Genomic DNA, 144179 nt, shown 5'->3' on the forward strand with positions numbered 1-144179 from the left:
GCAGCAGGAATAGGCCAGGTAATTACAGAGCTGATAGTCTGACAGCAGGGGGAGGGAAATTATTGGGAACAATTCTGAGGGACAGGTTGAATCAATAACTGGAAAGACAGGGATCGATTAGTGATAGTCAGCATGGATTTGGAAGAGGAAGATAATGTCTGATGAACTCAGCTGAGATTTCTTTGAAATTACGATTGAAGAGATTGATGAGGGCTGTGCAGATGTTGTGGTTTACATGGAGTTCATTAAGGCCTTTGACAATTTCCCACGTTGAAGGCTGGTCCAGAAGGAAAGAGTCCATGGCATCAAACGCAAGTTGGGAAATTAGATCTAAAATTGTTGTGAGGGTTGGTTTTGTGATTGAAAGCCTTTGCCCAGCGGGTGTATCACAGGGATCTGTGCAGTAACCATTGCTGTTCCTTATGGGCATTAGTCACTCCGATGTGAAGCAGAAGATATCATTAGTAGGTTTGCAGATGACATGAAAGGTGAGGATGTTGAACACATTGAAGGGGATGGTCTCAGGCTACAGTCTGAACTTTGAGGCTGGGACAGAATTTCAAGAGAGTCATTTCAATTGACAAGGCAGACATGAACACAGCAGGCAATGAGGGAAAACGTATCAATTAAGCTGGATCTACTTTAATGTAAAAGGCCTAACAGGTTATACAGATGAACGCACGGCATGGATGGGAGCATGGGACAGGGATATCACAGGAATTACAGAAACACAGCTGAGAGTGCCGGGCAGGACAGGCAGCTCAATGTTCCCAGGACAGATGCTACAGGAAGGATAGAAGGGGAGGCAAGAGAGGAGGGGAATTGGAGTTTTTGATCAGTGAAAACATCACTGCAGCACTGAGAGAGTATATTCCTGGGGATCGCCCAGTGAAGCTGTATTAGTGGAACTGAGAAATTATACTGAATGATCAGTTTGATATGACTGTACTACAGTCAGCGGGAAATTGCTGGAGATCTCAAATATCTGTAATAATGATAGGGCTGTAATAGTCGGGGATTTTAACTTTCTAAACCTAGACTGGTATTGCCAGAGTGTTCACAGCTTGGATAGAAGAAATTTGTTCAGTGTGTTCAAGAAAACTGTCTCAGGCAGTATGTAACTGGTCCGAATAGTGAAGGTTTCTATCCCAGGGTAGGGGAAATCCATTACTAAATGGCAGAAATATGAGGTGAGAGAAGAAATACTTAAAAGTGACCAGAGGAGAACATTTCCACATAGAGAATGGTGCATGTATGGAATGAGCGTCTGGGGAAGGGGTAGAGAAAAGTAAGGTTACAACATGGAAAAGACGTTTGGGCAGATACATGGAGAAGAGAAGGTTTGAAGGGATATGGACCAAACGCATGCAAATGCGACTCGTTCATGAACAGTAGTCAGCATGGACTAGTTGCATGGAAGGATAATAAATGCAGTACATTTCAAATATGGGGAGGGACAATAGGGAAGGTTGAGGTTACAGGGACAGGCACTGTTGTAGGAGTTACAAATTATTGAAGACACTGGTCCACGAGACATGGAATATGTACAGTGTTGGAGGGAGAACACAGAATAGAAAGATCCCAGGCAGCCTTCCCACCCACTCATGGGAAGCCTGCTTTCCCCTCTGTTGTCCTGATGCTCACGAAGACGTCACAGGCATGGATTGATAACTGTGACACTCCTGATACTGTCTCAGAACAACAAACTTTTCAGTAGACGTGGTGATTGAGCCTGCGGTGTGTCTGTACACTGCTCCCCCTCCAGCACTGTTAGCTGATGTTTGGAGCCCTCTCGCTGCTCTGTGCACTGTGAGTGATCTTACCTCAGTGCAGGGTTTGTTTAAGGCTCCAGATATCCCTGCCCTTTGTCTCTCTGCCTGATCAACCATCTTCAACGTGGTGATGGATGGGACACCCAGCAGCTGGGAAATCTATTGAGTCAGGAACTTCCTGAGTACCTACAGGAGACAGAGAAATAGACGGAATGGAAAATTAGACTGATGCAGTGAGGGTTACACATGGAGTATAGTACTGTGTCCCACGGAGATCTGGAAAATCCCAGTCTCCATCCCTGGCCTGTGCAGAATTCTGTTGGCTCAGAATCTGGAGTAACTGTAAGAGTGAGAGACACTGACAGAGGTAACAATGAGATCCACACAGTGAGGGATACCACATGGAGAGAGACTGAGTGATGTCACCAGACTGCAGGAAGGTATCAGGATCAAACAATCATGAAGGAAAACAGGTTTAGCTTCATGATACACTGGTATCAGTGTTCAGGGATAAATAGCCTGTGAGCAGACAAAGTAATGGCCTAGTGATATTGTTGCCAGAGCATGTATCCCAAACCTCAGCTAATGTTCAGGAGAGGCAGGTTTGAACCACCTTATCTGAAATGGTGGAATTTGAAATAAATTATTTTAAAAATAGTAATTGACCATCTATAAATACCATTACTGATGTACAATAATCCAAACACTTGTCATTCAGAGAAGGACATCTGCCCACCCTCAGATGGTCTGCACGACATAGCCACAGCAAAGTGTTTGCCTCCCAATTGCCCTCTGAAATGGCCGAGCAAGCTACTCAGCTCAAGGGCACCTAGGGATGGGCAAGAAAGGCTGGTCAGCCAGAGACACCCACATCCCATACCTGTTTTAATAAATAATCCATTAGGATGGGGTCCCACTGGAACTGAGCTGGGACCAGTGTCCAGGCCAATTATGTAGGTAGGTTTATGGACAGGGCTTTAAACTGAAAGAGGGTTCAGGTGAAAGGAGCTTTCCAAATCCAAATAGAAAAGATGACGCATGTGAACAGCATGGGGATGTGGTCGAAGACAAGCAGAAAGGTACAGGAAGGGACAGATTTTAACTAAAACTGTGTATCAGTGAATCGATTTGTGACAGGAAATTGTGGGAAAGAGAAAATTATCTTTTTTTTTGGAATGGACAAAGTCTGTGCAGCAAGGTAGACTGATTTGTGATAAAGAGATAAAAGAGATTTAGACACCATGGAGACATGGTTACAGGACGAACAACAGTTGGAACATAAATATTCAATGGTTCACAACCTTGTGGAAACTCAGGCAAAATGGGTAATGCTAACAATAATGGATAACAAAGGCCATACAGAGAAAGCATTTGGCATCAGATCATGAAGTAGAGTCAGTCTGAATGTAAATTCTGGCTACTACTTGCGAAGGACACAAGCGGCAGAACAGTTTTCGGCCACTTAACAACATTTCATTACTCATCATTTGCATGAAAGAGGAACTCATTGGAATTTTAATAAAGGCATTGTGATAATTTAGTGAAACTTGAGTATTCATATAATCTTGGCAATCATACTGGCAAGAGTGATATTCGAAGAAGAGATTGTGGAATTGTTTTCAGTGTTTCTTTGAATAACACATTATGCAACTGGCTAGAGACGTCACTATCTCAGTGCGACCCTTGTGTCATGAAACTTAGTGAGTAATGCCACCTGGGGAGATCCTCTGGGAAATTGTGTAAAGTGCAGTTTAAAGAAATACAAAGTTTTAAAGTGAATCACAGAAAGGACAAGCTACATCTGGAAACAAAAACAGCCAATTACATGAGTTTGAGAGGAGACCTGACCAAGGTAAACAGGCTAAACAGACTGAAATATGTGTCTGTAAATGAACAGTGGAAAACATTTGAAGGAACAGTGTAAAACACTCAACAAAAGGACGTTCCATTGAAATAGAAAATCCTCAGCAAGAAATTCCCACCCATCCCTCACTCAGGACAAAATGGATCATATCAGATTATGAGGCTTAGACAATTACCACAAAGTACTTAATATCCTGAAATGAGAGAGAGTTTAAGCAGTAAGTTTTAAAGGGATTGCAAATGGTCTGCTAGCAGGGAGGAGGGCAATGGGAAGGGGAATCATTGTCAGGGTTTAATGACACAATAGGAACAGGGAGAGGTGAACATGCTGGAGGTGGTGAGAGAGTGGTCCGGGCCTGAACAGTCTGACAAAGCCAGCTGCAAAGGTAGGGAGGGACGTATGTATTTTTATTTATTCATTCATGGGATGAGGGTGATTGGACCAGCATTCTTTGCCCCCTCTGCGAATTAGCCAGAGGGTAGCTCAGAGTCAGACATGCTGCTGTGGGTCTGGAATCACATGTCAGCCAGACCAGGTTGGAATGTCAGATGTCCTTCCCTAAACGGAGCTAAGTGAACCAGTTGAGTTCTTCCTACTGATCAACAATGCTTTTATGGAGGCCGCACCAATGTCCTGTAAAGCCACAACATGACATCCCAACTCCTACTCTCAATGCTTTGCCCTATGAAGATAACCATCCCAAACAACTGCTTCACCAGCCTGTCTACGAGTATCGCCACTCTCAAGAAACTGTCTACCTGCATCCCTGGGTCTCTGATTGACAACACTACCCAGTGCCCGAACATTAACTGTACAATCCCGCCCTGGTTTGTTTCACCAAAATGTAACACTTCACATTTATCTAATTAAACTTCATCTGCTATTCTTCAGGCCACTATCCCAGCAGTACTGTTCATCCTGTTGTTTCATAGATAATCTTCTTCACTGTCCACATCACCAGCAATTTCGGTGTCACCCAAAAGACTTACTTACCAGGAAACCAATATTCCCATCCAAACCATTTATCCAAATGACAAACAACAGGGGACCCACTACAACGCTGGTCACATGCCTCCAGTCAGAAACACAACATGTCTCCCTTCACCCTCTGTCTCCTACCATCAACCCCAATTTTGTAACCAGTTTCCTCGCTCCTCCTGAATTCCGTATCCTTTTACAATGGTCGAGGCTTATTACCCAGTTTACCACACGGAACGTAGAACACTGAACAGTACAGTACAAAACCCTTCGGCCATGATGCCATGCCAATCTTTTATCCGTGTGTAAGATCAAACTAACCTACATACCCTTCATTTTACTGCCATCCATGTGCCTATCCAAGAGTCTATTAAATGTCCCTCATGTATCTGACTCTCCTACCACCACTGGCAGTGCATTCCAACCATGCAACACTCGTTGTAAAGAACCTTTCTCTGAAATTTCTCCTTACCCATCCACCAATCACCTTAAAATTATTTATGCCCAATGACAATAGCCATTTATGCCATGGTATAAAGAAGTCTCTCACTATTCACTCTCTGTTTCACATCATCTTGATCACCTCTACCAAGTCGTCCCTCACCCTTCTTCACTTCAATGACAAAAGGCTTACCTCCCTGAACCTTTCTTCGTAAGACATGCTCTCCAGTACAGACAATATTCTGGTGAATCTCCAATTTACCCTCCATAAAGCTTTCACACCCTTCCTGTAATGAGGGGATCAGAACTGAACACAATATTCCAAGTGGGGTCTAACCATGGCTCTGTAGAGCTGCAGCATAACCTCACACCTGAAAACCCAATCCCCCTGCAATTGAAAGGCAACACAACATATTCCTTCTCAACAACCCTATCAGCTTGGATGGCAACTTTGAGGGATAGATGGATGTGGAACCCAAGATCTCTCTGTTCCACAACACTACCAAGCATTCTGCCTTTAACCCTGTATTCTGCATTCAAGTTAGACTTTCCAAAATGAATCATTTCACACATTTCCAAATTAAACTCCATCTGCCACTTCTCAGTCCAGCTCCACATTCTGGCAATATCCTGCTGCAACCTACAACAGACCTCCACACTATCCACCACTCCACCAACCTCCATGTCATTGGCAAAACTACTAACCCATTCTTCCACAACTACATTCAAGTAGTTTATAAAAAGAATCATAAAGAGCAGAGTTCCTGCAACCGATCCCTGCAGAACCCACTGGCCACCGAGCTCCATGCTGAATGCTTCCCATCTATCATCACACTCGGTCTTCTATGAGGCAGGATTCCATATCCAGACAGACAGGTTTCCTGTATCCCATGCCTCTGTATTTTCTGAATGAGCCATAAATGTGTTTTGTCAGATTCTCGAAGGATTCAATAAGATTTGTGAGGCATGACCTGTCCCTTTCAAAGCCATGCTGACTAGTTCTAATCAAACTGTGGTTTTCTACGGAGTCATAAAGCCGCTCTCCCAGAGTCCTCTCCAATGAATTGCATACCACAGACATAAGAAAGTGGAGGTCTGTAATTCCCAGGATTAGCCATATTCCCTTTCTTGAACAAGGGAGCAACATGTGCCGCCCTCCAATCATCTGGTACGACTCTGGTGGACAGTGTGGGTGCAAAGTTGAAAAGTGTGGTGCTGGAAAAACACAGCAGGCCAGGCAGCATCCGAGGAGTTGGAGAATCGACGTTTCGGACATAAGCTCTTCTTCAAGCCCTTTCTCCTAGTGTGGGTCCAAAGGTCATCGCCAAAGGCAATTCCTTCCCTCGCAGTAACTTTGAGCATATCTGGTCTTGTCCAATAGACTTATCTGTCTTTAAGTTTTACACAATCCTCAGCATATCCTCCTTCTCAACATCAACCTGTTCACATATATCAGTCCTTTTCACGCTTCCTCACAAATGACAAAGTCCCTCTTAGTAGTGAATACTGAAGCAAAGTATTCATTAAGGTCCTCCCCTACCTCATGTGACTCCAGACACATGTTCCCTCCACTATGCCTGACCGGCCCTAACCTCACGCTGACCATCCTCTTGTTCCTCACATAAGTGGACAATGCCTTAAGGTTTTCCTTAATCCTTCCCCAAAAAAGATTTTTTATGTCCCATTCTAGCTGTCCTAAGTCCATTCTTCAGTTCCTTCCTGGATACCTTCAGAGAGTCCGCAGAGTGTGGAAACATGCCATTTGGCCCAACAACTCCATACGGACCGTCTGAAGAACATCCCGCCCAAAACCATTCCCCCACCCTATTATTCTCCATTTACCCTGACTAATGCGTCAATCCTGCACATCCCTGAATACTATGGGTAATTTACCATGGCTGATTCACCTAATCTGCACATCTTTGGGTGGAAACTGGAGCACTTGGAGGAACCCTACGCAGACACGGGGAGAACGTGTAAACTCCACACAGACAGTCGCCCGGGACTGGAATCGAAATCGGTTCCCTGCTGCGATAAGGCAGCCGTCCTAACCATTGAGCCATCGTGCCGCCCTCATATAACCCTATAGAGGTCTAACGATCCTAGCGTCCTCAACCTTACGTAAGCGTCTTTCTACCTCTTGACTAGATGTTCTACATCCCTTTGAACCTTGTTAAATGCTTCACTAAAGTCCACGTGGACAATGTTCACTGCTCTGCCTTCATCTATCTCTTGGCCACCTCCTCGAAGAGTCAATCCAGTTTGTGAAACACGGTTTCACACTCACAAAGCCATGCTGACTATCTCTAATCAGCCCTTGCCTTTCCAAATATATGTAGCTCCTTTCTCTCAGAATCTCCTCCAACAACTACCCCATCACTGGGTTCACGGGGCTGTAATTTCCTGGCTTTTCCCTGCAATCCTTTCCTGATGGAACAGCATTAGCCGCCCTCCAGTCTTTCGGCACATCACTGCGTCTGTTGATAATATAAATTAAAATATCTCTGTTAGGAATACTACAATCTCTTCCCTAGCTTCCAACAATATTTTCAGATCGACCTCATGAGCTACTAAGAATAGATCTACCTTTACTTATTTTAATATTCCAGCACTTTCTCTTCTCTGTTGAGGATTCTTTCCAAGACATCACTATTTATTTCCCCAAGTTCCCGAGCTTCCATGTCTTTCTCCACAGTAAATACTGACAAGACTATTTTTTCGTTTCATATCTCACCAACCTACTCTGGTTCCACACATAGGCGACCTTATTGATATTTAAGGGGCCCTATTCTCTACCAAGTTACTCTTTAACCCTTATTGAAACTTGCACAAAGGCTTCTGAAAATTCAAATAAACCATATTCTCCGTACCAACACCATCTCCCCCCCACCCCCCCAACATCCTTATCTATTCTGCCATTTATATTCACACCAACAAATAAATCCAACAGGCTCAAAAACAAATTCTCTTTTTTAAAATGTGTTTCTAAGGGTCCAGTTTTTTATTGATATGTTGTTTCTTACTCATTTCAGCATGCTCCTGACTTACTGTCAGGCTAACAGTATTTGTTTTTAGACTGGAAACATAAAGGGTTGTGGGAGTTCTTGTTTATCAATCTGAAAAAAGTAGCTTACAGGGTCATCAAGTAATAGAGAAGGCAAATCAAATGCTGCCATTTATTACAAAGGGAATGGAGTCTAAATATAGGGAGGTCTTACTAAAACGATGCAAGGTACAAGTCAGACTACACCTAGAATATTATGAACAGTGTGTGTGCCCGATGGAAAGATATTCTTGTATCAGACGCAGGCCAGAGAAGGTTCACTCGACTCATGTTGAAAATGGAGGGATTATATAATTAGAGGTAGTGTAGATTGAGAATGAACCCATTGAAGTTGAGAAAAATTAGAGAGAAACTGAATGAAACATGCAAGATTCTGAAGTGCTTTGAGCGCTTAAATGCTGGGAAGGTAGAAAAAAGAACAGTGCAGCAATAGGCCCTTTGGCCCACCTTGATATCATTCTCAACTCACCCCATCTGTATGTACATGGTCCATGTCCCTCTATTCTCTGGCCGTTCATGTTTCTGTCTAAATGTCACTTCAAAACTTTACACACATTTCTGTTTCTATGACCTCGCTTGGCAAATTCCACTCTTTTCCAACCCCAACCTCACTATCAAACCGGAAGACAAGGGAGGTGCGGTAGTAGTTTGGCACACCAACCTTTAGACCGCTGAGGCTAAACACCAGCTCGCAGACACCTCCTCCTACTGGCCCCTTGACCATGACCCCACCTCCCACCACCAAACCATCATCTCCCAGACCATCCATAACCTCATCACCTCAGGGGATCTCCCATCCACCGCCTCCAACCTCATAGTCCCACAACCCCGCACCGCCCGTTTCTACCTCCTGCCCAAACCTGACTGCCCTGGACGACCCATTGTCTCCGCCTGCTCCTGCCGCATCGAACTCATCTCTGCATTCCTCGACACGGTCCTGTGCCCCTTAGTCCAAGAACTCCCCACCTACGTTCGGGACACCACACACGCCCTCTACCTCCTCCAGGATTTTCGATTCCCCAGTCCCCAACGCCTTATCTTCACCATGGACATCCAGTCCCTGTACACCTCCATCCCCCATCACGAAGGCCTCAAAGCCCTCCGCTTCTTCCTTTCCCGCCGTACCAACCAGTGCCCTTCCACTGACACCCTCCTTCGACTGACTGAACTGGACCTCACCCTGAACAACTTCTCTTTCCAATCCTCCCACATCCTCCAAACCAAAGGAGTAGCCATGGGCACGCGCATGGACTCAGGCTATGCCTACCTCTTCGTAGGATATATGGAACAGTCCATCTTCCGCAGCTACACTGGCACCACCCCCCACCTTTTCCTCCGCTATATCAATGACTGTATCGGCGCTGCCTTGTGCTCCCACGAGGGGGTTGAACAGTTCATCCACTTTACCAGCACCTTCACCTGGACCGTCTCAGACTCCTCCCTCCCCTTCCTGGACCTTTCCATTTCTATCTCGGGCGACCGAATCAACACGGACATTTACTATAAACCGACCGACTCCTACACCTACCCAGACTACACCTCCTCCCAACCTGCCCCCCGTAAAAACGCCATCCCATATTCCCAATTCCTTTGTCTCCGCTGCATCTGCTCCCAGGAGGACCAGTTCCAATACCGTACAACCCAGATGGCCTCCTTCTTCAAAGACCGCAATTTCCGCCAATCGAGATCGACAATGACCTCCACCGCATCTCCTCGACTTCCCGCTCTTCCGCCCTTGAGCCACACCCCTCCAATTGCCACCAGGACAGAACCCCACTGGCCCTCACCTACCACCCCACCAACCTCCATATACATCGTATCATCCGCCGTCATTTCCGCCACCTCCAAATGGACCCCACCACCAGGGATATATTTCTCTCCCCTCCGCTATCAGTGTTCCGAAAAGACCACTCCCTCTGTGACTCCCTCGTCAGGTCCACACCCCCCATCAACCCAACCTCCACTCCCGGCACCTCCCACTGCAAACGTAAGAAATGCAAAACTTGCGCCCACACCTCCCCCCTTACTAGCCTCCAAGGCCCCAAAGGATCCTTCCATATCCGCCACAAATTCACCTGCACCTCCTCACACATCATTCATTGCATACGCTGCACCCGATATGGCCTCCTCAATATTGGGGAGACAGGCCGCCTACTTGCGGAACATTTCAGAGAACACCTCTGGGACACCCGGACCAACCAACCCAACCACCCCGTGACACAACACTTCAACTCCCCCTCCCACTCCACCAAGGACATGCAGGTCCTTCGACTCCTCCATCGCCAGACCATAGCAACACGATGGTTGGAGGAAGAGCACCTCATCTTCCGCCTAGGAACCCTCCAACCACAAGAGATGAACTCAGATTTCTCCAGTTTCCTCATTTCCCCTCCCTCCACCTTGTCTCAGTCAAATCCGTCGAACTCAGCACCACCTTCCTAACCTGCAATCTTCTTCCTGACCTCTCCGTTCCCACCCACACTCCGGTCTATCACCCTCACCTTGACCTCCTTCCAACTATCGCATTTCCAACGCCCCTCCCCCAAGTCCCTCCTCCCTACCTTTTATCTTAGCCTGCTTGGCACATTCTCCTCATTCCTGAAGAAGGGCTCATGCCCGAAACGTCGATTCTCCTGCTCCTTGGATGCTGCCTGACCTGCTGCGCTTTTCCAGCAACACATTTTCAGCTCTGATCTCCAGCATCTGCAGTCCTCACTTTCTCCTCGAAAACTTCCACTCTCTGTAAAGAAAAAAAAACTTGCCTCACGCACCTCATTTAAACTTTCTCTTTCTCACCTTAAACCTCTGCGCTCTAGTATTTGAAACTTACACATTGGAAAAGAGATTCTGACTATCCTCATTATCTGTCCCTGTCCTAACGTTATATCCCTGTACCTGGTCACCTGTCAGCCTCTGATAATCTCACAATGCATTCCAACTTTGTTTAATTTCCTCTTAACACCTAACACACCCTTAAAAACATAAAACAGGTAACATGCTGATAAACCCCTTTTGTACCCTCTCCAAAGCCTCCCCATCCTCCCTATTGTGTGGAGATGACAACTGCTCCCAGTGCTCCAAATGTGGTCAAACAGAAATTTTGTACAATTCCATCATCAGATGCAACCCACTATACCCAACGTTGTAACCGATGAAGGCCAGTGTTCCATTTGCCTTCTTTCCCATCTGAAACACTTCTGTTGCCATTTTCAGGGAGTTACTGACTTGCACCAAGATCCTTCTGTATATCAATGTCCCTCAGTATCCTAACTTTCCTCTTGACTTTGACATCATCTCACACTTGTCCAGATTAAACTCAATTTGCCATTTCTCTGCACATCTTTCCAACTGATCTGTAACCTCCTGCAACCTTGGATCGCCTTATTAATCCCAACTCCACCAATTTTCATTTCATCTGCAATAATTATATTTGTCATCCCTTTCATTTCAATTGTGAGAGAATCTGTAACCAGAGGGCAGAAAGCCCCAGCAAGGGCTCACCCATATAAGATGGAAATGAGGAGGAATGTCTTCACTCAGAGGATAGTAACTCTGTGGGAATTCCTGACTGCAGGGGGCTGCCGAGGCTGCGCCCTTAAGAATATTTACAGCAGAGATGGTCAGATTTTAATTAAACAGAGAAACAAGAGTTTTGTAGAAAAGGCAGGTAAATAGAGTAGAGGATCATCAGATCAACCATGATCTGACTGAAGGGCAGAGCATACGCAATGGGCCAAATGGCCTAATTCCGCTCCTACATCTCGTGGTCTGAACTCAAACTCAGTATGTCTTGCATAACATTATGGGTCTCTGCTCAGAAAACCCCTTTATAATGGCATTATTGGATATTTATTATTACACAGCATTTGATCTACACAAGACAATTTTGTTGATGGTTCCTTGATATGATATTATAGAAAACCATCTCATATACAATCCAGGAATCCATCCATTACAGCCCTGATACTCATTAGTTATCCAGTTGCAATGGAGACCACTGTCATACACAGTCACTGTACTGCCTTTGCTACAAGTACATTCAGTGTCCTGACTGTAACCACATTTACATTACCATCGCTGGTTGGTGCATATAAAAGAATTCCTGCTAATGATTGCTGCTGCTTGCTTATTCTCAGCTCCACTCAACTAGACTCCAACTTTTGATCGTCAGATCCACGTAATGTCTCATTAATGCATTAACCTCATCCTTTCTTCACAACTTGTTGATGTTTTGCCTCGTCTACCTCTTGCGACTAGATTGGGTGGGGATATCTGGTCGGCATGGATGAGTTGGACTGAAGGATCTGTTTCCATGCTGTACATCTCATTGATTTTATGACTCAACCCCACAACACTTCAATATTCCCTTCCCAGCGATGGTGATTCTGCAGCTACATCTCCGGAATGACAGTTCCATCATATCTGTTCACTGTCATTCTATCTGCCTTATGGCGAATACAGGGAGTCATTCCTCAGTAGTGGGGGGGGGGGGGGGGGGGGGGGGGGGTGGTTGAACAGATGGGTAAAGGTTACAGAGATAGGCTTACATGGGATCGAGGCTGTTAGAGTTAAATAGAGTTACATCTGGTCAAGAATGTCAGTGGGACAAACGAGTTTGGAGATTGAAGCAATTCACAGAGATAATGGGAGCTGGATTAGATTCTAGAGATAGGGATGGATGTAGAGAGAGGCAGGCAGTCCGAAAGGCAGAGACAGTGGGTGTTTCAGGGAGAAGTGTATTGTATATACTATCAGAGATATGGAACGTTGTAGTGACGGAAGACATTTACAGTTATAAGGATGCTTCCAGGTTCTGAAGGCTACACAGATAGGAAGGAAATGAAGGATGCCAGGTTACTGGGTTAGGGAGAGTTACACAAATGGGGAAGATTGCACAAACTGAAAGAGGTTCCTGTGGTCAGGAGGGTTGAGGGGTGGGGGGGAGTGGGAGGTTTAAATAGGTTAAGATCGAAGAATTAGAGAAGGATAAGGAGGTTAAAGGTGGATGTATGGATTGGGTGAGCTGACATTGAAAGTGAGTCTTATGGGAACTGTAGAGTCACAAAGATTGGGGTTTGTACTAAGATCGGGAAATCGTCAGGGATTCCAAGGGATTACCCAACAAGTGAAGATTAAAGGGGCTGCATAGATTGGGATGTTGTCAGGACTGGAAGAGGTTACACAGAAAGGGAGGGCTTTAAGGGCTGTAGATGTTTATGGAGATAGTGGCAGGGCTGAAGCAGTTTGCAGTGACATAAAAACTTTTAGGACAGTACTAAGATACACTTAGTACTTACGTTAGTGCAATAATGGGAAGCTTAATAGGACTGGAGGAGCGAAGAAAGATACAGACAGCAGTGGTGGCTGCAGATGTTAACGGATTATAGAGAGAGTTCCAGGTTAGAGAGAGTGTGGGCTTCAGATTATGGCAGCCATTGTACGAAGTGGAATAGCCTTGGAAAATGGCGAGTTTGCAACTATAGAAGGTGCTGAAGGAACTGGAAGTGGTAAAAAAATGTAGGGATGGTTGTGGAAGCAGTTGGTGGTTAGAGATAGGGAGCATTGCAGAAACTGCAGGGGATCATACAGACAGGGGATTTCTAAGAGCAGGGGAAAGTTACAGAAATCGACAAAGTACAGTGTCTGAAGAGGGTTCAGCAACCAGGAGGTTTCAAGGTGCAGGACAAAGTTACAAAGACTGGGACAGCTCTAGGGATTGGAGGAGAGGGCTTTCAACCCTGTAGGATAGTATGTTACAGAGATGGGGAGAATTTCACAACTAAAGGGAGTTAGAAAGATCAGGAAGATTTGAGGTTATTGCAGCAGCTTTAACTGTATAGTTTCTCCAGAGGTATGGAGGGTTGTGGAGACTTGAACAGGTGACATAGAGGGGGAGGGTTTAAGAATAAGGAGGACATTTCAGACAAACTGAAGGATGTAGGGATGGAACATGGTGAGTGTCACAGTGGCAATTACAGCAGCTCATGAATATAACAAATAACTCGTGTAGTGATAAGGGAAGCACATTAAAGGTATAAAGATTTGTAATGTCTGAAGGAGATTATATGCACAGCAAGGGGATTAGGGACTACTAGAGTTTACAGAGACTGAGTCTGGTTGAGAGGGGAAGAGTTTATTGGCATCATTAGGATTGTAGAGACTAAATCCCATGATAGGGACGGTAGAACTGGATGGTATCCACAGCCATGGAGAATGTTAACAGGTGGAGGAGGTTCCTAAGGTCAGGATTCCTTGGGAGATTTCACATATAGTTAGATTCTCTGGTAGGAGCCTGACATAGTTACAAAGACAGGGAGGCAGTTCAGGTCTGGAAGTGATTACACAGATCTGGACAGCTCCATGGACAGAATAATTTTTCACAGATAAGGAAGGGTTGGAGGAGTTGGCGAAGTTTACCCAGATAGGGACGGATGGAGAGGTTAAAGGCAAATGCATTGACATGGCGGGTGGTATTGGTAGAAGGAGCTTACAGGGATAGACAGGACTGTCAGGGTTTACAGGAATGAAGGAATTTAGTATCTACAGGAGAAGTTTAGGGATTAGGGTGTTCGGGGTTAGAGAAACTGACAGAGACAGAGAGCATTGTGTGGACTGGAGGAGATTCCAAACAGAGGAAGAATTATCGGGACTGGAGGATATTACAAAGATCACAAATACAGCATGTGCCAGGATTAATGCCTTGGACCTCCTGTGCTGTCTCAGTGAGGACCGTACAGCAGAGGGGAAAGCAGGACCCTCACAAGATGGTGGGATTGTAGCCTTGAATGTAGCTGTTCCTTGCCCAGCATTGTGTCTAATACCTCTATCTGTCAGCCATGTTTCTGTTATGCTGGTATTTTCCAGTCCACAGAGCCAATCCATGCTCTGAGCTCATCTGCCTTACCAGTCAGGTCTCGTGCGTTGCCAGTCAGCCAACCTTCCCCCCACCCTCAACCAAGGGATGCTGATTTCCCTCTGGTTCAAGTCCAACCCGCGCCACCCATTGACAGGTCACCTCTACCACAGAAGAGATCCCAATGATCCAAGAACTGCCCCCGACATCTGCTTCTCAGCCACACATCCATCTGGCCTATCTTTCTATGTCTATCCTCACTGGCACATGGCACAGGGAGTAATCTGGAGATCACTACCTTTGAGGTCCTGCTTTTCAACTTTTTACCTAACGCCCGATACTCATTGCACAGGACCCCATCACTTTGTCTACCTCTGTTATGTGGACCGATGTGCACAATGACCTCTGGCTGTTCGCCTCCCCCTTCAGAATGTTCAGTAACCGCTCAGAGACATCCTTGACCCTGGTACCTGGGAGGCAGCACACAATCCTGGGGTCTCTTCTGCAGCCACACAGTCTCCTGTCTGTCCCGCTCACAACTGAGTCTCCAATAATGAGACAGGAAGTGGCAAACAGAGACTGGCTGGAACTATCTGCAGTTACGGCTATATGTGGAAAGTGGAATCTGTTCAAGTGAAACAGTGAGAATCCATGGCCAGTGTGTTAATAAAGTGGGAATGACAAAGGCAGCAAGTCCAGTGAATACTGATCAAGTGATATTGTGAGTTTGATAAAGAACATACAGTGAAATAAAATCAGGTGAAGTCATTCACAAGTATAGAGAGGGCAAGGGGTCCTTAAAAAATAAGGGGCAAGCAATGGCCATGAAATATCCTTGGTAGACAGTATTAAGGAAAAGCTACAAGATATTTTGTGTCTATAGTCAGAGGAGTCCCAGCTAAAGACTGCATCCTGCTGGAAACCAAAGGGACAATCTGTGTACGGAGCCAAAGGAAGTAGGTGATGTCTTCAATGAATACTTCCCATCTGTGCTCACACAGGAGAAAGGATTGTAGCCGGGGATTTCTGTTGATATGGTGAGGTTCGAGAATATGTTAAAATCAATAAGGAATAGGTATTAAGCCCTTCTTCAGGAACATTGCATATTGTAATTGTAATTCCTGAAGAAGGGCTTATGCCCGAAACGTCGATTCTCCTGTTCCCGATGCTGCCGGACCTGCTGCGCTTTTCCAGCAACACATTTTCAGCAATATTTAGGAAAGTCTGCAGGGGAAAGCCAGGGACATAAACACCAATTAGCTTGATGTCAGTGGTGCGTAAGTTGTTGGGAGTGATTCTGCTGAACAGGAGTTACATGCATTTGCAAAGCAAGGATTAATTAGGGATAGTCAGCACAGCTTTGGAGTATTACATAGAATTCTGATCATCCTGATTTAGGAAGCATTATCTGAAATTGTAATTGGAGCAAAGATTGACAAAGATGTTACTGATGCTGGAGAGTTTGACAGAATCCGAGAATCTGGATAAGCTGGAAAGCAACATGAGGTAATGAGATAGCTTTGGCAGATAAGGTTAAGGAGAATGCAAAGAGTTTTCTATAGCATACAAGGACAAAAAACAAATGGAGAGACAATAGGGCCACTCAAAGATCAGTGAGGCCATCCATATGTGGAACCACAGGAGATGGGCGCGACCCTAAATGAATACTTCATGTCAGAACGCACTGTGGACAAAGACTAAGATACAAAGGGAAAGAAATAATGATGTCTTGAAAAGAGTTCCCATTACAGAACAGGTAGCGCTGGAGGTCTTAGAACACAAAGGTAGAGAAAGCCCCAGGTCCTGAACAAGTGTATCCCAGAACATTGTGGCAAAGTAGTGGCAGGGACACGAGCAGAGATGTTTCTATCATTGTCCTTCGTATTCCATTGGGCGTAGGTGGCTGAGGGGTAATCGTATAAAGGTTTAGAAAACCTTGAGGGATACAGGTAAGTTGATTAGCCAACATCTTTACCTCAGGGTAGTGGAGTCCATAACTAGCTGGGATTGAAGTGCATAAGGAGGACGTGTTAGTAATTCTGCAAACTGTAAAGATAGCTAAGTCCCCTGGGCTGGATAGGATTTATCCTCATATTCTCTGCGAAGCCAGGCAGGAGATTGCTAAGTCATTGGCTTTGATCTTTATGTTGTCATTGTCTACAGGAATAGTGCCAGAAGGCTGGAGGATAGCAAATGTCCCCTTGTCCAAGAAGGGAAGCAGAGAAAACCCTGGTAACTATACGAGCTGTAAGCCTTACTTTGATTCTGGGTGAAGTGTTGGAAAGGCTTATAAGAGATAGGATTTATAACCATCTGGAGATGAATAAGTTGATGAGGGATAGTCAACACGGTTTTTTGAAGGGTAGGTCGAGCATCGCAAACCGCTGAGATCTTTGAGAAGGTGACCAATGAGGTGGATCAGGGTAAAGCAGTTGATGTAGTGTTTTGGATTACAGTAAGGCTTGTTTGTTAAGTTTGTTAAGGCTCCCCATGGTAAGTTATTGCAGACAATACAGAGGCATGGGATTGTGGGTAATTTCACAGTTGGGATCAGAAATTGGCTCAATGAAAGAAGACAGAGAGTAGTGGTTGATGGGAAATATACATCCTGGAATTCAGTTACTCGTGGGGTAACGCCACGATGTGTTTTGGATCCACTGTTGCTTGTCATTGAAGGATGAGTGAAGTTGCGGATTACACTAAGGTTGGTAGAGTTGTGCATAGTGATGCAGGATGTTGTAGGTAACAGAGAGGCAGAGATAAACTGCAGAGCTAAACAGAGAGTTCGCAAATGGAGTTTAATATGGAAAAGTGTGAGGTGATTCACTTTGGAAGGAGTAACAAGAACACAGAGTACTGGGCTAATGGTAAGATTCTTGGTAGTGTCGGTGAACAGAAAGATCTCTGTGTCTATGTACATTGATCCCTGAAAATTGTCACTCAGGTTGATAAGTTTGTTCAGAAGGCATTCGGTGTGTTAGCTTTTATTGGTAAATGGATTGAGTTTCGGACAATGAGATCATGCTGCAGCTGTACAAAACTAGTGGGTGGCCACACCTGGGGTATTGGTTACAGTTCAGGTCACTACATTACAGCAAGGATGTGTAAGCTTTGGAAAGGGTTCAGAGGAGATTTACTAGGATGTCACTTGGTCTGGAGGGAAGGTCTTACAAGGAAAGGCTGAGGGACTTGAAGCTGTTTTCGTTCGAGAGAAAACATTTGAGGCGAATTAATTGAGGCATATAGGATAAGCACAGGGTGAGATGAGTTGAGAGGCTTCTCCCTCGGAAGGCAATGCCTTGCAAGAGGGGAGATAGCTTTAAATTGAGGGGAGATAGGTGTAGGACAGATGTCCGAGCTTGCTTCTTAACTCAGAGAGTAGTAGGGGGCGTGGAACGCACTGTCTGCAACAGTAGTAGACTAACCAACTTTAAGGGTATTTAAATGTTCGTTGTATAGGCATATGGACGATAATGGAATGGTGTTGGTTAGATGGGCTTCAGATTGGTTCCAGAAGTTGGCACAACATTGAGGGCCGAAGGGCCTATAGTGCGCTGTCATGTTCTATGGCCTAGAGGGCATAAATATGAGGTGAGAGAGGAAAGACTTTAAAGGAATTGGAGAACATTTTTAACACAGAGAATGGTGCAGGTGTGGAATGAGCTTCCAGGGGAAGTGGTAGAGAGAAGTAGAATAACAACATGTAAAAGACATTTGGGTAGGTACATGGAGAGGAGAAGGTTTGAACAGATATGGGTCAAATGTAGAGAAACGCGTCTCATTCAGGGACTCTTGTTAGCATGGAGTGGTTGGATCGAAAGAACTGTTTCCATGCTGCATGCCTCTGTCTCCAGTTATTGGAGGAGGAGACTACCGAGATAAAGCATGTTGTAGACACTGAAGCAAGTTACAGAGATAGGGATGGTAGGCTGGAATGCAGTATTTTTCAAACATGTGGCGAGAATATCGGGAAGGGAGGAGGTTAAAGAGATAGGAAATGTTATAGGAATTAAAAATTATTAAAGACACTGGACCACAAGACATGGCACAGATACAGTGTTGCAGAGTAGTGAGTCTTAGTACAACAGAACTTACAGTAGGGGTGGTGATTGAGCCTGGGGTGTGTCTGTACTGTGCTACCCCTCCAGCACTGTATCAATGTCATGTCTTGTTCACAGATGTTTGGAGCCCTCTCATAGTTCTTTGCTCTGTGCACTGTGAGCGATCTTACCTCACTACAGGATTTATTGAAGGCTCTAGATCTCTTTTCCCTTTGTCTGTCTCTGGCTGACTAACTGTGTTCAATGTGGTGATGGACAATCCACCCCGCAGCTGGCAAGACTATTGAGTCAGGATCTTCCTGAATACATACAGGAGACAGGGGAATAGACACAATGGGGAATTAGACTGATGTAGTGAGGGTTACACAGGGAGAATGGCATTGGGCCCCACAGAGATCTGGAAAATGGAGCGATATTAAGTAAGAGCACCAGATTGCTGGAAGATGTCAGGATCACACAATTGTGTCGGAAGAATGGGTTTAGCTTTATGATGCACTGGTATCAGTGCTCAGGGATGAGCACCCAGTGAGCAGGTGAAGTGATGGCCTAGGGGTATTATTGCTACAGAATGTATCGAAAACCTCAGCTAATGTTCAGGGGAGGCAGGTTTGAATCCCACCATCTGAAATTGCGACATTTGAAATCAATCGTTTTAAAAATAATAATAATCCATAAATAAGTATGAGCCCATTGCTGTTGGACAAAAAACCCAAACACTTGTCCTTTCGAGAAGAACATCTCCACATCCCCACAGCAAAGTGTTTGCCTCTCACTGACCCTCTGAAATGGCCGAGCAAGTTACTCACTTCAAGGGCAGCTAGGGCTGGGCAAGAAATGCTGGTCAGCCAGGGACACCAACATCCCATAACTGATTTAATAAATAATCCATTAGGATGGTCCCACGGGAATATGGTGGGAGCAGTGTACTGGCCAATCATGTCGGTAGGTTTATGGACATGGCTTTCAACTGACAGAGCGGATGCAGGGACAGGGTACAGGTGAAAGGAGCTTTCCAAATCCAAAGAGAAAAGGTGAAGCATCAGAACAGCATGGGAATGTGGCTGAAGACAAGCAGAAAGGAACAGGATGGGACAAAGTTTAACTAAAACTGTACATCAGTGAATAGATTTGTGACAGAAAATTGTAGGAAAGAGTAAGTTATGTTTTTTTTAATGGATAATGTCGCTGTAATAAGGTAGATGGATTTAAGACTCAGAGATAAAAGAGATTTAGACACCAGAGAGACATGCTTCCAGGGCGAACAAAAGTATTCAATGGATCACAACCTTGTGGAAACTCAGGCAAAATGGGTTACACTAACAATAATGGATAACAAAAAATTACAGAGAAAGCATTTGACTACAGATCATGAAGTAGAGTCTGCCTGAATGTAAATTCTGGCTACTACTTGCCAAGGACTCAAGCAGCAGAACAGTTTTAGCCACCGACCAGCATTCCATTGTTCATCCCTGCATTACACAGGAGCTCATTGGAATTTTTGATAAAGGTATAATGATAATTCAGTGAAACTTCAAAATTCGTATAATCTGGGACAATCACCCTGACAAGAGTGATATTGCAAGAGGAGTTCGGATAATTTTTTCAGTATTTCTTTGAATAAATCATTGTACAACTGGGTCGGGATGTAACTATCTCAGACCCACCGTTGCGCGATGAAACTTAGTGAATGCTTAATTTCACCTGGAGAGATCCTCCGGCAAATTGTGATAAAGTGCAGTTTTAAGGAATATAACATCTTAAAGTGAATCACAGAAAGGACAAGCTGCATCTAAAAACAAAAATAGCCAATTACTTGAGTTTGAGAGGATAACTGACCAATATAAACAGGCTAAACAGTCTGAAATATGTGCTCTTTTAATGAAATGGAAAACATTTGAAGTAACAGTGTAAAACACTGAACAAAAGGACATTCCATTGAAACAGATAAATCCTCAGCAAGAAATCCCCACTGGTCCCTCACTCAGGACAAAATGGATTACATTAGATTAAGAGGCTGAGAAGGTCACCAAAAATACTTAAAATCCTGAACTGACAGAGTGTTTTAGGAGTAAGTATTAAAGGGATTGCAAAGGGTCTGCTAGCAGGAGGAGGGCAGTGGGAAGGGGAATCATTGTCACGGTTTATTGGCACAATAGGAACAGAGAGAGGTGAAGATGCTGGAGGTGGTGAGAATGTTACAGAGAGTGGTCAGGGCCTAAACAAATCCAGCACGGATCGCTGCAGCTGGAGGGGTTTGCAGAGGTAGGGATGGACATAAGCATTTTATTTATTCATTCATGGAATGTGGGTGTCACTGCCTGGACCAGCATACGTTGCCCCACTGGTAATTATCCAGAGGGTGGCTCAGAGTCAGACATACTGCTGTGGGTCTGGAGTCACATGTTAGCCAGACCAGGTTAGAATGTCACATGTCCTTCCCGAAAGGATGTAAGTGAACCAGATGAGTTCTTCCTACTGATCAACAATGCTTTTATGGAGGCTGCACCAATGTCCTGTACAGCCACAACATGACATCCCAACTTCTACTCTCAATGCTCTACCCAATGAAGGTAACCATCCCAAACGTCAGCTTCACCGGCCTGTCTACCTGTGACACCACTTTCAAAAAAATGTGTACCTGTATCCCTGGGTCTCTGACTGACAACACTACCCAGGGTCCAAACATTAACTGAACAAGTCCCACCCTGGTTTGTTTCACCAAAATGGAACACTTCACATTTACCTAATTAAACTCCATCTGCTATTCTTTATCCCTCGATCCCAGCAGTACTGTTCATCCTGTTGTATCACAGATAACCTCCTTCACTGTCCACTTTACCACCAATGTCAGTGTCACCCAAAAAAAGCTTACTTACCACAAAACCAATACTCCCATCCAAACCATTGATCCAAATGTCAAAAAACAGTGGACCCACTACACCGCTGGTCACATGCATCCAGTCAGAAAAACAACATGTCTCCCATCACCCTCTGTCTCCTACCATCAAGCCAATTTTATATCCCGTTGACTAGCTCCTCCTGAATGTCAAAACCTTTTACATTGATCTGAACTTATTACCCAGTTTACCACATGGAAAGTAGAACTCAGAACTGTACAGCACAAGACCCTTCGGCCATGATGCCATGCCAATCTTTTATCCGATTGTAAGATCAAACTCACCTACATATCCTTCATTTTACTGCCATTTATGTGCCTATCCAGAAGTATATTAAATGTTCCAAATGCAGCTAATTTTACTGCCACTGCTGGCAGTGACTTCCACTCACCGACCACTCTAAATGTAACAAACCTACCTCTGAAATCTCCCCTTAACCACTGGCTAATCACCTTAACATTCGACCCCCTTGTAATAGCTAGTTATGTCAAGGTAAAAACTGTCTCTCAATATTCACTCTCTCTGTGCCTCTCATCATCTTGTTCACCTCTACCAAGTCACCCCTCACCCTTCTTCACTCCAATGAGAAAAGCCTTAACTCCCTCAACCTCTCTTCATAAGACATGCCCTTCAGTACAGGCAGCATCCTGGTAAATCTCCTCTTTACCCTATCTAAAGCTTCCACATTCTTGCTGTAATGAGGGGCCCAGAACTGAACACAATATTCCAAGAGTTGTCTAACAAGAGCTCTATAGAGCTGCAGCATAACCTCACAGCTTTAAAACTCAATCCCCAAACTAATGAAATCCCACACAGTATATTTCTTCTTAACAAGGCTCTCAGCTTGGGTGGCAACGTTGAGGGATCGAGGGACCCAAGATCCCTCTGTTCCTCCACACTGCCAAGGATCCTATCTTTAACCCTGCATTCTGCTTTACAAATTCAACCTTCCAAAATGAATGACTTCACACTTTTCCAGATTGAACTCCATCTGCTACTTCTCAGCCCAGCTCTACATCCTGTCATTGTCTGTTGCAACCTATATCAGCCCTCCACACTATCAACCACTCCACCAACCCTCGTTTCATTGGCAAACTTTCTAACCCACTCTTCCACTCACACATCCAAGTCATTCCTAAACACACAAAGAGATACGGCCCTGTAACCTCTCCCTGCAGAAAACCACTAGTCACTGAGCTCCAGGATGAATGCTTTCCATCTATCATCACCCTCTGTCTTCTGTGGGCGAGTAATCCTGTATCCAGACAGACAGGTTCCCCTGTATCCCATGCCTCCGTACTTTCTGAATGAGCCATATTGTCACATTCTCAATAGGTTCAATAAGATTTGTGAGGCATGACCTGCCCCTTACAAAACCATACTATCTCTAATCAAACTATGGTTTTCTACGGAGTCATAAATCCGCTCTCTCAGAGTCCTCTCCAATAATCTGGACACCACGGACAGAAGACTGACAGTTCTGTAATTCCCAGGATTATCGCTATTCCCTTTACTGAACAAGGGAATAACATTTGCCAACCTCGAATCATCTCGTACGACTCCAGTAGACAGTGAAGATGCAAAGATCATCGCTAAGTATGCAGCAATCTCGCCGCTCGCTTCCTGTAGTAACTTTGGGTTCATCCAGTCTGGTTCAGAGACTTATCTATCCTTGTGTTTTACAAAATTCTCAGCACATCCTCCTTCTTAACATCCACCTGTTCACATATATCAGCCTGTTTCACGCTGTCCTCACAAATAACAAGGTCCCTCTCAGCAGTGAATACTGAGGCATAGTATTCATTCAGGACCTCCCCTACCTCCTGTGACTCCAGACACAAGTTCCCTCCACTATCCCTACCCTCACTCTTGCCATCCTCGTCTTCCTCCCATAATTGGAGAATGCCTTACGGTTTTCCTTAATCCTTCCCAACAAAGCTTTTTCATGCCCCCTTCTAGTTGTCCTAAGTCCATTCCTCATTCCTTCCTGGTATCTCCAGGGATTCACTACAGTGTGGAAACGGGCCATTTGGCCGAACACCTCCATATTAACCCTCCAAACAGTACAGCACCCAGAACCATCCCACCAACCTAATTCTCTCCATTTGCCCTGACTAATGCGCCGAACCTACACATCCGTGGACTCTATGGGTAATGTAGAATGGCTGTGTCACCTAACATGTACATCCTTGGGCTGTGGGGTGGGGGGGGGGGGGGGGATAGAGCACGTGGAGGAAACCCACGCAGACACAGGGAGAATGTGCAAACTCCACACAGACTGTCGCCTGAGGCTGGAATCGAAATAGAGTCCGTGGTGCTATGAGCTAACCACTGAGCCATCGTGCTGCTCCATGTTACCCTCTAGAAACCTGTCTGATTCTTGCATCCTCAACCTTAAATAAGCTTTCTTCTTCCTCCTGGCTAGATGTTCTTCATCCCTTTGAACCTTGTTAAATGCTTTGCTAAAGTCCACGTGGACAATGTTCACTGCTCTGCCTTCATTTCTCTCTTGGCCACCACCTCGAAGAGTCAATCCGGTTTGTGGAAGACGGTTTCCCACTCACAACGTCATGCTGACCGTCTTGTATCAGCCCTTGCCTTTGTAAATATACGTAGCTCCTTTCTTTCAGAAATTCCTCCAACAACCTCCCCATCACTGGGCTCACTGGGCTGTAATTTCCTGGCTTTTCCCTGCAGCCAGGAAATTAAGTGATGGAACAGCATTAGCCACCCTCCAGTCTCCCAACACCTCACTGTGTCTGTTGATAATATAAATATCTCTGTTAGGGACACTGCAATCTCTTCCCTAGCTTCCCACAACATTCTAGGATTGACCTAATGAGCTACTGAGGATTGATCTACCTTTATTTGTTTTAAGATTCCAGCACTTCCACTTCTCTGTTGAGTATTCTTTCCAAGACATCACTATTTATTTCCTCAAGTTCCCGAGCTTACATGTCTTTCGCCACAGTAAATTCTGACAAGGTTATTTTGTCTAATATCTCACCCATCTCCTCTGGTTCCACACATAGGCGACCTCATTAATATTCAAGAGGCCCTATTCTCTACAAAGATACTGTTTAGCTTATTGAAACTTGCATAATAGGCTTCTGATAATTCAAATACACCATATCCCCCGTATCACTACACCCCTCCTGCACCCTTACAATTCTGCCATTTATGTTCACACCAACAAATAAATCCAATAGGTTCAAAAACAAATTCTCTTTCAGAAAATGTATTTTCATGTGCCCAGTTATTGTATATTGACATATCATTTCTAACAATTTCAGTATACTTCTGATTTACTGTCAGGCTAACAATATTTGGTTTCATACTGACATCAGAAAAGGCTGAGGGAGTTCTTGTTTATCAATCTGAAAAAGGTAGCTTACAGGGTCAGCAGGTAATAGAGAAGGCAAATCAAATGCTGACATTTATTATAGAGGGAATGGAGTCTAGAAACATGGAGGTCTGACTAAAACTGTGCAAGGTACAAGTCAGACCACGCCTCGAATATTATGAACAGTGTGAGTGCCCGAAGGAAAGGCATTGGAGGCAGGTCAGAGACGGTTCACTCGGCTGATCTGGGAATGGAGGGATTTTCTAATGAGAAGAGGTGGAGTAGGTTGAGGTTGAACCCTTGAAGTTTAGATAATGAGAGAGAAATAGAATGAAACATCCAAGATTCTGAGGGGGCCTGATCGGGCAGATGCTGGGAAGTTAGAAAATAGAACAGTACAGCACAGCAACAGGCCTTTCGGCCCACCATGTCTGTGCTGTCCAAGACGTTATTCTCAACTCATACCATCTGCCGGCACATGGTCCATATCCCTCTATTCTCCACCTGTCACGTTTCTGTCTAAATGCCACTTCAAAACTTTACTCACATTTCTGCTTCGACAACATCCCTCGGTAACCTCCACACACATCTCGTTTAAACTTTCTCTTTCTCACCTTAAACCTATGCGCTCTAGTACTTGAAGCTTACACATTGGAAACGAGATTCCGACTATCCACATTATCTGCTCTGTCCAAAAGTTATATTCCTGTACCTGGTCGACTGTCAGCCTCTGATACTCTCGCAAAACAATCCAACTTCGTTTAGTTTCCTCTTACACCTAACACACCCTTAACAAGTCTAACACAGGCAACGTGCTGATAAATCCATTTTGCACCCTCTCCAAAGCTCCACATCCTCCCTATTGTGCGGAGATGAGAACTGCACCCAGTACTCCAAATGTGGCCAAACAGAAGTTTTATAGAATCACAGCATCAGATGCAAACCACTAAAGCCAACGTTGTGACCGATGAAGGCCGTACCGTCCACGAACGGTGACACAGTGGTTAGCACTGTTGCTTCATAGCGCCAGACCCGAGTTCAATTCCTGCTTCAGGCGACGGACTGTGTGGAGTTTACACTTTCTCCCCATGTCTGTGAGGGTTTCCTCCGGGTGCTTTCTATTGCCATTTTCAGGAAGCTACTGATTTGCACCAAAATCCTTCTGTATATCAATGTCCCTCAGTATCCTAACTTTCTTCTGGACTTTGACATCATTACAGTTACTGTACTGCCCTTGCTGCCAGTACATTCAGTGCCCTGACTGTAACCATATTGACATTACCATCACTGTCTGGTGCCTATAAAATAATTCCTGCTAATGGTTGCTGCTGATTGCTTATTCTCAGGTCCACCCAAATAGACTCCAAATTTTGATCTTCAGATCCACATGATTGTCTCATTAATACATTAACTTCATCCTTTCTTCACAACATGTTGGCTTTTTGCCCCGTCTGCCTCTTGGGACTAGATTGGGTTGGGATATCTGGACAGCATGGATGGGTTGGACCGAAGTGTCTGTTTCCATGCTGTACATCTCTATGACTGTATGACTCTTCAACAACCCCTTCAATATTCCCTTCCCAGCGATGTTCATTCTGCAGCTTCATCCCTGTAATGACAGTTCCATCATATCTGTTCACTGTCATTCCATCTGCCTTATGGCGAATGCAGGGAGTCATTCCTCAGTAGTGGGTGTTTGAACAGATGGGAAGAGGTTACAGCGATAGGGAGGCTTACAGGGGCTCAAGGATGTTAGAATTAAACAGATTTACATCTGGACAAGAATGTCAGTGGGCCAAAGATGTTTGGGAATTGGAGGAATTTACAATGATAGAGGGAGCTGGGTTAGATTCTGGAGATGGGGTAGGGATGAATGTAGGGAGAGGCAGGCAGATTGAGAGGCACAGACAGGGGATGTTTCAGGGAGAAGAGTATAGTATATACTTACAGAGATATGGAAGGTTGTCGTGACTGAAGACGTTTACAGATATAAGAAGGCTTCAAGATTCTGGAGGCTACAGAGATAGGAAGGCAATGGAGAATGCCAGGTAACTGGGTTGGAGACAGTTATACAGATAGGGAGGGTTGCACAAACTGAAAGAGGGTCCTGTGCTCGGGAGGGGTTTGGAGTTGGGAACTAGGGTGAAATTTTAAAAGATTAACATCGAAGAATTGGAGAACGATAAGGAGATTACAAATTTGTCCATAGCTAAGGAAGGGTTGTAGGAGCTGGAGACGATTACATAGGTAGGGACCGATGGAGAGGTTAAAGACAAATACGTTGACAGGGAGGTTGGTATTGGTAGGAGGAGCTTACAGGGATAAACAGGACAGTCGGGGTTTACAGGGATGAAGGAATTTAGTATCTACTGGAGAAGTTTAGGAATTAGGTTGTTTGGGATTGGAGAACCTGATAAAGATAGAGACAGAGAGAATAGTATGGATGAGAGGAGATTCCAAACAGAGGAAGGATTATTGGGACTGGAGGATATTACAGAGATCACGAATACAGCATGGGCTAGGATTGATGCCTGCGATCCCCTGTACTGTCTCAGGGAGGACCAGCACAGCAGATGTGAAAACAGGACCCTCACAAGATAGTGAGAATATTGCTCCTCCTTGCCCAGCACTATACCTGTGTCCTGTCTTCCAGGTCTGAATACAGAAGGCCACTAACTCCTCCCTGTGCTGTTTACTGTGAGTGATCTTACCAGCTGCAGGATTTACTGAAGGCTCCAGATCTCCCTCTCCATCTCTCTCTGGCTGACGAAGCGTCTTCAATGAGGTGATGGATGAGACAGGAGTCCGGAATATCCTGATTAACTGCATGAGACAGAGAAATAGACAGAATGGGAAATTAGATTGATGCAATGAGGATAACTCATGCAGAGTGGCACAGAGTTCAGCAGAGATCTGGAAAATCCTAGTCTCCATCCCTGGCCTGTGCTGTTGCGGCTCTCTGGTTTGGAGAATTCTGTTGATTCAGGATCTCAGACCAGCAGTAAGAGGGAGAAACACTGACAGAGGCAGCAAATTGACCTACACATCGAGGGATACTACATGGAGAGATACTGGGTGCTACCACCAGAGTGCAGGAAGGTATCAGGATCACACAATCGTGTCAGAAGACGTGGTTCTGATGCAGTGGGAACTGCTCCCAGTCCTCAGGGAGGAGTCAGCCATTATATTGGGATGGGCTCCACTGGAACTGGGCCCTGGTCAATCAATTTGCTTTAAAATGACACAGATGAGGAGGGACAGGGCTTAGGTTAAATGAAATTCCCAAATCCAAAGAGAAAGCTTGAAATATTGGAAAACCATGGAGTTGTGTGTAAAGACAAACAGGAAGAAACAGAAGGGACTGAGTTTAACTGAAATTAGGTTTGTGACAGGAAATTGTGGTAAAAATTAATGTTTCTTAATTTGTGATGTCTATCTACTCGCCATCACGGAGACATGGTCACAGGGTGAACACAAAGATGGGTCATCAATATTCACAGCTACACAACATTGTGGAAAACCAGACAGAATGGGAAGCAGGATGGGGGACTCCCACAGTTAGGGATAACAATTGGGATTACCAGGAAAATATGTGGCCTCAGATTATCAAACAACAGGAAACCAAATTCTGAGTAATAAGAGTCAGAACTCAAAACTGGAATGATAGTGTTTAGGCCCTTTTACAGCATTACATTGTTAGACACTGCATTAACAGGGAATAATTGGAATTTGTAATAAAGGCACTGGGATAATTGTGAGGGAATTCAATCTTCCTATCTCACTATCTCATTGGTGATGGGTCACAGCTGAGGCTGACTCTCTCCCAATCTCAGGGGGAGTCTGAAAGTGGCTGTACAGAGTCTGTTACACTTGGGGCAGAAGGTGGCCGTGGGAAGGGGGTGGGTGGGGCTTTGGTGTGACAGCAAGCTTCTTGTGCTGTTTCCTCCCGGGTTCCCATTTTCACCACAGTAAGTCTCAAGGTGCTCGACACCTACCCAATGCTCCTCCCCTACTATAGAAGATCTTGGCCAAGTAATTCCCAGGAGTTACCAGATTCGATTAAGAGATGAAAAAAAACGATCAATTCTGAAGTACCCAATGTTTAGAAATGTGGACGCATTTGTTAAAGAGATCGCTAAGGAGTCTCCGAGCAGGAGTGCAGTAGGAAGAGGACACATTGTCAGCGTTTAATCAGGTGATAGTAACAGGGAGAATTAAAGGTGCTGGAGGTGGTGAGAGTGTTGCAGAGAGTGCCCAGGGCCTGAACAGTGTTACAAAACCAGTACGAATTGCTACAGCTGTTTGCTGAGGTAGGGAGGGTCATGCATTTTCATTGATTCATTCATGACCTGAGAATGTCACCGGTTGGAGCAGCATTCATTGCCCCACTGCTAATTGCCCAGAGGCAGCTCAGAGTCAGCCATGTTGCTGTGAGTCTGGAGTCACATGTGAGCCAGACCAGATATGAATATCAGATGTCCCTCCCTAAAGGACACATGTGAACAAGTTGCGCTTTTCCAGATAATCAACAATGCTTATATGCTGGCATCACTAATGTCCTGTACGAATACAACATGACATCCCAACTCCTGTCTCAATGTTGTGACCTAATGAAGGTAACCTCCTCAAACGTCACCTGTGACGCCACTTTCAAAGAACTGTCTACCTGCATCTCTGGGTCACTGATCGACAACACTACTCAGGGCCAGAACATTAACTGTACAAGTCCAGCCCTGGTCTGCTTTACCAGAATGCAACATCGTGCATTTCTCCACCTGCTATTCCTAACATCATTGGCCCAGCAGTACTGTAGATCCCATTGTACTCTTCGATAACCCTCTTTGCTGTCCACTATTCCATCAATTTCACTGTCACTCACAAACTTACTAACCATGAGTCCTCTATTCTCATCCAAACCATTTATATAAATGATGCATAACAGTGACCCAGCAGCGAACCCCATGGCACACCGTTGGTCATAGGCCTGCAGTTTGAGCAGCAACCTCTATGAACATGTTCTGTCTCCTACAGTTAATCTGTTTTGTATCCAGTTGGTGAGCGCTCCCTGGTTATGTGTGATCTCAACTTACTAACCAGTCTGCCATGCAGAACCTTGTCAAATACCTTGGTAAAGTTCATGTGGACATCGTGTACTGCTCTGCTTTGATCTGTCACTTGTCTACTTCCATTGTCCTTTCTCTCAGAATTTCCTCCATCGACTTACCCACCTCCGCCATCAGTCTCACTGGTCTGTAGTGGCTGTCAATGATAAAAATGTCTCTGCAATGAGCCTTGTAGTTTCCTCCCTAGCTTCTCAAAAGACGCTGGGATACATCTGATCATATCCCATGGTTTAATGAACTTTTTTTTGCATTTTAAGACATCCAACACCTCCTATTCTCCAATGTGAACTTTGTTCAAGACATCACTATGTATTTTCCAAAATTCCCGAGCTTCCATGTCTTTCTCCATAATAAATCCTGAAGCAAAATATTTGTTTTGGATCTTTCCCATCAGCAGTGATTCCACACAAACAGCATCATTGACCTTTCAGGGGCCCTATTCTCTCCGTCATTATAATTTAGCCCTTGTTGAAACTTGTCAAAATGCTTCTGAAAGTTAAAATATCCCCCTACCGCTACTTGCCTTCCCCACCCTTATCTATTCTGCCATTCATGGTCACACCAATCCAACGGCGTTAAAAATATTCCGCTTTTGTAAAATCACGTGTTGCCCAATGTTTCTGAGAGTCTATTTATTGTTCATTGCTGTATTCTTTACAATACACTCCAGCATGTTCCCGACTTACTGTCAGGCTAACACCGTTTGGTTTCAGACTGACTGCACAAAGGGTTTTGGGAATCCTTGTGAATCAATCTGAAAATGGTAGATTACAGGATCAGCAGGTCATAGAGAAGGCAAATCAAATGCTGCCATTTATTACAAAGGGAATGGAGTCTAAAGATAGGGAGGTCTTTCTAAAACGATGCAAGGTACAAGTCAGACCACACCTAGATTATAATGAATAGTATGAGTGCCGTAAGGAAAGACATTCTTGTATTGGAGGCAGGCCAGGGAAGGTTCACTCGGCTGATCCTGGAGATGGCGGGATTTTCCAATGAGAAGAGGTGGAGTAGATTGACCTTGAACCCATTGGGGTTTTGAAGAATGGGAGAGAAATTGAATGAAACATCGAGGATTCTGAGGGGCTTTGACAGGGTGGATGCCGTGAAGTTAGAAACGAGAACAGTACAGCAGAGTAATAGGTCCTTCGGCACACCATGGCTGTGCTGACCATGTTGCTTTCTGAACTAATCTCAACTGCCTGCACATGGTCCATATCCCTCTATTCTCTGCCTGTTGATGTTTCTGTCTAAATGCCACTTCATATCTTTACTCTCCCTGCCACCTCTCCCATCTCCTGAGCAGCTTCCACCCTCTCTGTACAGAAAACTAGCTTCATTCATCTCACTTAACATTTCTCACTCTCACCTTAAACCGAGGCGCCCTAGTATTTGATATTTCTACATTGGAAGAAGAATTCTAACTACCAACACTATTCCCCTCTCTCCTAATGCTATATAACTGTACCATGTCACCCCTCAGCCTCCGATACTCACGCAAAATAATCTAACTATGTCCAAGCTCCTTATAGTGAACACATTCTCATCCAGGCAACATTCTGGTAACCCCCTGTTACACCCTGCCCAAAGTCTCCACATCCTTCCTCTAGTGTGGCGATGAGAACTACATGCAACATTCCAGACATGGCCGAATTAAGTTTCAATCAGTCACAACATGACATGCAAACGTCTGAACTCAATACTGTGATCAATGAAAGGAAGCATACCACACTTCTCCTTTACCACCACATCCTGCTGTGTTGTTATTTTAAGGGAGCTACGGATTTGCACCCAAGGTCATCTGTTTATCAATGTTTATCAATGTTTCCAATTAGAGTACTTCCCTCTTCCATTTGACTTCATAAATGCATTACTTCACACTCGTCCCGATCAAATTCGATTTGCCATTTCGGTGCCCAGAGTTCCAGTAGTTCCACTGCTGCAACCTTTAACAATCTTCTTCACTATCTTTAATTCACCTAACTTCCCCTAAACGTTACATGCCTTTCCAAACGTCATCTGCAAAATTCCTTATCAAACTGCTGACCTTTTCATCTTATTCTCAGAGATAAATTACAAACAAAAATCGCAGCACTGATCCTTGTGAAACACCACTGGCTACAGACCTCCAATCCGAAATTCACTGCTCCACATTCCTCTGTTTACTAACACCAAGAAAATGTTGTATCTAACTTATCAACCACCATGGATTCCATGGATTGTAGTTTGATCTTCCAGGTCTCACTTGCTATTTCTCACCTCCACCCAAAGTGACTCTAAATTTTGATTCCCAGATTAAACTGGCTGTCTCACTGATGCACTGACTGTATCCTTACCTAACAACTGGACCTTGATTGGCGTTTCGCTGATGCTCCTGAAACCCTTCAACAATCACATCCTATCCATGGTTATTCGGCAGCCACGTCTCCATAATCATAGTTCGATCATATCATAGTTCCATAATCATAGTTCGACAGGTAATGCTGTCATTCCATCTGCCTGTTGCAAATGCAGGGCGCGTTTTGCTGAAAGTGGGGCTTTGAGGGATGGAGAGGGGTCACAAAGTTAGAGAGACGTTTGGGGGCTGGACAGGGTGAAGGATAGTTACAGGTGCTAGATAAAGTTCGCTGGAGATAAGATTTATTGTTTGGAGGAAATTACAGAATAGAGCCGATTTGAATAGATTCCAGATAGGGATTTGTGTCGAATTGTGGCTCATTATAGGGATTACATTGAGCAGGGTGTAGAATCATTCACAGGATACGAGGATGTGGTACATTTAACAACAGTTAAGAGGGATAGGGATGATGGTATGGACTGGAGAATATTACAGGGATAGGGAAATTTGTGTGGTCTCCAGAATATTAAACGGACAGTAAGGATGGTATGCATAGGAGAATGTTACAGGCATAGGGTGGATAATATGGACTGGAGAATGTTACAGGGATAGGGAGTAAGTTGTGGACTGTAGAATTTGACAGAGTTAGGGAGTGTTGTATGGACTAGACAATGTTCCAGGGATAGGGAGGGAGTTATAGACTGGAGAAAGTTAGAGGGAGAGCTGCTTTTAAGCACTGGAAGATATTTCAGTGAGCGTGAGTGTTGTGCATGTACGAAAATATGATAGGGATAGGGAGGTGTGTTGAGACTGGAGGAGGTTACAGTCATAGAAAGGGTTGAGAGAGACTTGAGTCGCTTATGAGCAAAGGATAGGCTGCAGCGTGTGTGGAGCTGTTTACACATAGAAAGGAGAATATAATGGCCTCAAAACAGTTACACTAATACATAGGCATATAGGAAATGAAGGATTTAAAGAGATTACACAGACCAGGAGTGTTGTACACAAAGAACAAAGAAAATCTACAGCCCAGGAACAGACCCTTTGCCCTCCAAGCCTGAGCCGGTCCAACCCTACTGTCTAACCTGTCGCCCAATTCCTAAGCATATGTATCCCTCTGCTCCCCACCTCCTCATGCATCTGTCCAGACGCATCTTAAATGAATCTACCGTGCCTGCCTCTACCACCTCTGCTAGCAACGCATTCCAGACAACCACCACCCTCTGTGTGAAGTACTTGCCGCGTGTATCCCCCTTAAACTTTCCACCTCTCACCTTGAAATCGTGACCTCTTGTTATTGAATCCTTCACCCTGGGAAAAAGCTTGTCTCTGTCCACTGTGTCTACACCCTTCATGATTTTGTGATACACAGTGGAGGAGAACACACTGATAGGGATGGTTTTACAGACTAATTAATGTTACAAAATAATGGGGGTTGCAACGGTGAGAGCAGGTTTCAGCAAGTTGGAGGATATAAACCTGAAGAAGGTTACACACATAGCGATGGATTTAGGGTCTGGTGGGGGCTACACAGTAAAGGGGTTGGAGTGACTAGAGACATTTACACAGATAGGAAGAGTACTTGTGGTCGGCAGTACTCACAAAAACAGGGAGGATTGTAGGGTGTGCAGAACATTGCAGGAAATAGAAGTGATGTATCAACGTAATGGTGTACATAGGCAGGAAAGTTTGTAAGGTTTGGAGCAGCTCATCATGATAGAGAGGCACATGGAGAAATGAGATGTTATACAATTCCGGAAGTTTAAATTTACTGCAAGCAGTCAGAGACCATGGCAGTTGTAAGGTCTGGTGGAGGTTGCACCGATTGGGAGGATTACAGGGTCTTGATGATGTTGTACATGGAAGAAGGGTTGTCAGGACTGAAGCTGGGAACAGAGATAGAGAGAACAGCAGGGGATTACAGAGATATATAGGGTAGTGGTCTCTGGTGGAGGTTCCATGTTGATGGCTGTTTTGTGGAACGGCAGGACCTTGCAGATATTGACAGATTTGAAGGGGCTGGAGTGGTGTACAGAGGCATGGAGAAATGTAGTGACTGGAGGATACAGAGATGGTGAGGGCTGTAGGAGATGCAATAATTTGATTGGACTGTAGAAGCTGGAGGGGTTCATAAACACAAAGAGGATTGTAGGAGTGTGAGGAATTTACAGAGATAGGAAGGTTGGAGCATTCTCAGGACTTATTGGTTTGGAGCACTGTCCAGACTGAGGGAGGTTTCAGAATGAGGGAGGGGTAGAGCAAAAGGAAACAGTCGCAGAGAATAGAGGACCATAAACATGTCACTTCAGTGCTGTGTCACTGCAGGTCATCAGGAGGACAGTTGTCCTCATTAAAATGTACAGATCCTCAGGAAAATGGGCAGGGTGGATGCTGAAAGGATGCCCACTTCCCCTTATGGGAGAGAGACAAACAAGCAGAAATGTTTGACCAAAATGGAGAGTGTGGGCGTTATCATATTTCTCAGTGGCCCAAACCTACTTCCACACAGCTCAAAGCAAGGCAATGCAATAACAAAGAGCAAGGTCGTTTGGGGCTGCAGGAGATACGAGACGAAGGTCAGGTTGGAAGGGTTGGACAGCGTGAGAGAGAAGGGAGTGTTCAACAGCTGGAAGGGTTTACAGGGTGTGGACACTGTCAGGACTGGAGAACATGACACGCTCACTCATGAGAGGGAGGTAACGATATGGCACAAGGTCAAACACAGCAGGAGGATCCCAAGCTCCATACCTGTTATTTACTCAGGGAACTGCTCTCACCCAGTCTGGTGTCAAGCCCCACATAAAAACAGCATGAGGTTTCCCAGCTCCTGGTGCTCAGGGCCCAGTGCACTTACCCCTTAACGGGTCGGTGAGGTTTTTACAGTTATACATTCTCCGAGCCGACATAAACTGTAAATACACACTCTCCCATGCAAAGACCATCTGCACTCAGATTCCCTGGTTACACAATCATCTGAGTGGCAGTCTGCAGAAAACAAAAACAAAAACAAAACTCCATTGCATGGGTCAGGGTTAAAGGTAAAACTTTCATTTTCTCAAAATGGAAACTCCCCAATCCTGCATCTCACGCAACTGCCACTTAAAAATATTAAAATAAAGAACATTCCAAATGAAGGCTTCCATGAGGTGAGCTCTGCCAGTTACATAGATCTGGAGGTTACCAGATGCATGGAGAGTGCTGTGTACCATAGCCGCACTAGGTCAGTGTCAGGCACACAGACAGAATGGGTAAATAGATTCACATCTGAACTCACATCTCCCAGCCTGGGAACCTGCAACTGTGCCCAGCCATTCTGGTAATGATGTCCAGAATTACGACATTACGATCAGTCCAATGGTCCAGTCAAAAAAGATCTGTGGTTCAAATTGTAACATTCTTCAGGTTCCACAACCGATTCTCGATCCCATCCTGCAGGTTCTATGAATCCTGCTACCTCTAACCTCCTGCAGGATCCATGTCCCTTCCTATATTAGAACCACCCTCCAGGTTCGGCAGCCCTTCCTGCAACTGTAACATGGCCCGGTCTCTACAACTCTTCCATCTTCTGCAGTGTTCCCCAGAAAGGCACTGGAAAAAGTGGATGTTATGGAGAAAGAGAGAGATATCAGGACTGGAGGGTTTTGCAGATATTAGGAACATTGCAGTGACCAAAAGAGGCTTCGGTAATTTTGTGGGTTGATGTTCATAAAGGAGGACAGAGAGCTAAGGAGGATTGTAGGGACTTGTAGAAGTTTCACAGTTTGAGTGTTGTAGGGACTGGAGGAATGTACGAAACAGGGCGGGTTTAAAACTGGAGGATTCTGCAGAAAACCTTCATAGGTTAGTGTAGGCTAAAAGATCAGCACTACATCGAGGGCTGAAGGGCCTGCACTGTGCTGTGCTGTTCCATGTTCCAAATAGGGAGGGTTACAACGGCACGAAGAGATTCAAGAAAGCTGGAAAGGATGGGGTCTGAAGGAAGAGACACATATAGGAAAGGTGGCGAGGATTGTCGGAGCTTACAGAGACAGCAATGGTCTGATCTGGAGCAGATGACCCAGACTGGGAGGGTTGTGGGGACTGGAGGTGGTTTCACAGGAAGGGAAGGCCATAAAGCCACAGGGTATTACAGAAATGTGGAGAGCTGGACGACCTACAGGGGTTTCATGGAGATGGGCAAATTGGGAGGATACAGGGATCAGGATGTTGTTAGGTTGGGGAGATTTACACAGATAGGGAGTGCTTAGGGAACGGAGCAGATGACATAGATAAAGACGTTTGTATAGACTGGAAGAACATACAGATATATGGAGGGTAGTCGTGACAGTAGATGTTCATAGATACAGGAAGGCTGTGCAGGTTATTTAGACATGGAGGATGTGGAATCAGACAGATTTTCCTGGAGATAACAAGGGCAATTTTGGTTGGAGACAGTTTCACTGATAAGGGAGCATTAGTAATTTCTTACAATTTGGTCAAAGTGGGAAAGGTTGTAGGGGAGGGTGACGTTTACACAGAGAGGGTTGTAAGAGCTGGAGAAGGTTATAGAGATGGGCGGATAGATAGAGAGACTGGAGGAGCTTGCATTGACAGGGTGTGTGCTGGCGACGGTTGGATGTCACACAGATAGGGAATCTTATAGGAGCTGGATCGGGAGAGTCACAGGCATTGGAGCGGGTTCTAGAGATTGGAATGCTGCAGAGACCTGAGAGGATTGTAGGGTCTTCACAGATTGATTGTGTCAATCAGTCTGGTGAGCTAGGTAAGGTAGATTCGGAAAGCTTAAATCCAATGTATACCACCTTCATTTTCCAGACCGGAACTTCAATATCCCTCATAAGCCACAAATACCTAAACCTGCCAGCTTTTCCCTTCACTCTAACAGGGACAAATTTGCCCTGGATTCTTAATATCACACTTTTAAAAGGATCCCATTTGCCAGTCATTCCTTTTCCTTCAAACAGACTCACCCAGTTGACGGTAGCATGATGTGGAGGAGCCGGTGGTGACTCGGATGGGCAAAGTTAAAAATCACACAACCCCAGCTTCCAGTCCAGCAGGTTTATCTGGAGGCACTAGGTTTCAGAACGCTGCTTCATCACGTGGTTGTGGAGCACAATCATAAGGCACAGAATTTATAGCAACAGGATTGCAGTGTCATGAAATGTAATATCAAACACATTTAGTTTAAGTTTTCATCTTTTAGGATGATCACCTGCGCTTTGAAAGCTGGTGCTTTGAGATAAACCTGTTGGAGTACAACCTGGTTTTGTTTTATTTTTAATTCACCCAATCGACCTCTGCTAGATCCTGCCTCATGGCCCCAAACCTGGCCCTACTCCAGTTTCACACCTTAATCTGTGGACCTGTCTGATCTTTTTCCATAACTATGTTAAAACTAAGACAGTTGTGGTCACTGGACCCAAAGTGCTCTCCGACTGACACTTCAGTCACTTGTCTGACCTCGTTTTCTGAGGGGAGGTCCAGTCTTGCACCCACCTGAGTAGAGTTAGGCCTAGTTAGAGTTGCATCTTGATTTAGGAAACGTTCTTGGACATATTTTTGGGTGGTCCAGTCAATACTGGGAAAATTAAAATCTCGAACCAATACTACTCTATTATTCCGACAGGTATCGCCAATCTCTCTACACATCTGCTCCTCTAGTACCTGCTGGCTATTTGGGAGTCCATAATACAATCCCAACAGAGTGACCACCCCTGTTTTGTTTCTAAGTTCTAAACATTTGGCCTCATTTGATGACTCTTTAAGCGTATTCTTTCTAATCACTTTTGTTATGTCCTCCCTTATCAAAAGGTCAACTCCCCTCCTCACTTACTTGTCCTTCTGTCCCGCCTGTAGTTTCTGTATCGTGGAACACTGAGCTGCTAGTCCTGCCCTTCTCTCAGCCATGTTTCGGTTATGGCTATAATATCCCAGTCCCCAGAGCTAATTCATGCTCTGAGCTCATCTGCCCCACCAGTCAGGTCTCATGCATTGAAACAAATGAACTTTAAACCAGAAGTCTTTTCCCTCCCTCGTCTGTGCCCCTGGATATCCTGAATAGGAAACTTGCTCTCGATGGCTAATGTATTTTCCCCTGACTTTTCGATGGTCCCTCTCTTAATCAGAGTCCCAATTTGCTGCCAAACTAGTTTAAACCTCCCAGGATAACATGAGCAAATCTCCCCGCAGTGATACTGGTGCCCCTCTGGTTCATTTCTAACCTATCCACCCCCTTATACAGGTCACCTCTACCCCAGAAGAGACCCCAATGATCCAAGAACTGAAAACCCTGCCCCCTCCAACAGCTCCTCAGGCATACATCCACCCGGCCTATCTTTCTATGTCTATCCTCACTGGGGCATGTGGCACTAGGAGTAATCTAGAGATCACTGCCCTTGAGGTCCTGCTTTTTAACTTCTTACCTAACGCCTGATACTCATTTCACAGGACCCCATCCCATTGTGTTCATGAAGAGGGAGTAGTAAAGGCCGCAAGTCCAGCGAATAGAGATCAAGCGATATCGTGAGTTTGATGAAGAAACCACAGTGCAATAAAACCAGGTGAAGCCATTCACAAGGATAGGGAGTGCAACGGGGTCCTTAGAAATGGCTGTGAAAAATCCTTGTCAGATACTATGAAGGAAAAGCCACAAGGTACTTTGTCAGTATAGTTAGAATAAAAGGGTAACTGAGGAAATGGTGAGGCCGAATAGAAACCAAAGAAACAATCTGTGCATGGAGCCAGAGGAAGTAGGTGAGATCTTCAATGAATACGTCCCATCTGTATTCACGCAGGAGAAAAACATTGTATCCGGGGATTTCAGACGGGATGGTGATGTTCTCGAACATGGTAAGATCAATAAGGAGGAGGTATTAAATGTTTTCACAGGCATAAAGGTGGAGAAATCCCCAGTGCCCAATGAATGTATCCCAGGCTGCTATGGCAGGTAAGAGAGGAGACTGCTGGGGCCTGGTGGATATATTTAATACTTTGCTGGCCACAGGTGAAGTGCCGAATGACTGAAGGATCGCGAATGTGGTTCATTTGTTCAGGAAGGGCAGCAGGGATAGGCCAGGTAATTACAGAGCAGATAGTCTGACAGCAGGGGTGGGGGGTGGGGGGATATTATTGGATACCACTCTGAGGATGAATCAACACTTGCAAATGCAAGGATCAAAAGGAAAGAGCCCATGGGATCCAAGGCAAGTTGGCAAATTGGATACAAAATTTTTGGATTATCTTTTTCGTGTTTGAAATTGTTTCACCAGCGGGTATACCACAGGGATCTGTGCAGGAACGATCGCTGGTTATTCTGGGGAATAATAACTTCGATGTGAAAGCAGAAGATATCATTAGTCGGTTTTCAGATGACATGAAAGGTGAAGATGTTGTTTAGAGTGAGGGGGATGGTCTCAGGCTACAGTCTGATGACGATTAGATGATAATCTGAGCAGAGTTTAGTTCAGTTCAATGTGAGGTCATACCTGTGGGAGGTACGATAAGCGAAGGACAGACATAATGAGTGTTCGGACCTTGCGGAGTGGTGAGGAACACAGGGACCTGAGTGGACAACCCAAAGATCCCTGAAGGTGTCAGCACAGATGGACCGGGTGGGGAAGGCACCTGAACTGGGAGCGGGAGGGGGACCCACATCCTGATGGGGCGAATTGTTAGAGCTGTTAGAGAGGATATAATCTAATCTGGCAGGGTATTGTATCTTAAACAGTCGAAGGGTCAGAAAGACGATTGAGGCTGGTTCACAAGTTAAAGAGAGCCATTTCAAGAGATAAGGCAGGAAAGAACATGGCAGGAAATGGGGGAGGGGGAACTGATGATTAAACTGCATTTATTTCAATGCAAGGGGCCTGACAGCTAAGGTATATGAACTCAGGACATGGATTTGAACATGGGACTGGGAGATTATAGTTATTACAGAAACACAGCTGAGAGAGGGGCAGGACTGGCAGCTCATTGTTTCAAGGTAGAGGAACTGCAGGAAGCATCGAAGGGGAGGCAAGAGAGGACGCGTGGTGATGTCTTTTGATTGCATGACTCATCCCAGCAGTACGTAGAGAGGATATTCCTGTGGGATCACCCAGTAAAGCTATATTAGTGGAACAGAGAAATAAGAATGGGTCATCACCTCGATTTGATTGTCCTACTAATCCCTAATAACAAGTGGCAAACTGAGGAACAAATATGTCTTTGAGGAGGTGACCAAGCATGTGGATGAGGGTAGAGCAGTGGATGTCGTATACATGGATTTTAGTAAGGCATTTGATAAGGTTCCCCATGGTAGGCTTATGCGGAAAGTCAGGAGGCATGGGATAGAGGGAAATATGGCCAATTGGATAGAAAACTGGCGAACTGGTCGAAGTCAGAGAGTGGTGGTAGAAGGTAAATATTCAGTCTGGAGCCCAGTTACAAGTGGAGTTCCGCAGGGATCAGTTCTGGGTCCTCTGCTGTTTGTAATTTTTATTAATGACTTGGAAGAGGGAGTCGAAGGGTGGGTCAGTAAATTTGCAGATGATACGAAGATTGGTGGAGTTGTGGAGAGTGAGGAGGGCTGTTGTCGACTGCAAAGGGATTAAGATATGATACAGAGCTGGGCTGAGGAGTGGCAGATGGAGTTCAACCCTGCCAAGTGTGAGGTTGTCCAGTTTGGAAAGACAAATAAGAATGCGGAATACAGGGTTAACGGTAGGGTTCTTAGTAAGGTGGAGGAGCAGAGGGATCTTGGGGTCTATGTTCATGGATCTTTGAAAGTTGCCACTCAGGTGGATAGAGCTTGTAAGAAGGCCTATGGAGTATTAGCGTTCATTAGCAGAGGGATTGAATTCAAGAGTCGTGAAGTGATGTTACAGCTGTACAGGACTTTGGTTCGGCCACATTTGAAGTACTGTGTGTAGTTCTGGTCGTCTCACTTTAGGAAAGATGTGGAAGCTTTGGAGAGGGTGCAGAGAAGATTTACCAGGATGTTGCCTGGAATGGAGAATAGGTCGTACGAGGATAGGTTGAGCGTGCTAGGCCTTTTCTCATTGGAACGGAGAAAGATGAGGGGTGACTTGATAGAGGTGTATAAGATGATCAGAGGAATAGAGAGAGTAGACAATCAGAAACTTTTTCGCCGGGTAAAACAGAGTGACAATAGACAATAGACAATAGACAATAGGTGCAGGAGTAGGCCATTCAGCCCTTCGAGTCTGCACCGCCATTCAATATAATCATGGCTGATCTTTCCTAATCAGTATCCTGTTCCTGCCTTATCTCCATAACCCTTGATTCCACTATCTTTGAGAGCTCTATCCAACTCTTTTTTAAATGAATCCAGAGAGTGGGCCTCCACTGCCCTCTGGGGCAGAGCATTCCACACAGCCACCACTCTCTGGCTGAAGAAGTTTCTCCTGAGCTCTATCCTAAAAGGTCTACCCCGTATTTTTAAGCTGTGTCCTCTGGTTCAGCACTCACCCATCAGTGGAAATATGTTTCCTACTGCCAGAGTGTCCAATCCTTTCATAATCTTACATGTCTCAATCAGATCCCCTCTCAGTCTTCTAAACTCAAGGGTATACAAGCCCAGTCCCTTCAGTCTTTCAGTGTAAGCTAATCCTGCCATTCCAGGAATTGACCTCGTGAATCTACGCTGCACTCCCTCAATAGCCAGAATGTCTTTTCTTAAATTTGGAGACCAGAACTGCACACAATACTCCAGGTGTGGTCTCACCAGGGCCCTGTACAGCTGAAGAAGCACCTCTTTGCTTCTATACTCAATTCCTCTTGTTATAAAGGCCAGCATGCTATTATCCTTCTTCACTACCTGCTGTACCTGCATGCTTGCCTTCATTGACTGGTGTCAAGAACACCCAGATCTCTCTGTACTGCCCCTTTACATAAATTGATTCCATTGAGGTGGTAATCTGCCTTCCTGTTCTTGCCACCAAAGTGGATAACCATACATTTATCCACATTAAACTGCATCTGCCATGCATCTGCCCACTCACTTATCTTGTCCAGGTCACCCTGTAATCTCCTAACATCCTCATCACAATTCACCCTGCAACCCATCTTTGTATCATCAGCAAATTTGCTAATGTTATTGCTGATACCATCTTCTATATCATTAACATATATTGTAAAAAGCTGCTGTCCCAGCACGGATCCCTGCGGTACCCCACTGGTCACTGCCTGCCATTCTGAAATGGAGCCGTTTATCACTACCCTTTGTTTCCTGTTAGCCAACCAATTTTCAATGCAATCTAGTACTTTGCCCCCAATACCATGCGCCCTAATTTAACTCACTAACCTCCTGTGTGGGACTGTATCAGAAGCTTTCTGAAAGTCCAGTTACACTACATCTACTGGATCTCCCTCGTCCAACTTCAGAGTTACATCCTCAAAAAATTCAAGAAGATTAGTCAAGCATGATTTCCCCTTCATAAATCCATGCTGACTCTGTCCTATCCTGTTACTCCTACCCGGTTGTGCAGTAATTTCATCCTTTATAATATACTCCAGGATCTTTCCCACCACTGAGGTCAGACTAACTGGTCTATAATTTCCTGCTTTCTCTCGCCCACCTTTCTTAAAAAGTGGTATAACATTAGCCACCCTCCAATCCTCAGGAACCGACCCCAAATCTATTGAACTCTGGAAAATAATCACCAACGCATCCACGCTTTCCCTAGCCACCTCCTTCAGTACCCTGGGATGCAGACCATTAGGCCCCGGAGACTTATCAACCTTCAGACATAACAGTCTCTACAACACCAAATCCTGGCAAATATTAATTCTCTTAAGTTCAGGTCCTTCAGCCACTGTTACCTCAGGGAGATTGCTTGTGTCTTCCCCAGTGAACACAGATCTGAAGTACCCATTTAATTCCTCTGCCATGTCTTTGTTCCTCGTAATATATTCCCCTGTTTCTGTCTTCAAGGGCCCAATTTTAGTCCTAGACATTTTTTTACCTTGCACATACATAAAAAAGCTTTTCCTCTCCTCCTTAGTATTCTTGGCCAGTTTACCTTCGTACCTCATTTTCCTTCTGCGTATTTCCTTCTTAGTAATCCTCTGTTGCTCTTTAAAAGCTTCCCAGTCCTCAGTTTCCCCAGTTATCTTAGCTATGTTATACTTTTTCTCTTTTAACTTGATATGTTTCTTTATTTCCCTCGTCAGCCACGGCCGCCCATGCCTCTTCCTGGGATCTTTCTTCCTTTTAGAAATGAACTGATCCAGCAACTTCTGCATTATACACAGAAATATCCGCCATTGTTCCTCCACGGTCATCCCTGCTAAGGTATTGCATCATTGAACTTTGGCCAGCTCCTCCCTCATAGCTCCATAGTTCCCTTTATTCAACAGAAGTACTGTCACTTCCGACTGTACCCTCTCCCTCTCAAATTGCAGATTGAAGCTTATTGTATTATGGTCACTACTTCCCAATGGCTCCTTCACTTCGAGGTCTCTGACCAATTCTGGTTCGTTACACAATACCAGATCCAGAATTGCCTTCTTCCTGGTCGGCTCCAGCACCAGCTGCTCTAAGAATCCATCTCTGAAGCACTCCACAAAGTCTCTTTCTTGAGGCCCAATACCATCCTGATTTTATCAGTCTACCTGCATGTTACAATCCCCCATAACAACTGTAGTGACATCCTTGCGACAGGCCAATTTCAGCTCCTGATTTAACTTACATCCGACATCCAGACTCCTGTTTGGGGGCCTGTAGATGACTCCCAAGAAGGTCTTTTTACCCTTAGTATTTCGAATCTCTATCCACACTGACTCTACATTCCCTGACTCTAGGTCCCCCCGCGCAAGGGACTGAATATCGTCCCTTACCAACTTGGCCTCCCCACACCCTCTGCCCATCAGTCTGTCCTTACGATAGCACGTGTAGCCTTGAATATTCATTTCCCAGGCCCTGTCAACTTGAAGCCACGTCTCAGTTATCCTCACAATATCGTATCTGACAATTTTTAAAAGAGCCTCATGCTCATCCATCTTATATCTGATGCTTCGTGCATTCACGTATAGTATTTTTAATTTGTTCCTGCTCTCAACCCTTCCCATCAAACCTTATTTCACTCAACCTTACAGCATGATGCCTTTCCGAGTTTTCTGCCTCATTGATACAGTTGTCTTTCTTGACTTCTCTTGTTCTAAGTTTCCCTTCAATTTCCTTTTTAAACATCCAGCTTGTCCCCTGCACCCCGCTACTTAGTTTAAATGTAGCGGTGTTGCAGTAGAAAACTTGCCTGCCAGAATGCTGGTCCCTAACCTATTAAGGTGCAAGCCGTCTCTCTTGTAGAATTTATGCTTACGACAAAATATACCCCAGTGATCCAAGAACTTAAATCCTTGCTTCCTGCACCAGTTCCCCAACCACACGTTCAAGTCCATTATCTCCCTGTTTCTGGCCACACTAGCCCGAGGAACTGGAAGCAAACCGGAGATAACCACCTTGGACATCCTGCTTTTCAGACTTCTTCCTACTTCTCCGAAGTCTCGCTGTAGTATGTTCCTCCTCTTCTTCCCGTCATCATTTGTGCCGACATGTACCATCACCTCTGGGTCTTCACCCTCATCCTTGAGGATTTCCTGCACTCTGTCCGCGATGTCTTTCCCTCTTGCACCAGGAAGGCAACACACCATCCTTAAATCCCATCTGCTGCTACAAAACCCCGGTCAGTTCCTCTCACGATGGAGTCCCCTATTACCACGGCTCTGTGCGATGTCCGACTCTTCCGCTCTGCCTCTGCGGCATGTTTTGATTGACAAACTTGGCTGCCTTGCGAACTCGCAGTGTCATCAGTCTCTGCTTCCAAAAGCTTCAACTTGTTCCTGACAGGTACTTCTCCAGGGGTCTCTTGCACCTGTCTCCACTCCGCCTTCCTCATCGTCTGGTCTCTTCTGCTCTCTTCTGGCATGATTGGTCAGACTGTATCACAGTGTGTCAGAGAGAGTCAGAAAGTGTCACAGTGTGTGTCAGAGAGGGTCAGTAAGTGTAACTGTCTGTCTCAGAGAGTGTCAGAGCGGGTCAGAGAGTGTCACAGTGTGTCTCAGGGAGTCAGGGAGAGACAGAAAGTGTCACAGTGTGTCTCAGAGAGAGTCACAGTGTTTCAGAAAATGTCACCGTGTGTCAGAGAGTGTCACAGTCGTTCAGAGAGTGTCATAGTGTGTCACAATAATTGTCACAGTTTGTCAGAGCATGACACAGTGTATCTCAGAGAGTGACAGAGAGAGTCAGAGGATGTCACAGTGTGCCAAAGAGAGTGTCAGAGAGTGTTGCAGTGTGTCTAAGAGAGTGTGAGAGAGTGTCAGTGTGTCACAGTCTCTCAGAGAATGTCACAGTGTGTCTCAGAAAGTGTCAGACAGAATCAGAGAGTGTCACAGTGTGTCTGTGAGATTGTCAGAGAGTCGGAGAGTGTCACAGTCTGTTAGAGAATGTCACATTGTGTCTCAGTGAGTTTCACAGTGTGTCTCAGAGAGTCAGAGACAGTCAGAACGTGTCACAGTCTGTCTCCGAGTATCACAGTGTGTCACAGTCTGTCAGGGAATGTCACAGAGTGTCTCAGTGAGTTTCACAGTGCGTCTCAGAGAGACAGAGAGAGTCAGAAAGTGTCACAGTCTGTCTCAGACAGTGTCACAGTGTGTCAGATAGTGTCAAAGTGAACCTCAGAGAGAGTCAGAGACTGTCTCAGTGTGTCTAAGATAGTCTCAGAGAGAGTCAGAGAGTATCACAGTCTGTCAGAGAGTGTCACAGTGTGTCTCAGTGAGTGTCACAGCGTGTCTCAGAGAGTCAGAAAGTGTCACAGTCTATCTCAGATAGTGTCACAGTCAGTCAGACAGGGCTACAGTCTATTCCAGAGTGAGTCAGAGAGTGTCAGAAAGTGTCACAGTCTGTCTGAGTGTCACAGTGTGACTCAGAGAGTCTCATGGAGACTCCGAACGTGTCACAGTCTGTCTTTGAGGGTGTCGCAGTGTGTCACAGTCTTTCAGAGAGTGTCACAGAGGGTCCCAGTGAGTCTAAGAGGGTTTCACAGTGTGTCTCAGAGTGTTAGAGAGAGTCAGAAAGTGTCACAGCTTTTCTCAGAGAGGGTCACAGTGTGACACAATCTGTCAGAGAATCTTACAGCATATTTCAGAGTATCTCAGAGAGAGTCAGAAAGTGTCAGAGTGTTTCATACCGTGCCTCAGAGATTTTCAGAGCGTGTCAGATTTTGGCTCAGAGCATGTCACAGTCTGTGAGAGAGCGTCAGTGTGTTACAGAGATGCCAGAGTGAGTAAGAGAGTGTCACAGTATGTCATACTGTGCCTCAGAGAGTGTCAGATAGAGTCAGACTGTATCACAGTGTATCTCAGAGAAAGTCAGAAAGTGTCACAGTGTGTGTCAGAGCGGGTCAGAGAGTGTCACAGTGTGTCCCAGGGAGTCCGAGAGAAACAGAAAGTGTCACAGTGTGTCTCAGAGAGTCACAGTGTCTCAGAAAATGTCAGAGCGTGTCACAGTCGTTCAGAGAGTGTCATAGTGCGTCACAGAAATTGTCACAGTTTGTCAGAGCGTGACACAGTGTATCTCAGAGGATGACAGACAGAGTCATAGAGTGTCACAATGTGTCTAAGAAAGTGTCAGAGAGTGTCACAGTGTGTCACAGTCTCTCAGAGTGTGTCACAGTGTATATCAGTGAGAGTCAGAGAGTGTCACAGTCTGTCAGAGATTGTCACAGTCTGTCTCAGAGAGTTTCACCGTGTGTCTCAGAGAGTCAGAGAGAGTCATAACGTGTCACAGTCTGTCTCAGAGAGTATCACAGAGTGTCACAGTCTATCTCAGAGAGTGTCACAGTGTGTCAGAGTGTGGCACAGTGTGTCTCAGAGAGTGTCAGAGAGTGTCACAGCGTGTCTAAGATACTCTCAGGGGGAGTCAGAGAGTGTCACAGTCTGTCAGATAGTGTCTCAGTGTGTCTCAGTGTGTGTCACAGTGTGTCCCAGAGAGTCGGAGAGAGTCAGAAAGTTTCACAGTCTCTCCCAGAGAGTGTCACAGTGTGTCATACTGTGTCTCAGAGAGGGTCACAGAGTGTCAGCATTTTGCTCTGAGAGTGTCACTGTGTGTCTCAGAGATGTCAGAGTGAGTCAGAGAGTGTCACAGCATGTCATACTGTGCCTCAGAGAGTGTCAGATAGTCAGACTGTATCACAGTGTGTCAGAGAGAGTCAGAAAGTGTCACAGTGTGTGTCAGAGAGTGTCAGTGAGTGTAACTGTCTGTCTCAGAGAGTGTGAGAGCGGGTCAGATAGAGTCACAGTGCGTCTCAGGGAGTCAGAGAGAGACAGAAAGTGTCACAGTGTGTCTCAGAGAGAGTCACAGTGTTTCAGAAAATGTCACCGTGTGTCAGAGCGTGTCACAGTCGTTCAGATTGTGTCATAGTGTGTCAGAGAAATTGCCACAGTTCGTCAGAGCGTGACACAGTATATCTCAGAGGATGACAGAGAGAGTCAGAGAGTGTCACAATGTGTCTAAGAGAGTGTCAGAGAATGTCACAGTTTGTCACAACCTGTCAGAGTGTGTCACAGTGTGTCGTGCTGTGCCTCAGAGGATATCAGAGAGAGTCAGATAGTGTCACAGTGTGTCTCAGAAAGTGTCTGAGAGAGTCAGCGTGTGTCTCAGAGTCAGAACGTGTCACAATGTGTCGCAGTCTGTCACAGAGTGTTATAGTGTGTCTCAGAGAGTGTCAGAGAGCGTCACAGCCTGTCTCAGAGAGTATCAGGTAGGATCAGAGAGTGTCTCAGTGTGTCTCAGTGAGTGTCACAGAGTGTCTCAGAGAGTCAGAGAGAGTCAGAAAGTGTCACAGTCTCTCTCAGAGAGTGTGACAGAGTGTCACAGTCTGTCAGAGAAGTTTACAGTATATTTAAGAATGAGCCAGAGAGAGTCAGAAAGCGTCACAGTCTGTCTCAGAGAGTTTCTAAGTGTGTCAGTCTGAAAGAGAGTGTCACAGTGTGCCTCAGAGAGTGTCAGAGAGAGTCAGAAAGTGTCACAGTCTGTCTTTGAGAGCGTCTCAGTGTGTCACAGTCTGTCAGAGAGTGTCACAGTGTGCGTCAGAGAGAGTCAGAGAGAGTGAGAAAGTGTCACAAACTGTCTAAGAGAATGTTACAGTGGGTCTGTGAGAGTCAGAAAGTGTCACAGTGTCTCTACGAAAGTGTCAGAGAGTGTCACAGTGTATCACAGTCTGTCAGAGAGTGTCACAGTGTGTCTCAGAGAGAGTCCGATAGGATCAGAGAGTTTCACCGTGTGTGCCAGAGAGACAGGGAGAGTCAGAAACTGCCACAGTCTGTCTCTGGCAGTGTCACAGTGTGTCTCAGAGTGTCAGAGAGTGTAGCAGTGTGTCGCAGAGAGTGTCACAGTGTGTCTCAGAGGGGGTCAGATAGGATCGCAGAGTGTCACAGTGCGTCTCAAATTGTCACAGTGTGTCATAGTCTGTTAGAGAGTGTGACAGTGTGTCTCAGAGAGTGTCACATAAGGTCAGACAGTGTCACAGTGCGTCTCAGAAAGTGTCTCAGTGTGTCTAAGAGAGTGTCAGAGAGAGTCAGAGTGTCAGAGTCTGACAGAGAGTGTCATATTGTGTCTCAGAGATTGTCAAAGTGTGTCACAGTCGGTCAGAGAGTGTCACAGTGTGTTTCAGAGAGTGTCACAATGTGTCACAGTCTGTCACAGTCTGTCAGAGAGTGTCACAGTGTGCCTCAGAGAGTGTCAGAGAGAATACGAATGTGTCACAGTCTGTCTTTGGGAGTGTCTCAGTGTGTCATGGCCTTTCAGAGAGTGTCACAGAGGGTCACAGTGAGTCTAAGAGAGTTTCACAGTGTGTCTCAGAGTGTTAGAGAGAGTCAGAAATTGTCACAGTGTTTCTCAGAGAGTGTCACAGTGTGACACAATCTGTTAGAGAATCTTACAGTGTGTTGCAAAGTAATCTCAGAGAGAGTCAGAAAGTGTCACAGTGTGTCAAACTGTGTCTCAGAGAGTGTCAGCATTTGGCTGAGAGTGTCACAGTCTGTGAGAGAGTGTCACAGTGTGTCTCAGAGATGTCAGAGTGAGTCAGAGAGTGTCACAGTATGTCATACTGTGCCTCAGAGAGTGTCAGATAGAGTCAGACTGTATCAAATTGTGTCAGAGAGAGTCAGAAAGTGTCACAGTGTGTGTCAGAGAGAGTCAGTGAGTATAACTGTCCGTCTCATAGAGTGTCAGAGCGGGTTAGAGAGTTTCACAGTGTGTCTCAGGGAGTCAGAGAGAGACAGAAAGTGTCACAGTGTGTCTCAGAGAGAGTCACAGTGTTTCAGAAAATGTCACTGTGTCAGAGAGTGTCACAGTCGTTAAGAGAGTGTCATAGTGTGACACAGAAATTGTCATAGTATGTCAGAGTCGTTCAAAGAGTGTCATAGTGTGTCACAGAAATTGTCACAGTCTGTCAGAGCATGACACAGTGTATCTCAGAGAGTGACAGAGAGAGTCAGAGGGTGTCACAGTATGCCTAAGAGAGTGTCAGAGAGAGTCAGAGACTGTCGCAGTGTGTCTAAGAGAGGTTCAGAGAGTGCCAGTGTGTCACAGTCTCTCAGAGTGTCACGGTGTGCCTCAAAGAGTGTCACAGTGTGACACAGTCTGTCAGAGAGTGTCACAGTGTGTCTCAGAGGGTGTCAGAGAGAATTAGAGAGTGCCACAGCGTGTCTATGAGATTGTCAGAGAGAATCAGAGAATATCACAGTCTGTTAGAGAATGTCACATTGTGTCTCAGTGAGTTTCAGGGTGTGTCTCAGAGAGTCAGAGAGAGTCAGAACGTGTCACAGTCTGTCTCAGAAAGTATCACAGTGTGTCAGATAGTGTCAAATTGTGTTTCAGAGAAAGTCAGAGAGTGTCACAGTGTGTCTAAGATAGTCTCAGAGAGAGTCAGAGTGTGTCACAGTCTGTCAGAGAGTGTCACAGAGTGTCTCAGTGAGTTTCACAGTGCGTCTCAGAGTCAGAATGTGTCACAGTCTGTCTCAGAGAGTATCACAGTGTGTCACAGTCTGTCAGAGAGTGTCACAGTGTGTCTCAGAAAGTGTCAGAGAGAATCAGAGAGTGTAACAGTGTGTCTATGAGAATGTCAGAGAGAGTCAGAGAGTGTCACAGTCTGTTAGAGAATGTCACATTGTGTCTAAGTGAGTTTCACAGTTTGTCTCAGAGAGTCAGAAAAAGTCAGTACGTGTCACAGTTTGTCTCAGAGAATATCACAGTGTGTCAGATAGTGTCAAAGTGTGCCTCAGAGAGAGTCAGAGAGTGTCACAATGTGTCTGAGATAGTCTCAGATTGAGTCAGAGAGTCTCACAGTGTATCACAATCTGTCAGAGAGTGTCACAGAGGGTCTCAGTGAGTTTCACAATGCATCTCAGAGAGACAGAGAGAGTCAGAAAGTGTCACAATCTGTATCAGAGAGTGTCACAGTGTGTCACAGTCTGTCAGAGAGTGTCACAGTGTGTCTCAGTGAGTTTCACAGTGCGTCTCAGAGAGACAGAGAGAGTCAGACAGTGTCACAGTCTGTCTCAGAGAGTGTCACAGCGTGTCAGATAGTGTCAATGTGAGCCTCAGAGAGAGTCAGAGAGTGTCACAGTTTCTCAGAGAGTGTCATAGTGTATTTCAGAGAGAGTCAGAGAGTGTCACAGTGTGTCTCAGAGAGTGTCGGATAGGATCAGAGAGTGTCACAGTGCGTCTCAAATTATCAGTTGAGGCCCAGTGTGCCGCAGACAGTGTCAGAGTGTGTCACAGTGTGTCACAGTCTGTCAGAGAGTATCCCAGTGCGTGTCAAATTGTCAGAGCGGGTCCCAGTGTGCCTCAAAGAGACTCAGAGAGTGTCACAGTGTGTCACAGTCTCTCAGAGAGTGTCACAGTGTGTTTCAGAGAGAGTCAGAAAGTGTCACAGTCTGTCTCTGAGAGTGTGACAGTGTGTCACAGTCTGTCAGAGAAGATTACAATATATTTCAGAGTGAGCCAGAGAGAATGAGAAAGAGTCACAGTCTGTCTTTGAGATTGTCTCAGTGTATCACAGTCTGTCAGAGAGTGTCACAGTGTGCCTCAGAGAGTGTCAGAGAGAGTAAGAATGTGTCACAGTCTGTCTGTGAGAGTGTCTCAGTGTGTCATGGTCTTTCAGAGAGTGTCACAGAGGGTCACAGTGAGTCTAAGAGAGTTTCACAGTGTGTCTCAGAGTGTAAGAGAGAGTCAGAAATTGTCACAGTGTTTCTCAGAGCGTGTCACAGTGTGACACAATCTGTCAGAGAATCTTACAGTGTATTGCTGAGTAATCTCAGAGAGAGTCAGAAAGTGTCACAGTGTGTCATACTGTGTCTCAGAGAGTGTTAGAGAGTGTCAGCATTTGGCTCAGAGAGTGTCACAGTCTGTGAGAGAGTGTCACAGTGTGTCTCAGAGATGTCAGAGTGAGTCAGAGAGTGTCACAGTATGTTAGACTGTGTCTCAGAGTTTCGGATAGAGTCAGACTGTATCAAATTGTGTCGGAGAGAGACAGAAAGTGTCACAGTATGTGTCAAAGAGAGTCAGTGAGTGTAACTGTCTGTCTCAGAGAGTGTCAGAGCGGGTCAGAGAGTGTCACAGTGTGTCTCAGGGAGTCAGAGAGAGATAGTAAGTGTCACAGTGTGTCTCAGAGAGAGTCACAGTGTTTCAGAAAATGTCACCGTGTGTCAGAGAGTGTCACAGTCGTTCAGAGAGTGTCATAGTGTGTCACAATAATTGTCACAGTCTGTCAGAGCATGACACAGTGTATCTCAGAGGATGACAGAGAGAGTCAGAGGATGTCACCGTGTGTCAAAAAGAGTGTCAGAGTGGCAGTGTGTCTAAGAGAGTGTGAGAGAGTGTCAGTGTGTCACAGTCTCTCAGAGAGTGTCAGTGTGTGTCTCAGAAAGTGTCAGAGAGAATCAGAGAGTGTCACAGTGTGTCTATGAGATTGTCAGAGAGTCGGAGAGTGTCACAGTCTGTAAGAGAATGTCACATTCTGTCTCAGTGAGTTTCACAGTGTGTCTCAGAGATTTCAGAGTGAGTCAGAGAGTGTCACAGTGTGTCTATGAGAATGTCAGAAAGAGTCAGAGAGTGTCATATTGTGTCTCAGCGAGTTTCACACTGTGTCTCAGAGAGTTGGAGAGAGTCAGAACGTGTCACATTCTGTCTCAGAGAGTATCACAGTGTGTGAGGTAGTGTCAAATTGGGCCTCAGAGAGAGAGTCAGAGAGTGTCACAGTGTGTCTAAGACAGTCTCAGAGAGTGTCAGAGAGTGTCACAGTGTGTCACAGGTTGTCAGAGAGTGTCACAGTGTGTCTCAGTGAGTTTCACAGTGCGTCTCAGAGAGACAGAGAGAGTCATAAAGTGTCACAGTCTGTCTCAGAGAGTGTCACAGCGTGTCAGATAGTGTCAATATGTGCCTCAGAGAGAGTCAGAGAATGTCACAATGTGTCTACGATAGTCTCAGAGAGAGTCAGAGAGTGTCAGATACGATCAGAGAGTGTCACAGTGTGTCTTATAGAGTGTCAGAGTGTGTCACTTTCTGTCAGAGAGTGTCACAGTGCTTATCCAAATCTCAGAGAGGGCCCCAGTGTGTCTCAGAGAGTCTCAGAGAGTGTCACAGTGTGTCACAGTTTCTCAGAGTGTCACAGTGTGTTTCAGAGAGAGTCAGAGAATGTCACAATGTGTCTAAGATAGTCTCAGAGAGAGTCAGAGAGTGTCAGATACGATCAGAGAGTGTCACAGTGTGTCTTATAGACTGTCAGAGTGTGTCACTTTCTGTCAGAGAGTGTCACAGTGCTTCTCCAAATCTCAAAGAAGGTCCCTGTGTGTCTCAGAGAGTGTCGCAGTGTGTCACAGTTTCTCAGAGAGTGTCACAGTGTGTTTCAGAGAGAGTCAGAGAGTGTCACAGTGTGTCTCAGAGAGTGTCAGATAGGATCAGGGAGTGTCATAGTGCATCTCAAAGTGTCAGCGAGAGTCAGAGAGTGTCACAGTGTGTCTAAGAGAGTGTCAGATAGAGTCAGAGCGTGTTTCAGTGTGTCACAGTCTGTCAGTAAGTGTCACAGTTTGTCTTAGAGAGAGTCAGAGAGTGTCACAGTACGTCATACTGTGCCTCAGAGAGTGTCAGATAGAGTCAGACTGTATCACAGTGTGTCTCCGAGAGTGTCAGATAGGATCAGAGAGTGTCACGGTGCATCTCAAAGTGTCAGAGAGTGTCAGAGAGTGTCACACTCTGTCAGAGAGTGCCGCAGTGTTTCCCAGAGAGTGTCAGTGATCGTCATAGTGTATCTCAGTGTGTCAGAGAGAGTCACATTGTGCCTCAGAGAGAGTCAGAGAGTGTCACAGTGTGTCTCAGAGAGTGTCACAGTCTGTCACAGTCTCACAGAGAGTATTTCAGTGTGTCACAGTCTGTCAGAGAGTGTCACAGTGTGCCTCAGAGAGAGTCAGAGAGTGTCACAGTGTGTTTCAGTGTATCACAGTCTGTCAGAGAGTGTCACAGTGCGTCTCAGAGAGACAGAATGAGTCAGAAAGTGTCACAGACTGGCTCAGAGAGTGTCACAGCGTGTCAGATAGTGTCAATATGTGCCTCAGAGAGAGTCACAATATGTCTAAGATAGTCTCAGAGAGAGTCAGAGAGAGTCAGATAGGATCAGAGAGTGTCGCAGTGTGTCTTATAGAGTGTCAGAGTGTGTCACTTTCTGTCAGAGAGTGTCACAGTGCTTCTCCAAATCTCTCTGTGTCTCAGAGAGTGTCGCAGTGTGTCACAGAGAGTGTCAGATAGGATCAGGGAGTGTCATAGTGCATCTCAAAGTGTCAGCGAGAGTCAGAGAGTGTCACAGTGTGTCTAAGAGAGTGTCAGATAGAGTCAGAGCGTGTTTCAGTGTGTAACAGTCTGTCAGAGAGTGTCACAGTTTGTCTTAGAGAGAGTCAGAGAGTGTCACAGTGTGTCATACTGTGTCTCAGAGAGTGTCAACATTTGGCTCAGAGATGGTCGCAGTCTGTGTGAGAGTGTCACAGTGTGTCTCAGAGATTTCAGAGTGAGTCAGAGAGTGTCACAGTACGTCATACTGTGCCTCAGAGAGTGTCAGATAGAGTCAGACTGAATCACAGTGTGTCTTCGAGAGTGTCAGATAGGATCAGAGAGTGTCACAGTGCATCTCAAAGTGTCAGAGAGTGTCAGAGAGTGTCACACTCTGTCAGAGAGTATCACAGCGTGCCTGAGAGAGTGTCAAATTAGATCAGAGCGTGTCACAGTGCGTCTCAGAGAGTGTCTCAGTGTATCACAGTCTGTCAGAGATTGTCATATTGTGTCTCAGAGAGTGACAGACAGTATCACAGTGTGTGTCAGAGATTCAGAGAAAATCTGAAAGTGTCACTATCTGTCAGAGAGTGTCACAGTTATCACAGTCTGTCAGAGTGTCACAGTGCGCCTCAGAGTGTTTCAGAGAGTGTCACAGTGTGTCTCAGTGTGTATCAGAGAGTGTCACAGTGCTTTTCAGAGAATTTCAGAAAGTGTCACAGTGTGTATCAGAGAGTGTTGGATAGAATCAGAGAGTGTTACAGTGTGTCTCAAATTGTCAGAGAGGTTCCCATTTTGTCGCAGATAGTGTCAGAATGTGTCACAGTTTGTCCGAGAGTTTCACTGTGCGTCTCAAATTGTCGGAGAGGGTCCCGTGTATCTCCGTGAGTCTCAGAGAGTGTCACAGTGTAGCACAGTCTGTCAGAGAGTGTCACAGTGCTTTTCAGAGAGTGTCACAGTGTGTCTCAGAGAGTGTAGGATAGGATTAGAGAGTGTCCCAGTGCATCTCAAATTATCAGAGAGGGTCCCAGTGTGCCTCAGAGAGACTCAGAGAGTGTCAGTGTGTCACAGTCTCTCAGAGAGTGTCACAGTGTGTTTCAGAGAGAGTCAGAAAGTGTCACAGTCTGTCTCTGAGAGTGTCACAGTGTGTCGCAGTCTGTCAGAGAAGGTTACAGTATATTTCAGAGTGAGCCAGAGAGAGTGAGAAAGAGTCACAGTCTGTCTTTGAGAGTGTCTCAGTGTGTCACAGTCTGTCAGAGAGTGTCACAGTGTGCCTCAGAGAGTGTCAGAGAGAGTAAGAATGTGTCACAGTCTATCTTTGAGTGTGTCTCATTGTGTCATGGTCTTTCAGAGAGTGTCACAGAGGGTCACAGTGAGTCTAAGAGAGTTTCACAGTGTGTCTCAGAGTGTTAGAGAGAGTCAGAAATTGTCACAGTGTTTCTCAGAGTGTGTCACAGTGTGACACAATCTGTCAGAGAATCTTACAGTGTATTGCAGAGTAATCTCAGAGAGAGTCAGAAAGTGTCAGTGTGTCAAAATGTGTCTCAGAGCGTGTCAGAGAGTGTCAGCATCTGGCTCAGTGAGTGTCACAGTCTGTGAGAAAGTGTCACAGTGTGTCTCAGAGGTGTCAGAGTGAGTCAGAGAGTGTCACAGTATGTCATACTGTGCTTCAGAGAGTGTCAGATAGAGTCAGACGGTATCACAGTGTGTCAGAGAGAGTCAGAAAGTGTCACAGTGTGTGTCAGAGAGTCAGTGAGTGTAACTGTCTGTCTCAGAGAGTGTCAGAGCGGGTCAGAGAGTGTTACAGTCTGTCAGAGTCTCTCAGAGAGTGTTTCAGTGTGTCACAGTCTGTCAGGGAGTGTCACAGTGTGCCTCAGAGAAAGTCAGAGAGAGTCACAGTGTGCTTCAGTCTATCACATTCGGTCAGAGAGTGTCACAGTGTGTCTAAGAGAGTTTCAGAGATTATCACAGTGTGACGTAATGAGTATCACAGTGTGTCTCCGAGCGTCAGGTAGAGTCAGAAAGTGTCACAGTCGATCTCAGAGAGTGTCACAGTGCGTCACCGTCTGTCAGAGAGTGTTACAGAGTGTTTCAGATGTGCTAGAAAGTGTCACAGTATGTCACAGTGTGTCTCAGAGAGTGTCACAGTGTGTCTCAAAGAGTGTCCAGTGTGTTGGAGAGTGTCAGAGAGAGTCACAGTCTGTTACAGAGAGTGTCAGAGAGTGTCACAATGTGTCTCAGAGAGTGTCACAGTCTGTCGGAGTCTCTCAGACATTGTTTCAGTGTGTCACAGTCTGTCAGAGAGTGTCACAGTGTGCCTCAGAGAAAGTCAGAGAGAGTCACAGTGTGTTTCAGTCTATCACAGTCTGTCAGAGAGTGTCACAGTGCGTCTCAGAGAGTGTCACATTGTGACAGTCTGTCAGAGAATGTTACATTGTATTTCAGAGTGTGTCAGAAAGGGTCAGAAAGTGTCACAGTGTGTCATACTGTGTCTCAGAGAGTGTCAGAGAGTGTCAGATTGTCAGCATGTGGCTCAGAGAGGGTCACAGTATGTCAGAGAGTGTCACAGTGTTTCCCAGAGAGTGTCAGTGAGCGTCACAGTGTATCTCAGTGTGTCAGAGAGAGAGACATTGTGCCTCAGAGAGAGTCAGAGAGTGACGTCACATTGTGCCTCAGAGAGAGTCAGAGAGTGTGAGAGAGCGTCAAAAATGATACACTGTGTCTCAGAGAGTGTCACAGTGTCTCATAAAATGTCACCGTCTGTCAGAGAGTGTCACAGTGTCTCAGAGAGTGTCTCGGTGTGTCCCAGAGAGTGTCGCAGTCTGTTAGAGTGTGTCACAGTGCGTCTCAGAGAGGGGCAGAGAGTGGCACAGTGTGTTCCAGTGTGGCAGATAGAGTCACAGAGTGTCATAGAGTGTCTCAGTGAGTGTCACAGTGTATCTCAGACAGTGTCAGAGAGTGCCACAGAGAGTTTCAGAGAGAGTCAGAGAGTGTCACCGTGTGTCTCAGAGATTCAGGGAGAGTCATAAAGTGTCACAATCTGTCAGCAAGTACCACAGTGTGTTTCAGAGAGAGTCAGAGAGTGTCACAGTGTGTCTCAGAGATTTTCATAGAGAGTCAGAGAGTGTCACAGTGTGTCTCAGTGACTGTCACAGTGTGTCTCAGAGAGTCAGGTAGAGTCAGAAAGGGTCACAGTCGGTGGCAGAGAGTGTCACAGTGTGTCACCGTCTGTCAGAGAGTGTCACAGAGTGCTAGAAATTGTCAGAGTATGTCATAGAGAGTGTCACAGTGAGTCTCAGAGAGTGTCACAGTGTGTTGGAGAGTGTCAGAGAGTGTTACAGTGTGTCTCTGCCTGTGTCTGAGAGTGTCACAATGTGTCACAGTCTGTCAGAGAGTGTCACAGTGTGTCTCAGAGAGTGTCACAGTGTATTGGAGAGTGTCAGAATGTGTTACAGTGTGTCTCTGCCTGTGTCTGAGAGTGTCACAATGTATCACAGTCTGTCAGAGAGTGTCACAGTGTGTCTCAGAGAGTGTCACAGACTGTCACAGTCTCTCAGAGAGTGTTTCAGTGTGTCACAGTCTGTCAGAGAGTGTCAAAGTGTGTCTCAGAGAGTGTCACAGTGTGTCACAGTCTCTCAGAGAGTGTAACAGTGTGTTTCAGAGAGAGTGAGAGAATGTCACAGTGTGTCTCAGAGAGTCAGAGAGAGTCGGAAAGAGTCACAGTTTGTCTCAGAGAGTGTCACAATGTCACAGTCTGTCAGAGAATGTTACATTGTATTTCAGAGTGTGTCAGAGAGAGTCAGAAAGTGTCACAGTGTGTCATACTTTGTCTCAGAGAGTGTCAGAGAGTGTCAGCATTTGGCTCAGAGAGGGTCACAGTCTGTGAGAGAGTGTCACAGTGTTTCTCAGAGAGTGTCAGAGAGCGTCACAGTGTGTCGCAGTCTGTCAGAGAATGTTACATTGTATTTCAGAGTGTGTCAGAGAGAGTCATAAAGTGTCACAGTGTGTCATACCGTGTCTCAGAGAGTGTCAGAGAATGTCAGCATTTACTCAGAGAGGGTGACAGTCTGTCAGAGAGTGTCACAGTGTTTCTTAGAGAGTGTCAGAGAGCGTCACAGTGTATCTCAGTGTGTCAGAGAGAGTCAGAGAGTGGCATAGGGTGTCTCAGAGAGTGTGAGAGATTGTCGAAAAAAGTCACAGTGTGTCTCAGAGAGTGACCGAGTGTCTCAGAGAGTCAGAGAGAGTAACAGCAAGTGTCACAGTGTGTCAGAGAGTGTCACAGTGTGTCTCAGAGAGGGACAGAGAGTGACATAGAGTGTTCCAGTGTGGCAGATAGAGTCACAGAGTGTCACAGTGTGTCTCAGCGAGTGTCACAGTGTGTCTCAGACAGAGTCAGAGAGTGCCACAGAGAGTTTTACAGAGAGTCAGAGAGTGTCACCATGTGTATCAAAGATTCAGGGAGAGTCATAAAGTGTCACAATCTGTCAGCGAGTGCCACAGTGTGTTTCAGACAGTCAGAGAGTGTCACAGTGTGTCTCAGGGATTGTCAGATAGGATAAGAGAGTGTCACAGTGCATCTCAAAGTGTCAGAGAGAGTCAGAGAGTGTTACAGTGTGTCTGAGAGATTGTCAAAGAGTGGCACAGTGTGTGTCTAAGAGATTTTCATAGAGAGTCAGAGCGTGTCACAGTGTGTCTCGGTGAGTGTCACGGTGTGTCTCAGAGAGTCAGGTAAAGTCAGAAAGGGTCACTGTCGGTGTCAAAGAGTGTCACAGGGTGTCACCGTCTGTCAGAGAGTGTCACAGTTTGCCTCAGAGAGTGTCACATTGTGACAGTCTGTCAGAGAATGTTACATTGTATTTCAGAGTGTGTCAGAGAGAGTCAGAAAGTGTCACAGTGTGTCATACTGTGTCTCAGAGAGTGTCAGAGAGTGTCAGCATTTGCCTCAGAGAGGGTCACAGTCTGTGAGAGAGTGTCACAGTGTTTCTCAGAGAGTGTCAGAGAGCGTCACAGTGTGTCACAGTCTGTCAGAGAATGACACAAGGTGTCATAGTCTCTCAGAAAGTGTCACAGTGTGTTGGAGAGTGTCACAGTGTGTTGGAGAGTGTCAGAGTGTGTCACAGTGCCTCTCAGAGAGGGGAAGAGAGTGACATAGTTGTTCCAGTGTGGCAGATAGAGTCACAGAGTGTCACAGAGTGTTACAGTGCGTCTCAGTGAGTGTCACAGTGTGTCTCAGACAGTGTCAGAGAGTGCCACAGAGAGTTTCAGAGAGAGTCAGAGAGTGTCACCGTGTGTCTCAGAGATTCAGGGAGAGTCATAAAATGTCACAATCTGTCAGCGAGTGCCACAGTGTGTTTCAGAGAGAGTCAGAGAGTGTCACAGTGTGTCTCAGAGATTTTCATAGAGAGTCAGAGAGTATCACAGTGTGTTGCAGTGACTGTCACAGTGTGTCTCAGAGAGTCAGGTAGAGTCAGAAAGGGTCACAGTCGGTGTCAGAGAGTGTCACGGTGTGTCACCGTCTGTCAGAGAGTGTCACGGAGTGCTAGAATGTGTCCGAGTATGTCACAGAGAGTGTCACAGTGTGTTGGAGAGTGTCATAGAGTGTCACCGTGTGCCTCAGAGAGAGTCAGAGAGTGTCACAGATGGTTTCAGTTAGTCACAGTCTGTCAGAGAGTGTCACAGTACGCCTCAGAGAGAGTCAGAGAATATCACAGTGTGCCTCAGAGAGAGTCAGAGAGTGTCACAGTGTGTCTCAGAAAGTGTCTCAGTCTGTCTCAGAGAGTGTGAGATAGGATCGGAGAGTGTCGCAGTGAGTAGGAGAAAGTGCCAGAGAGTGTCACAGTGTGTCTCAGCGTGTGTCAGAGAGTGTCACAGAGAGTTTCAGAGAGAGTCAGCGAGTGTCACAGTGTGTTTCAGAGAGAGTCAGAGAGTGTCACAGTGTGTCTCAGAGATTTTCAAAGAGAGTCAGAGAGTGTCACAGTGTGTCTCAGAGAGTGTCACAGTGTGTCTCAGTGACTGTCACAGCGTGTCTCAGAGAGTCAGGTAGAGTCAGAAAGGGTCACAGTCGGTGTCAGAGAGTGTCACAGTGTGTCACCGTTTGTCAGAGAGTATCACAGAGTGTTTCAGATGTGCTAGAAAGTGTCACAGTATGTCACAGAGAGTGTCAGAGAGTGTCACTGTTTGGCTCAGAGAGTTTCACTGTGTGTTGGAGAGTGTCAGAGAGTGTCACAGTGTGTCTCAGATAGTGTCACAGTATGTTGGAGAGTGTCAGAGAGTGTCTGTGTGTCTCAGCCTGTGGCTGAGAGTCTCACAGTCTGTGTCAGAGAGTGTCAGAGAGTGTCACAATGTGTCACAATCTGTCAGTGAGTGTCACAGTGTGTTTCAGAGAATGTCAGAGAGTGCCACAGTGTGTCTCAGAGAGAGTCACAGTCTGTCACAGTCTCACAGAGAGTATTTCAGTGTGTCACAGTCTGTCAGAGAGTGTCACAGTGCGTCTCAGAGAGAGTTAGAGTGTGTCACTGTTTGTCTCAGAGAGTGTCACAGTGTGTCTCAGAGAGTGTCACAGTGTGTTGGAGAGTATCAGAGAGTGTCACATTGTGTCTCGGAGAGTGTCACAGTGTGTTGGAGAGTGTCAGAGAGTGTCACAGGGTGTCTCAGAGAGTGTTTCAGTGTATCACAGTCTGTCAGAGTGTCACAGTGTGCCTCAGAGGGAGTCACAGTGTGTTTCAGTCTATCACAGTCTGTCAGAAATATCACAGTGTGTCTGAGAGAGAGTCAGAGAGTGTCACAGTTTGTCTCAGAGAGTGTCACATTGTGACAGTCTGTCAGAGAATGTTACATTGTATTTCAGAGTGTGTCAGAGAGCATCAGAAAGTGTCACAGTGTGTCATACTGTGTCTGAGAGAGTGTCAGAGAGTGTCGGATTGTCAGCATGTGGCGCAGAGAGGGTCACAGTTTGTCAGAGAGTGTCAAAGTGTTTGCCAGAGAGTGTCAGAGAGCGTCACAGTGTATCTCAGTGTGTCAGAGAGTCACATTGTGTCACAGAGAGAGTCAGAGAGTGACACAGTGTGTCTCAGAGAGTGTGAGAGAGCGTCCAAAAATGTCACAGTGTGTCTCAGAGTGTCACAGTGTCTCAGAAAATGTCACCGTCTGTCATAGAGTGTCACATTGTGTCAGAGAGGGTCTCAGTGTGTCCCAGAGAGTGTCGCAGTCTGTCAGAGAGTGTCACAGTGCGTCTCAGAGAGGGGCACAGAGTGACATAGTGTGTTCCAGTGTGGCAGATAGAGTCACAGAGTGTCACAGTGTGTCTCAGACAGTGTCAGAGAGTGCCACAGTGTGTTTCAGAGAGAGTCAGAGAGTATCACAGTATGTCTCAGAGTTCCAGAAAGAGTCAGATAGTGCTTCAGTGTGTCACAGTCCGTCAGACAGTGTCACAGTCTGTCTCAGAGAGAGTCTGAGAGTGTCACAGTGTGTCTCAGAACGTGTCACAGTGTGTCTCAGAGAGTCAGGGAGAGTCAGCAAGTGTCGCAGTCTGTCTCAGAGAGTGTCACAGTGTGTCTCTGTCTGTCAGAGAGTGTCACAGAGTGTTTCAGATGTGCTAGAAAGTGTCACAGTATGTCACAGAGAGTGTCAGAGAGTTTCCTAGTGTGTTTCAGAGAGTCTCAGAGAGTGTCACATTGTGTTACAGTCTGTCAAAGAGTGTCACAGTGTGTCTCTACCTGTGTCAGAGAGTGTCACAGTGTGTTTCAGAGAGTGTCACATTGTTTCACAGTCTGTCAAAGAGTGTCACAGTGTGTCTCTGCCTGTGTCAGAGAGTGTCATAGTGTGTTTCTGAGAGTGGCAGAGAGTGTCATATTGTGTCTCAGAGTGTGTCACAATCTCTCACAGTCTCTCAGAGAGTGTTTCAGTGTGTCACAGTCCGACAGAGTGTCACAGCGTGTCTCTGACTGTGTCAGAGATTGTCACAGTCAGTTTCTGCCTGTGTCAGAGAATGTCACAGTGTGTTTCAGAGAGTGTCAGAGAGTGTCTCATTGTGTCACACTCTGTCAGAGAGTGTCACAGTGTGTTTCAGAGAGTGTCAGAGAGTGTCAAAGTGTGTCTCAGAGAGCGTCACAGTCTGTCACAGTCTCTCAGAGAGTGTTTCAGTGTATCGCAGACTGTCAGAGAGTGTCACAGTGTGCCTCAGAGAGAAGCAGAGAGTGTCACAGTGTGTTTCAGTGTATCACAGTCTTTCAGAGAGTGTCACAGTGCGCCTCAGAGAGAGTCAAAAGCGTGTCACAGTGTCTCTCGGTGAGTGTCACAGTGTGCCTCAGAGAGTCAGACAGAGTCACAGTGTGTTGGAGAGTGTCAGAGTGTCACAGTGTGTCTCAGCGTGTTAGAGAGTGCCATAGACCGTTTCAGAGAGTGTCAGAGAGTGACACAGTGTGTCAGAGAGTGTCACAGAGAGTTTCAGAGAGTCAGAGAGTGTCACAGTGTATCTCAGCGTGTTAGAGAGTGCCATAGACAGTTTCAGAGAGTGTCAGAGAGTGTCACAGTGTCTCGGAGGGAGTCAGAAAGTGTCACTGTCTGTCTCGGAGAGTGTCAGATAGGATCAGAGAGAGTCGCAGTGTGTTTGAGAAAGTGCCAGAGAGTGTCACAGTGTATCTTAGCGTGTGTCAGAGAGTGCCACAGAGAGTTTCAGAGGGAGTCAGAGTGTCACAGTGTGTCTCAGAGTTTCAGGGAGAGTCAGAAAGTGTGACAATCTGTCAGGGAGTGTCACAGTGTGTTTCAGAGAGAGTCAGACAGTGTCACCTTGTGTCTCAGTGAGTGTCGGAGTGCATCACACTCGGTCGGTGAGTGTTACAGTGTGTCAGGGAGTGTCACAGTCTGTCAGAGAGTGTCACATTGTGTTTCGTAGAGTGTCAGAGAGAGAGTCAGAGAGAGTCACAGTGTGTCTCAGGGTCTCAGTGAGAGACAGAGAGTGTCACAGTGTGTCACAGTCTGTTAGAGAGTGTTACAGTGCGTCTTAGAGTGACACAGTGTGTCCCAGAGAGTCAGAGAGAGTCAGCAAGTGTCGCAGTGTGTCTCAGCGAGTGTCACAATGTCTCAGAGAATGTCAACATGTGTCAGGGAGTGTCACAGTCAGTCAGTGTCACAGTGTGTCAGAGAGTGTCGAAGTGTGTCTCAGCGAATCAGAGAGAGACGGAACGTGTCACAGTGTCACAGAGAGCATCACAGTATCTAGGAATATGTCACGGTGTGTCAGAGATTGTCACAGTCTGTCAGAGAGTGTCACAATGTGTCTCAGAGTGTCAGAGAGAGTCAGAGAATGTCACCTTGTGCCTAAGAGAGTGTCAGAGAGTGTCACAGTGTATCACAGTCTGTCAGTGAGTGTCACAGTGTGTTTCAGAGAGAGTCAGAGAGTGTCACCGTGTGTCTACGAGAGGGTCAGAGAGCGTCAGAGAGAATCACAGTCTGTCTCAGAGAGAGTCAGAGTGCGTCACAGTGTGTCACAGTCTGTCAGGGAATGTCACAGTTTGCCTCAGAGGGTGTCAGAGAAAGACAGAGAATGTTAGAGAGGATCATAGTGTGACTCAGAGATAGTCAGAGAGAGTCAGAGAGTGTCACAGTGTGTCTCAGAGTGTCAGAGAGAATCACATAGTCTCACAGTGTGTCTCAAAGTGTCAGAGATAATCAGAGAGCGTCACAGTGTGTCTAAGAGAGTGTCATAGTGTGTCACAGTCTCTCTGAGAGGGTCAGAGAGTGCCACTGTGTGTCACAGAGAGTCTCACACTGTGTATCAGCGAGTGTAACAGTGTGTCACAGTCTGTAAGAGAAGGTTACAGTGTATTTCAGAGTGTGTCAGAGAGTCACAATGAATCATACTGTGTCTCAGAGAGGGTCAGTGTTTGTTTCAGAGAGGGTCACAGTCTGTCAGAGAGTGTTACAGTGTTTCTCAGAGAGTGACAGAAAGAGTCAGAAAGTGTCACAATCTTTCTCAGAGACTGTCAGAGAGTGTCATATTGTGTCACAGTGTGTCTCATAGAGTCAGAGAGTGTCACTGTGTGTCTAAGAGAGTGTCAGAGAGCGTCAGAGTGTCACAATATGCCTCAGAGATTGTCAGAGAAAGTCAGAGAATGTCATTGTGTGTCATCGCCTTAGAGAGAATCATAGTGGGACTCAGAGATAGTCAGAAAGTGTCACAGTGTGTCTTAAAGAGTGTTACATTGTCACAGAGAATTTCACCATGTGTCAGAGTGTGTCACAGTCGATCAGAGAGTGTTACAGTGTGTCAGGGAGTGCCACAGTCTGTCACAGTCTGTCAGAAAGTGTCACATTGTGTCTCAGAGAGCGTCAGTGAGGGTCTGCGAATGTCACAGCGTGTCTCAAAGTCTCAGAGAGTCTCAGAGTGTCACAGTGTGTCTCAGAGTGTCAGAGCGAGACAGAGAGTGTCACAGTGTGTCTAAGAGAGTGTTACAGTGTGTCTGAGAGCGGGTCAGAGTGTGCCACAGTCTGTCAGAGAGTGTCACAGTGTGTCAGCGCCGGCCACACACCGGCGCCTGTCTGACCTTCACTGCCGTCCACACACCGCTCCCAGCCTGACCCTCACTGCCATCTGCACACCACTCCCAGCCTGACCCTCACAACCATCCACAAACCGTCCCCAACCTGACCCTCACCGCCGTCCACACACCGCTCCCAGCCTGACCCTCACTGCCATCTGCACACCGCTCCCAGCCTGACCCTCACAACCATCCACAAACCGTCCCCAACCTGACCCTCACTTCCCTCCACACACCGCTCTCAGCCTGACCCTCACAACCATCCACAAACCGTCCCCAAGCTGACTCTCACTGCCATCCACACACCACCACCAGCCTGTCCCACACCGCCATCCCGCACCGCTCCAGCCTGACCCACACTACCGTCCACCAACCCCCCCAGCCTGACTCCACCGCTGTCCACCAACCGCCGCCAGCCTGACCCCCACCGCCGTACAACACTGCCACAGCCTGACCCACACCGCCCATACTCCGCTCCTAGCCTGACCCTCACCACCGTCTACACACCGCCACCAGCCTGACCCTCACCGCCACCCACACACCGTCTCCAGCATGACCCTCATTGCCACCCGCACACTGCCCATGGCCTGAAACCCACTGCCGTCCACACACCGCACCCAGTCTCACCCTCACCGCTGTCTACACACCGCCTCCAGCCTAGCATTCTCCACCATCCACACACCATCCCGAGCCTGACACTCACCACCGTCCACACACCACCACCAGCCTGACCCTCATCACCACCCACACACTGACCCCAGCCGGATGCTCAACATCGCTCACACACCATCCCCAGGCTTACCCATATTGACGCCGAACACACCGCCCCCAGCCTGACCCTCACCACCTCCCACACACTGACCCCAAATTGACCCTCACCGCCATCCAACACCGCCCCCAGCCTGAACCTCACCACCATCCACACACTACCCCCAGCCTGACCACCACTGCCGTCCACTCTCTGCACCAAACCTGATCCCCACCGCTGTCCACTCTCCACCCCCAGCCTGACCCTCACCACCATCCACACACCGCCCCTAGCCTAACCCTCACCGACATCAATGCACCACCCCCAGCCTGACCCTCACCACTCTCCACCAACCGCCCCCAGCCTGACCCTCACCACCGTCCACACACTGCCCCCAGCCTGAACTTCACCACCATCCACACACCGCCCGCAACCTGACCCTCACCGCCGTCCACACACCACCCCCAGGCTGACCCTCACTGCTGTCCACACACCGCCCCCAGCCTGACCCTCACCACCATCCACACACCGCCCCCAGCCTGAACCTCACCACCGCCCACACGCCGCCCCCAGCCTGAACCTCACCACCGTCCACACGCCGCCCCCAGCCTGACCCGCACCATCATACACACATCAACCCCAGCCTGACCCTCACTAACATCCACACGCCGCGCCCAGCCTGACCCCCACCATCGTACACACACCTCCCCCAGCCTGACCTGCACGGCCATCCAAACGCCGCCCCAGACTGAACCTCACCACGATCCACACACTACCCCCAGCCTGACGACCACCGCTATCCACTCTCTGCATGAAACCTGATCCCCACTGCTGTCCACACATCACCCCCAGCCTGACCTTAATCACCATCCACACACCGGCCCCAGCCTGAACCTCACCACCGTCCACACGCCGCCCCAAGCCTGACCCGCACCATCGTACACACACCGTCCCCAGCCTGACCCTCACTACCATCCACTCACCGCCTGCAGCCTGACCCCGACTGTCGTTCACACGCCAACACCAGCCTGATCCTCTCCTCCGAACACACACCAACCCCTGCCTGACACCCACCGTCACACCACACCGCCACCAACCTGACACCCACCACTACCCAACTCCACCTCTAGCCTGAACCTCACGGCCATCCACACACTACCCCCAGCCCGACACTCACCGCAGTCCACACACCGCCCCCAGGATGATCCTCACCAATATCCAGACACCGTTCCCAGCCTGACAATCAATGCCGTTCACACACCGCCCCCAGTCTGACCCTCAACGCCATCTACACACCACCCCCAGCCTGACCTTCACTCCCGTGTATACGCCGACCCCAGTCTGCCCCTCACCACTGTCCACCAACCGCCCCCTGCCTGACACCACCGTTGTCCAGCACTGCCACAAGCCTGACCCACACGGCCGCCCACACCGCCCCTAGCATTATCCTCATGCTGTGGCCCCACACACTATCCACAGCATGATCCTCACTGAGAATACACAACGCCCCGAGCCAGACCTTCACCACCGCCCACACGCCGCCCCCAGCCTGACGCTCACTGCCGTCCAACACTGACCCCAGCCAGACCCTCACCACTGCCCATACGCCGCCCCCAGCCTGTCCCTCACCGCCGCCGAAACACCGCCCCCAGCCTGACCCTCACTGCCGTCCCCACGCTGCCCCGACCCTGTCCCTCACTGCCATCCGCACACCGCCCCCAGTCTGACCCTCACTGCCTTCCACACGCTGCCCCGAGTCTGACCCTCACTGCCCTCCACACACCGCACCCTGCCTGACCCTGACTGCTGTCCACACGCTGCCCCCAGCCTGTCCCTCACAGTCATCTGCATACTGCCCGAGCCTGACCCTCACTGCCGTCAACACACGGCCACCAGCCTGACCCTCACTACCATCCAACACCATCACCATCCTGTCCCTCACCACTGTCCACACACCACCCCCAGCCTGACCCTCAACGCCACCCACACACCGTCACAAGCCTGACCCCCCACCGTCATTCACGCATCGACCACAGCCTGACGGTCCCCTCCAATAACACACCACCACCTGCCTCACATCCAACACTACTCAACATCGCCCCCAGCCTGAAACTCACTGCCGCCCACACACTACCCCCAGCCTGAACCCGACCGCCGTCCACACACCGCACCCAGCCTGATACCCACCGCCACCCAACACCACCCCCAGCCTGACCCTCACCGCAGTCCACACAACAGCCCCAGCGTGAAGCTCACCACCGTCCAGACACTGTTCCCAGCCTGACATTCAACACCGTTTACACACCACCCCAGCCTGACCTTCACTGCCGTGTAAACGGTGACCCCAGCCTGACCCTCACCACTGTCCACCAACCGTCCCCAGCCTGACACCACCACCATCCAACACTGCCACAAGCCTGACCCGCACCACCGCCCACACAACGCTTCTAGCTTTATCCGCACTGCCGTCCACGCACCACCCACAGCATGACCCTCACCAAGAACACTCAACGCCCCAGGGAAGACACTCATCACCGCTCACACACCGCCCCGAGCCCGATGCTCAATGTCGTCCAACACTGACCAAAGCCTGAAGCTCACCGCTGTCCACACACCGTACCCTGCCTGACCCTTACTGCCATCCACACACTGCACCCAGCCTAACCCTCACTGCCGCCCACACACTGCACCCTGCCTGTCCCTCAATGCCTTCCGCACACCACCCCCAGCCTGACCCTCACTGCTGTCAACACACCGTCCCCAGGCTGAATCTCACAGCCGTCCAGCACCGCCCCAGCCTGACCCTCACTACCGTCAACACACTGCCACCAGCCTGTCCCTCACCGCCGTCCAACACCGTCAGCAGCCTCTCCCTCACCACCATCCACACACCGCCCATAGCCTGACCCTCACCGCCACCCACACATTGCCCCCAGCCTGAACCCCCCCGCCATCCACACACCGCACCCAGACTGACCCTCACCGCCATCTACACACTGCCCCCAGCCTGACGCTCTCCACCGTCCACACACCACCCCAGCCTGACCCTCACCACCACCCATACACCGCCCACAGAATGACCCTCACTACCGTCCACACACCGGCACCAACCTGACCCTTACTGCCGTCCACACACCACCCCAAAGCTGACCCTCACTACTGCCCACACACCGTCTCCAGACTGTCCCTCTCCGCCGTCAACCAACCACCCAACGCCTGATCCTCACTGCCGTCCAATAACGCCCCAGCCTGACCCACACTGCCGTCCAATAATGCCCCAGCTTGAACCTCACCACCGTTCAATAATGCCCCAGCCTGAACCTCACCACTGTCCAATAATGCCCCAGCCTGACCCTCACTGCCGCCCAAACACCGGCCCTAGCCTTATCCTCACAGCCGTTCACACTCCACCCCCAGCCTGACCCTCACCTCATCCACACACAGTCCCCAGCCTGTCCCTACTGCCATCGGCATACCACCCCCAGCCTCACCCTCACCACCGTCCAACACCATCCCAAGCCTGTCCCACACGCTGCCCCCAGCCTGACCCTCACTGCCGATCAAAAACCGTTCCCAACCTGAACCACACCACCGTCCACCAAACATCCCCCGCCTGACCCCACCGCTGTCCACCAACCGCCCCCAGTTTGACCCTCACCACCGTCCAACACCGCCACAAGCCTGACCCTCACCGCCGCCCACACACCACCCCTAGTCTTATCCTCACTGCTGTCCACACACAAAGCCCCGAGCCTGACCCTCACCACCGCCCTTACACCGCCCCCAGCTTGACCCTCACCGCCACCCACACACCATCTCCAACCTGACCCTCACTGCCGTCCAACAATGACCACTCCTGACCCTCACCACCAGCCACACACTCCCCAGCCTGATCCTCATCGAGGTCGAACACACCCTCCCAAGCCTATCCCTCACAGTCGGCCACATGCTGCCCTCAGCCTGACCCTCACTACCGTCCACAAACCGTTCCCAACCTGAACCTCACCGCCGTCCCTGACCGCCACCATCCTGACCCTCACTGCCGTCCACACACCGCACCCAGCCTGCCACTCACCGCCGTCCACACGCCGCCACCAGCCTGTCCCTCACTGCCATCCACAAACCGTCCCCAACCTGATTCTCACCGCCGTCCCACACTGCCCCAGCCTTACCCTCACCGCCGTCCAACAACCGCCCCCAGCCTGACCCTCACCGCTGTCAAACAACCGCCCCCGGCCTGACCCCCACCACTGTCCAACACTGCCACAAGCCTGACCCTCACTGCTGTCCAATACTGCTCTAGCCTGACGCTCACTGCCGCCCACACACCGAACCTAGCCTTATCCTCACAGACGTTCACACACCACCCCCAGCCTGACCCTCACTGCCGTCCACACACTGTCCACAGCCTGACTCTCACCGCCAGCCAGCTACGCCCCAGCCTGACCCTCACCGCCGTGCACACTCCGCCACCAACCTGACCATCACCACTGATCAACACTGTCCTGAGTCTGACCCTCACCGCCGTCCACACACCGCCCCCAGCCTGACCCTCACCGCCATCTACACACCGCCCCCAGCCTGACCCTCACCACCATCCACCAACCACCCTAAGCCTGACCCCACCGCTGTCCGCCAACTGCTCCAGCCTGACCCCCACCGCCGTCCAACGCTTCCACAAGCCTGATCCTCACCGCCGCCCACACATCGCCCCTAGCCTTATCCTCACCGCCGTCTACACACCGCCGCCAGCCTAACCCTCATTGCCATCCACACACCGCCACCAGCCTATCCCTCACTGCCGTCCAACTCCGTCACCAGCCTATCCCTCACCGCCGTCCACACAATACTCCCAGCCTGACCCTCACTGTCATTCACACAACGACCTCAGCCTGACCGCCCTCTCTGAACAAACACCACGCCCAGCCTGACACCCAACAGTAAGCGAGATATGCGGCTGTCCGGCCCCATCTCCGGCACTTTTATTTCCATGCCCAGGAACAAAGACACGGAGGAGTCTGTCCAAAACGTTTTCATTCAACTTTGCAAAGTCGGGTGCAGTTTCACGTAGGTACACACGCATGCATAATAATCTCCACACATTATATACACGTATATGTGGGCTGGGTCTCCTACTGCTGTCTTGACCAATGAGTGCTAGGGTTCCCCACTGTTTTCCTTATTTGGGTTCTGGTGCCTGCGATTATTTTGTTACTCACTTGGCCAATCAGTGTTCGAGCTCCCCGTTCTTTCCTTATATGGATGATGTTGTACAACTGAGGTTAAGGGCGGTCTCTCAGCTATCGAGGAAAGCTGTTACAATTGTTTCATTCATAAAAACATGGGGGAGGTCCGGCAACAGTTTCGAGTGTCTGCTTGTGTTTACTATAAGGTAGAAAAGATTAAAATGCAGCTAACCGTTTAAAAATTACACTACCCCCTACAAATCCCCCGTGTCTTTTCTTACGGCCTGTAATTTTTAAACCATAAGTTTCTTCTCCAGGGCGTTTAATAACTCCCGAGCTTGTTCATCAAACTGCCCGTCTCTAATACTACCCCCGCCCAAGAGGGATTCGCGTTGTTCCATCTCGAGATTCATTCGTTCAACCTGCCCATAGGGAACATCCCTCTTAATAAGGGCGGTTTCGATCAGTCGTTGAGTTAATCCCCGGACGCAGAGAATAACACAACACCCAAGGGCAGTGAGTACCCCTGCCACCACTATACATGAGACAAGAAAGGGAACGACTACCCCCGTCCATTTACCGAACCAGGCTTCCAACCAGTCCGTGAGGCCAGAGTCGATGCCCGAGTTTTCGGCCAGTTCGTCCACCAATGTGGTGAGTCAATCCAGGGCGCGGGTGATGGACCCATCAGGGGCTGTGTTGTTGGGGATGAAAGTGCAGCACTGAGTGCCTATCATGACACAAACACCCCCCTTCTCTGCCAACATCATGTCTAAGGCCAACCTATTTTCCCGCGCCATCCTACTAGTGGCGTCCAGTTGTTCTGCTATTCCTTTCACTGCATCCCGGGTATAATTAATGAACCTCTGCTGATTGTAGTAAATATAATTAATCCAATCCACGTTCTTATTGATAGTCACCCACCAGAACAGTGACGACTCAAAACCCGCCGCTATTTGGTTCCTAGCCTTGTATTCGTCAGGAACACCCCTGGGGACCCCTATGGCATCTAAATATATGTTATCATCGAAAGAGGTCTCCAAAGCTCTCTCAGTTCTTCCACTGGAACGGGGTTGCTCTTGTTTTTCGAATGCCAGGGTGAATGGGATGGCCAATTGAACGATTGCACAAGTGCCCGTCCATTTTCGGGGCAGGGTCGGTCGCAGAACCCTCCCACCACAGTACCACCAGAGGACTGCCCTAGGCACATGAATGTGGGAGTAATTCCCGCCCCCGGTAGTTTCATTGACCAGCCGAATTGATCCGCTGCACTTGTCAAATGTCCCCACATCGTTGTCCCACTGTAGTCCCGTCCGAGAGACGCAGGCCTGGTGCGTACCCGTTACCCCTGAGAATGATGGCGGGCGGGGCGCCCCCTCAGACCTGACGGGGGGAAACTTCAAACTCAAGGGTCGACAAATGGAGTCGTTCCAGGCCTCTCGGTCCTGGTACAGCCTTATCATGCAGTACAAGGCTCGTGGGTGTTTCTCCCATCCCAGCGGGAATGGGACCACCTGAGGGTTAGGGCGGGCACTCGTGCATGCGAAGCAATCACTCTTTGTCATGCTCCTCACAGTATATTTGACCCATTCCATCCAGGCATTCGCCTCCCCGTATCCCGTATCTATTTCAAAGGTTTTTTCCAAATCCGTCACCTCAATTATTCTAATCTTTTCCTGCTCATCGGTGGCGGATGAGCCCCCAGACTCAGCTTCAATGACCGTGATATACGTGCAGCACAGCTGCACTCCCTCCTGTCCTGCCTGGCCCCCAACTCTAATACCCAGTATTGTTCCATTAAGGCTCGCCCCGTTGTTTCCCAAGTTTTTTATGGTCAGATAGAGCGGATTGCACTGATTCTGCCCACAACCCTGTCCAGGGGTGATGGGATCACGGACAACTGACACCATAGCCTGGACCCCGGGGGCTGGAGGCCTATGTATGCCTTCCCTACCATGCAATTGTAATACTAACGTCTGACCCTGGAATCCCCTTTCTCTCTCTAGGTTCCGCTTAGTTTGATTCAGTTCATTTTTAGTCCTACAGTGCACCAACCCACATAGGTCTAAGCTAAATGTGTGTGTTGGCTTGTTGGCAAGCACGGAAATGGAGAACCACTGACGGTCCTCTACTTGTTTTTTTTCGGAGGCCAAATTGGGTAACACGCACACTATGACCCAGCCCAAGGATAATGGCATAGCAAGTTAACAACACGATTGACCACATTTTGTCGCGACACCTGTAACCAGAGGGCACAGTTCCTTTAGACTCGCCAATGTCCGATTAATTTGTTCTCAGGGTCTCTGTTCCTTAGATGCCTTTGTCAGAGAGGTTCGTTCATTCTCCGTCGGTTGTGGCACTGGTCCCTTGACTCGAGTGTAATGTGTCCAGCCCTTTTCGGCCGTACGGACAGCCGTTTCGGTCGTCAAAAGTACCAGGAAGGGACCGTCCCAAGTTGGTTCGAGGGTACGTTGCTTCCAGCTTTTAATCAGGACCCACTGACCCGGCTTGACGGTGTGCACCGCAAACTCGAGGGGCGGCGTCTGTGCCAAAATTCCCTGTTGGCGTAAACGAGATAGAGCAGACCCCAGACCCACCACATATTTTTGAACAAACATATCCCGAGACTCGAATACAGGAGGTTCCCCCTTCGGCCCATGGAACGGGAGGCCAAACAGTATTTCGAAAGGGGAGACGCCCAAATCCCGCCTTGGCTGGGTGCGAATTTGCAATAGGGCAAGGGGTAGGCATTTGGTCCAAGGCAGGCCGATTTCACTAGTGAGTTTGGTTAGCTGCTTTTTGATGGTCTGGTTCATTCTTTCGACCTTGCCCGAGGAGGGGGGATGCCAGGGGGTGTGCAAATCCCAGTCAATCCCCATTGCTTGCACTACATTCTGGAGGACGGTCGAGGTGAAGTGGCTCCCCTGGTCAGAGTCAATAGCGCGGGGTAGCCCAAATCGTGGGATTATTTGTTCGAGTAGAATTTTGCTAACCTGAGTTGCCGTTGCCGTGGCAGTGGGGAAAGCTTCCACCCATCCTGTCAGGTGATCTAATATTACTAATAGATACTTCAGGCGACCTATGGGGGGGGGAGCTCAGTGTAATCTACCTGGACATACCCAAACGGCCTATAGGCCGGACTCCTACCCCCTTGTCTTGCATGCTGCCGCAGCCCCCTTTTGTTAATCTTTCGACATGTTATGCAATCTCCTGTGACCTGCTTGGCTACCGTGTACAGACCAGGGTGAGCAAATCGGCGCAGGAAGGCATCACACAGTGCCTGGGCGCTCCAGTGACCCCCTTGGTGTAGACGGGCAATAATGTCCCGCGTCAACGGTCGATTTAGTAGCTGGCGGCCATCGGGTAAGGTCCACTTCCCTTCTCTATCCTTTGTACCCCCCAGAGACGCAAGAAGAGTTTCTTCTTTGTCAGTAAACGTGGGCACTTCGGTAATTTCAGATATCTGGGGAATCCTTACCAGGCAGTTTATTACTTCCTTCCCCATCCCGGCCAATTTTGCCTGTTCATCTGCCAATTGATTCCCCAGGGTCTCTATTTTATCGTCTTTCTGGTGCCCTTTCACATGTACTACAGCAATCTCTTGTGGAAACAACAAATCCTCCAAGATCATGGCTACTAGTTCCTCGTGGACCAACTCCTTTCCTCTACTATTTATCATTCCCCTTTTCTTCCAGATCTTCCCAAAGGTGTGTACTACCCCAAAGGCATACTTAGAGTCAGTGTAGATTGTCCCGGCTATTCCCTTTAAATTCCTCAGAGCCCGGTGCAAGGCGGACAATTCGCACGTTTGTGCGGACCAGGCATTCGGTAGCCGTCCACTTTCCACTAATTCCCAACCAGTCTCACTAATGACTGCATAACCGTTGTGTCTCTTCCCATCTATCACTCGAGTGGACCCGTCAATGTACCACCGCCTTCCTGCATGTAAGGGGATATCCCTCAGATCTTCCCTCACTTTACTCTGGTACTCTATTATGTCTGAACAGCACTGTTCCAGTTCCTCCTCCCCTTCCTCTTTCCAAAGAAAGTCCGCCGCATTCTGGCAGCCCCCGACTTCTATTCGGAGGTCTTCTCGGTCTAACAATATGGCTTCATATTTCAGAATTCTCGAGTCAGTCAGCCACCTCCCGGCCTTCTGATTCAGGATAGTTCTAACCTGGTGGGGAGTAGTGACTGTCAAGGGGGCCCCGAAAGTCAACTTCCTACTTTCCTCTACCAGCTTTGCCGTGGCTGCCACTGCTTGGACACACTCCGGCCACCCTCGGAGACTGGATCCAGAATTTTTGACAGGAAAGCCACGGGCTTCCTTTCTCCCCCCCCAATCCTGGGTCAATACTCCAAGAGCGGTTCCCTTTCTGGAGTTCACAAAGTGACGAAATGTCTTACTAAAATCCGGCAAGCTTAAAACAGGTGCGGTCATCAATTTTTCTTTTAGAATTCCAATTAACTTTTTCTCCTCCTCCTCCCATTTTATTCTGTTGGGTGCCTCCTCAATGAGTTTTAGGTACAAGTCTTTAGTAAGGGGGGCATAGTCGTCTATCGATAACCGACAATAGCCTAAGAGTCCCAAGAACTTCTACAACTCCCTCTTGGTCGTTGGGAGGCCTAGTTCGATTATTGCCCGCACTCTTTCCGGACTTATTCGTTTCTGTCCCTGGCTTATCAAGTGTCCCAGGTACTTAACCTCTTTCTCGACATATTGGAGCTTCTTCTGACTCACTCTTAACCCCTTCTCAGCTAGGTAATTTAACAGGGCATTAGTCCCAAGTAGGACATCCTCCTCCGCAGGTCCGGATAAAAGGAGGTCGTCCACGTATTGTATAAGCTTAAGGGCCGGGGACAAGGTTAGTCCCTCCAATAATTGTTCCAGAATCTGCCCGAACAGAGTCGGGGACTCAGTGAATCCTTGGGGGAGCACGGTCCACCTGTACTGCTGTTTTCTGCCAGTATCAGGATCCTCCCATTCAAAAGCAAAAAGATCCCTACTGTCCTTGTCCAGGGGACACGCCCAGAAGGCATCCTTTAAGTCTATAACACTAAACCAGCCGTGGTCCGGGGGTATTCGCCCCTGAATAGTGTATGGGTTCGGTACCACAGGGTGCCGTACTTGGACAATTTTATTTACTTCCCTCAGGTCTTGGACCATTCGGTAGCTCCCGTCCGACTTCTGGACCGGCAGGATAGGGGAATTGTATCGTGACATACAGGGCTCTACCATCTTTTATTAGGTCTTCCATAACTGTCTTCAGGCTCTGCCTCCCTTCCCAAGAGATGGGGTATTGGCGCACTTTGACGTCGGGGCTCTGGGGCTTTAATTTTACCTCCACAGGTCGAATTGCGAGTCCCCCCCGGTTCCCTTTGGCGACCCAAACCCTAGGTCTATCTCAGTCAATCGGGACTCACTAAGGTATGACATGGTAACGGCTAATTCATCCTCTTCTCCCACTTCTATTCGTAATCCGAAACGGACTATCAAATCCCGTCCCAACAACCCATAGGGAAGATGGGGAGGTGAAGGAGTTCCACCTGGAGCTCCTCCTCCTCCAGCCGCAAGGGTTGTGGTTCGAATATTTTCGCACTAAAAACGCCACCCTTAACTCCTGAAATGTTTAATGTTTTAGCTTGGAAGCCAACTCCCCTAGGATGGAGGGGAATTGAGGACCTGCCGGCGCCTGTGTCAACTAAGAAGGTAACTTCTTGTCTAAATGGGCCCACCCGTAAATTTACCAGGGGTTCTTGGTAGGCCCGTGTTCCGATCCTCGCCTGACTTCCCTAATCCATTTGTTCACGCTCCATTTCATATATCCCTTCTCTTTCCCTTTTAAACTCGGGACAATCCCTTTTGAAGTGTCCCAGTCTCCCGCAATGGTAACATCCGGCCATCGGAGGCCGCTCAATTCCATAAGATCCTCCTCTCTCACTTCTGCCCCGTCTCGCTTCCCTCCCTCTCCAACTTTTCTTCGACATTCCTCTTTCCACCCATAACCTCCCTCCCTCATTCCGGTGGATTTACAAGCTTCCCGTACGGCTGCCACCACCATTTTTGTCTTCTGCTTCTCCCTTATTACATCCCTCTGAACGTACACCTTCTGTGCTTCCCGTAATAAGTCTGCAACATCTTTTTCAGCCCTATCCTCCACTTTCTGTAATTTCTTCTGAATGTCAGGCCATGACTTAGTCACAAAGTGCACCTTAAGCATGCCCTTGCCTATTTCCCCATCGGGGTCTAAACCTGAATACTTCCGCATGGACTCCCGCAAACGGTCTAAAAACTCACTCGGGGATTCATCCTTTTTCTGTCCAACTTCGAATGCTTTCGCTAAATTCCGCTGTTTGGGCACGCAGGTTTGGATCTCCCTGATTATAAGGCTTCTGAGATCTGTCATATTTGCCCGTCCCCCCGCGTCGTTCTGATCCCACCGGGGGTCCTCTAAGGGGTACTTCTGCTCTCCACGCTGAGGGCCGTCCTGATGCTCCCTATCCCAAATGGCCATTGCACTATTCCGGTTCATAACAATTTCATCGTAATTAAATAGTATTCTCATCGTGGCCTGCAGTTCAGCCCATGTGTATATACTGGGCCCCAAAAATTGGTCCAGTTGTATTCCCACACTGATGGCGTCGTCCAGTAGACGGGGTAGTTCGGTACGGAGTTGCCGGATATCCCCAGAATTTAAAGGTTGTACTACGAACCCAGTCCGTTCGTTCCCAAACGGCACCTCTCGTAAGGGGTTCAGCTGTTCAATATTGTCACTCCTCCCAGCTCTCAATTCCTCTTCTCGACCTTTCCGCATCTCGAGTCGGACTGATTTCCTAGTGCCTGGGGTGGGTTCTGCGCCCCCTCCAGTGCCCCCCCCCCCCAGCAGTCCCTGCCTCACTGGTCGTAGCCTGCTGGGAATCGGATTTATACGTCGCAGGAGGGTGGTCCGCGCTGGACGCCTGGTCATGCGCGGGTAGTATATACGGCGGCGGGGCGGACGGTGGCAAACTGTCGGTGAGGATGTCCCAAGACTTCTGGGGCTTCCTCGGGTCTGTTTGTGGAATCAGAGGATAGAGACGCGTGGGACTGTCGCCATCGCCCGCCAACCAGGCGGCGGCGTATTTGCTCTCTTCTGGGTCAAACGGTTGTTTTCTGTTAACATATACATTTAGGATTTGACACACCCAGTCTTCATCAGACCCATACTCGGGCCAAACTACCGAGGGGGCGCGGATAGGTTCGTTGGTCCATATAAAACAACAATATTTTATCATGGTCTCTTTCTTTAAGTCCTTCGTTCGACTACTGTCCGTCCATAGACTTAACTTCCGACCTAATGGACTATCGGGGGGTATTTCTTTCACATTTGCAGTCTTCCCTGACTTCTCCTTAGTAAATCTAGAAGTCTGATTTCCCATGATCTATCTTCGGTCCTGGTCTTAAACGCCTAAAACGTTTTCACAGATGACCGTCAAAACCACAATTTCCCGTGGTTTATCTTTGGTCCTGGTCTTAAACGCCTAAAACGTTTTCACAGATGACCGTCAAAACCACAAATTCCCGTGGTTTATCTTCGGTCCTGGTCTTAAACGCCTAAAGCGTTTTCACAGATGACCGTCAAAACCACGCGGTCAACAAGGAAGAACAAAAAAAAACTCTTACCTTGATCCGTGCACGGAGTTGTCTGGCCTTTTTAAATGTGTGTACCCCCGTGTATAGTCACTAACCGGTCGTCCCAACACTCGTCCGTGTGTTCCTTTTTCCAGGATTCAAAATTATTTTTAAATGAGCCGGGTCACATCCTCTCTTGGCCGACGGCCGACGGACCAAGCTGATCAGTGAGAAGTATAAATATATACCAGACGCGTCTTTGTTGTGATCAGGCTTGATCCGTGAGCCGAAGAGACTGCCCCCCCCCCCCCCCGGCAATAATTATTTCATACTGGACGAGCCCCCAATTGTGCGAGATATGCGGCTGTCCGGCCCCATCACCGGCACTTTTATTTCCCTGCCAAGGAACAAAGACACGGAGGAGTCTGTCCAAAACTTTTTCATTCAACTTTGCAAAGTCGGGTGCAGTTTCCCGTGGGTACACACGCATGCATAATAATCTCCACACATTATATACACGTATATGTGGGCTGGGTCTCCTACTGCTGTCTTGACTAATGAGTGCTCGGGTTCCCCACTGTTTTCCTTATTTGGGTTCTGGTGCCTGCGATTATTTTGTTACTCACTTGGCCAATCAGTGTTCGAGCTCCCCGTTCTTTCCTTATATGGATGATGTTGTACAACTGTGGTTAAGGGCGGTCTCTCAACTATCGAGGAAAGCTGTTACAATTGTTTCATTCATAAAAACATGGGGGAGGTCCGGCAACAGTTTCGAAAAGACTAAAATGCAGCTAACCCTTTAAAAATTACACTACCCCCTACAAAACTCCACACACTTAGTCGCCTGAGGCGGGAAATGAACCCAGGTCTCTGGCGCTGTGAGGCAGCAGTGCTAACCACTGTGCCACCGCGCCGCCCACGAGGTGTAAGAGAGAGGGGGGGGGGTGAGAGAGAGAGAATGGGTGAGAGAGATGGAGGGCCTGAGAGAGGGGGGTGAGTGAGAATGGGTCAGAGAGAATGGGTGAGAGAGAGAGGGGATGAGAGAGAGGGGAGAGAGAGGAGGGTGAGAGAGGGTGTGTGTGAGAGTGAGGGGGTAGAGCGAGAGAGAGATTGTGAGAGAGAGGGTGTGAGAGAGAGGGGAGAGATGAGAGAGAGAGCGGGATGAGAGAGAGGGGTGAGAGAGAGAGGGTGAGAGAGAGAATGGGTGAGAGAGATGGAGGGCCTGAGAGAGGGGGGTGAGTGAGAATGGGTCAGAGAGAATGGGTGAGAGAGAGAGGGGATGAGAGAGAGGGGAGAGAGAGGAGGGTGAGAGAGGGTGTGTGTGAGAGTGAGGGGGTAGAGCGAGAGAGAGAGTGTGAGAGAGAGGGTGTGAGAGAGAGGGGAGAGATGGGAGAGAGAGCGGGATGAGAGAGAGGGTGGGAGAGAGAGAGGGTTTTGAGAGAGGCGGTTGAGAGAGAGAGGGGGTGTGAGAGAGGGGAGAGAGAGGAGGGTGAGAGAGGATGTGTGATAGAGAGAGAGTGAGGGGGTGAGAGCGAGAGAGATTGTGAGAGAGAGGGTGTGAGAGAGAGGGAGAGATGAGAGAGAGCGGGGTGAGACAGAGAGGGGGTTGAGAGAGTAACAGTGAGAGGGTGAGAGATAGAGGGTGTGAGAGTGAGGAGAGAGAGAGTGAGGGTGTGTGTGAGAGAGAGGGAGGGTGAGAGAGTGAGGGGGTGAGAGAAAGAGGGGCTGAGAGAGATGGTCTGAGACAGAGAGAGAGGGTTGACAGAAACGGGAGGTGAGAAAGAGCGGGGTAAGAGAGTGAGGGGTGAGAGAGAAAGGGGGCTGAGAGACAGAGGGGTTGAGGAGAGAGGCTGAGAGAGAGTGGGATGACAGAGAGGGGTGAGACAGAGGGGTGAAAGAGAGGAGATGAGAGAGAGGGGGTGAGAGAGAGGGGTTTAGAGAGAGAGGGTGAGGGGAAGAGAAGGGGAGAGAGGGGGAGTGGGGAGAGGGGGAGAGGTGTCAGAGAGAGGGAGTGAGAGAGATAGAGGTGAGAGAGTTGGGGGTGAGAGAGTTAGAGGGGGTGAGGAGGGCGAGGTGAGAGTTGGAGGGGTGAGAGAGAGACGGGTGAGAGAGAGACTGGTGAGAGAGAGGGGTGAGAAAAAGGGGGGATGAGAGTGGGGATGAGAGACAGGGGGGTGAGAGAGAGAGTGAGGGGGTGACAGAGAGAGTATGTGAGAGAGGGGAGAGATGAGAGAGAGTGGGGTGAGAGAGAGGGGTGTGAGAGAGAAAGAGGGCTGCGAGAGGGAGGGGAGCGAGAAAGTGAGAGACAGTGAGAGGGTGAGAGACAGAGGGTGTGAGAGAGAGAGGGGAAAGAGAGAGAGAATGGTGGCGAAAGAAAGAAGGGATGAGAGAGAGGGGTGAGAGAGAGGGAGAGAGATGTAGAGAGAAGGAGAGAGAGGGGGGAGTGGGAAAGGGCGGAGAGGTGTCAGAGGGAGGGGTGGAAGAGTTAGAGGTCAGAGAGAGGGGGGCTAGAGAGTTAGAGGGATGATGGAAGGTTAGAGGGGTTAGAGAGAGAGTGGCGAGAGAGAGCGGGGAGGTGAGAGAGGAGGTGTGAGAGAGAGAGAGGTGAGAGACAGAATGGATGAGAGAGAGGTGTAAGAGAGAGAGAGGGTGAGAGAGAGAGAGGGAGTGAGAGAGAGAGGTGCAAGAGACGAGATGAGAGAGGGGGGTGAGAGAGACAGGGTGAGAGAGGGGAGAAATAAGGGGAGAGAGGGGTGAATGGGGAGAGGGCGGAGAGGTGTCAGAGAGAAGGGGTGAGAGACATAGAGGTGAGAGAGTTAGAGAGATGAGAGAGTTAGAGGAGTGAGAGAGAGAGGGGGCGAGGTGAGAGATAGAGGGGTGAGAGAGAGACGGGTGAGAGAGAGAGACAGGTGAGTGAGAGGGGTGAGAGGGGTGAGAGAAAAGGGGGTTGAGAGAGGGGATGGGAGAGAGAGGAGTGAGACAGAGAGGGGCTGACAGAGAGAGTGTCAGAGAAAGAGTGTGAGAGCGCGGGGAAGAGATGAGAGAGAGAGAGAGCGGGGTGAGAGAGAGAGTGGTGTGAGAGAGAAAGGTGGCTGACAGAGGAGGGTAACAGAGAGAGGGGTGGTGAGAGAAAGAACGGATGAGAGAGGGGGGGTGAGAGAGGGAAAGAGAGAGAGACGGAGAGAGAAGGGGAGAGGATGGGAATGGGGAAAGGGCGGAGAGGTGTCAGAGAGAGGAGGTGAGAGAGTTAGAGATCAGAGAGAGAGGGGGCGAGAGAATTAGAGAGATGACGGAGGGTTAGAGGGGTGAGAGAGAGAGAGAGGCGTAAGAGAGAGAGAGGAGTGAGAGAGAGAATGGGTGAGAGAGATAGAGAACCTGAGAGAGAGACGTGAGAGAGAGAGAGAGAGAGAGAGAGAGAGATGCTGAGAGAGAGGGGGTGATAGAGGGCGTGATAGAGAAAGGGTGAGAGAGAGGTACAAGAGAGAGGGGTGTGTGAGAGAGAGGGGCTTGAGAGAGAGGGGAGAGAAAGGGGGTGGTGAGAGAGGAGGTTGAGAGAGAGGGCGTTTGAGAGAGTTGGGGGTGTTGAGAGGGGGTGAGAGAGAGGTGGTGTTAGAGAGACAGAGGGTGAGAGAGTGGGTGTGGGGTGGTGTGAGAGACAGGGGGCTGAGAGAGAGAGAGAGGTTGTGAGAGAGTAAGAGAGTGAGGGGGTGAGAGAGAGGGAAGAGAGAGAGGGGATGACAGGTAGAGCGGGATGAGAGGGAGAGGGTATGAGAAAGAGATAGAATGGTGAGAGAGTGGCCATGAGAGAGAGAGAGGTGAGAAAGAAAGGAGTGTAAGAGTGAGGGGGGTGAGAGGTGAGAGTGGGTAGTGAGAGAGAGGGCTAAGAGAGAGGCGGGTGTGAGAGCGACGTGTGAGAGAGACGGGGTTGAGAGAGAGGGATGAGAGAGAGGGGCTGTGAGAGAGAGGGGGTAAGAGAGAGAGAGGCACCGAGAGAGTGTGCCTGAGAGAGAGGGGGAAGAGAGAATGGGTGAGAGAGAGAAGGTGAGAGAGAGACAGGTGCGAGAGAGAGAGAGGTTGGTGTGAGAGAGAGGGGTGTGCGAGAGAGAGCGGGTGAAAGAGAGGGGTGAGAGAGGGGGGAGAGAGAGGGGGTGAAAGAGAGAGGTGAGGGGGGGAGAGAGAGGGGGAGAGATGAGTGAGTGGGGAGAAGGGGTGAGAGGGAGTGAGAGAGTTAGAGGTCAGAGAGAGAGGGAGGGGGTGAGAGAGAGAGGGGCTGTGAGAGAGATCAGGGTGGGAGAGACTGGGAAGAGAGAGAGAGGCGCTGAAAGAGAGAGGGGCTGTGAAAGAGAGGGTGAGGAAGAAGGAGTCAGCGAGAGAGCTAGGGAGAGAGAGGTGAGAGGGAGAGGGGTGTGTGAGAGAGGGGTGTGATTGAGACAGGGGGGTGAGAGAGATGGGTGAGAGAGAAGTGGGAGAGAGAAGGGGTGAGAGAGAAAGAGGTGAGAGAGAGAGGAGTGTAAGAGTGAGTGGGGTGAGAGTGGGGTGTGAGCGAGAGGGCTGAGAGAGAGGCGGGTGTGAGAGAGAGGGGTAAGGGAGAGGGTGTGGGGGTGTGAGAGACGGGGATGAGAGAGAGAGGGTGAGAGAGAAAGAGAGTTGTGAGAGTGAGAGTGTGTAAGAGAGTGAGAGGGCTGAAAGAGAGGTTGTGAGAGAGTGAGAGAGAGTGAGGGGGTGAGAGAGAAGGAAGAGAGAGGAGATGACAGGTAGAACGGGATGAGAGAGAGACACAGGGTCTGAGAAAGAGATAGCGTGGTAAGAGAAAGCGGGCGTGAGAGATAGAGGGTGAGAGAGAGAAGGGGTGAGAAAGAGGGGACTGTAAGAATGAGAGGCTTGAGAGTAGGGTGTGAGAGAGAGGGTTGAGAGAGAGAAGGGGTGAGAGAGAGGGGAGTGTAAGAGTGAGAGGGGTGAGAGTGGGGTGTGAGAGAGAGGGCTGAGAGAGAGGCGGGTGTGAGAGAAAAAGGGTTGAGAGAAAGAGGTATGAGAGAGGGGGGCTGCGAAAGAGAGGGTACAGAGAAGGGGTGAGAGAGGGAGGAGCTGAGAGATAGAGCGGGTCTGAGAGAGAGGGGGTGAGAGAGAGGGGGATGAGAGAGAGGGTAAGAGAGAGAGGTGTGTGAGAGAGAGAGTGATCAGAGACAGAGGGGTGACAGAGAGGTGTGTGCGTGAGAGGGGGTAAGAGACAGACGGTTGAGAGAGGGAGGGGTGAGAGAGAATGGGTGAGAGAGAAGGGGGCGAGAGAGAGCGCGGTAAGAGACAGTGTGGTTAGAGAGAGAGGGCTGAGAGAGAGGGTGAGAGAAAGAGAGGAATGAGGGAAAGGGAGTGAGAGAGAAGTGGGGAGAAAGAGAGTGAGAGAGAGAGGGGGGTAAGAGAGAGGGAGGTGAGAGAAAGAGGGGTGAGAGAGAGAGGCTGTGAGAGAGAGGGGCTGCAAAAGTGAGGGTGAGGGAGAAGGGGTGAGAGAGAGAGGTTGAGAGAGAGAGGTGAGAGAGAGAGACGAGTAAGAGAGGGAGAGATCGGCGTGGAAGAGAGCGCGGGTGAGAAAGAGACATGGGGTGAAAGAGAGAGACAGGCTGAGAGAGAGAGGGTGAGAGAGGGTGTGAGAGAGAGGGTATGAGACAGATGGGATAAGAGAGAGGGTAAGAGAGAGAGGTGAGAGAGAGGGATGGGAGAGATAGAGCGAGGGGTGCGGGGGGTGAGAGGGAGGGGCTGAGAGAGAGGGGTTGAGAGAGAGGGGGTAAGAGAGACAAGGGTGAGAGAGAGAGGGGTGAAAGAGAGGGGATGAGAGAGAGAGGTGTAAGACAGAGAGGGGTGAGTGAGGAAGGGGCTGAGAGAGAAGGGGTGACAGAGATGGGGTGAGACAGGGAAAGGTAAGAGACAGAGGGGTATGAGAGAGCGAGGGTGAGAGAAAGGAAGGGTGTGTGAGAGAGGGGTGTGTGTGAGAGAGTGAGTGTTAGAGAGAGAGAGCCTGAGAGAGAAGGGGTGAGAGAGAGAGGATGAGAGAGAGAGGTGTGAGAGAGAGGGGTGTGACAGAGAGAGGGGGTGAGAGAGAAAGGGGTGAGAGAGAGGGGGGAGAGAGAGGGGATGAGAGATAGAGCGGGGTGAGAGTTAGAGAGGGGGTGACAGTGAAAGGGCGTGGGGAGAGAGAGATACGGTGAGAGAGAAGGTGTGAGAGAGGAGGGGTTAAAGATTGGAATGTGAGAGAGAGAGAGGGGCTGAGAGAAAGAGAGTGCCTGAGAGACAGGGGGTGGGGGGGTGAGAGAGAAGGTGTGTGAGAGAGAGGTGTGCGAGAGAGAGACGGTTAAGAGAGACAAAGGGTGTGTGTGTGAGAGAGAGAGAGGTGAGAGAGAGGGGAGTGAGAGAGAGGTGTTGAGAGACAGAGGGGTGAGAGAGAGGGGGTGAAAAAGAGAGGTGGTGAACGTGAGAGGGGGTGAGAGAGAGAGGGGTGAGAGAGAGGGGAGTGTGAAAGTGAGGGGGGTGAGAGAGGGGTGTGAGAGAGAGAGTTGAGAGAGAGGGGGATGTAGAGAGAGGGGTGAGAGACGGGGGTGAGAGAGCAAGAGGGATGAGAGAGAGGCGTGAGACAGCGAGAGGGATGAGTGAGAGAGAGGGTTAAGAGAGAGAGGGTTGAGAGTGAGGGGGTGAGGGAGAGGGCGTCGGAGAGAACGGGTGAGAGAGTTGCGTGAGAGAGAGAGGGTAAGAGAGAGAAAGGAGTGAGAGAGGGGGTGATAGAGAGAGAGGTGTGAGAGAGAAGGGGGGTGAGAGAGAGGGGTGAAAGAGAGAAGGGGTGAGAGAGAGAGGTGAGAGAGAGGGGAGTGTAAGAGTGAAAAGGGTGTGAGAGAGGGGTGTGAGAGAGAGGGCTGAGAGAGAGAAGGCGTGAGAGAGAGTAAGGTGAGAGAGGGGGGAGTGCAAGAGTGAGAGGGGTGAGATTGGGGTGTGAGAGAGAAGGCTGAGAGAGAGGCGGGTGTGTGAGAGAGAGGGTTGAAAGAAAGAGGTGCGAGAGAGACAGTGGGGCTGCGAAAGAGAGGGTGAGAGAGAAGGAGTGAGAGAGAGGGGTATGTGAGAGAGTGGTGAGAGAGAGGGAGGAGCTGAGAGATAGAGCGGGCCTGAGAGAGGGGGTGAGAGAGGGGGTGAGAGAGAGAGGGTGAGAGAGAGAGGTGTGTGAGAGAGTGGGGGGCTGCGAAAATGGTTGAGAGGGAAGGGGTGAGAGAGAGGGGTGTGTGTGTGTGAGAGAGAGAGAGGTGAGAGGGGAGTGTGAGAGTGAGAGGGGTGAGAGAGAGGCGGGTGTGAGAGAGAGGGTTGAGAGAAAGAGGTGTGTGAGAGAGAGGGGGCTGCGAAAGAGAGGGTGAGAGGGAAGGGGTGAGAGAGAGGGGGTGAGAGAGAAGGGGTGAGAGAGAAGGTGTGAGAGAAAGATGTTGAGAGAGGTGTGTGAGAGAGAGATGGGTAAGAGAGACAAGGGGTGTTTGTGAGAGAGGTGAGAGAGAGAGAGGGGTGCGAGAGAGAGGGGTGAGGGAGAAAGAGGGGTGAGGGACAGAGTGAATGTGAGAGAGATCGGGGTGGAAGAGAGAGCGGATGAGAAAGAGACAGGGGGTGATAGAGAGAGACAGGCTGAGAGAGAGAGAGGGTGAGAGAGAGGGGGTGAGCGAGAGGGGGTGAGAGAGAGAGGGGTAAGAGAGAGAGAGGGCGAGAGAGAGATGGGTAAGAAAGAGAGAGAGGTGAGAGAGAGGACTGAGAGAGGAAGGGGCTAGAGAGAAAGAGGGGAGACAGAGAGGGGGTGTGAGAAAGAGGGAATGAGAGAGAGTGGGATGTGAGAGAGAGGTGTGAGAGAGATGGGGGTGAGACAGCGAGAGGGATGAGAGAGGCGTGAGAGAGAGGGGTAAGAGAGAGGGCCTGAGAGAGAGGGGGTGAGAGAGAATGGGCGAGAGAAAAGGTGAGAGAGAGAAGGGGGTGAGAGACAGAGGGGTAAGAGAGAGAGGGGTGAGAGGGGGGGAGGTGCTGACAGAAAGAGAGGGCATGAGGGACAGGAGGTGAGAGAGGGGATGATAGAGAAGGGGTGAGAGAGACGAGTGAGAGAGAGGCGTGCGAGAGAGAGAGGTGTGTGAGAGAGAGAGGGATAAGAGACAGAGGGATGAGAGAGAGGGCTGTGAGAGAGAGGTGTGTGTGAGAGAGTGGGGGTGTGAGAGAAGGGGGGTGTGAGAGAGAGGGGGATAAGAGAGAGAGGGGTGAGAGAGAGAGGACCTGAGAGAATGGGTGTGAGAGAGAATGGGTGTGAGAGAGAGGTGTGAGAGCAGGGTAAGAGCAGGGAGAGAGAGACAGGTGTTAGAGAGAGAGTGTGTGAGAGAGGGTTGAGAGATAGAGAGGTGAGAGAGAGAGATGGCTGAGAGAAAGAGAGGGCCTGAGAGAGGGATGTGAGAGAGGGGGTGAGAGACAAGGGGTGAGAGAGAGAGGGTGAGAGAGAGAGGATGAGAAAGATGTGTGTGTGAGAGAGAGACGGGTAAGAGACAGAGGGGTGAGAGAGAGGGGTGTGAGAGAGAGAGGAGAATGAGAGAGAGAGGGAGGAGAGTGAGGGGGATGAGAGAGAGAAGGGTAAGTAAGAGAGTGGTGAGAGAGAGTTGTGAGAGAGAGGGATAAGAGTGAGAGAGAGGGATAAGAGCGAGAGGGGAGTGAGAGGTGAGAGAGAGGGGCTGAGAGAGAGAGGGGCTGTGAGAGAGATCAGGGCGGGAGAGACTGGGAAGAGAGAGAGGGACTGAGAGAGAGAGAGAGTGGGTGCGAAAGAGAGGGTGAGGGAGAAGAGGTGAGAGAGAGGTTGAGAGAGAGAGAGGTATATGAGAGAGAGACGGGTAAGAGAGAGAGGGGAGTGTGAGTGAGAGAGGGGTGAGAGAGAGAGAGGGTTGAGGGAGAGAGAGGGATGAGGAAGAGAGCGGTGTGCGAGAGTTCGGGGTGGAAGAGAGAGAGCTGGTGAGAAAGAGAAGGGGGTGAGAGAGAAAGAGAGACAGGCTGAGAGAAAGGGTGAGGGAGAGGGGGTGAGAGATAGAGGGGGGTGAGGGATTGGGGTAAGAGAGTGAGGGTGAATTGGAGAGACGGGTAAGAGAGCGCGAGGGATGAGACAGAGAGTGAGGGGTGAGAGAGAGAGAGGAGAATGAGAGAGAGAGGGAGGAGAGTGAGGGGGATGAGAGAGAGAAGGGTAAGTAAGAGAGTGGTGAGAGAGAGTTGTGAGAGAGAGGGATAAGAGTGAGAGAGAGGGATAAGAGCGAGAGGGGAGTGAGAGGTGAGAGAGAGGGGCTGAGAGAGAGAGGGGCTGTGAGAGAGATCAGGGCGGGAGAGACTGGGAAGAGAGAGAGGGACTGAGAGAGAGAGAGTGGGTGCGAAAGAGAGGGTGAGGGAGAAGAGGTGAGAGAGAGGTTGAGAGAGAGAGAGGTATATGAGAGAGAGACGGGTAAGAGAGAGAGGGGAGTGTGAGTGAGAGAGGGGTGAGAGAGAGAGAGGGTTGAGGGAGAGAGAGGGATGAGGAAGAGAGCGGTGTGCGAGAGTTCGGGGTGGAAGAGAGAGAGCTGGTGAGAAAGAGAAGGGGGTGAGAGAGAAAGAGAGACAGGCTGAGAGAAAGGGTGAGGGAGAGGGGGTGAGAGATAGAGGGGGGTGAGGGATTGGGGTAAGAGAGTGAGGGTGAGTTGGAGAGACGGGTAAGAGAGCGCGAGGGATGAGAGAGAGAGTGAGGGGTGAGAGAGGAAGGGGTTGAGAGAGTAGTGACAGAGAGTGGGTCTGAGAGAGAGGGGTGAGAGAGAGGGGGTGAAAGAGAGGGAATGAGAGAGAGAGGGGTGAGAGAAGGGGGTGAGAGAGGGAGCTGAGAGAATGGGGTGAGAGAGCAGGGGTAAGAGAGGGGTGTGAGGGGGGGGAAGAGAGACGGGGTAGTGGCGGAGAGGTGTCAGAGAGAGGGGGTGAGAGAGTTAGAGGGATGAGAGAGTTAGAGGAGTGAGAGAGAGAGAGGAGGTGAGAGAGAGGGGAGGAGAGAGGGAAGGAGTGAGAGAGGGAGGAAGTGAGAGAGGGAGGTGGTGAGAGAGGGATGTGGTGAGAGTCAGAGCGGTAAGAGAGAGGGGTGAAGAGAGAGGGGTGAGGGGTGAGAGAGGTGGGTAAGAGAATGGGGAGAGATAGGCGGGGAGAGAGGGTGAGAGAGTTAGAGTGGTGAGAGAGGGAGAGGGGAAGGAGAGAGAGAGAGGTGTGAGAGAGAGATATAAAGAGGGATGAGAGATAGGTAGGTTGAGAGAAAGGGGGTGAGAGAGAGGGGATGGGAGAGGAGGGTGGGAGAGTGTGGGTTAGAGAGGGAGGGGTGAGAGGGGTGAAAGAGGGGAGGAGATGGGGGTGTGTGAGAGGGGTGTGAGAGGGTGAGAGGGGGTGAGAGATGGAGTGTGAGGGGTGATGTGAGAGAGAGGAGGTGAGATAGAGGGGTTTGCGGATGTGAGAGAGGGGGGTGAAATGGGGTGAGAGAGAGGGATGAGAAGACAAAGAGTGGTGAGAGAGGTAGACAGAGTAAGAGAACGCGGGGAGAGAGAGAGGGGGTGACAGAGAGAGGGGTTCAGAGAGAGAAGGGTGAGAGAGAGGGGGTGAAAGAGAAAGGGGGCTGAGAGAGAAGGGGTGAGAGAGATAGAGAGTGGGGAGAGCGAGAGGGGGTGAGAGACAGACCGGGGTGGGAGAGAGAGTGAGAGGGTGAGAGAGAGGGTGTGAGAGAGGGGAGAGAGCAGGGTGGGATTGAGAGGGGTATGAGCGAGAGGGAATGAGAGAGAAAGGGGGCTGAGAGAGAAGGGGTTGAGAGAGAAAGGAGTCTGAGAGAGAGAAGGGCTGAGAGAGAGAGAGGGGTGAGAGAGCGAGGGGGTGAGAGAGAGAGAGGAGTGTGTGTGTGTGAGAGAGAGAGAAAGCGGGTGAGAGAGCGAGGTGGTGAGAGAGAAGGGGTGTGAGGGGGTTTTGAGAGAGGGGGGAAAGAGAGAGGGGGAAAGAGAGAGGGGAAGAGACGGGGGAGGGGAGAGTGAGGGGGAGAAAGAGTGTGGAGAGAGGGAGAGTGGGGAGAGTTCGAGGGGGAAAGAGAGAGGGGTGAGACAGACGGGAGGTGAGAGTGTGGGGAGGTGAAAGATGGGGTCGTGAGAGAGGGTGGTGTAAAAGGGAGTGAGAGAGAGTGATGTGGGGGAAGAGAGAGGGTGGGTGAGAGAGGTGGGCTGAGGGGGGGTGAGAGATGGCGAGAGAGAGTGGATGCTGAGAAGGTGTGTGAGAGAGAGGGTGTTGAGAGACAGGGGAGTGAGAGAGTGGGATGGGAGATGGTGGGTGAGAGTGAGTAAGGGGTGAGTGGGGGTGTGAGAGAGTTGGGGTTGAGAGAGGGGGGTGAGAGAGAGGGTGTGAGAGAGAGTTGGGGAGTGAGAGAGGGGGTTAAGAGTGAGGGGTTGTTAGAGAGAGAGGGGTGAGAGTGAGAGTGTAGGGGTGAGAGACAGGGGGCAGAGAGAGAGGGGGTTGAGGGAGAAAGAGAGTGGTAAGAGTGGGAGGGGAAAAGAGAGTGAGAGGCCTAAAAGAGAGAGAGATGTGAGAGAGTGAGAGAGAGTGTGGGTGACAGGGAGGGAATGACAGATTGAGCGGGGTGAGAGAAAGAGAGAGAGAGGAGAGAGAGAGCATGATATAGAGCGGGGTGAGAGAGAGGGGGGGGGTGAGAGAGACAGAGGGGTGAGAGAGAGAGAGACAGGGGTGAAAATGAAAGGGGGTGAGAGAGAGGGGTGACAGAGAGGGGTGTGAGAGAGAGGGGGTCAGAGAGAGAGGGGGTGAGAGATGGAGGGTGTGAGAGAGTGAGAGGTTGAGAGACGGGGTGAGAGAGGGGTGTGAGAGAACGGGGGTGTGAGAGTGAGGGGGTGTGAGAGATGGGTGTGAGAGGGAGAGAGGGAGAGAGAGTGTGAGGGGTGAGTGAGAGAGGGGTGAGGGGGTTGAGGGAGGGAGGGGGTGAGAGAAAGAGGGGTGTGAGAGAGAGGGGTGTGAGAGAGAGGGGAGTAAGAGAGAGAGGTGTGAGAGAGAGGGGTGAGAGAGAGAGAGAGGGCCTGAGAGACAGGGGATGACAGAATAGGTGAGAGAGACAGGGTGAGCGTGAAAGGGTGAGAGAGAGAGGGAGTGATTGAGAGAGAGATGGGTGAGAGAGTGGGGTGAGAGGGAGGGGCTGCGAAAGAGAGGGTGAGAGAGAAGGGGTGAGAGAGAGAGGTTGAGACAGAGGTGTGAGAGAGAGAGGGGTGAGAGATAGGGGTGAGAGAGAGAGAGGTGAGAGAGAGGAGTGAAAGAGAGGGGTGATGGAGAGAGAGTGGTGAGGAAGAGGGGGTGACAGAGAGGGGTAAGAGAGAGAGAGGGGTGAGAGAGAGAGACAGGTAAGAGAAAGAGAGGAGGGAGAGAGAGCGGGTGAGAAAGAGACAGGGGATGAGAGAGAGAGAGAAGCAGACTGAGAGATAGAGAGATAGAGAGGGTGAGAGAGGAAGTGAGAGAGAAGGGACGAGAGAGAGGCGGTGAGAGAGAGGGGTAAGAGAGAGAGGAGTGAGAGAGCGAGAGGGACGGGAAAGAGAGAGAGGGGTGAGAGAGAGAGATGTGAGACAGGGGTCTGAGAGAGAGAGAGGAGTGAGAGATAAAAAGAGTGGTGAGAGTGGGAGGGGGTAAGAGAGTGAGAGGCCTAATAGAGAGAGATATGAGAGCGTGAGAGAGAGTGAGGGGGTGAGAGAGAGGGGAGACAGGGAGGGAATGACAGATAGAGCGGGGTGAGTGAAAGAGGGGGTGAGAGAGTGAGAGGGGGAGGTGGTGAGAGAAAAGGGTTGAGAGAGGGTGGGTGAGAGTGAGAGAGGAGTGAGAGTGGGGTGTGAGAGAGTTGGGGGTGAGAGAGGGGTGTGAGAGAGAGAGGGGGATAAGAGAGAGAGGGGTGAGAGAGAGAGGGGGATGAGAGAGAGAGAGGCCTGAGAGACAGGGGATGACAGAGGGGGTGAGAGAGACAGGGTGAGAGAGAGAGGGTGAGAGAGAGGTGTGAGACAGAGAGGGATAAGAGACAGAGGAGTGAGAGAGGGAGAGGGTGAGAGAGAAAGGGTGTGAGTGAGAGAGAGAGGGGTGAGAGAGAGAGGGGTGAGAGAGAGAGGGTGAGAGAGAGGGGTGTGAGAGAGGGGGGCTGCGAAACAGAGGGTGAGAGAGATGGGGTGAGAGAGAGAGGTTGAGAGAGAGGTGTGTAAGAGAGAGAGAGGGGTGAGAGAGAGGGGTGAGAGAGAGGAGTGAAAGAGAGGGGTGATGGAGAGAGAGTGGTGAGGGAGAGTGGGTGAGAGAAAGGGTTAATAAAGAGAGGGGTGAGAGAGAGAGAGACGGGTAAGAGAAGGAGACGAGTGAGCGAGAGAGCGCGTGCGAGAAAGAGACAGGGGTGAGAGAGAAACAGACAGACTGAGAGAGAGAGCTAGATAGGGTGAGAGAGGGGGGTGAGAGAGAAGGGATGAGAGAGAGAGGCGATGAGAGAGAAGGGTACGAGAGAGAGGAGTGAGAGAGCGAGAGAGACAGGAAAGAGAGAGAGAGGTGAGAGAGAGAGAGGTGAGAAACAGGGGATGAGAGAGAGAGGATGGAGAGAGAAAAAGAGTGGTGAGAGTGGGAGGGGTAAGAGAGTGAGAGGCCTAAGAGAGCGAGGTGTGAGAGAGTGAGAGAGTGAGAGAGAGTGAGGGGGTGAGAGAGAGGGGAGAGAGGGAGGGAATGACAGATAGAGCGGTGTGAGAGAAAGAAGGGGTGAGAGAGAGAGAGTGGGGAGGTGGTGATAGAGAGAGGGTGAGAGAGAGGGGGGAGAGAGGGCATGACATAGAGCGGGGTGAGAGAGAGAGGGGGTGAGAGGGAGAGAGACGGGGTGAGAATGAGAGGGGGTGAGAGAGAGGGGTGAGAGAGAGAGGGGGTGAGAGAGAGAGGGGGTCAGAGAGTGAGGGTGTGAGAGAGGGAGGGGGTGAGAGAGGGAGGGGGTTTTGAGAGTGAGGGGTTGAGAGACGGGGGTGAGAGAAGGGTGTGAGAGAACGGGGTGTGAGAGTGAGGGGGTGAGAGAGACGGGCATGAGAAGGAGAGAGGGAGAGAGAGAGAGTGAGTGGTGAGAGAGAGGGGGGCTGAGGGAGGGAGTGGGGTGAGAGAGAGAGAGGTCTGTGAGAGAGAGGGGAGTAAGAGAGAGAGAGAGAGAAGGGTGAGAGACCGAAAGGTGAGAGAGAGGGCCTGAGAGAGAGGGGGTGAGAGAGAATGGGTGAGGGAGAGGGTGAGAGAGAGGGGGGGATGAAAGAGAGAGGGGTGAGAGAGAGAGATGGTGAGAAGGAGAGAGTGGTGAGAGAAAGAGAGGGCCTGAGAAACAAGGGATGACAGAGGGGGTGAGAGAGACGGGGTGAGAGAGAGAGGGCGAGAGAGAGAGGGATAAGAGACAGAGGAGTGAGAGAGAGAGAGGGTGAGAGAGAGAGAGGGTGTGAATGAGAGAGAGAGAGGCGAGAGAGACGGGTGAGAGAGAGAGGGGCTGCGAAAGAGAGGGTGAGAGAGAAGGGGTGAGAGAGAGAGGGTGAGGGAGAGGTTTGAGACAGAGAGGGATGAGACAGAGGGGTGAGAGAGTGAGAGAGAGGGGTGAAGGAGGGAGAGGGGTCTGGGAGAGGGGATGAGAGAGAGGGGTAAGAGAGAGAGGTGTGAGGGAGAGACGGGTAAGAGAGAGAGGATTGCGGGAGATAGAGATTAGGTGAGAAAGAGACAGGGGATGAGAGAGACAGAAACAGACTGTGAGAGAGATAGAGAGAGAGTGCGAGAGAGGGGGTGAGAGAGAAGGGATGAGAGAGTGGCAGTGAGAGAGAGGGGTAAGAGAGAGAGGAGTGAGAGAGCGAGAGAGACGAGAAAGAGAGAGAGGGGAGAGACAGGGAGCTGAGAGAGAGAGGGGTGAGAGAGAAAGAGAGTGGTGAGTGTGGGAGGGGATATGAGAGTGAGAGGCATAAGAGAGAGAGGTGTGAGACAGTGAGAGAGAGTGAGAGAGAGTGAGGGGGTGAGAGAGAGAGGAGACAGGGAGGGAATGATGGGGCGACTTAGAGTCAGGGGAGGTAGAGTCAGTGTGGATGGAGCTGAGAAATACGAAGGGTAAAAAGACCTTCTTGGGAGTCATCTACAGGCCCCCACACAGTAGTCTGGAAGTTGGATGTAAATTGAATCAGGAGCTGAAATTGACCTGTCGCAAAGATGTTACTACAGTTGTTATGGGGGATTTTAACATGCAGGTAGGCTTGGAGAATCAGGATTGTATTGGACCTCAAGAAAGAGACTTTGTGGAGTTCCTCAGAGATGGATTCTTAGAACAGCTGGTGCTGGAGCCGACCAGGGAGAAGGCAATTCTGGATCTGGTGTTGTGTAACAAACCAGAATTGATCAGGGACCTCGAAGTGAAGCATCCATTGGGAAGTAGTGACCATAATACATTAAGCTTCAATCTGCAATTTGAGAGGGAGAGGGTACAGTCGCAAGTAACTGTACTTCTGTTAAATAAAGGGAACTATGGAGCTATGAGGGAGGAGTTGGCCAAAGTTCAATGGTGCAATACCTTAGCAGGGATGACCGTGGAGGAAAAATGGTGGATATTTCTGTGTATGATGCAGAAGCTGCAGGATCAGTTCATTCCTAAAAGGAAGAAAGATCCAAGGAGGAGGCATGGATGGACGTGGCTGACGAGGGAAGTTAAGAAACATATAAAGTTAAAAGAGAAAAAGTATAACGTAACAAAGATAAGTGGGAAAACTGAGGACTGGGAAGCTTTTAAAGAGCAACAGAGGAGTACTAAGAAGGAAATACGCAGAGAAAAAATGAGGTACGAAAATAAACTGGTCAATAATATAAAGGAGGATAGTAAAAGCTTTTTTAGGTATGTGCAAGGGAAAAAAAAATGTTCGGACTAAAATTGGGTCCTCGAAGACAGAAACAGGAATATATTACGGGGAACAAAGAAATGGCATCATCCTGACATCCTCAGACTCACTCCATCACGGACACACTGAACACTTCACACTCACTCCATCACCGTCACCCTGACCCCCTCACTCTCACTCAATCAATGTCACACTAACCCCCTCACACTCACTCCTTCACCGTCACCCTGATCTCCTCAGACTCACTCCATCACTGTCACAGTGATCCCATTACATGCACTCCGTCACCATCACCCTGACCCCCACACACTTACTGCAACACCATCACACTCACCCCCTCACTCTGACTCCATCTCCGTCACCCTGACATCTACCACACTCACTCCATCACCATCCCCCGACCGCCTCACACTCATTTCATCACTCTAACACAGATCCCTCACACTCACTGCATAAATGTCACCCCAACCCACTCACTCTGACTCCATCACCATCATGCTTAACCTCTCATAATCATCCCGTCACCATCACCATGACCACGTCACACTCACTCCATCACAGTCACTCTGACCGCCTCATATTCACTCCATCACCGTCACTGTGATCCCCTCACACTCGCTCCGTCACCGTCACCATGACCCCCTCACAGTCACAGCAGCACCATCACCCTGAACCCTTCACGCTCACTCCATCACCGTCACCCTTACCCCCTGACACTCACGCGATCAGAGTCTCACTCACCCCCTCGCACACACTCTATCACTGTCACCCTGACACACTCACACTCCCTCCATCACCATCACACTGATCCCTTCACTCTCACTCCATCACTGTTACCCTGACCCTCTCAGACTGACTCCATCACTGTCACACTGAGCCTTCACACTCACTCCATCACCGTTACCATGACCCCCTCACACTCACTCCTTCACCGTCACCCTGAAACCCTCACACTCACGCCATTGCAGTCACACTGATCCGTTCACACTCACTCCATCAGTGTCACCCTGATCCCCTCACATTCACTCTGTCACCGTCACACTTACTCCCACACACTCACTCGAACACCGTCACACTGATCCGCTCAAACTTAACTCCAGCATCGTCACACTCATCTCCTCACAATCACTCCATCACTGTCACTCTGACCCCCTCACACTCCCTCCATTACCAACCCACTGACCCCCTCACACTCACTCCATCACGCTAACACTGATCAACTCACACTCAGTCCATCAATGTCACCCTGACCCACTCACTCCCACACCATCACAGTCACCGTTAAACTCTCACATTCATCCCGTCACCGTCACGATGAAACCCTCACACTCACACCATCCCCGTCAACCTGACCACCGCACACTCACGTGATCATAGTCACACTGACGCCTTCACACTTACTCCATCACCGTCACAGTTATCCCCTCACACTCACTCCAGCACCATCACACTGATCCCCTCACACTCCATCACGATCAAACTGACCCCCTCACACCCACTCTGTCACTGCCACCCTGACCCCCTCACAGTCCCTCCATCACTGTCACAATGAACCCCTCACACTCACTCCATTACTGTCACCCTGACCCCCCACACTGACTCCATCAGCGTCACCTTGACCCCCTCACACGTACTCCATCTCTGTTTTACTGTCCCCTCACTCTCACTCCTTCACCGTCACTCTCACCCCCTCACACACACTCTCCCTCACCGTCACCCAGACCGCCTCATACTCACTCGATCACCATCACCCTGACTCCCCACACTCACTCCATCACCGTCACCCTGTATACTTCACACTCACTCCATCATCCTCACCCCGTCCCCCTCACACTCACTCCGTCACTGTCACACTGACCCCCTCACTTTCACTCCATCACCGTCACCCTGATCTCCTCACCCTCACTCCATCACCATCACACTCATCTCCCCACACTCACTCTATCCCCACCGTCCTGACCCCCTCACAGTCATTCCATCACAGACACCCTGACCTCCTCACACTCACTCCATCACGGTCACCCTGACTCCCACACATTCAATCCATCAGCATCACACAGAAAATCTCACACTCACTCCATCAATGTCTCCGTGACGCTATCACACTCACTCCATCAACTTCACACTGAATCCCTCACTCTCACTCCATCACCAACACCCTGACCAGCTCACCATTCACTACGTCACACAATGCCCTGAACAACTTCCACCGTCACGCTCACCCCACACACTCGACCACCATCACACACACTACCCCACACAACCCCCATCGTCATGCTCACCCCCACACACTCCAACACCATCACACACACTGCCCAAACACAACCCCCATCGTCATGCTCACCCCCACACAATCCACCACCGTTAGACACACTGCCCAACACCACCCCCACCGTCACGCTCACTCCCACACACCACCACTCTCAGACACACAGCACCACATCACCCCCAGCTTCACGCTCACCACCACACACTCCACCACCCTCACACACGCTGCCCCACACCACCCCCACCGTCCCGCTCACCACAACACACTCCGCCAAACTCACACATACTGCCCCACACCACCCTTACCGTCACGCTCACCACTTCACACTCCTCCACCATCACACACACTGCTCCACACCACCCTTACCGTCACGCTAACCACGACACACTCCACCCCCCTCACATACACTGCCCCACACCACCCCAACCGTCACGCTCACCCCTCAGACACTCCACTACCAACACACACACTGCCCCACAACACCCCCACTGTCACGCACACCCCCTCACACTCCACCACCATCACACACACTGCCCCACACTTCCCCCACCGTGATGCTCACCCCCACACACTCCACCACCATCAGACACACTGCCCCTACCACCCTCACCGTCACCATCACCCCCACACTCTCCACCACCATCAGACACACTGCCCCCACCACCCTCACCATCACCATCACCCCCACACTCTCCACCACCATCACACACACTGCCCCACATCACCCTCACCATCACGCTCACCCACACACTCCCTCACCATCACACACACTGCCCCACACCATCCCCAGCGTCACGCTCACCCCCACACTCTCCCCCATCATCACACACACTGCCCCACACCACCCTACCGTCATGCTCACCCCCACACAATCCAACACCGTCGGACATACTGCTCCTCACCACCCTCACCGTCACGATCACCCCCACACTCTCCACCACAATCACACACACTGCCACACACCACCCTCACCGTCACGCTCACCCCACACACTCCCCCACCATCACACACACTGCCCCACACTTCCCCCACCGTGATGCTCACCCCCACACACTCCACCACCATCAGACACACTGCCCCCACCACCCTCACGGTCACCATCACCCCCACACTCTCCACCACCATCAGACACACTGCCCCCACCACCCTCACCATCACCATCACCCCCACACTCTCCACCACCATCACACACAATGCCCCCACCACCCTCACCATCAGGATTACCCCCACACTCTCCACCACCATCAGACACACTGCCCCCACCACCCTCACCGTCACCATTACCCCCACACTCTCCACCACCATCACACACACTGCCCCACACCATCCCCAGCGTCACGCTCACCCCCACACTCTCCCCCATCATCACACACACTGCCCCACACCACCCTACCGTCATGCTCACCCCCACACAATCCAACACCGTCGGACACACTGCTCCTCACCACCCTCACCGTCACGATCACCCCCACACTCTCCACCACAATCACACACACTGCCACACACCACCCTCACCGTCACGCTTACCCCACACACTCCCCCACCATCACACACACTGCCCCACACCATCCCCAGCGTCACGACCACCCCCACACTCTCCACCATCTTCACACACACTGCCCCACAACACCCTCACTGTCACGCTCACCCCCACACACTCCAACACCATCACATACACGGCCCCACATAATCCCCACCATCACGCTTACCCCCACACACTGCACCACACCACCCTCACCGACACGCTCACCCCCACATAATCCCCATTCTCCCACACACTCACCTACCGTCACGTTCACTCTCCTGCACAGTCGCCCAGCATCACACTCACTCCCCCACACATTCCCCCACCATCACGCTCACTCCCTTGCAGACTTCCCCAGCATCACGCTCACACACCCACGCAGTCACCCACCATCATACCCCTCACATACCTTAAACTGAGCTCCTGCCTGTGAACACCAACCCAGTTGATTTCCTCTAAATGGCCTTTAGCCCCATCCCCATTCTATTCCCTGGTTAACACACAGTATGTCCCACACAATGTGTTCTGTTTGTGACATCCTATTTTACCATTATCAGCCACAGCCAAAGGTTTGGCCCAAGCATTATACTGTGGCCCTGGCAATGGCCTGATATGCCATCCCAATCTCTATTCCCTAACATCGGCCTGAAGATCGACAACCCTCTTCTGTTCCCCCAGCACCGAAGGATTCCAGGAAGACAGTAAGATTGGGAGGTTATGATCGCAAGATGTAGAGAAAGGGAATGGGATTGGGGAAGGCAAGGACTGTGGAAGTGAATGTGTAAATGGGAAAAGGAGAGAGAAATAGCAGTGCACTGTGAGAGTGGGAGGGATATATGGAGGGAGAGGGACAAAGGGAGCAAGGTGAATTCTGCTGATAGCCAAGTTGGAGTGGAAGACCCAGAAGCGAAAGTAAGGACAGAGGGAGTTAAACCCAGCTCCTGAGCTCAGGCCGCGGTGCCCTCCCCTTCCCTGAGAACCAGGACTTGGGGCTGAGTCTGTCTCTCTCCAGCTCAGCTTCTCCAACACATAGACACACAACAACATCAGTCACTCTGCTGCTCGGCATGCTATAATTAACATTTTTATTGTTTACAAATGGAAGTGATGGATACAGTCAGTGGGATGGTTCCTTTTCTCACTGGCCCCTGAGTTGTGAGAAACATTGAAATGTTTCCCTGTAACCCCCCCTGTGGGATAAGGATGGACAACCCAGCGCTACCCTCAGTCTGTTACCATAGCGACAGTCTGCTCCATCGCTGAAACATTGAACTGAAATGAGAAAATCCCCGACAGTGTGATTAATGAGGGAATTTGATGGATGGATGGATTTGGGTGAAGGGATATTTCAGCACATTCTTCAGCTGCTGCCTGAACTTAGTCTGGGTCACGGCATAAATCGCAGTGTTTGTGCAGCAACTGAGGAGCTGCAACATGAAGCCCAATTCCCCCACAAAGCCATGCAGATACACAGACTTATACCCAATATCACCCATCCGGTACCATATAGAATACAGCATGAATGTTGACCATAACAGGGTGAAATTGGCCGAGATCACAAACAGTAAAATGATGGATTTTTTTCGGTTTCTCATTTCTGTGTCAGACTGAGCGTCCCCATTGGTGTGAGCGCGGAGTCTCCTGCGGGCTCTGCTGGTCACTAAAATGTGTCTGACGGTGAGAACATTGAGCAGCAGAATCAGGAGAAATGGGACACACGGGGTTAGAATGTGGTGGAGGAACTCGATTGTGACCCAGACACTGGAGAAACGAACAGCGGCTGTTACATGACAAAACCAGGGGGTGTTCATCAGCCAATACCGAGCCTTGAGCATAAAATACCAGGAAATGTTCTTTAAACAGCTGAGCACAGTCACTGCTCCCAGAACCACAGCCGCCGTTTTCTCACTGCAATATTTACTCTTCAGCTTCTGGCAACAAATGGCCACAAACCGATCAAAGGTGAAAGTGACGGTGAACCAGACAGAGCAGTCAGTGGCTGCATAAAGCAGGACGGCGTGGATATTACACACGGGGACGGAGTTCACCAGGAAATAAAACTGTACCCAATAAACAATGGGAATGTGTCTCAGGATCAGGTCGAGGATAATGACCAGGAGATCCGCCGCTGCCATGGCCCCCAGGTAACGTCTGACACATGGAGACAATCCACAATCTTGATAAAGCAGGACGTAGATGGTCACTACGTTAACTGTGAGGAAGGAAAACAAATCCATTATCCATCAGCCTGGAGGGAAAGGGACCCGTTTGATTGGGGACCCAGTGAGATTTTCAAATGTGTCCCTGTATTCAAGGATACCCTCCCTCCCCAAACACAGAGAGACACATCCATATGGACAGGTGGTTTCTAGAACATTCCCACACACTCGATCACTCGAGAACAGACACAGGTCACTCCTTCCGAGTTTCTAATACGGAGGGTGAAAACGTTGCTGTCCTGAAGGATTCTCTCCCAGTTTCCTGAAGACAAACGGAGTTTGGGAATTCCTGTGTTTTGGTCTAAATTGTGGTTGACCCTATGTCGGGAAGAAATGTAAAAGCAGGGAAAATGTATTCACCCCTGTAACTGCCTGAAGTGCCTTCGGAACAGTGTCTCCTTCTCCCTGGAACGGGATCTCTTCCCTCGGGATCTTATCATTTGTTCAATTCACTGACGTCCGGCCGTTCACAAACAATCTCAGGGACAGAACGTTCCGGGGAATGTCAGTTATAGAATGTCAGGGACAGAACATTCCGGGAGTGTCAGTTATTGAATGTTGGGGACAGAACGTTCTGGGGAATGTCGGTTATAGAATGTTGGGGGCAGAACGTTCCGGGCAGTGTAAGTTATAGAATGTCGGGGAAGAACGTTCCGGGGAATGGCAGTTATAGAATGTCGGGGACAGAAAGTTCCGGGGAAGGTTAGTTATAGAACGTCAGGGACAGAACGTACCGGGGAATGTCAATTATAGAATGTCGGGGACGGAATGTTCCAGGGGACTCCTTGACCTGTCCATCACCTCCCCCCCCCCCCCCCCCCACCATCCACCCCACCAACATGATGTATTGTGCACAGGGCTACATGTCTGTCCAGCACCGCGAGCTGCACTGACCACATCATTGCATTATTTATAAAACTCAACCGGAGAGTCTGACCAGCACAGAAATCTATGCACTGAACACCCGTGAATTAAACTGAAAACCAGGAGCAGTTACCCTACCAGCATGTAGGGCTGCGTACCCCACCCCAGTGCATTGGTCTGTAAACATGGAGCAGATAGCACCCCCCTCCAGCATGTAGGACTGTGTACACCACTCCAGTGCATTCATCTGTAAACCAGGAGCAGTTACCCTCCCAGCATGTCCGTCTGTGTACACAACCCAGTGCATTGATCTGTAAACCAGGAGCAGTTACCCTCCCAGCATGTAGGACTGTGTACACAACTCAAGTGCATTGATCTGTAAACCAGGAGCAGTTACCCTCCCAGCATGTAGGACTTTGTACCCCACCCCAGTGCATCAGTCTGTAAACCAGGAGCAGTTACTCTCCCAGCATGTAGGACTATGTACACCAACTAAGAGCATTGATCTGTACAACAGGAGCAGTTACCCTCCCAGCATGTAGGACTGTGTACCCCACCCCAGTGCATTGATCTGTAACCCAGGAGCAGTTATCCTCCCAGCATTTAGGGCTGCCTACCCCACCCCAGTGCATTGATGTGTAAACCAGGAGCAGTTACCCTTCCTGCATGCAGAACTGTATACACCACCCCAGTGCATTGATCTGTAAACCAGGAGCAGTTACCCTCCCAGCATGTAGGACTGTGTACCCCACCCCAGTGCAATGCTCAGTAACACTGTGTTAGATCACTGCCCAGTGCGGGGAAACTTGCTGCCCGGGCTGGAAGTGACAGGATGTCCAGCTCCCACCCATTTACAGCTCCATATCTCCATTGTTGCCCAGACAAGGGGGTGCTGAGGGTGTGAACATCACTGCCAGAGAGAGATGGCGGGGGCATCAGTTTAAATATCAACACATGGGAGGGGTTTGGGAAATAGACAGAGGGGGGGACACTGATAGACAGTGTCATGGAAGGATGTGTTCCCAGTTTGCAGAATGCTGAAACATAGACACTTCCATTGAATCCTGTAACATGAGCCTGGCTTCCCAGGAAAGATGGGAAAAAGTGATATTGGTGTGAGGTCAAATCTTCCTGGATGATCATTTGTTCTCCAGCTTTGTAAATGGAGTCCTTCGTGGCTGGAGGTACACACCATCACCCAGATGTCCCTGGATATTGCGAGATCCCTGACACTGATGTCATCTTTAAAAGCCCAATGGGCACACGATTGAGCTTTCTCAGTTTGGAGCTACCCTGCATAGTTTACCCCGAGTAGGGCAGATAAGGGACAATTACACGGTTTGTCAACAGGGGCACGGAGGTCCTTGTGGATGGGCTAGTACAGAGGGGGGCCGTTCTCTTCCCAGAGGGAGCAACACCATCAGACCCACCGAGCATGGTCTGAGCTCACCACCCAGCTCAGTGCAGTATGTGCGGTCTGAAGAAATATCCAGCAATACAGGACAAACATCAATAACCTTCCCCGCTCTGTCAGGATAAGGGTCACCATATTCTCTTTGCTCCCTCACACTCACTGTATATCTGTTACAGCCCCGACCCTGAACAAGGCTCATGGTCCACCACTCTCACTGCCGCATGCTGCACCTTCTCTCTCTGTCTCTGTCTCTCTGTCTCTCTCTCTCTCCCTCTCTCTCCCTCACTCCCTCCACTTCACCCCCCCCCCCCCCGTAATAACACTGCATGGATACAACACTGTGGACTGACTCCCTCTGGACACCTCACCATGACCCCCTCCCCACCTACACTAACACTAACAGCAGGACCACCCACTCCCACCCTCACTCCCACCCTGCCCTTCTCCCATTCCAGGAGAAACAGCCTGGAATAGGACAGGAAGGGCCTATCCGGTTGGTGGAGTACCCGGTATCCGTTCCCTCAACCCCCCTTCCCCCGCCATGTGGTGAGGACCCTGGCACAAGTTGGAGAGGACAGGGACACCTCGTGTGGAGATTCTGTAACATCCACGCCCCACCGACCAAGTAAAGAGCAATGTTCAGTGAAGGGCAATTTTCACTTTAAATCCACTGGCAGCTCCGCTTCCCGCCGCCACAACTTAGAAGCCGTGGCCCTGATACCATGTCGCTTTGGGTCGAGCTAGTATAAATGGAATCCCCACAGTCTCGGTGGGCAGGAGGGTGGGCTCACATCATATCGTCACCCCCATCTCCCAGGAAGGGAGCATGGTGACTTCCTTCTACACCTCCCGCTGTAAACAGCTCAGATACTGAAACAAATCTGTGATAGTAACTGCCCTACTTGTCCTGAAATCTTCAACAATCTGTACTCATATACATGCAGAGCCCTATGCTTCTACACCCCCTTTATAATGGCACAGCCTGCTTTAAACCTACCAAAGTGCATCACCTCAAACTACTCTGCATTCATCCCCATCTGCCATAAACCTGAACAATACATCAACGTGTGATTGTCCTGTTAGAGTTCCACACTGTCCGCCATAGAATTCAGAGTGCTTCCAGGTTCGGTGCCATCTATAAACATTGAGATTGTTTTCGCGTCACAGTCCCCATGAAACAGCTGAAATCCTGCCCACATACACGAGTGTGAGCAAGTGAAATACTGATATATTCCCACGGACAGAGTCGAATAATGACATGCTGTCAATGGGGCAACAAAAATCCTGACAGACACCAGACGGAGCAAATTAAATATTGGCAAACCACAGAGCAAACGAAATCCGGAGAGGTCCCACTTATCGATATTCATCAGGGTATAATGTGATGAAGTTGAAAGTGTGTACTATGCCTTTGAGAGAGAGTAAATGCTGGTCTGAACTGAGAGCTTACAAGCATTGCTGAGTGATGCTAGTCTCCCTACCTCTGGGCACAAAGGTCCAGGCGTAAAGTCCACAGAAGTGTCTCAGGATATATCTGAACAAACTGATTAAAATGGATTTAGAATTGTGACTTGATGGAGAAGGAACAGGTGTCAGTATTGCATTTCAGAATTTAGGCCCAGTATGACTGAAAGTACAGCCATTCGTGTTGATTGGGGTCACATTTTGCAGCAGTAAAGGTTTATAAAATCAAAATGGCCATGGATAGGGTGAGTAGTCAGGGGTTTTTCCCCAGGTTAGGGGCGTCCAGAACTAGAGGCCATTGGTGGAAAGTGAGAGGGGAAAGGTTTTGAGGAAGCCTAAAGGGCACCATTTCACACAGAGGGTGGTGTGCGTATGAAATGTGCTGCCAGAGGAAGTGGTGGAGGCTGGTACAAATACAGCATCTGGGTACTGAGAGACCTGCCGAGCCTTTCCAGCAATTTCTGTATTTCTTAAAAAAATGCATTCAGTTTACCACAGATATTCTGAATAAATTAAACATTTTTATTTTTTAATGACGCAGGAACATATATGAAACTTATCTTCAAATTGACCGAGACCATTTTCTGCGAAGGGTATGGCTCTGTGTATGACAGCAGCAATGATGCACCTAAATGGAACAGGAAATGTGATGGAGACATAGTTTGGACAATGTACAAGGAGACCTCACATGGTCCAGTTTGGAAAATGGTGACATGGCTGTGTGATTCAACTCAGAGAGGGAGAAAATGCAATCTGCCTGAGAAGGAATGGCCTATTGCACTCGCTCTCTCTTTCACTGCCCCTCATCACAGCAAAGTATGCGAGCGAAAAATAACTCTAAAGTCATCGTTACCATTCTTATTTTTATAGAATCCCTGCAGTGTTGAAACAGGCCCTTCGGCCCAACAAGTCCACACCAACCTTCCCAACGCATTCCCCGATATTTACCCCTGGCTATTACACATAACCTAGAAATCCCTGAACACTACGGACAATTTAGCATGACCAATCCACCGAACCTACACAGTTTGTGGTAGGAAACTGGATCACCCATAGAAGTTCACACAGACAAGGGGAGAATGTGCAAACTCCACACAGACAATCACCCAAGGATGGAATCGACCCCAAGTCCCTGGCGCTGTGGGGCAGCAGCGCTAACCACCATGCTACCCTTTGGGTGATCCCTGACCAGAATTCACTCTACTCACTGCCTAAAGCAAAGGGAATTCAGCCAAATCCAAACTCTCCCAGGATGAAATCCCATTGCTAGCAGCTTGTGTGAGTACATCTTCAGAAGCAGAATAACGTTTTGTGTGTGTGTGTGTGTGTGTGTGTGTGTGTGTGTGTGTGTGTGTGTGTGTGTGTGTGTGTGTGTGTGTGTGTGTGTGTGTGTGTGTGTGTGTGTGTGTATGTGTTTCAGCACTTTTAGAAAGGGAAATATTGATAATATAATTGCAATAATCAGTTTGCCATTCATCTTTCCATCATAGTTTGAGTAACATTGCTCTGGATCATAAACATGTTGTTTTAGCAGATTAAAGAAACTAGCCTGACTTGTTCCTGAAATTGTCCCTGACCCAGTCTGAGACCGATATGATCGGCCATATCACTGACCTGGTCACATTTAACATTTGTTGTGAGGAGTGGAGGAGTGAGACTAGAAAAGGAAACAGTGACCCAAAAAGCCGGGGAACTATAGACCAGTGAGACTGATGTCAGTAGTGGGTAAGTTGTTTGAGGGGATTCTGAGGGATAGCATTTACATACATTTGGGAAGGGGTAGATAACGTGGCTTTCTGCATGGGAAATCATGTCTCATTAATTTGGTTGAGTTTTTTGAAGAAGTACTAAGAAGATTGATGAAGGGAATTTGGTAGATATTGTCTATATGGACTTCAGCAAGGTGTTCTTTTAAAGAACAAAGTCCAAAGAAAATTTACAGCCCAGGAACAGGCCCTTCGCCCTCCAAGCCTGAACCGATCCAAATGTACTGTCTAAATCTGTCGGTCAATTCCTAAGTATATGTACCCCTCTGCTCCCCACCTACTCATGCATCTGTCCAGGCGCATCTTAAATGAATCGACCGTGTCTGCCTCTACCACCTCTGCTAGCAACACGTTCCAAACGCCCACCATCCTCTGAGTGATGTACTCACCGCATGTATCCCCATTAAACTTTCCACCTCTCACTTTGAAAGCACGACCTCTCGTTACTGAATCCTTCAACCTGGGAAAAAGCTTGTCTCTATCCACCCTGGCTATACCCTTCATGATTTTGCAAACCTTAATCAGGTTCCCCCTCAATCTCCTTTTATCTAGTGAAAATAAACCTAACCTCCTGAGCCTCTCTTCATAGTTAGTATTTCATTCCGATTGGTAGACAGATTAGTAAGTTTCAGTCACATGGGATACAGAAGAAGCTACTCACAAATGGATTGAAGGAAGAGGGATATTTTTCAGCCTGGAGGCTTGTGAGCAGTAAGAATCAGGACTGAGTTCACTGCATTTCATCATTTATGTAAAGTATTTAGATGTGAATATCGGGGCAATAGTTAGTAAGTATATAGATGACATCAGAAATGTGGTGTAGTAGAATATCTCAGAGTACAACAAGACCGCAATTAGATGAGACAAAGAGGCAAGGAGTAACAGATGAAGTTTAATTTAGATAAATATGAAGCTTTGCATTTTGTGAAGGCAAATCAGGGCAGACATTATATACTTCATGGTCAGGTCCTGGGGCATGTTGTGAAACAAAGGGGCATAGGGCTGCAGGTGCATTGTTCCTTGAAAGTGGAGTCGCAGGTAGGCAGTGTGGTGCAGAACACATTTGGCACATTTGCCTTAATCAGTCAGAGCATTGAGCATAGGAGTTGTGGTGGTATGTTGCATCTGTACAGGATGTTGGTGAGGCCACTTTTAAAATACTGCGTACAACTCGGTTTTCTGCAGAAATGAGTTACATGGATGTTCCAGGACTGGAAGTTTGAGCTTTAGGGACAGGTTGAGTAGGTTGAAGTGTTTTCTCCTGGAGTGTCAGAGGTTGAGGAGTGACATAATAGAGGTTTATAAAACCATCACGGGCATGGATATTCTGAAAAAACACGTTCTGCTCTCCAGGGTAGGGGAGTCCAGAACAAGAGGGCATAGGTTGAAGGCGAGGGGGATTGGTTTAGTAGGGACCTGAAGATAAATGTTTCACACAGAGAGTGGTGTGTGTACAGAAAGGGCTGTCAGAGGAAGTGCTGAAGGCGGTTACAATCGCACATTTAAAAAATATCTGAAAGAGGAGGGATATTTACCAAATGCTGGCAAATGGGACTGAATCAGATTTGATATCTGATCGGAGTGAACAGATTGGACTAACGGGTCTGCTTTCATTCTGCGTGACTCTCTGGTTCTATAAGAGGGATAATGAAAAATTCTTTCAAGTTGTACTTCTCTTCTCTGGAAGTTTATCGTGACTATATGTTTACATTGATTGAAAGCTGCATTAGTTAAATATTTGACAAATAAGTGAGTCACGGATAATGGGATACAGACAGGAAAGTGGGGCTGAGACCCCAACCTGATCAGCCACAATCTTACTGCCTGGTGGAGAAGGCTCAAAGTATCTAATGACCCACTCCTGCTCCTCAGTCCCATGTTCCTGTATTCCATTCAGCCCCTCATACCTGCTAGACCGGAACATTTGGAGGCCACTTACTCCTATAACCTGGTGCACAGAAACAGAGGACACTATTCAGTCCCTCAAGACTGTCACACACGCTTTGAGGTGATTTGGGAAATGTGATTGGAAAATCGAGGTTGGGTATGAAAGAGGCCCCTCATCTCTCTTTAGAAAGCTTCCCCTATCTACAGCTTGTGCTCCATTTGTTGGTCATGTTGTGGACCCAGATTCACTGTGAATATAGCCCCTATAACTCACCCAGAGATGGCTCACAAAATCATCTGGTCTCCCTGACTGCAATATGCAATACCAGAACATTCATTAAAATAACACCCACTAACTTTCCAATAACAGAATGTGAGAACATCAGAAACAGGGGCAGATAGTTCACCCCCCAAAACTGCCTTGCCCTTCACTAAGATCGTGGCTGATCTGCTCCTGGCCTCAAATCCTCTTTCATACCCAATTCTTCATAGCCCTCAACTCTCTGACAGGTCAATATCCATCTATTTCCTCTTCAAATGCTTTCAGTCATCTAGCTCCCCGAACACTCTTGAGAAGAGCAATCCTGACATTCAATACCCCCTGTTTGAAGAAAACACTTGCTCCTCCTATATCATGGGTTATTGATGCGAACAAAAGAGGTTGAGACAAGGGTTCAGGTAAAAATGACTGACCCTAATATCAAGGCAATGGTTGACTTCTGTTGACATCAAGGAGCTGGACTAAAAGGGAATCAGAGTAAACTGTCCAGCAGTTTGGTGTCAAACATGGCACAAAGGAAGATGTTCATCATCTCGGTCCTGGGTCACCTCTGTCGGAGATCCTCAGGGTAGCTTCCTCTTCACAAACATCTTTAGCTGCTTTATCAATATCTCCCCACCCCCTACCCTCCCCACCATAAACAGAAGTGGGGATTCAAAGTTTGTGAGAAGATTTGTAGCTCGGGTGCTCTTTGTTGTGGTTGTGTTCGCCGAGCTGGAAATTTGTCTTGCAAGACAAATTTCCAGCCCGGCGAATAGAACCACAACAGAAGTGGGGATGGTCACTGGACATTCTCAATGTTCAGAACGTTTTGTACCCCGTCAGCTCCTGAACTGGTCTGTGTCCATGTGCAGCAAGACCCAGGCTCCATTCAGGCTTGTGCTGTTAAAGTATCAGTAACATTCATGTAACAGCACTGCCTGTCACTGCACATTGCCACAGTACATGAGTTCATTCATCACCTCCCGCTGGTTTCATAGGAATATGAGGAAGCCATTCAGCCCATTGATACTATTGGAGAAGAACAGGGACAGCACATTCAGTTCCACCAGCCTATTAATAATGAAGGCAAGGAGTCTAAAGTGATGGACCACACCAGAGCCCCTCGAAAATACTTGACGGCAGTAACCTAGACTCTAATGTTTTCTTATTTTAGAGGAAATGTAAAGTGTCTGTTCCAGATGCAATGTGACTGGCCAAACTACTCGGTGTGAAGCAAAACACCATCTACTTAAACACAAAAGATAAAATGAAACCAAAGAAAGGGGAATTTAGCATAATGTAATTCTACTGGACAGCTTAACAGAACAATAGAATTAGGAGTTATTACTAATGAACTGTTCCAACATAGGAAACTCCCATAAACACAGCCCCTGGCAAAAAGGAAAATTCAGACGCAGAATGTCACAAATATTTCTCCAATCCAGGAATTGAAAACAGCATCAAGAGAAAATTCAGAGAGAGTAGCAGCCAGGAGATATTCACTAACGCTTCCAACTCTGTGGAGACCCCTATAATTTTTGATGTTACTGAGAAACCAAAACCCAGTGATCCTAATCTGTGAGAGCTGGCCACACCCATTCAGGCTGCATTAAAATAAACCTAAGTCCTCGCTAGCCGTTTACTCAAGTGGTCTGAACTAGCCAGCTTGGTAACAATCGTTTAATCTCTCTCTTAAAATATACCAGGACAAAATAACCTCTTAAAGCTGCAGCATTGTCACACTTGTCAGCACATCGAACTGTCAAACAGGAACCGGGGTAACCCAGTCAGGCCCTTGGCCCTGTCAAATTGGACGATGAAGAAGCCAGTCAGTCCCTTGAGACACTTACACAGGAACAGTAGGAAGCCATTTCCACTTCAATGCACTTACAAGGAGGCAGAATTAGGTAATTGATGCTGATTCCTGATGAATGTCTTATGCCCAAAACGTTGATTCTCCTGCTCCTCGGATGCTGCCTGACCTGCTGTGCTTTTCCAGCAATCCACTCTCTACTCTGATCTCCAGCATCGGCAGTCCTCACTGTCTCCTAATTGATGCTCCAACATGATGAATAAGTGGAGCAGAGGCTGAACAGACAGACTGCTCCACATTGTTCCTCTTGGCTCCGTTGCTCATGATACACACGTGGGACTTTAACATGGTTTTCTCGCGGTGAGCAGGGAGGCCATATGTCTTGTGTGAAGTCTCAAGAAGGCATCTTTCATCTACGAGAAGACAGCCTGGTGTTCCCTATGTAGGGTGGAAGCTGTTGGGAAAAGCTACCTGTTTCAGATGGAAAACTATTGTGGCTGCTTTTGGGGATTGTGACCAACCTGATGTTCAGTACGGGTTCACATGCCAACTGCACAATAACTTGTGGAGAGTTAATGTAGCCATATAAACTATTAGGAAAGTCACGTTAGACAGATAAACGGACTCTCTATGTTCAAATAATACTGATCGTGTTCATGTTGATCTTGTCGAGTGCACGTCCTGTTCAGTGTAACCTATATGCCTTACTCTGTCCAAGTCAATTTCCAACCTATGATCTGCCTAGCCATCCTTACTATGATCTGCCTCCACTGCTCATAAATAAAGTGTTTCCCTCTACTGAGGGTTCACGTGGCAATAAATGAATCCAATCAATCCTTGTTAATGTATGGAATTTCTCACCCTATCAACGTCTCTTTTGGAAATAAGTGATCGCTGCCACTCCTCGTGTTTCAGCATCACCATTTCTTCTTCTCTCACAGCTCTACAGATTAAACACTCAGCTTCTTTACTCTATCCTCATGTTACTATCACCCGTGTCTGTGGTAAGGAGCTCATTCCTTACAAAGGTGATCAAATCAGTGCCCCTAATGCGCTCTCAGCAAGGCTCTACAACAACAGGAACAACAGTTACTTATGTACTCGAATCATCTTACAATGAAGCACAGCATACCATTGACTGGACCCATTACTTACACAGAGTTTGATTCGGACCGGTCAGCATACACTTGTGAGTGGGAGATCATGCTTCCCAAATTTGTTAGAGTTCTTTGATTAAGTGACCAAGAAGGTTGACGAGGCAGAGCGGTAAACGTAGTCTGTATGGATTTCAGTAAGGCCTTTGATAAGTTTCCACATGGCAGCATGTTCTGTATGGTTGCTGGAATGCTGGGGAAACTGGCCAATTGGATACACAGTTGGTTTGATGGTAGGAAGCAGAGGGTTTAGTGGAAGGATGCTTTTCAGCCTGGAGGCTGGGTCCATAGCTGTTTGTTATCTATGATTTGGTTGAGAATGTACAAGGCATGATTAGTAAGTTTGCAGATGACGTTAAAATAAATGGTAGCGTGATCAGTGAGGAAGTTTATCAGAAATTGCAGAAGGACCTTAATAAGGTGGGAAAGTGGGCTGAGAAAAGGCAAATGGAATTTAATATAGATGTGTGAGGTCTTGCATTTTGGAAACTCAATTCAAGGTAGGAGTTTCATGGTGAATGGGAGCGCCCTATGGGGTGTAGTGGGCAGAGAATCCTTGGTGTTCAGGTTCTCTGAGATTGGAGTCACAGGTTGACAGGGCAGTAGAAAGGCATTTGGGACACTGGCCTTCATCAGGCAGGACATTGAGTATAGAAGTTGGGAATTTATGTTGCAGTTACACAGGACTTTGGTACGACCGCACTTGGAGTATTGTGTTCCGTTTTGTCACCTTTGTTATAGGGATGATGTTATAAAATTAGAAAGAGTGCAGAAGAAATTTACAAAGACGTTGCCAGGACCCAATGGTCTGAGTTATAGGGAGAGGTTGGACAAACCAGGACCTTTTCTTTCGAGTGTAGGAGACTGAGGGGGGACCTTATGGAGCCGTATAAGATCATGAGGGATATGGATAGGGTGAATGCTCTCAGTGTTTTCCAAGCTTTACAGAATCTAGGACGAGATGGGATAAGTCTAAGGTTAGAGGGAAAAGAATAAATGGGAACCTGAGGGACCACTTCTTTACACAGAGGGCTGGTACCTGGATGAGATGCCAGCAGATGTTGTTGAGGGGGTACATTAACAACATTTCAAAAGGATTTGGATAAATATGTGGAAAGGAAACGACTGAAGGATATGGGCCAACTGCAGGGAAATGGAGCTAACGTGGATGGACATTTACAAGGTGGAGTCGAACCCCTCTGTTAATTAAAACCAAACACCCAGAAAAGCTCGCTCACCTCGTAATCTGTTAAAATATGAGTGACACAGATCTCCGACATTCCACTATTTAAACAAACATTAACAAGTTAGTTTCTTAACTTTAATAGCGAACACTAAACAACAACTATTCACAAATCCAAGCCCCGCTTGTCTTAGCTACTTACTATCTGACTCCAACTCTGTAAGAATATGCTGTTCCAACAACCCACATATTAAACATTATAATTTCAAGACCACACAGTCTCCATATTCCCCGCTTTGTTCACTCTTCCAGCTGCAGATCTGCCTGGGTCTTTTTTTTCACTGCAAGTAGGTTTTACATGAACATATATCTTTGATAGAGAGTGTTTGAAATGACCAGTTAGCACTCCTGCTCTACAGCAGTTACTCTGCTGTTGGATGACAGTGGCTCTCCCTCTAGTTCCAAAATGCTGGGTATATATACTCCCCATGATACAATAATTCTTACAATTCGATGGCTTCCAGATGTCCAACCAATAATATTCACATTTTGTTGGCTTCTGGTATCCTGAGAGTTATTTAAACTCATTGATTGCATTTGAATTGTTGTCAAAACAGCAACCAAAACTCAAGTATTCAATTCCCAGCTAATGGTGACATGTGTAACAGTCTGACCTTTAGCAGGCATCTGTAGCTGTACTTTCTATTCACCAAAACCCGTTCTGTCTTAAAGTGACCAGACATGCTTTCGGCTTCATAACATCTCCCCCCTTCAGGAAAAAAAATATGAACCGACAGAATGAAAAGATGACTTCATTTCTTTTCCTCTAATTCTTAATCCCACTTTTATGAAATTCAAAAGTATTAGTCTCAGTTATACCAATTCATATTGTTTCTGCACACATATATGACACTGGAATAAGTCAAATTTTATCAACACTTCTTCCTTTAAATTCATGATAAAACATCTGCTATAACAATTTTACGACCCACAACATACCCATTTTGTGAGTTTAAAATCGGTAACATAAGACTCCAATGAAATAGTCTCATATTTTGGTCTTTAAATATCGCAAACAATATGAGAGGATTGTCGTTGTTGTCCACAACTGTCTCCGACAATTTGTTGGTCATGTAAACATTAAAATGCTGTCAGGCCAGTACGAAACTCAATTCTTCTTGTTCAATAATGGGGATGTTGTATTTATTTCTGGTGGACATTGAGCATTTTCGACAAGTAGCCAATTGGCCATTCAATTCCATCATCATTTTTCTGCATCAATACATCTCCGACCCCTATATCCCGAGCATCAAACACAATTTTCAAAGGGTTTCAAAATATTTGGTGCAGATAAAACTGGTGCGGTGATTAAACCTGCTTTAAAATTGTCAAACGCCTCCTGGCATTGTTCTGTCCACCACAATTCCGTGTTCATCTTTGATAAATCCATCAGTGGTGCCAATATGTTGCTGAAGTTTGCAACAAACTTCCAATAGAATCCAGTCAGTTCGAAAAACTGAACCACCTCTTTCTTCGAGGATGGTCGTGGAAATTTCTCAAAGCCCTTCGTCTTTGTGTTCCATGGGGCCAACCTTCCATGTCCAATATAATGTCCCAAGAACGTCACCTCTGCCTTCGCGAATTCTGTTTTCTTTAAGTTTATTACCAAGTTTGCTTCTGGTAATCGATCAACATGCTCTGCCAGCTGTAACATAGGAGCTTTCACTCACTTGCTAAAGATCACTACATCATATAGATGAAGTGCACAATTTGTGCATCTGGCCGCAACTCTGAGTCTTAACTGTGGCTGAAGCATTATTCATTCACATGACATACTTGATAACGTTTTTGTCATATCCGGTATCTTTACCAGATAGTTTAATTGACTCAACATTTTTTTTTATTTGAAAGGGGCCACTAAACCTTGCTTTGAAGGGATTTCCTACCACTGTTGGCAACACTAATATGTCATCCACACATACTTTACTCTATGCCGTGCCCACTTCAGGTGCTGTTGAGCTAACTCACCTACTCCATTTAAACTCTCCCTCATCTCATATACATAATCCAAGTGAGAGAGCTCCGACTTTGGTCCTGTCAAATTATACTCAATAAATTTCAAAGGACATCTCGCTTCATGTACGAATATTAACACAAAGGAAGTAAATGGGGTAGATTTATTTGGGGCATCTTCGATGATAAGCAATTTAATGGGACACTTTTATCCCAATCATTTGGCCAATCCCGACAGTATGCTGTTAACATGATCATCAGTGTCTGATGCCAACTTTTCCTGGGATTCAGGATGGGGCGCACTTGATTTGAAATGCTGTATGCCGAAGCTTTCCATGACTTCCTTAAACAGCTGAGTGGTAAAATGAGACCCTTGGTCCAACTGACTCTCTCTGGGTAGGCAACAGCGAGAAAAGAAAGCTACCAACCCCTCCACATCCCGTTTTGCCTTCACACTCCGTAATGGAATTGCCTCTGGAAATCTGGTAGACTCATCCATTATGGTCAGAAAATATTGGTTTCCACTATTATTTTGGAAAGGGGAGCTACACAATTAATCATAACCTACGTGAAAGGAATTGGTAACAAACGTTTATTACTGTCTGTGACAAATTTGGTATGTATGTCATGTATAACAAAAATTAACCACGTCCTTGTGCATTCCAGGCCACTAGAAATGCTTCTGTACGTTCGCCTGAGTCTTCCATACACCGAGGTGACCGCCTGCAGTCCGTTCGTGTGCTACCCATAACACAGTATGCTCCCAGTAACATGATCTACTGCACTTCGGCCCATTTCCCTTCTGAACTAACCGACCATTTCTCTCCACGTTCAGGTATCTTCCTGCACCATTACATCAAACAGGGTGTCAGTTAACGGAACATCAACTCATTTGTCTTTTTCTTTTGTTTTTCCTTCCTGCTGTAACTTATGACAGTGGGATCATGTTAGTACACAGTGAGGAAAAATTCCTGGGTATATTTTTTTAAACTGCTCAGTTCCCTAGTTTTCACTTGCCTTCTCCACCACAAGGGGTGTCTCTCCCACCTTGGACCCTGCTAAACCGTTCCCAAGAATAAAGCGTATTCGTGGAACTGACAGTCTGTCACTCACTCTCACTTTTACTTCCCCAATCTTGATTTGGAACTCCAACCTGATGTTTCTATCACCCAACCTTAATTTACATATATTATCACGCTGTTGAGTAACATGTCAGAAAGAGTGACAATACTTCCATCTCTTACAGTTAGGGGCTGTGAGAAAGTGAGGACTGCAGATGCTGGTGATCCGAGTTGAAAACTGTGGAGCTGGAAAAGCACAGCATGTCAGGCAGCATCTGGGAGGCAAGAGAGTTGACGTTTCAGGCACAAGTCCTTCATCAGGAAAGTGGGGGTAAGGGAGAGGGAAGGGGGCTGAGAAATAAATAGGACGGTGGGGGTGGAGCTGTGTGAAAGGTAGCTTGGAAGGTGATTGGTATATGCAGGTGGGGTGTGGTGTTGATATGTCACAGAGGAGGGTGAAGTGGATAGGTGGTAGGACAGCTGGAACCCACAAACTATACAGCACCAACATCGACTTAACCAATTTCCAAATCTCCCCACCCCAACCTCATCCCAGATCCAACCGTTTAATTTATCACCGCCCTCTTGAACTGTCTTAATTGTCCATCATCCTTCCCATTTAACGACTCCACCCTCCCTTCCGACATATCACTATCACTCCCACCTACATCTTCGTATAGCCTTCCCAGTGACCCTCCAGCCTGCCCAGCTCCTACCCTCCTATTTATCTTTCAACCCCCTTGTCCCCAAGATACATTCCTGAAGATTGGTTTATGCCGGATATGTCAATTGTCCTGCTCTTCAGATGCTGCCTGATCTGTTGTGCTTTTCGGGAGCCTCACTTCTCAACTATTAGAGACTGAGCAGGTCTCGCATCTCAAAAAAAATTAATTTCTTTTCCTTCCCCTTATCCCCCCCCCCCCCCCCCCCCACCCCCGCCCTTTCTGAGTAAATTTTATCCATAGAGGCAAATTCCTTACAGAGATCAGGTACTAACTCCATACCTAGCCCTTGCCTCGGCTGTTCACTTTCCTGCAGCTCCTCAGCTCCACTTGGAGTCTCCTTTACCAGTTTCACCAATGTCACTGGGCTTAGTCTCGTCTACCACACCTTTTCCCAAAATGTCTCCCTTCAATGCTCAGCACTGTGTGTCCCAGCTTACTGCAGTGAAAACACCTTTTTCCCATTGCCCTTCTTAAACCATCGGCACTGTAGTTTTCTGTGTTCCACTGCCTTGAGGCCTTTCACCTCCTTTCATCCCCCTTGGGCTTCTTTTTTTCACCTGTGCTAAACTATTGTCAGTGCGCTCTCCTGTTCACTTTGTAATGTAGGATCTCCCCTTCTCCCAATTTCTATCCCTCACCGGATGAAAATCCTCGCAGAAGCTAAATTTCATCTCATACACAAATGCATATTTACCTGCCATTTCTGCTGTACTTCTCACTTCATCAACTTTCTGTTCAATCATATGAATTCTTACCCTCTCTGGAAGTGAGTCTTTAAACTCCTCCAGCAGAATAATTTCCCTTCGAGCCTCACAGGTCTTATCCATTTTTAAGGCCAGCACCCATCTATCAAAGTGACTGTGGTTAACTCTTTCAAATGCAACATAAGTCTGACCTAGTTTCGTCTCTATATTTCGGAACCTCTGTACTAATGCATGACCACTCAAAATAGCCCGTTTGACATCTGCATAATGTCTTGACCCCCCCCCCCCCTCTGACAGCGCTGCACATACCTCACCAACTGTGCCCACCCACTTAGTCTGAACGAGCATTACCCACAAGTTCACTGGACACGCCATCTACTGAGCCATTTTTTAAAATGAAATAAAAACAGATTTTGACATTTTTTTCACCGAAAAATGGCAATGTATTAACATAGCTGTCTACATCCCGACGTTCTCCCTTCATCTCTCTTCTGTTAATTTAACTTTCTTGTCTAATTCCCAACTTCGGAATTTCAAATTTTCTCTCTCTTTTTCCTATCTTTCCCTTTCGATCTATTCTGTCTCTGTTTCTATCCCCTTTTTACATCTTCTAATTCCAGTTGCCATATTTGCAATTTAAGCTTTTTCTAACTCTACTGCAGTTGACTGTTTCTCGGACACACTAAAGTGCTTGACCATCTCAATTACAATTTCAGCTTTCCTTTTCTCCCTGGTTAAACCCAATTGGAACCTATTTGCTTATTCTAAAAATATTCCTTCTTTTGTCTTTGTAAACTTCCTTGGCAAATTTGGTAACCTCTTTAGTAATGTTAAAAGCCATTTCTCTCACTCTTAATTTAGCCAACCACAAGTTAACAAAATTAAATGAATTTTTCCACCGGTTTTATTTGAAGATCTAGGTCACTAATTGCAATGAGTTGGAATTTGCTGGGACCTTTTGTACCCCAAATCAGTTAAAGTCTGTCCAAGTCCCATTTGGCAAAGCCTCAAACTGTTATGACATCAACATCGAACCCCTCTGTTAATTAAAACCACACACCCAGAAAAGCTCACCTCACATTAAAATCTGTTAAAACGTGTGTGATAGAGAACTCCTAAATTACACTAATTAACAAATGATAACAATTTATGTGTGTGCAAAGTAGCTCGCTGAACATGAAGGTTTGTTTTCAGACGTTTCGTCACGATGACTAGGTGATATTATCAGTGAGAGTCCCGCCTCTCTATTTATAGGTCTTGATTTCTTAAGGTGGGTGATGTCATTTCCGGTTTTTTCATTCCAAGAGAAGGTAGATAGGATCTAAATTGATGTGTTTATTGATGGACTTCTGGTTAGAATGCCATTCCTCTAAGAACGTCCTTGCGTGTTTAAGCATGTGTGTGTGTTGTTCCAGTCAAAGTGGTGCCTTTCTTTGTCTATATTATGGTACATAGTGATAGTGGGTTGTGTCTTTTGGTGGCCAGGTGGTGTTCATGTATCCTGATAACGCGACAACAGGACCATTTTAATGGCGGAAAAATGATTTTTTATACATTGTTTCATCAATGTCTGTGTGCAGATATTTTTAAGATGTGAACAACACATTCTAAATGAATAATGGAGACACAGTTATCGAAAAATGATGCACATGATGTATAAAATTTATAAAACATTGTTCGATGCTCATCTAAAGTGTTATGTTCCCCTTCTCTCAATGTTCCCTCCTTTTCTGGAATTCTCCACTATAATCTCTCATTCTTATCAGGATATGTGTGATAAACTCTTGTTATTGGTATATCAACTTATTTCAGTTAATCACCTTTCTACCGGGAATTCAATATATTGGTCTGCTGGGTCCTTTCCAAAGCTAGTATCTGTCATATTATTGGAGATTACAATTCTGGCATCAGACCCAGCATTTGAACAGATTACTCTGTCGTATATGCACTGTACAAAGGACCACAGCACACAGGAATTGCCAAAACATTAAGGGATGTGCATCTACTTCTTTCAATAATCTATTTTTCTCATCTTGCACATTTCCTCATCTATATCCTCTCTCTCGTTCTCTCTTTGTATATAGTTAAGAAATTTGCCAATTATTCTTGACGTACCATCTCTCAAAATTCCTTTTTTCGGTTCATATCTATTGCTGTATTATTGATGTAAATTGATTATAATTAAGCAATGTAACTACAAAGACGTGTGGAAGGAGCTGGCCATAGTTAATTGGAAGGAGAGCCGAGCAGGGAAGACAATGGAGCAACAAAGGAATTTCTGTGGATAATTCGGAGGATATCAGAAATTCTCCCAAAACAGATGAAACATACTTATGGGAGGACAAGGCAGCCATGAGTGATACGGCATCAAACCAAAAGAGGAAACATACAATGTGGTGAAGATGATTGTGAATCCAGAGAATTCATTGGCTCTGAAACTACATAAGGCTGGCATCACTGACCTTACAGAGCTCTTAATCATGGTCAGGGAGAGAAACAGAGGGAAACACATTCAATTTAAACGCAGAAGATGGTATTACTCAAGGAAAAAGATTTAGATGAATTAAGCAATTGAATTAAAATCAGTTAAGTGTTTTTATGGAATGTGTCAGATTGGAAGCATGACCTCATCAGAATGAGAATATGAAAATGAAAGTGTTACCACATCAGAAACCAGAGTCGGTCACTGAGTACAGGGCTGATGGGTGAAAGGGTCTCAGTGATAATTGGGGAACAGACAGCAAAATTGCATTTCAGATATTGCAGCTCAAAACTGCGTATCCATGTAGTGCTGTAGACAACAGCAGCAGGAGAAGCAGAACACCATTCAACTGCCACCTGTGACATTTTGGCCCGGGGATAATTTCATTAGTCTGCTATTACCATCAACACGATCTATGTTTCAGTAATGACTGTGGGTGAACATGTCAGGGTTATAACCATGTGAACCTAAACCTAATGGAAGCTCCGCAGTCCTGTTACATTCAGTCATAAATGGTGTTAGATGATTAAACAAATGACTGGAGGAAAGGGATTCACAAACTTCCCCATTCTAAATAATCGAACAGACCTACACATCAGAGGAAAAGACAAGGATGCTTTATCTGCAACATGCTCAGCTAGAAGTGCTGAGTGGATGATCCAACTCACCCTCATCATGATGCCCACAGAATCACAGATGCCAGTCTTTAATCAATTCGATTCACTGCACGTGACATGAAGAAACAGCTGAACACTGTAGATTCGACAAATGCAATGGACCCCATTCCTGCATAGGACTGAAGATTAGGTGAGATTACTTACAGTGTGGAAACAGGCCCTTCGGCCCAACAAGTCCACACAGACCCGCCGAAGCGTAACCCACCTATTCCCATATATTTACCCATTTACCTAACACTACAGGCAATTTAGCATGGCCAAGTCACCTGACCTGCACATTTTTGGACTTTGGGAGGAAACCGGATCACCCGGAGGTAACCCACTCAGACACGGGGAGAATGTGCAAACTCCACACAGTCAGTCGCCGGAGTCGGGAATTGAACCCGCGTCTCTGGCGCTGTGAGGCAGCAGTGCTAACCACTGTGCCACCGTGCCGCCCACAAGCAAGCTGCACAACAAGCCGTGTCCCTGGGGAAGCTGTTTCATTCCAGATCCAACTCTGACATCTCCCTGGCAATGTGAAAAATTGCTCAGCTATGTCCAGTCCCCTAAGAGGAGAATAATTACAATCTGACCAATTGCCTCTCCCTCAGGACAATCACGATCGTCAAATTGGTAGGAGTTATTTTTGACAGAGCTGTCAAGCAGCACAGAAATAACTTGCTCAGTGTGGTTTCTGACAGGTCTCCATGTGGAGATAGTGCTGTTGTGGAGATGTCACTGGATTACTAATCCAGACGAGACTAATGTTCTGGCAGATTGTGGAAGTTAAAAATAACTAATAAAATATTAAGATACAAAACCTGGTGTCAGTAACAGTGACCTTGAAGCCAATGTCGATTGTAAACACCAATTTGATTTCCCAAGGTACTTTCAGGAATTGAATCTCGGGTGCTTTCCTGATCTGGACTAAAAGTGACTCTAGACACACAGATATTCGATAAACTTTTCAATTGTCTCTGAAATGGCCAAGCAAGATACTCAATTGTATCAAACCTTTCCGAGGTCTTAAATGATAAAACCAGACAGAACACTCGGCACCAACCTCGGTATCGGAAAAGGGAACGGTAAACACAATCCTGTCGCCCCTGCAGAGACCTCCTTCCTAACATCTGAGAGTTTGTGACAATTTTCCCACAGACAACACAGAAACATGAGGAAAGAGGAGGCCAGGCAACATATTGAGCCTCCCCCATTCTAGTTCATGTTCAAACATCTCCTCAATGCATTTATCCCACACAATGAATATATCCGTTCATGTGAATAACCTTGTGAAGCTATAAAAATAGGAAGTACAGTCGTCCCTTTGGTCCATCGAGTTTGCTAAACAATTCAGCATAATGATGGCTGGCCTTTTATTTCCACACCGTACTCTTGCTCTCCCCTCATCCCTTTAGTACCTCTAAATCCTTATTTATATTCAGTGCCTTGGCTTCCAGGTGTGAGCGAATTCCCCAGGTTCACCAGTTTCTGAGTGCATTTATTCTCATCCCGATGCAGAATGCCCGACTCATAACTAATACTGTGGGCCCTTATTTTAGACACCACAGCCTGGGGAATCATCATCCCTGCTTGCAATCTGTCTCACCCTGTCAGAGTTTTATATATCTCACTGAGATCACCACTCATTTTCCTAAAGCTCATGAAATACAGGCCCAGTTGCCTCAAACACTGTTCCCACAACAAGCCTGTCATCCCAGAGATCAGTCTGGTCATCCTTCACTGCTATCCCTCAATGTCAGGTTTGTCCTTTATACGTTAAGGAGAACAAAACACAACTCTGCACAATTTTCGAGATTGGGTCTCTCCAAGGGCCTGTACAGTTGCAGTAAGACTTCCTTACTCCTGGATTCAAATCCTTCTGAAATGAAGGTAAACGCACCACTTATAAACCTAACTGCTTTCTGTTCCTGTAAAATTGCTTTCAGTGACTAGTGTACAGGGAGATACAGATCCTTTTCAATGTTACAGCTCCCCACTTTGTGGGTCTACGTACACTGGTCAGCGTGACAATGTCATTCCCAGTGTTGACCTCTGTGTTGAGAACTCACTGCGCTGCAGGGACCGTGGAGCGCTGCTCAGAAGGAAACAACAAAAAGGAGCATACATCGCTTTGTAGATCAACATGTTTCAAACATAGGCTGACAATCTCTTGTTCCCACCAAAGGGCACACCGTCACCTCTACCCACCTGGCTCTCCATCTGCCACGTATTTGCCCATTCACTCCACTTGTCTCAGTCACTTTGGAGCTTTTTTACATCCTCCTCACCCACTCACAATCCCACAGCCTTTAGTGCTGTCAGCAGGCTGGGATATATTGTATTTGATTCCTGCAACCAAATATTTAATGGGTATTGTGAGCAGCTGGGGCCTGAGCACCGATCCATGCGGTACCTCAGCAACCTTCCTCTGTTATTTTTTTTTTCAATTTCTTTATTTCGTGAATCTGTGTGTCTCTGGCTTGGCCAGCATTTATTGCCTGTCCCTTGTTGCCCTTGAGAAAGTGGTGGTGAGCTGCCTTGTTGTACCACTGTCGTCCACCTGCTGTGGTTGACCCACAATGCCATTAGGGAGTGAATCCCAGGATTCTGACCCAGTGACTGTTAAGGAAAGGTGATATATTTCCAAATCAGGATGGTGAATGGCTTGGAGGGGAACTTTAAAATGGTGGTGTTCCCATACATCTGCTGTCCTTGTCCTTCTAGATAGACGTGGTCGTGTGCTGGGAAGATGGTATCTGAGGATCTTTGGTGAAACATATCAGTACATCTTGTAGATAGGAACACACTACTGCTGCTGAGCGTTGAGGGTGGAGCATTGTGGATGAAACTACACTCAAACTCAATGCTTAGTCCTAGATGGTATCAAGCTTCTTGAGTGTTGCTCGGGCTGCAATCGTCCAGGAAAATAGGGAGTATTTGAGCACACTTCTGACTTATTGTAGATAATGGACAGGCTTTTGGAAGTCAGGAGGTGAGTTACTCGACGCAGCATTCCTAGCTTCTGACCTGCTCTTGTAGTTACTGTGTTTATGCGGTGAGTTCAGTGAGTTTCTGAGCAACGGTTACCCCCCAGATTTTGATACTGGGGGATTCAGTGATAGTAACAACATTGAATGCCAAGGGGCAGTGATTAGATTGTAAGTTAGTGGTGATGGTCACGGTCTGGCATTTGTGTGGCGTCAATATTACTTACCAAGTGTCAGTCTGGATACTGTGCAGAAATTGTCGCATTTGGATATGGACTGTTTCAGTATCTGAGGAGCCACAAATGTTGCTGAACATTGTGCAATCATTGGCAAACATCCCCACTTCTGAACTTATAATAGAGGCAAGGCCTGAAGATATTTGGGCATAGATCACTGCCCGAGGGTCTCCTACAGACTTGTCCTGGAGCTAAGTTGACTGTCTTTTATCAACCATGACCATCTTCCTACGTGTCAGGTATGATTCTAACCAGCGGGGAGTTTCCCCCTGATACCCATTAACTCCAGTTTTGCTAAGGTGCCTTGATACCACACTTGATCGAAGGCTGGATTGATTTAAAGGGCTGTCACTCTCACCCCACTCTGGAATTCAGCTCTTTTGTCCATGTGTGAACCAAGGTAATGAGGGCAGGAGCCGAGCGACCCTGGTGGAGCCCAAACTGGGCGTCATTGACCAGATTATTGCTGAGCAGATGCGGCTTGAAAGCACTGACACCTTCCATCACTTTACTGATGATAGGGAGTAGACTGATGGGGAGGTAATTAGCCGGATTGGATTTGTTCTGCTTTTTATGTGTAGGAGATACTTGGGTAGTTTTCCACATAATCGGGTAAATGTTGTTGTTGTAACTGTATTGGAACAGGAAAAAGTGAGGACTGCAGATGCTGGAGATCAGAGCTGAAAATATGTTACTGGAAAAGCACAGCAGGTCAAGCAGCATCCAAGGAGCAGGAGGGTTCATGCCCGAAATGTCGATAATTTCCTGAAGAAGGGCTCATGCCCGAAACGTTGATTCTCCTGCTCCTTGGATGCTGCCTGGCCTGCTGTGCTTTTCCAGTTACACATTTTCAGCACTGTATTGGAACAGCTTTGCGAGGGCAGTGACAAGTTCTGGAGCACAAGTTTTCAGTACTATTGCCAGAATGTTGAACAGCATGAATAACCTATGGAGTATCCAGTGTCTCCAACCGTTTCTGGATATCGCGTGGACCGAATCGAATTGGTTGATGACTGGTAACTGAATCGCTGCGGACCACTGGGAGGAAGCTGAGATGGATCTTCCACACAGCATTTCTGACTGAAGGTTGTTGCGAATGCATCAGCCTCATCGTATATACTGAAGTGCTGGGCTTTTCCACCATTAAGGATGGGGATACTTGTGGAATCTCTTCCTCCAGTGAATTGTTTCATTTCCCCAGCGTTTCTCAATGAGAAGTGGAAGGACTGCAGAACTTAGATCTGATCCATTGCTTGTGGGATCACTTAGCTTTGACTGTCACTTCCTGCTTCTGCTGTTTAGCGCACAAGTAGTCCTGTTTGGTGGCTTCACCAGGCTGACATCTAAATGTCAAGTGTGCCCAGTGCTGCACCTGCCCTCCTGGACACTCCATTGAACGAAGGTTGATCCTCTGGCTTGATGGTAATTGTTGTGAGTGGGATATGCCAGGCCATGATGTTGTGCGGGAGTACAATTCTGTTGCTATTGATGACCCACAATACCTTATGGAAACCCAGACTTGAGCTGTTAGATCTGTTCGAAGTCTGCCTTATTTAGCACCGTGAGAGTGCCACTTAAAATGATGGAGGTTATTCTCAATGTGAAGATGTGACTTATCTCCACAATGACTATGCAGTAGTCACTCTTACCAATATTGTCATGGGCAGATACTTCTGCAACTGGCAGAAGAGTAAGGATGTGGTCAAGTATGTATTTTCCTCTTGTTCGTTCCTTCACCACCTGCCACAGATCCAGTCTAGCTGTTATATCCTTTAGGATCCGACCAGCTTGATCAGTAATGCTGCTGCAGAGCCACTCTTGGAGGTGGACATTGAAATCCCCCACCCAGAGTACATTTTGCGTACTTAACACCACCAGTGTTTCCTTCAAGTGTTGATCAGCATGGAGGAGTACTGATTCATCGGTTGAGAGAGGTTGGTACATGGCAATCAGCAGGAGGTTTCCTTTCCCATATGTAAACTAACGCCATGAGACTTCATGGGATACAGAGTCACTATTGAGGACTCCCAGAGCAATTCCTTCCACTGTATCCCACTGTGACGCCACTTCTGCGGTGTCCGTCCTGCTGGTGAGACAAGAGATATTCGGGGAAGATGAAGGGGTGTTTGGGACATAGTCATACTCAGAGAACCTTACACTGACCAAATACTTAACTACACCAGCAACCATCCCAACACACACAAACGAAGCTGTATCAGAACACTATTCCAATGAGCCACCGCGCACTGCAGCACAGACGAACTTCGGAAAACAGAGAACACCTATACAATGTATTCAAGAAGAACGCATACACAAAAAATACAATTCGCAGACTTCTCAAGAACAAACCACAACAAGCAGACCAAACACAGCCAGATACCCTAACCACCTTACCATACATCAAAGAAGTTTCAGAAATGACAGCCAGACTACTAAGACCCCTCGGAATCCTAGTAGCACACATTCTCAAACAAAAACTAACAAGCTTAAAAGACCCAGTACAACCCATGGACAAAACCAACGTTATCGACAAAATTCCATGCAAGGACTGCCACAAACACTACGTAAGACAAACAGGAAGAAAGTTAGCCACCAGGATACACGAACACCAGCTAGCCACAAAAATACACGACCCCCTCTCCCTCGTAGCCCTACACACGGAGAAAAAAAACACCATTTTGAATGGGACAACACATCTATCCTTCGTCAGGCAAAGCAAGGATATGCCAGAGAATTCCTAGAGGCCTGGCACTCCAACCACAACGCCATAAACAAACAAATTGATCTAGATACCATCTATCAACCCCTCAGAATATGAACAGGAAATGGCATCACCACAAACCCCAGGAACACCATCCATGGCAAACATATAAATAGAAAGCAGGAGACAACAGCTTCGCTTCACTTGGAGGTCGCCACTGATGATGTTACCTAGCCAGGTAATGAAATGTCTAGATATCAAACCTACAGCTCAACGAGCAAATCTACACCCTATGCCTTACAGATTATGTCAGACTGCTGCTTGATGAGTCTGTTTATTTCTATTAACTGTTTCCTGCCAGCTGTCCTATTCTCGAAACACGGCCATATATTAGCCCCAATCCACAAAGATTTGATTTTGCAAATTGGGCTTGGCGAATTACCAAGGTTTTTCTGAAAATCCAAATGTATTACATCCATTGCTTCTCTTTCATGTCTCTCAGTCTGTTTCTCAATCATAATTCGCCATTTTATAAATCTATGTTAATGTTGTCCATGACCATTATTTTCAGTCCCAATAATTTCTGCTAAACCATTTACTTAATATGTTCTATGTTCCATGTACTATATCATTTTCCCACACCAGACTTGGTTTTCCTAGTCTTGTTAGAAATTTCTGTGAAGACAGAACTGAAGTAATGGCCTCATAGTTCTGCCATTTCACTGTTCCCCATTGCCCATTCTCTGGTTTCAGACTGTAAGGAAGCTGCACTTATTTTTTCATGCTTCTCACATTGACATGATTTAACAAGCTATAACAGTTCACTCTTCTAACCCTTGTGAATATACTCTTCAGAAACCGATCAATTTCTGCCATCAGATGCTCAATACTTGAAACCATACACTCACAGGAGAATAGACTCTGTGCCAACTGAAATACAGCACGTTCTATATTAGTCCCACTTTCCAACACCAGGCCCATAGCCGGGAAGCTATGACACTTCCAAGTGCTCGAACAAGCACTTTCTAACTGTTGTGGGGTGACCTTTGATAACTCCCCTCTCAGCAAGTGCATTCCAGACCCCAACACCCTCTGTGTGAAAAAAATAAATCCTCTCTGAACCTCAAACACTTCACTTTAAAAGTGTACTCCCTTGTTCTTGACCCTCTGAGTAAAAGGAACAGCTGCTGTCTATCCACCCTTTCCATGCCCCTCGTTATCTTATCCTTCTGAATCACATCCCCCTCAGCCGTCTCTGCTCCAAAGTAAACAACCCGAGCTTATCCAGCCTCTCTCCATAGCTGATATCCTCCATCCCAGGGAGCATCCTGGTGAATCTCCTCTGCACACCCTCCAGTACAATCACATCCTTCCCGTAATGTGGTTCCCAGAACTCCACACAGTATTCCATCTTGGTATAACCAAAGCCCTGTGTAGCTCTTATAATCTACTCCCTGATTAATAAACGCTCCACCCAAGGTCCAATTCTTAACTAGTCAATTACCTCCAGCCACATTCAGGGATGTGTTGACGAGCACACTCTGAGCTTCCTAGTGTGGTGTCATTCATTGAGTACTGTCCTGTCTGGTTCCTTCTTCCAGGTTTACATTCCATCTGCCATTGATCCACCCATATGACCATTCCTTCTGCATCTTCATGCAACATAAGGTCTTCCTCCTCACTGCCAATCACCCGCCCAATCATTGTATCAAACGCAAACTTACTTATCACAACTCCCACTTCCTCTATCCACCTCCCTGCAGATTTCATCTACACCATTTATGAATACCACAAACAATAAGGGACAGAGCACTGATCCCTGTGGTACACTAGGGGACACTCGTCTCCAGTCACACAAGCAGCCTTCTCCCACCATCCTCTGTCTCCTGACACTAAGACATCTTTTGTTATAACTTGTCAAGTTATCCTTGATACTGTGAGAGTTCACTATATCTTTCAGTATCCCATGTGGAACTTTGTCAAAGGCCTTGCTGCAAAATTAAATAAGCGACCTCCTCAAACTAATTCAATCCAATTCGTTCGATGTGACTTCCCTCTGATAAAGTCATGATGATTATCCCTGATCGAACCTTGCCACTCTGATTGGAGTTCAATTTTCTCCTTCCATATTTTCTCCAGTAGTTTCCCTAGCAATGATCTGACACTCGCTTGTCTATAATTCCCTGATCTATCTCTACCACCTTTACTGTAAAGTGGAATAATATTAGCTGTTTTCCAGTTCTCTGGCACCTCCCCTATGGTCAGATTCTAATTAAAATTTTCAGTTAGGGGCTTTCCTCCTTTGACCCCGATAACAGCCTGTGATACAATTCATCCAGACCTGGGGATTGGTCCAATTTTATACCGGACAAAGCCTCAAATCCCTGCTCGTATTTTACGTCAATCTGTTCAAGAACGTTCCAGTCCATCTTCTCGAATTCTGTACCTGCATCCTCCTTCTCCCAAGTAAAACAGATGTGAAGGTCTCATGTAACAATCCATCAGTGTTCACCAGCTTCACACACAGATTGTCCGCTTGGTTTCTAATAGACAGTAATTGTTGGCTGATTATTCTATTCTACTTGTACGTGCAGAATATCGTGGGATTCTCGGTAATCTCGCCTGTTTGCACTTCTCCGTGTCCCTCTTTATTCAGTCCCCTCGATATTTCTAAGTTTCACTATAACCACCTTATGAAACTCAAGATCACAGGCTGAGTTTCCCCATCAGACAATCTTGCCATTTTATGGATTAATCTGGATTATACCTTTTGCAGTTCCTGTGTAGTCAGTACATTAAATCTTAGATTGGGACTCCAAACAGTGCACAATACTCTAAGTCTAGTCTCACCAAATCTCTGTGCAACTGGTGCACGATATGTTCTACATTGCAATTACATTCACATGAATGTAAACCTAATTTTAACTGTCCCGTTTGCATGTATTTTTCCCAATACCTTAGGCTTTATTTTTTCTTATGAGCTGACTGTGTGAGTTCTTAAAACATTGCTCCTGAATATCCAACTATACGTTATCCATTGTTTCTTCATTGCCTATGTCTACAAGAATCAACGTCAAACCATTCCAAAAAATGTTTGCCACTTATGGCTTTCATTTCATCGATGCGTTATCATACTCCCCGGTTTTGCCATTACCTTCTATATATCTAGCAGCAAATTTTTTGTCATAGAGTCCAACAGACACCCGATTGCGGATGACAAGTTAAACTATCTTTATCCTTTCTTAAACTGTCCATAATATTTATAGCCTTCACCTTATTCAGATTGGCTAAATGCCTTTCAGTAATGTATAGGAAAATAACATGACAATCCGCAATGCAATCAATATGTCTATTGCTGCTTCATCTGAAATTCTTGTATGAACTACATCTGGTCTGTCAGATTTATCAGTACACAATCCGGTTATCTTTTCAATGACGACCTAATCCCTGATATGAATGAGCTTTGACTTTACTTACACAAGTCCCATGGCCTCTTGGTATTTCTGGGAGAATTTCTGGATATTCTTCCTTGAAGATGGACACAAAAATAACTGTTTCTTTTCCCTGTGATTTCTCTGTTCTCTACAATAAATGATCCTGTCTGCACACTCACTGTTCCACATTTGACCTTGTTTTTGATTTTGTTTCATACATTGATAGAAGCTTTTTAGCAGTCCTTTGCTTTTCTTTTGTTTGCATGATTTACGTTTTTGATTTTCTTCTCAGTTTCTTGTCCATCCTTTACTGGGTCTTACATTTATCTGAATCCACCGGCTTACTACAACACTTGGTATTTTTCTAAGCTGCCTCCTTTGATTTAATAAGTAGATGAAGGTGGGGCTGATGGGATGGAAGGTGGACACATAGGAACGTTCAAAATGGCGGTGATGAGTTGTAAGTTTGGACTGGGATAAGATGGGGTTTGGGGAAATGGGGAAACTGGTGAAATTCACCATGATCCCTTGTGGTTGGAGGATCCCAAAGCAGAAAATGAGGCTTTCTTCCTCCTGGTTTCTGGTGGTTAGGGAGTGGCGATGGAGCTGGCCCAGAACCCTCATGTCCTTGGCAGAGTGGGAAGGGGAGTTAATGTGTTCAGCCACAAGACGGTGGAGTTGGTCAATGTGGCTGTCCCAGCGATATTCTCTGAAATGACCCACAAGTTGGCGTCCTGTCTCTCCAATGTAGAGAGGACCACATTGGGTGTAATGGATGCAATCGATGAGGCGTTCTATCTCCGTTCATCACCTATCACGTTCAACCCCACCTTCACCTATCGCATTCCCAGCTCCCACCCCTTTGCCACACCACCTTTTCATTCATCCCCCAGACCCCTTCGCCCACAAGTCTCATTCCTGATGAAGGGCTTATGACCAAAACATCGATTCTCTGTTCGTAGTATCCTGCCTGATTGTGCACCATACTCTTCGACTCTGATCCCCAGCTTCAGCAGTCCCCACTTCCTCCTCACACCTTCATGGCTTGCATGACTCCGATTTATAACGGTTATTTCGAATAAAACAAAAAATGCCGTGTTCTCAAAGATCATAAAACAAAACCAATGCATTGTGGTCACTGGTCCCACTGGTGGGTGGCACGTTGGCTGCATCACAGCGCCAGAGACCCGGGTTGAATTCCCGCCTCAGGCAACTGTCTGTGTGGAGTTTGCACATTGTCCCTGTGTCTGCGTGGGTTTCCTCCGGATGCTCCCGTTTCCTCTCACAGCCAAAAATGTACAGGTTAGGTGAATTGGCCAAGCTAAATTGCCGGTAGTGCTGGGTGAAAGGGTAAATGTAGGGGAATGGGTCTGGGTGGGTTGCTCTTCGGAGGGTCGGTGTGGATTTGTTAGGCCAAAGGGCCAGTTTTCACACTGTAAGTAATCTAATCTAATGAAAGGTCATTTACAGCAAAGTTTTCAATTAGCTCTTCTGATCAACCAACACCAATTCATAAATAACCTGATCTCGAGCTCGGTGCTTGACATACAGTTAATACAAACCATTTCACACATGCTCATGAGATCCATTTTTTCCAGCATTAGCATTCATTTGGGTTAACACTGTTTAGACATAATTTAAACAGTACATTATTACTGCAGTAGCCACAAACCTGTAGATCTTATTTTCCTGTTTGAAAACATACCCAACATTTGTATTGCAGCTTTCACGTTGATATATAACTCACATCACTGTTTGCTTCTCCTTCATATTTCTGAGCTCCACCTTATTAGATTCTGTAGAATCTGAGCGACGTATGCTCTGTGTAAATTAATGTTAGAGATCATCTCGCCACATCATTTATGCTCTTCTTCAGATCTCCTGTTATACTGGTAGAGTAGAGAAGGACAATGATCTTTCAACAATGCTGTGTATTTCCCCAGCCAGCTGAGACTGCTGTAACCTGGGTGGGGACCTAACAGCAGGTTGCTAAAGCATTGCTGCTGCTGTACAGGATCTTAGCGAGATCACATCTGGATTAATGTGTACAGATTTAATCTCCTCAATGAGGAACGGATATTGTTACATTTGAAGCAGCTCAGAGATTTTTTCCTCAACTGATGCCTGTAATGAAGGTATTAACCCATAAGGAAAGGATGATCAGGTTGTGTTTAGAAGAATGAAAGGTGATCATATTTTTACATCGAACACCGGAAGGAGTCAGCAATACAAGCCAATTACACAATAAATGGAGTAATCCATTCCACTTCTCCAACTTGATACACAGGAACAGCAGAAGGATATTCACGCCTTCGACCCTTTTACACCAGAACAGGACAAGGGTATTCAGCCCTGGAGCTTGATGTCAAGTTACAGGAGGAGGCCAATTAGCCCCTCGAGTCAAAGCACTGGACCCAGAATAGGCCATGCTGCACCAGTATCTTGTTACACAGCAACAGGATCAGTCCATCAGCCTCCTCAATCTGTAACACAGAAACTGGAAGAGGCCAGACAATGACTGGAGATTTATTACACTGGGATAACAGGAAGTCATTCAGCCCCTGCGATCCTTTGTGAGGGAATTGGATAAGGATACAAAGTATCGTGGACATTTTCTTAGTAAGGAAGTTGGAGGTAATTCAGACACACGTGTCTGTTGTGTGAGAACAGGAGAAGACCAATCACTCCCTCAGTCCCATTTCAGGGATACATGAGGAGACTGTTCAGTATCTCCAGCCTGTTATGGAGAAGTATGAGAAGACCCATCTTGCCTCAAAATGTTGCACAGCAACAGGAAGATTCCATAATCCCACAACCCTCTAACACATCAACAGGAGGAGGTCATTCTGGCCATAGAGATGAGTATATCGGAAAACCAGAAAGACGTCAGCCCATCAATTTTGTACACCAGCAGGATGATGAATCCATTCAGCCACACATGCCTCTTATACAGCAATTGGAGCAAATCCTTTAAAAACTTGTGCCCGTTAAACTGGAATTCAAAGAAAACGTAAAGGTTTTCAAAAGGGAAGAACTTACAATAAATGTATACATTATGTTAAAGCACAACGATAAAACTATTGTAATGTAAGGGAAATTATTAGAATCCGTTGTTGAGGACATTTGCAAAGTTAAACCACAATCCATCTGAGTCAACACAGTTTTACGAAGGATAAACCGAGTATGAATTGTTTGCTTGAGTTACATAAGGACGTGACAAACAAGTTTGATAGTAGGATTCCTAGAAATGGAATGTATTTGGTCTTCCTGAAGGCATCGGATATGTCGCTTCTCCAAAGAGTAAGTGGTAAGATCAGAGAACATGGGTTTACGAATAATTTATTAGTTTGGATGGAGGATTGGTTAACCAACAAAATACAGTCAGATGGAATAAATGTGTCATTTTCTTTTGGAAAATGCAATTTGCGGAATGCCAGAGATTTCAGTACTCATGTCTCAACTATTTTCCCTGGATATTATTACTCGGTTGACGGGATAGAAAATACTATTTTCAGAGGACACTAACATTGGTGGGAAATTACTTCAGAATGAAGATTGAAGAGATATAATAATAAATATGGATAGGTTGCTGAATGGTCATAATTTGGCAATGAAATTTAAATTGGATGAGTATGGGTTATTCAAGTTGGACAGCATAATAGAAAGGTAAATTATTATCTAAATGTAGATAAACTTCACAGTGTTTAGGAGCAGAGGGATATCGATGTCCAATTGCATATCACAGAACACCTGCATCAGGGTACTTCAAGTAATGAGAAATGCAAGCAGAATTTCAGTGTTTGTTTGGAAAATGACAGAGTAGAAAGGCAGAGTGTGTTACTGTAGCGATGCAAGGCATTCGCGAGGCTGCAACTGGTGTACAGTTTAGGTGCCCTGACTTGTGGAAGTGTGCATTTGCATTGGAGGTAATTCAGAAGAGGTTCATTAGATTGATTCCAGAGATGAAACGGTTGTCGAATCAAGAGAAATTGATCAGTTAAGGCCGATATTCTCAAGTTTATAAGAATGAAAGGAGATCTCATTGAGATCTGCAAAATGTTAAGAGTAATTGAAAATGTAGATGTGGAGTGGATATTTTCTCATGTGGCGCAATCTACAGCAAGACCCCAGCGTTTTAGGATTGAGAGATGGCAGGAAAGTGGAACAGAGGGTGCAATGACACCAGCCATGATTGTATTCAATGGCGGAGCAGAGATGACATCAGCCATTTTTGTATTCAACGGTGGAGAAGAGATGACATCCGCCATGTTTGTATTCAATGGCGGAGCAGAGATGACATCCTCCATGATTGTATACAATGGCGGAGCAGAGATGACATCAGCCATGATTGTATTCAATGGTGGAGCAGAGATGACATCAGCCATGTTTTGTATTCAATGGAGGAGCAGAGTTGATATCCGCCATGTTTGTATTCAATGGCAGAGCAGAGATGACATCAGCCATGATTGTATTCAATGGCAGAGCAGAGATGACATCAGCCATGTTTGTATTCAATGGCGGACGAGAGATGACATCAACCATGTTTGTATTCAATGGCGGACGAGATATGACATCAGCCATGTTTGTATTCAATGGTGGAGCAGAAATGACATCAGCCATGTTTGTATTCAATAGCGATGCAGGTTGGAGGGGCTGAATAGCCGACTAATGCTCCTCGTTCTTATTCAGCCCTTCGAATGTGTTACACAGGAATGGGGGAGGACTTGTTATCAAATAGGAAGCAGGCACTACGGATAAATCAGTCTAAGGAGTTGGACAGGACGTAAAATGTTGAGTCATATAGCGACCACCGTTGGGTCCTCAACTATTTACAATCTATATCAATGATCAGGGGGATGGAACAGATGTACTGATACTGAGTTTGGTGATGTTTCTGTGATAAGAAAGAGATTACATTATCAAGAGAGAGTGGAGAGTCTGCAAATAGATACAGAGTGGAAAAAGCAAGGATCATAGTTTGGTAGGTGGAATATAACATGATGTAACCTGTAATTTCATTTACAGGAATAATGGAAGGCAGTATGTGACTGAAATGGAGAGGGATTACAGGACATAATGGTACTGTGTACTAGGGGATTCACTCAGATCCGTTCAGACATGGGAGGTTTTGCTCCATCCCTGATCGTCTGCTCATTGACGCTCCAAGTGACGCCATTGCTCTCCGTACACATGAATATTTAGTTGTGGTTGGTTGGTGGTGGGATATTGTTTCGAAATGTGTATCAAGCGGAAGGCCTTTATCCAACACACATGCATTCCTTTCTTATCGTCTTTGGAGACCCGAAGACGATAAGAATGGCTGCCTCCTTCTGAATGAAGGAACTGTGGCTGATGTCAGGACAGAGGTATTCATCAACATGATGCACTGTGCATGGACACACTGTAACATTAATAGTGAGAGAGCTCCTTCAGTTCCGCTACCTCTCCCCCTTGACATGGGTACTCCGCAGATGCCATGTACACCATCGGGAATCCCACTATACTGGGAAAATAAGGATACACCTGGTAGCTCTCTCCTGCGGGAGAAACAATGTATTTACCTCATCCAACATGTACATCCTCCATCACCGAATGGTGGCATTGATATTGAGATACTGGGAGATGGTGGATCTGTCACCCATTCCTTCCTGGAAAGTTCCGGATCATAGAAGCTGAATAAAACTGTGACCCTAACAGCCACTGGCAGCACCATCCTCCCCCTGGTGTGAAGCTGCAGGTCGTGTTGAGGGAATTGACACCATTCTGTAGCCAGCAAGTTGTTCAGTCAGGGACCGCTCAAACTCTGATCCTGGGTTAAGTGGAGCTTGGGAAGCTGTTCCTGGAAAGCCCGGGGTGGATACAGCAGATCCCTTTCCCCACGCACACTCATTGCTTGGTTTCAGAGCTTCCCCTCTCTGCAGCCTCTTTCCCATTTGTTGTTCATGTTGCAGGCTCAGATGCTGCAACTACAGTCCCCATGCTCCATCCCGAGTTGGGTCACCAATCCTCAGTTCTCCCTGAATGCTCACAGCACAACTCCAGCAAAACATCCCCAGCCCCTCCACTAAATTTTCAATTACAGGAGTCAGTCACAAACCCCTCGGCTACAAGTGTTGTGGACCAGACCAGAACCCCGCTTAGACCCAAACCTTTCCTTATTTTGAATACAGATGGGAAGTGTGCGTGCCAGATATGTTGTGACTGGACAAATCACTCGACATTAAGCAATGTATAATCTATTCAAATGCATGAGTTAAAATGCAATCAAACAAAAGAACATTTGGGGATAGCTTGTGTTTAAACACTTACACAAACAATAGACACTGTACCTTCTTGGTTTACACAGCTTGGCACAAAGATGTATTTAAATACAGATCCTTACAGCAGTTTTCCAATCCAGGGGGAAACAACATCAACAGAGATCTCAGAGAGAAAAGCAGCTGGGGATCATGTATTGAAGCTTCCATCCCTTCTGGAATCCCTAGCAGCTTCTGAATGCTGCAGCTAAAAACAAAACGAAAAAACCTGGTCTGGGAGAACTGGCCACTGCCCTTCCATTGTTACCACCGTTTTAACGAAACCTAAAGGCTTTCTCAGTTATTTACTTAAACTGTTTTCAGACAGCAGTTCTGCACCTCTGGCGTTGTCAGATCAGCTGAAATGGTTTGTTACATCAAATTCTGAATCTGCTTGAGAGAACACCACAAACAACATAAACTGGGACAAGATGACCGCCCAGCATGGAGAGCTGTGCAGACCATGCTAGTGTGTTGCTCAGTAAACTGCACTATCTGCTCAGCATAGAGAGTATTGCAAACTATCATATGCTAACTATATTCACATCAGATTACTACAATGACTACAATGAGAAGACTTGCTGTGTGTGTTCAGCAGAGACTGAGAGAGAGTGTGTGCGTGTGCGCGTGCGCGATTGGCGTGGTTGAATGCAAAACTCAATGTTTGAGAAGGAACGCACATGTAGGAAACTATTTTAAATATGAACAACTGGCAGGCTTTTTGTTAATCAACAGAGAGAGAACGAGAGAAGTTTCATGGACAGACACGGTTAAGTGTTTGAGAATGTCAAAATAAAGGCATTGCCAGACAAAACAGCAATATACATCGGCGTGCACATGAATGACAGATGGATGGGAGTTTGGTGTGAGATCGAATCAGATTTGCTTTGGCAGGTTTGAAGCCGGGAGTGTCAGCAGCAGATTACTGGCTTCCTTAGACTGTATTTCATAGCTCAAGGTTCAAACAGTAGATGGAATAAACCGGTGAGATATATTCTGGAGTGGTGAGTATTTCAAGTTAGAAATGTTCAGGATATGGTGTCATGAATCAGCTCATGGTCAAAGGGATGCCCCACAGTTATGACATGTCTGCTTCAGCCGCGGTTATTGGCCAGGGGTGGGATGGAAACAGTGGAAGGAAATGGAGTTTGTAACCAGAACAGTAGAGAGTGACCTCCGTGGTCTTAATATTTAAATAACAAGGGCCATGATACAATAAATTGTAGTCCTCCGCTGGAACTATGCAAGACAACATAGAGGCCCATGAGTAACAATGTCAGAGCAAAGTTAAAAATCAAACAACACCAGGTTATAGTCCAACAGGTTTAATTGGAAGCACACTAGCTTTCGGAGCGACGCTCCTTCATTAGGTGATTGTGAAGGAACGTCGCTCCGAAAGCTAGTGTGCTTCCAATTAAACCTGTTGGACTATAGCCTGGTGTTGTGAGATTTTTAATTTTGTACACCCCAGTCCAACACCGGCATCTCCAAATAATGTCAGAGCAGAGAGGGAGACAGTAATTGAACACATTTATTGATGTAGTTAGTAGTGGTCTGTAGAGTGAAAATCTGGATTAAGAGTTTCAACAGGAATAATAAAAGTGACAGGAAGTGTAGACTATATAAAAGAACAGTAGTACAGTCATATCCGGTTTATAGAACAACAAAATCTGGACAGTGACACTTACCAGGAACACCAACGATAGCCAGGAAGGGATAATAAAAATATTGAATAATGAGAAGAGTGCAGTAGATCCGTAATGATAATGACCAACAATAAAATGCAGAAAGATACCAAACATAATTGGATAAACTCCTGTCTATTGTTGGAACTTGCCAGTCTAATGTTCCTAGGTTCTGATCAACTGTGGGAGCATTCCAGTCGAATGTACTCAGATACTGATCTCTCCGTGACCTCTCACCGGATTTGCTGATCCCTGTCAGTGCTGTCGGTTATGCCCCGCCCATGTTATGGGATAACACATTGAACGGCGCCGATTTATCATTAAAAGATGGAAACCCTCAACTGGGATAATTAGAATCCATGGAGGTTGACATTAATCACAGTCACTAAACAAACACTGGGAAACAACGGATGAATGGGCACCACACAATAATCAACAGACAGGAGTGTTCCCTTCCAGTTGTGGAACACTTCAGTGATCTAGGACATTAAACCTCGGACCTTCTGGTGACCATTCTTCAAGGTGGACTTCGGGACAGGCAGCAGTGAACAGGCAGAGGATGATAACTAATTTCGGTACCCTAAGGGAGGGCCTCAACCGGAACATTGGGTTCATGTCACATTACAGGTGACCACCATTGCACTGTAGACACACATATACACACACACAAACACACACACAGGCACTCCTGTACACACACAGACATAAGGTCACACATGTACACAGACACTCACACACACTCTTACAGACACCCACACTCACACAGGCATCCAATCAGAGACTCAGACCAGTCTACACTCATGCACACACGTATACACTCTCTCTCACTGATAATCAAACCCCCCCACCCCAGCCACGCACGCACACTCCCACACTCACACATACACCCCCTCACAGATTTAAGACACTCTACATCACTACACACACATGTAAGCTCTCTCTTACACTCACAACCCCCAACCAAGACAAACACACACACAGAAAAAGACCCACATGCACATATATATTTTGTGGGGTGAATTTGTACTTGCAGAGTTACATTGTACTTTGCTCAAAAACTACATGAATTCATATAAAACTCTGTTATCTCACTTTTCAGATTAGAATCAATCAAAACATCATGGTACAGACAGAGAACACAGGGGACTAATACCTTCAACATATTGTCCAGCTAACACTCATTGTTACAGTTAACCTGAGAATGCAACTTTAAAAAAAAGGTTTTGTGATTTACACATGAAAGAAGTGAAGCTATCATGGCATTCGAACAGATGAAAAACTCAACAGACAATCAAGGTATTTTTCAATGTATAATATCAGTTACATCACACTGTAAATATTTGTTATAATTCTGTGCATTAGAAGTGTGTCCTCCACTATCACCTGATGAAGGAGCGGCGCTCCGAAAGCTAATATGCTTCCAATTAAACTTGTTGGACTATAACCTGGTACTGTGTGCTTTTTAACTTTGCACACCCCAGTCCAACACCGGCATCTACAAATCATGACTAAATGAACAGGCTCAGTTAACCAGTTCAACACATCACTTTTCATATCACTATATTAGGGAACATTTACTGGGTTTGGATGGAATGGACGAGGGTTGCTGAGGGATGGACCATAAATCTTTAAAACTTTTTTTTTTAACTTGTATATGAGAGCATTAACAGGACACTGCAGGGGTCTATATATGTTCCTCTCTGTTTATGAAAGGAGGCAATTATAAAACAACAGATCGGTTGCATAAAAAATATCAGGTTGGCACGTTTCTAGATACCTTAACACAAAGTATAATACTTTATTGACCAGATTGAGGATACTCCTGGTTTTAATTGACCTGTTATCAAATCCTTTCATAATCTTGAGACAGAGCATTGAGACTGCTGCTCAGCAACTGGCCGAAGGAATTCTGTCCCTATGGGCCCCTTACAAAGGGATAAGAGAAGGCCATTGAGCCCATATTAGCCTGTTGCTACTTGAAAAGGTGGAAATCTAGAATATTGGCACATTTTGCCAACAGAATAATTCATCCGAAGAGATGTGTCGCTGTAGCTGTATGAAGTGCTATTGAGAGTGCACCTGGAGTACATTGTGTTGTTTGTGTTTCGGTAACTGAGAAGGGATGGACCTCCATCAGATACAGTTTAACAACTGCTCGTAATCCACGGATTGCTGTCTCATTTAATGTCTCGGATCTGTTACACAGGGACAAGAGGAGGCCATTCAGCCTTTCTAGTCTATTACAGAGGGCCAGAGGAGCCCATTCAGCCTCTCGAGCCTGTTACAGAGGGGCAGGAAGTGCTTATTTAACTTTCAAGTCTGTTACGCATAAATATTAGTTTTAAATTAGTTGTGAAATAGGAAAGACCTGATGTAAACATTAAAGTTCTAACTTTTAACAAGGCCAATTTTGAAAGTGTTAGGCGAGCGCCATGAAAGGCTGATTGGAATACCCTATGCACAGGTAAAGGGATGGTTGGAAAGTGCAAGGCCATCAAAACTTGGTTTCAGAGAGTCCAGAGCCAACGTGTTCCCATTAGTGAGAGGGGCAAGGCTGGTGGGTGCAAGGAGTGCTGGATGGGTAGATATATTGATGCTCTGATCAAGGTAAGGAAGGAGGCATATATCAGGTAAAAAGGGCTGAGATCAAGTGAATCCCGAGAGGTGTATAAGGACAACAAGGATATAGTCAACGGGGAAATCGGGCCAGAAAAATGTGGACAAGAGATGGCTTTAGAAATAGGGTTAACGAGGCATTGAAGAAATTCTACAAATCCTTTAATGGCAAAAGATTACCGAGGTAGAGAATAGGGCCCCTTAAAGATCAGTAAGGATACCTATGTCTGGAAACACATGAGATTGGAGGGATACCAAACAAGTATTTCTCCTCAGTATTTAATGTGGAGGAGGTTACAAGAGCGAGAGAATGAAGAAATATATAGTGATACCTTGAAAAGTGTCTATATCACATAGAGGCGTTGGACATTTTAAAACACATAAAGGTGAACAAATCCCTGGGACCTGAGCCGTTGTATCCCAGATGTTTGTGGGAAGCTAGGAACGAGATTGCTCAGCATTTTGCTGACATATTTGTAACATTGATTTCCACAGGTGAGGTGTCAAAAGGCTGGTGTCATTATTTAAGAAAACATAGTGTCATTATTTAAGAAAACATGGTAGACTGGTTAGCAAGGTTAGACTGCCTGGAATCCAGGGAAAGCTTTGTGCTGTGAGGCAGCAGTGCTAACCACTGTGCCACCGTGCCGCCCACTAAGTTGTGCATTAAACTTGGAGATCTGTGACCAGTGGCGTGCCACAAAGATCAATAGTGGGTCCACTGCCTTTTGTCACTCATACAAATCATTTGCATTTGAGCACAGGAAGTATGGTCAGTAAGTTTCTCTCAGACTATAATGGGACTTTGCCTGGTGAGCTGAGGAGTGACAGACGGAGTTATTTTAGTTAAATGCGATGTGTTGCATTTTGGCAAGACAAATCAAGGCAGGACATATGGATAGGGTTCTGTCGAAAGCTGCCAATTCAGGAGAACTCCATAGAAAGTATCGAATCACTACAGTGAGGAAACAGGCTATTCGGCCCACCGAACCTCTAAACAGTATCCCACTGGTCAAACCCCTCCCCTATCACTCTGAGCTGCATTTCCCCTGGCTAATCCACCTCGCCTACACATTCCTGGGTGCTATATGCAATTGAGCATGGCCAAGCTATCCTTATCTGTATATCTTTATACTGTCGGAGGGAATCATGACATCCGGAGGAAACTCACACAGACACGGGGAGAATGTGCAAACGCCACACAGTCATTCAAGGATGGAATTAAACCCTGTGCTCGGAAGCAACAATGCTAGTCACTGAGTACTGTGTCACCTTGTGGTGCAGGTTCTCCGTTCCTTGAAAGTGCCGTCACAGGTAGATAGTATAATGAAGAAGACATTTGGTGATCTTCCCTTTATTGGTGCATGCTTTGTGTCTAAAAATTTGCATGAAATGTTGCATCTGTACATTGGTTTGGCCACTTTTGTAATATTGCCTTTAGTCCGAGTCACACTGCTGTAGGAAAGATGTTGTCAAACTTGAAAGGGTGCAGAAGAGACTTAAAATAATGTTGCAGGTGTTGGATGCTTAGAGTTACAGGGAGAGTTTGAATAGGCTGGGACTATTTTCAAGTGTTGAGACTGAGGGGTGATGTTAAATAGTTTTACAAAATCATAAAGGGCATAGATAAGGTAAACAGTCAACGTCTTTTCCCAGGATAGGCGAGTCCAAAATTAGAAGACAAATGTTTAGGGTGAGACAGGAAAGATTTAAAAAGAGACATGAGGGACAATATTTTTACACAGAGAGTGTTGTGTGTGTGGAATGAACAGCCAAAAGAGGTGGTAGAGACAGGTACAGTTACACCATTTAAAAGGCATTTGGATGGATACATGCATGGGAAGTGTTTAGAGGGAGATGGGCCAAGTGCTGGCAAGAGGGACGAGTGTTATTTAGGATATTTGGTCGGTATGGACGAAAGGTCTTTTTCCGTGCGGTAAATCTCTGAGACTCTATTGGCTCTTGAGTGTATAACACAGAACAGGAGGAGGCTATTCAGATTCTAAATTACTCAATTACTGAGAGTAAAATATAAAAATACATCATTCAGATTTTGATGGTGTTTTACAGAAACAGGAGAAAGGTTTTTAGACAAGAGAAGCTGTAAAGAATGTGAAGAGGCCATTCAGGCCTTCGACTCCATTCCACAGGAGCAGCAGGTGAGCACAGAGCTATTGGAGCCTGTTAGTCAGTAGTAAGAGGAGGACATCTATTTTCGCAAACCTTGGATCAGGAAGCCTCACTCAGCTGCTCGAGACTGGGACAGAGGGACAGGAGAGGTTCACTCAGAGCTCAAAACTGGGGCACAGGGAAATCTGGAGGTTAGTGAGGCCCCAGCATCTGTTATGCAAGGACAGCAGGAGGTGATTCACTCCCCACCAGTATGGAACACTGGGAGATAAGGGGAATTTGCTTGGAACAAAGAAAAATATATGAATTAGTTGCATTAGTGGTCCATTCAATCCTGCCCCACCATTCACTAAGACCACGACTGATCTGATGGTGATTTTGGGAAAGCAAATCTTAGCAGGACTTATACAATAATGGTAAGGTCCAAGGTAGTTTTGCTGAACAAAGAGACCTTGGAGTGCAGGTTCATAGCTCCTTGAAAGTGGAGTCGCTGGTAGATAGGATAGCGAAGAAGGCGTTTGGTATGCCTTGTTGGTCAGAGTATTGAGTACAGGAGATGAAAGATAATGTTGCAGCTGGTTGGAATATTGTGCGCAATTCTGGTCTCCTTCCTATCGGAAAGATGTTGTGAAACTTGAAATGGTTTAGAACACATTTACAAGGATGTTGCCAGGATTGGAGGATTTGAGCTACAGAGAGAGGCTGAATAGGCTGGGGCCGTTTCACTGGAGCATCGGATGCTGAGGGGTGACATTATAGAGGTTTTCAAAAGTATAAGGGCATGGATAGGATAAATAGATAAAGTCTTTTCCCTGAGGTCAGGGACTCCAGAAGTGGAGGGCATAGGTTTAGGGTGAGAGAGATAAGATATAAAATACATCTACAGGGCAACTATTTCACACAGAGGATGGTACGTGTATGGAATGAGCTGCCAGGTGAAGTGGGGGAGGCTGGTACAAGTGCAACATTTAAGAGGCATTTAGATGGGTATATGAATAGGAAGGGTTTGGAGGGTTATGGTCTGGGTGCTGGCAGGTGGACTAGATAGGTTTGAGATACGTGGTTGGCATGGATGGGTTGGACCGAAGGGTCTGTATCCATGCTGTACATCTCTATGACTCTATGACTAATATTAATCTCTGTTTTTTTAGAGCACAATACTGGTGAGAAAATCCAAAGGGATATTCTCCATGATGAGCTCACAAAGACCCAACAAACCCTGGGAGTTTCAGACATCACAGCAGAATATTATTTCCAAGCACATAATGTAAGGATATACTTTTTTTTCCCATGTGCATCTGCGTAAGATACTCTGGGCAGGCCCAGGAAAAGGGAAACCGAGTCCATCTCCAACTCGGTCCCCAAGAACCACTCTACCACACCTGACACAGTACTCCAATATATATAAAGCCTGCAGCAGGACCACATGCAATGGGTAAGAGTGCCTGTTGTCATTCTGCATTTAGGACATGCAAAATATCATCCCACTTTTTATTTTGAGAAACTCTGGTCTCAGATAGACCCTATGAAGAATTTTCAACTGCATGGAATGGGCCCTATTTCAGATCAAAATCCTTCGAGTATTTTCACTGATATGCTCCCATGTCTCCGAAGAGATCTACACCCCCAACTCTCTCGCACAGACGTCACAGAGCTGCACAATCACATCTGATGGGACACTCTCCAACTAATGATAAAGGGTACTGAAAAAGAATGCATCCTTTTGCAAAAAAGAACCCACGTCTCTGTATCTGATTGAATGTTAAAAGTGTCTGTTAAAAGTTTTTTTTTTAAATCAAATCTCTAATCTGGAAACAAAAACAAAAGAAGTCTCTTCTAGGTAGTCCATACTTACGAGTTATTTGATCAAATGATATCATTGTTTCTTCCTCAAGTAACACTTGGTGGCTCAGTGGTTTGCACTGCTTACTCACAGCACCAGGGTATCAGGTTTGGTTCCAGAGTTGGGTGACTGGCTGTGTGGAGTTAGTATATTCTCAATTGTGTCTGCGTAGGTTTCCTCCCACATTCACAAAGACATGCAAGTTAGATGAATT

General features: G+C 47.5%; 1 pseudogene across 1 annotated transcript; it reads right to left on the reverse strand.

Annotated features, from left to right (window-relative positions):
* Positions 1–10700: 10700 nt before the first annotated feature.
* LOC148135164 (uncharacterized) lies at positions 10701–73359 on the reverse strand (annotated as a pseudogene). The gene is made up of 3 exons (XR_015755424.1): positions 71063–73359; positions 27985–28096; positions 10701–10859 (listed from the first exon to the last, which is right to left on the reverse strand). The product of XR_015755424.1 is annotated as an uncharacterized LOC148135164 (transcript).
* Between the last annotated feature and the right edge of the window lie 70820 nt (positions 73360–144179).

Source organism: Chiloscyllium plagiosum, unplaced genomic scaffold (genome assembly GCF_037043375.1).
Source record: "Chiloscyllium plagiosum isolate Xiang-an unplaced genomic scaffold, Cpla_swu_hap1 HiC_scaffold_51, whole genome shotgun sequence".
NCBI lineage: Eukaryota > Metazoa > Chordata > Chondrichthyes > Orectolobiformes > Hemiscylliidae > Chiloscyllium > Chiloscyllium plagiosum.